At 42.7% G+C, this 102,447-nt stretch overlaps 9 protein-coding genes and 1 pseudogene across 10 annotated transcripts; 3 read left to right on the top strand and 7 right to left on the bottom strand.

Annotated features, from left to right (window-relative positions):
* Positions 1–7,758: 7,758 nt before the first annotated feature.
* On the bottom strand, positions 7,759–12,338 carry LOC133912134 (SH3 domain-containing protein 2-like). The gene is made up of 10 exons (XM_062354724.1): positions 11,712–12,338; positions 11,247–11,363; positions 11,076–11,145; positions 10,837–10,985; positions 10,559–10,660; positions 10,286–10,486; positions 9,560–9,622; positions 9,262–9,438; positions 8,443–8,517; positions 7,759–8,162 (listed from the first exon to the last, which is right to left on the bottom strand). The coding sequence occupies exons 1-10, from the start codon at positions 11,769–11,771 to the stop codon at positions 8,034–8,036; spliced, it is 1,143 nt and encodes a 380-aa protein (XP_062210708.1). The 5' UTR covers positions 11,772–12,338; the 3' UTR covers positions 7,759–8,033.
* A 13,660-nt stretch (positions 12,339–25,998) lies between these two features.
* On the bottom strand, positions 25,999–26,951 carry LOC133912133 (18.1 kDa class I heat shock protein). Its single transcript, XM_062354723.1, has one exon. The coding sequence runs from the start codon at positions 26,763–26,765 to the stop codon at positions 26,289–26,291; it is 477 nt and encodes a 158-aa protein (XP_062210707.1). The 5' UTR covers positions 26,766–26,951; the 3' UTR covers positions 25,999–26,288.
* A 691-nt stretch (positions 26,952–27,642) lies between these two features.
* LOC133912131 (cytosolic enolase 3-like) lies at positions 27,643–32,381 on the top strand. Its single transcript, XM_062354721.1, has 11 exons — positions 27,643–28,812; positions 29,205–29,276; positions 29,376–29,492; positions 29,752–29,832; positions 30,168–30,244; positions 30,361–30,464; positions 30,613–30,711; positions 30,818–30,903; positions 30,972–31,058; positions 31,704–31,901; positions 32,002–32,381. Exons 1-11 carry the CDS (start codon positions 28,378–28,380, stop codon positions 32,077–32,079), a joined length of 1,434 nt encoding a protein of 477 aa, XP_062210705.1. The 5' UTR covers positions 27,643–28,377; the 3' UTR covers positions 32,080–32,381.
* Positions 32,382–33,274: 893 nt separating this feature from the next.
* LOC133912132 (LIM domain-containing protein WLIM2b-like) lies at positions 33,275–35,342 on the bottom strand. Its single transcript, XM_062354722.1, has 5 exons — positions 34,968–35,342; positions 34,491–34,596; positions 34,346–34,383; positions 34,167–34,256; positions 33,275–33,763 (listed from the first exon to the last, which is right to left on the bottom strand). The coding sequence occupies exons 1-5, from the start codon at positions 35,097–35,099 to the stop codon at positions 33,530–33,532; spliced, it is 600 nt and encodes a 199-aa protein (XP_062210706.1). The 5' UTR covers positions 35,100–35,342; the 3' UTR covers positions 33,275–33,529.
* A 7,719-nt stretch (positions 35,343–43,061) lies between these two features.
* On the bottom strand, positions 43,062–52,666 carry LOC133912130 (OVARIAN TUMOR DOMAIN-containing deubiquitinating enzyme 3-like). Its single transcript, XM_062354720.1, has 8 exons — positions 52,526–52,666; positions 52,277–52,400; positions 52,088–52,178; positions 51,850–51,913; positions 44,369–44,474; positions 44,235–44,289; positions 43,939–43,992; positions 43,062–43,309 (listed from the first exon to the last, which is right to left on the bottom strand). Exons 1-8 carry the CDS (start codon positions 52,551–52,553, stop codon positions 43,172–43,174), a joined length of 660 nt encoding a protein of 219 aa, XP_062210704.1. The 5' UTR covers positions 52,554–52,666; the 3' UTR covers positions 43,062–43,171.
* A 1,277-nt stretch (positions 52,667–53,943) lies between these two features.
* LOC133912128 (uncharacterized) lies at positions 53,944–55,156 on the top strand. Its single transcript, XM_062354717.1, has 4 exons — positions 53,944–54,335; positions 54,461–54,553; positions 54,649–54,786; positions 54,895–55,156. The coding sequence occupies exons 1-4, from the start codon at positions 54,123–54,125 to the stop codon at positions 54,934–54,936; spliced, it is 486 nt and encodes a 161-aa protein (XP_062210701.1). The 5' UTR covers positions 53,944–54,122; the 3' UTR covers positions 54,937–55,156.
* Positions 55,157–55,536: 380 nt separating this feature from the next.
* On the bottom strand, positions 55,537–56,290 carry LOC133912129 (uncharacterized). The gene has a single exon (XM_062354719.1). The coding sequence runs from the start codon at positions 56,065–56,067 to the stop codon at positions 55,672–55,674; it is 396 nt and encodes a 131-aa protein (XP_062210703.1). The 5' UTR covers positions 56,068–56,290; the 3' UTR covers positions 55,537–55,671.
* Positions 56,291–56,497: 207 nt separating this feature from the next.
* Positions 56,498–70,835, bottom strand: LOC133912127 (uncharacterized). The gene is made up of 25 exons (XM_062354716.1): positions 70,399–70,835; positions 70,253–70,312; positions 70,068–70,160; positions 69,435–69,663; positions 69,046–69,152; positions 68,640–68,702; positions 68,241–68,341; positions 67,743–67,837; positions 67,455–67,475; positions 62,669–62,764; positions 62,442–62,562; positions 62,199–62,357; positions 61,906–62,093; positions 61,359–61,630; positions 60,802–60,903; positions 60,367–60,543; positions 60,088–60,276; positions 59,762–60,003; positions 59,522–59,668; positions 58,456–58,681; positions 58,084–58,215; positions 57,848–57,991; positions 57,544–57,723; positions 57,161–57,220; positions 56,498–57,074 (listed from the first exon to the last, which is right to left on the bottom strand). The coding sequence occupies exons 1-25, from the start codon at positions 70,669–70,671 to the stop codon at positions 57,003–57,005; spliced, it is 3,549 nt and encodes a 1,182-aa protein (XP_062210700.1). The 5' UTR covers positions 70,672–70,835; the 3' UTR covers positions 56,498–57,002.
* A 2,142-nt stretch (positions 70,836–72,977) lies between these two features.
* Positions 72,978–76,159, top strand: LOC133912126 (serine/arginine-rich splicing factor SR45a-like; annotated as a pseudogene).
* A 920-nt stretch (positions 76,160–77,079) lies between these two features.
* LOC133912124 (coronatine-insensitive protein homolog 2) lies at positions 77,080–80,691 on the bottom strand. 2 transcript variants are annotated; one of them, XM_062354715.1, is made up of 4 exons: positions 79,917–80,691; positions 78,408–78,894; positions 77,772–78,291; positions 77,558–77,697 (listed from the first exon to the last, which is right to left on the bottom strand). In XM_062354715.1, the coding sequence occupies exons 1-4, from the start codon at positions 80,417–80,419 to the stop codon at positions 77,690–77,692; spliced, it is 1,518 nt and encodes a 505-aa protein (XP_062210699.1). In that variant the 5' UTR covers positions 80,420–80,691; the 3' UTR covers positions 77,558–77,689. The 2 variants fall into 2 exon arrangements, with proteins under 2 accessions (XP_062210698.1, XP_062210699.1); XM_062354714.1 differs by having other exon boundaries at positions 77,080–78,291; positions 79,917–80,681.
* Between the last annotated feature and the right edge of the window lie 21,756 nt (positions 80,692–102,447).

Here is a 102,447-nt window from a genome sequence, read left to right as displayed (position 1 = left end):
CTATCCACTCGACGTGACCCCTCCTCTCCATCTGCCAAACCACAATAGCCTATTTTTTTCCGGACGGCATTGTTTGACTTCACTCAGCCGTCAGATTGATAATAGATGAACAAGAGTTAGTGGTATAGTACCCAATAAACAGTAACTTAGCACAATGTTCCTCTGTCCGATACCCATGTCAAGTAAGAGAATTTCGATCCGTTTATTATCCCTGCCGTATCCTTATACGATAATGTAGATGTGGCTGGGGGCCGGCTTTGTGGATAGGGTGGCAATGGGTCTGTCCATATCATGTTTGAGTTGCTCATACCTGATTCGAAGCTCGATTATATAAATCCGACTTAGCCCCAAAATATATATCGGATGCAAAACGTCCCTCGCCCTCGGTCCCGGTGAGAACCCGAGACCCAGCAGGACCCTAGCCACTCGGCCCACCTCTCCCTCCCCCGCTCGCCCCGTAGTCCTCCCGCCCCGCATCGACACGCGTTGCTCCCGAGCCCTCCCACTGACACGCATCCCGAACTCATCTCCTACTCTCTCTCTCTCACTCGTGCTCAAGCCCTCCCGCTCTCCCGCTCCCACGCTGACACGCGTCTCTCGCTCTTCCGCTGCCGTGCCTACTCCCTTCCGCTGTTGTGCCCACACGCGTCGTCCAGCACATGGACTTCGGGTTTCGCGTGTCCCCCTTAGGTGAAAAAATAGACCTGAACCCCACCTCGATTCGGGTCGGAGCCCCGACCCAACGACTCCGCGGGGCTATTTTTTCACCGAACCCAGCCCTGTCGGGTCTGGAACCCACGGGGATCCGATCGACCCGATAGGGCCAATTGGGCTAATTGCCATCCCTATTTGTGGGTAGCTGCTCCAGCAGCTACCATATCCAAGCGCTACAAGGATGGAGGGAGGAGGGAGGAGGAAGGTACTTTAAATTTAAGTTACTCTTTCTCCTACATTATTATTATTTATAGAAAATGATATGTGGGTTTGGAGGAAAGAGGAGAGTAATGAAAAGTAGAAAATAGAATAGTTGCTGGAGATGAAAAAAATATTATAATAGTGTTAGAAGATGTTATAATAGTATTATAAAAAATGAAGTTTTAGAGTATCCACTGTAGATGAACTTATACAACAGTGAGCCCGTGGCTACTAGCTGCTCTTTCTTCATGGAGGTCTCGAGGGTTAACCAAAGTTAATACTAGAAATAATTTTGTTATGGCATTAGGCTTCTCGTTGCTAGAAATTAATGTACACTAGCTTCATTAGATGCTAATAACTGTTGGCCGGAAACTTAGCACAAACTGCATCTCCAACTGGTCTTTTGTATTTGACCTCTATATTTTTATATAAGGGTTCCCTCTATTCAGATTAATTCCATATTTATCGATATGTTCCAATTGCCTCTCTAAATTTGACCTATTATATTTCTCTTGTCTATATTTTACTACTTTCATGTAACTACTAAATTAATTCTAACGGCTATATTTCTAACGAATTTTGACCAACGTCTTTTTTTTTCCAATGACTATTATTTTTTACAACAGCTATTTTTCCCGATGGCTACTTTTTTCCAACATCTATTTGTAACTCTACATATACCGACCAGTTCCCTAGTTGCCTCACTCCCTTGTAGTTCCCTCTCTGGTCGAAATGAGTTATGTTTTCTCTTAGATTTATCATCGTCAGAGAAGGATGATGACCACAAACTCATTCTTACTACACTACACCAAACACACACTTAATATGAATTTATGAATGATGCATGACCTGACAGTTCCATACCTGGATGTCAGTATATCAACCGCAACAGAGAAGGCATGCATTAGAGGCTATACGGAGACTACTCTTCATATGCTCCTACCTACGACTCAACTTTCTTTCATCGTAGGTTTGTAAATGGTCTGTTTTTGTTTATCCTCTTGGGGGCCAACAGCGCGGGGCAAGCGGAGGAGCCGGTGGCTCGGGGCAAAGCGGAGGAGCTGGCGGCGCGTACCTGGCGTGGTCGGCGAAGGAGATGTATGTGGCAGGAAGGAGCGATCGTTAAGGGATAGGGAGTCGGTAGCTGATTCCTAAATCTAAGGGCCCCCTTGGTCGCCCGTGTCGCCGCCTCCGGTACTCCAGTGCCCCTACCCTCTAGATTTGAGCTAGAGAGGGTCGAGGGAGAGGAGGGCTAATTGGGAGAGAGAGAGGGTCGGAACAGAGGGAGCCTAGTTGGGAGAGAGGGAGGCCGTCTGGGAAAGAAGAAGAGGGAGGCCAGCTGGGAGAGAGAGGGTCAGCACAGAGAGGCCGGTTGGAGAGAGTTGGAGGCTGGCTGGGATAGAAGAAAAGGAAGGGGCGGCCTCCTCTGTGCCGTGATATAATTTTCTAATGCTATAAATTGATTAACTTTATATTTTGCAATGCTAGAATTAGTATCAGGATACAATTTTTGTTATGCAGGTGTATGCTACAACAATGGATGGTTTTTTGGAATTGATGAGTGAGCAAAACATTGAAAACAATGGATCGTATTGGGATGATAGTCAATTTGTAAGCCACGTGTAGAAGCTGGTGCATCCCAAAAAGCAAAAAAGGCCAGATAAAAAAAATAGTGTAAAAGAAGACAACATGTTGGTATTGGCATGGATAGAAGTTAATTTGGATGCTATAAAGGGAATGAACAATCTCGTGCTACATATTGGCAAAGAATTACTGATCATGAGCACAAGGACTTTACATCTAATTGTTATTTCAATTCTCTCTAGCACCATTGGTCTGTCATACTAGAAGGTGTTAACCGATTTTGTGAATGTTATGTTCAGATTCAAAATAGAAGGCAAAGGGGGTGATAAAGGCAAGATAAGGTATAATGTTCTCTTCTTTATTTGATTTGTCATTTTATATGTTGGTGCAAGTCTAATAAGATGTATTTACATGTGTAGGTAATGCATTCAAGTGAATTGTATAAGTCAAAAGACCTGAAGGGCAGATCATTCAGATTGTTGCAATGTTGAAATATCTTGCAGCACAAGCAAAAGCGGAAGGATAGGTGCGTCCAGAAAAAACAGAAAATATTCGCCACTGGAAGTCCATCATTCACTCCTAGGACCAACGAGAGTTATCAAGAAGATGATGGGGGAGAGTCATACTTCAGAGCCTGTGGTTAGGCCCTGAGGTAGGAAGGCGAAGAAAGAGCAACAACGGTGAGGTAAAAATCATGTCTCTTCTGGTGATAATCTTTATATGGAAGCGTTGAAAAACATGTGGGCTAAGAAGAAAGAGGCAGAAGCCTTAAAAGAGGTTGCAGAAAAAAGAGCTCTATGATGATAGACTTGCACCTGAGAAGAAAAAGATTGAACTGAAGGAACAAGATATTGCGTTAAGGAGAAGGATTGAAGACGATAAGGTGATGAATAATATGGATCTTAGTGGTATGAGTGAGCGACAACAACTATACTATACGAGATTGTAGGATGAGATCATCGCTCGACGGTTTGGCACATGCTCAGGTTGAGCTACTTCATATATTGAACTTTAAGTATTTTGTTTGAACTTTAAGCATGTTGTATGAACTTTTAGTGTGTTGTACGAACTCTATGTTAGTTGTATGAACTATATATGTTAGTTGTACGAGCAATGTTGTTGTGTGATGAAAAAATTGCATATATTATCATACGATATTACAACTACATAGATACGGGAAAACATTGCATGATAGGTACTGGCTATATTATTACGAGTGCATACTTAATTAAAAACAGTACATGATAGATATCGATTATATTGTACAACTACATACACTACATCCCTCCATATTTTCCCATAGGCGCTCGACTAGATCATCACGAAGTTGTGATTGAGTTTCCCTGTTAGTAATGGCTTGATGAGTTCAACGGAACTCTTGCAATTCAGGTGTAGGATGATAAGAAACTGTCATAACTTCTCCCATCCCATCGAAATGGTTGTCACCTTCTGCATCTCGCTCATCTTCAACCTGTCATGATTTGTCCTAGTGTGTCTTGATCCCAAAATTGTGCTGGTCCACGAACAATGACAAAACAAGCTTGCAGAGCTCCAAAGGCTCGTTCCACCTCCTTCTTCACCGATGCTTGTGCTTTTGCAAAATATTTCCTCTTATTTCCTTGTGGAGATGGTATTGGCTTCACAAATATGGTCCATTGAGGATATATGGCATATGCAAGGTAATACCCCATTGTATAATTATGATCATTGATTGCGTAGTTGAATATAAGTTTGCAGCAGATTAAAATAGTGTAGATACTCCGGGTCAAGCCGGATACTCAGGAGTCCGGAGGTTCCGGGCCCACCCAGATAGTCTGGGTAAAACAGGAAATCAAAAGCTATGAACTTCTAAGCACTTCTAATAAATTCCAAGTGTTACCACAGGTTACTAAGGTTGTATGGAAGCCTTTTGACACTTCATCTGTAGCTAGAAACACATAATCACATACATCGAGGCAAATCGCTCAAAATCAACTAAACAAACAATGGAAGCAGAGACACGAATTTGTTTCCCGAAGTTCGGATCCAATGATCCTATATCTCTGTTGATGTGCTCACAAAGAGCCGGGTCTCTCTCAACCCTTATTCTCATCGAGCGACCATGAAGATCAAGCTTGGGGCTTACTCAACTCTTCTCTTTTCTTGCGAAGGCAAGGATGACCTTTACAAACTTCCTGGGGCACTCCACAAGCTTGGATGCTCTCCCGATGACGCCTAGCCGTCTAGGAGCTCGGAGCTACAAGAGTAAAGAACGTGAATCAACAGCTTGATGACAAACTCAAGCGCTCAAAATATGGATTTATGCTCACAAGCACTCAATCTCACTTTCCCAATCTAACTCTCAAAACCTTGCAAGATTTAATGCACTAGAGTGGAAAAGCTTTAAAGAGGCTATGAATGCTTTTGTCTCGAGTTGGTTCAACAGCAAATGAAAAAAGAGGGTGGAGGTATTTATACCCTTCCCAAAAAAACTAGCCATTACAATAGTTTTTGTATTGATCCAGAGAGACTCTGGGTTAGTACTTAACGTTCAGCCGAGAGCCCTGTCCGGAACCCGACCCGAGGGTCCGAATGGTCAACAGATCCCGAGTATCTAGGTCAACCTGGAGACTCCGGGCAAAACAAAAAAGGCCTTAACCGAGCACTTGGCACGGAGCCTAACTCGAAGACTCCGGCCTAAACACCAGAATCCGGAGTATCCGGGTCAACCCGGATACTCCGGGATCAAACAACACTTGAGCCTCCCTAGTGTTCGTGGGTGATCGTGTCTTTCAACTTTTAGGTTAACAAAGGTACTTTGAGAACTGAGACACCATCAAGACCATCTACACGTATCCCGCTTGATAGTACATCATACATAAACTCAATTTAAAAAATAAAATTAATTAAAATCTATTGAGTAATTACATGATGTTTTTCTTTTTGAGGGATGCCAACGTCGTTTAACTTCTCCAATAAGACTAAATCCTATTCATAAACTCAATAAATTCATTAGTCCCTTAATCGTTTGTTATCAATTATCTAAAACCCACATAGGGGCCTAGATACACTTTCAGTAGTTCACTTTTGGAGCATGCCCTTCAGCTAGCTTTGCAAACATATGAGAACAGTGAAGAACATTAATATTATTGTGAGAATCTAGTAAACTAAAGAAGGCATACAAAATCCAAATATCTTGTAAAGCAACGACTTCTAAAATAAGGGTGTGCTCGTGCATATGGCCGGTAAACTGATCTTGCCATGCTGTAGGGTAATTATTCCACTTCCAATGCATGCAATCTATGCTTCCAAGCATGTCGAAAAAACTACTTTGCTCTCCAATTGCAAATAATCTAGCTATATCATTATCATGTGGAGATCTCAAGTACTTATCATTGAATACTTCAACAATAGCTTTCACGAACTTTTTAAGACTCTCAATAGCAGTACTTTCTCCAATCCGAATATAATCATCAATAGCATCTGCTACTACTCCATAAGTTAGCATCATAAATACTGTGATTATCTTCTATAAAGGAGATAACCCAAGATGTCTGTTTTTATCTCTTTCTGCATAAAATAATCATCATGTTGTTCCACAGCTTGTACTATGGGAAGAAATAGAGAACTAGCCATTCTAAACCCAGAGAAAGAAATAAGAATCAGCCGAACCCAAGAGGATAAACAAAAATAATGAATAAATAAAAACAGACCATTTACAAACCTGCGACCAAAAAAGTTATACTATAGGTAGGAGAATCGAAAAAGTAGTCTTTGTATAACCTCAAATGCTCGGCTTCTCTGTTGTGGCTGATATACTAACATCTAGGCATGAAACCATCGTGCAACATTCATAAGCTCATATTGAGTGTGTACTTGGTGTAGTGTAGCATGAATGAGTTCTTTGTCATCCTCCTCCTCCGTCGATAAATCTAAGCGAAAATGATGACTCATTTCGATCAAAAAGGAAACTACAAGGAAGTGAGACTTAGTAAATGACAATCAGTAGATTGATCGGATATATATAGAGTTAGAATAAGTAGCTGTTGAGAAAAATAGCTGTTATAAAAAATAGTAACTGTTGGAGAAAAGTAGTAGTTGGGAAAAAAAACGTTGAAAAAAAAGATATTGGTCAAAATTCGTTAGAAATATAACCGTTAAAATTAATTTGGTAGTTACATGAAAGTAGTAAAATATAAATAAGAGAAATATATGGGTCAAATTTAGAAGACCAATTAGAACGCACAGAAAAATATAAGATCAGTTCGAGTAAAGAGAACCTTATATAAAAATATAAGAGGCCAAATATAAGGCCAATATTGGAAATGCTCTAAGGTCTCTTTCTGTAAACAGTAACATCACACTGCTAAGGTAAGACGATGCTTAGCGAGAGGATAGAAACATGTCACCACCATCCAACACGGGATAGACCAGACAAGGCTGAATGGATCACTGGCAGGTCTCCAGCATCCATGACTTTTTTTTGCTGTTTCTGCCCCCCAAATCGACCGAAACGAGCAAACGACGCCGAGCCGGTCATCATAACTCCGCGAGGTCCCAACGGCCTTGAGACTGGTGAGGGGAAGCGCACGCCATCAATCCGTGGACACCACCGACGCCCACATGCGCAATGACGATGCCTCCTCCGGCTCTCCCGTTCCTGCCTCATCTCCGCCGCTGCTACGTTTTCACTTGCGGCTGCGAGGGCTGGAGATGTGAGCTTTCCGGGCTCAATGTGCGCGTCGGGCCAGAAAACTACCGTGGCATCCTCATCCTTGGCGACGCCCGGACCCGACAGCAGAAGAGACGCGAGACTTAGCTCAATAAATTTAGCACCTGCAGTGTCGAGCAAAGCAGCAGCTTGTGGCCGACGAACGATGGGGGGAAGCATGCGTTTCTGTTCCGTTTAAGGTTCAGGATTCAGACAAAGTTGGGCAGATAAGGTCGGGTCGAAGGATCCAACCACCAAGCTTTCGCCCATACAGACATACTGGGCGCTTCAATTGGGTCCTTTGTTTTTCCTATTTTCGTTGAGGACAACGACAGCACTGGTTACATTACATCAACCTGTACAGAAAGTCACACGAGATTAAGAGCCTCCAAGTCCCATAGGGAAGAGCATGACGAGTTTCTGGCCGTAACAATTACCTTCCCAAATTTACCAACGAACAGTTCATCATTTTCTGCTTCCACATCTAACGATATTTCACAGTTCACACCATCACGACTGGCAGGCAGCGCCAGTCTCAGTCTCACTGTTATGAAATCGTCAGAACAAAATTGGCAGGAAGCACGCTTTCCACGTAACAAGGGGAACCTGACAGCGTCTCATGACCAATAGCTCTGTACATTGTTATAAAACAAAAGGAAACCCTAAAAGCCAAAAGCTACATTTTACATACAGTTATTAGGCAAGGCAAAGCCTAAAAGCACAATAATCTGCACAGAAAGGTAAAAGTTCTATAAAATGCTACTCACTCGTGGAATACCACGTGTCATGTACAATGAAAAAAAGGACGATGACAGCGAGTTAGCAACCATAGGTACGGGATAGATCAAGTAGTCAGAAGTCCAGATTCTATCACCTTGCTTGCCGGGGCTTTGTCCCTCTGCTCTACATAAGCAGATGGGAACCAGCCAGCCTTTCCCTTGCATTCCCCTTCCAACCAACCATTTGCCGCCACCTGTGAAGACAGACAAAGAGTGCTTAGCTAGCATTGGGGCCTCCCTGTTATCTCTTAGAGAATAAACAAGAGATGAACAGGACTATTTTATGCTGCCTTGCATCTGGTCAAATTCTTCCGGTGGTTACATAACTAGATAATAGGACGCTGCTGTTTTGAATTATAGACTTTTTAGAAGGGCTACGAATTATAAATGACTTTTTACTCCACAACTTGGTCATGAGGTGTACCATGACATGGATAAAACTTGATGGTCAAAACTAAAGCAAACCATGTGTACCTGGCGGACCACAACGTAGTCACCCACAGAAATACTGAGCTCACCATCAGCTTGAGCATCAAATGGATGAATGACCTGCCCAAAAAGCAAGTCACAAATTCCACAGCTGGTAGAATAATGCGCTGATATGTGCAACACTGACCAATCGTGCAATTGTTATGTGCAGAATTAGCTTGATGATAGTATTAAGATTAAATGTAAGGTCGGATGGCAAGATTTGTTGAAGATACAGCAGTCTGAACCATGCACCGATCAAATCCATTATTTGCTTTAGTTGGGATTGTCTTGTTACCAACACAAACTGGTTCAGAATCAAAATTTAACATAAGAGCCTTTTCACAGTTCTTGGGAGGTACCACCAAATTATACATTCAGGGATACCAAAATTTGGTACCTTCCAAATTATAATTCTTGGTATCTCCCAAGGATGGTAAAAAGGCTCTTAACGTAATTCCCAGCTTTCTCATGCTAACAATATGGTAGCAATTGGATGAACAATGAGTTAAGTTCATATCATGCATGCATAAAAGTAGCCATTAATGCACCAAATTGTAGGAGAATATACTTAGTCTAATTCCAGAGAAAACTGTGTGGCGCTTCCAAGATCTCCATCAGTCTATCTAAAATATTTCAACAACAATTATGATACACTAATGCCAGTACAGAACTACGGCAAACGGTCTAACATGGTCTACTGAACTGTGGTGAGATAGGAGTGAATAACATAGTGGTTAATGTTTTTTTAGGGAAAATAATGGTGCGGTGACCCATTATATATCCAATAATATTGGCAACACGCAGTGCCAAAAGCAATCATACCTCCCCAACAAAATGCACCTCCTGGCCATTCCCCATGGATTCGTTAGGTTTAGTTAATACTGGATCTTCAGATGTGCTATGTGAGCGCACATGTGTTGGAGCTGTTTCAGATTCAGGCTCTGATGATTGTTCATCATAGTGGTTTGTTGACTCATAATGTTGTTTTGCATGAAGCATCTGCACAAATGAGCAAAATGAAAACAAAGTGATCTTCTGCAAATCTAGTATGCTATAAGACATTGCAAATTGGCTACAAAGGTGAAACAAATTCTCTCATTTTAATGCGTCAGTTATGCACCTCATCATGGAGTTTATTCAGAATATCAGCAGCATTTTGGTGATAAGCTCTCTCAGCATCAACCTGTAAGCGTAGCATTCGGGAAGTCAAGGGCCATTGAACTCTTTAAGGAAGAAACTTCCGGTGGATGAATTGTAAACTTTGTTCAACTAAAGTTACTGAAGTCTGTGCAGGTTTGCAAATGCAGTTGTAAATTGCAATACTAGAACTCATGACTGTCTGAACATCCATGAATGTGAAACATAAACAGGGAACTTCAACAACCTCAGCAAAAGAAAAGTTAATGTCTTGTTAAAGAAGTTTCAAAATATCTTTCGTTAATAGGTAGATTCCACTAGGATATTTAGAGACAGTTAATCCAACAGAATTAGAAGACCCTGTATGAGGGGTTTGAACTCAACTCCTAGTGCTACTTTCAAAAGAAAGGGAACACCGTAATCAAAATTCAAGGATAAACATTAAAGGGATGAGGCCAAACCCAACCTCTCCAACCATGGCCTAAGGAGGTCGTACTACAAGAATTGTATATTAGAGGTATGCTGCAATCAGTACTGCGGGATGACAATTGTTTTAGAAGCTGCACTCTACTTAATAATGAAGGCCAGGTTGTTGAGATGGAAAGGCTTGAGTGGTCATGTAGATGAGGCCTTGGTCACTGAGAAAACTGGATCATGCACTTTCCATTGATACTTAAAGATTTTGAAAGAACAATGAATCACATCATACCATTGCAAGGAGACGTTCAAATGTAACCTGTTGCTGCTGAGCCTCTACAGCCTCCATAGCTGCAGTTGCTTCTCTTCCTAATGATGCCAGTGTAGTTCGAAGCTCCGATAATTTTGATTCTGCATGTTGCAGTTTCACAGAATTATCCGTATTACCACTACTCTCCTTGGACTTAAGTTGCTTTCTCATCACATCAGCTATCTGATAAAAATTCGAGTCAGTAGCTGGTAATAGTCTATATATAACAGAAAGTATTCTTTTATGATTCGTTACCTGAGACTCCATGTCTTGTCTGATTCGTTGATAACGGTAAGTTAACAAGCGAGCATCTTCAAGAGGAGCGCTCATTATCATTTCCCGGAGAGGTTCAAAAACCTGTAAAATTGTAGATAAAGCCGATCAGCTGAAGTGATCAGCAAGAAATATTTAATGAACATCATATGTAGCAACCTAGATGATTTCAACTAGAACAAAAAGTGATACTATCAAGGAGCATTTGCAACCCTGAAGTTTATCGACAAGTGAAAAGTGAGTATACAATTTGCCATCACCTGCTCTCCAAGAATTTTAAGAAGATTCTCCTGCTCTTTCTCTATTTGATTATGAGATTTACCGAACTCCACAGACGCCCTTGCAAGACCAAAACCAAAATTTTGATTGTCGTTTCCATATTTGCAACAATCCTCAGCTAGTCTTTTAACTACAGAAGAAACATCATATTGTGATTATCAAAATATATCAAAATGGAGGCATACGGACATAGTAACTGAAACTAAACACAAACACTCACTGATCTCCATCTGTTTCGTGCTAACAGCAGTGAAACCTTCCACGCCTCGTACAATATTTCGCTGGAAATGCTACAAAGCAAGAGATTTGTCTCAATAACATTTAGACCATCAGGCATCAGCTAGGCTAGTAATTTCTTGTAAAACATGTAACAAACAGAAGGTACTCATACTTTAGCTGCTCTTGTAGTACTGTAAAGCCTCTGAAGATTCTGGTGGCACTCAAGCTCCGCTTCATCGACAAGAGAAGGATCTTGATTGTAGCGTGCACTAAACTGTTTGAGAACCGCCTGCATCATGACACAAAATTCTGTCAAGGAGACCAAATAGACAAGGAAGCAAGGGCAAAGTCATTGCATAAGAAATGAGCAGGACCCAACCAGCACCAGGCTGCTAGTAACCTAGAGAATGCACACAATTCAGTTCCTTACAGAAGCTGCTTGTCTCCCAATCCAGCACAGAGCACACACCATCTAAAAACTCCTAATTCTAAAACTAGGTGAGCGGAGTTAATCAACCGGGCGAGCAAGCAGACTAATAAGAACCCGATTACACACACAGTTACGAACCCTTCTACTCTGGGGCAGCTCAATTTCGCTCTCTCGTAGCGCATGGAGCAGAATCGCTCGAATCCGTACCTGCTGCTGCTTGGCTACGTGCTCCCAGAGTTTGCTAGCCTTCTTCTTCAGCACCTCCATCCGCGCCGATCGATCACGAGCTTAGGATCGGATTGGGGAAAGCAACAGTGGCGCGGGCCAGCCAAAGAACAAGCCCGAGGGGGAAAAAGCTCGGTCACCACCGCGACCGCCACCCCGAGCCGACGCGAAGCAACTCGAAAGCGGCTGCGGCGGCTGAAACAGGAAGGCGGCAAGGCGCCACACGGGAATCGATGCTCCGATAGCGCGGAGACCGGGAAACAGTAGCGGCGCGCCGGTACGTCGCAAGTAGACCGCCCCTCGTCCGATTCTGCGCGGCCACCCCGCGTTTTGTTCGGCTGCGAGTGCGGTGGTGGTGTAGTGGCGTGTGGTGGGGTGGGTGAGGTGAGAGGGGCCGCCTCGGTTGCTTCGCTGTAGCGGTTGCTGCCGTTGTCGCCCGGGTGGCAACGGGTAAAAGGCGAGGGAAAGTGCACGCGGTCGCGGCGGGCGCAGGAGAGGAGACGCAACGCGCCGGCCGCGGTGTTGGAATTGGCCAGCCAATTGGTCGGCGTCCGTCGTGGCGAGATGAGAGAACTCCAAGTTCGCAAGCTGTGACGATCTGGATGAGATTAATGAGGAGAATAATGGGATGGATAAAACAGGGGCGGCGCGCGTTACTCCCACGCCATGCGTGGGTGCGCCGTAGGAGCGAATTAACCGAAAGTGGCGGAGACGTGGAGTTTTTTTTCTCTAAGCTAAAACCGAGAACACATACGATCCACACATATTATACTCATACCACAAGCACGCTCTAATCACACGATAAACATATTAGAGGACTCTGAATCTTCAGTGTAAATGCTGAATTCTGAATCTTCAATGTACGATCACACACATCCTACTGAATGTATATACATATGTACACCCTATACGGGAACCATGCCCTAGGGTGATGCCACATGCTCGAACCCAGCGGGTAGCCTCCATGATGGGAGGATGTAACACCCGAGCCGAGCTTGGTGACCTCCCGAGATGGCGATTGAAGACAACAGCAAGGAGACTTAAAAAAAAAGCAAATTTCATATGAGATATGAATATATGAGATATCTTATCAATTCATATTTTTCACTTAATACCTATATATTTATTGTTTTTCTTACTTATCTTATATATTTTTACCTACTCTTCAACCCATCTCAACCCAAATAAACTGATAGTTCAATTTTCCATTCCCGGAGGCTGCACCAAAAGCACAGCTCATGCTTTCCGCCCCAGCCGGCCTGCTACAGTGCTATTGTCCATTGGGATTTAGGAGGGGACAAGTCGCCAAGTCCACCACAGTTCTGCGTTTAACTCCAGCCGGCCCATCTGCTGACCAGAGACAGATACGTGGTTTTGACTGGCTGCCTGTGGCCTCAGACACCGTCGCTTTCGCTCGAACTCTGCAAGGTCAGATTAGTCCATCATGTCATTGTTACTATCCCACTTAACCAAGCACACAAATCAACATATGAACACCTCAATTCACCTTAACGCTAAGCCTAACGGAGGCTAAGTCTAACGGATTTCCTTCGGCGATAAAAATCTTGTCGTGAAGTAATTTTCATTCCTTTCAGCACTTCAACGATTTTCCTTTACGGTTTCCTTTACGACGAGATTCTCAAGTCATTTCCTTCAGGACGAGATTCTCTCTCCTTTCTCTTCGCGATTCTCCTCAAAGGTAATCTGTTGGAGATAAGAGAAAATAAAGGAAATAGAAACGAGAAAGAGAATCGGGAAAGGAACGAAATAAAGAAAATATGATTAGAGATGATCTAAGCATTATAGAGATATATTGTCTAACCAAATCCAAGAAACTAGTATGGGTACAAGTTGTAGAGAGAGCAGCACAGATGGGAGGGGGGAGGGATAAAACTCTAGACTGAAATAGAAGAAGAGGAAAGGGAATGGAGATCAGCAAGAAAAGAGGATAAGAGAGAAGCACTTAGGAGAGGATAGAGATAGAGATAGAAGAAGTCTTTTCTGTAATGTTCCTTGATGTTTCCTTTCTGGCAATGGCCGGCTCAAATACGCTTTCTGCTCACGGCCGAGTAGACCTCCCCACCATTGCGGTCTAGCTCAACCTCCGGCCCAAGCCTAGTTCGTGACACTCATCTTGATCTGTAGAATATTGAGACCGTCATGTCGTCTCAAGCGAATGCTTTCTGATGCTAGCATCAGTTGCTGGACTTGCCAAGTTGCAATTCTGCAATGGATAGTCTAATATAAATGCTGTTCGCTTGGTCCTTTCCAAGTTTCCTTTTGACATCGCGGTGATGATAGCCACAACAAAGCAATGATATAAATAAATTGCGGTGATGATAGCCACAACAAAGCAATGGTATACATAAATTGATTCGACGGAACTATAAACAACATAATCCGCCTCATCGCCTCCTCCCTCCCCCCCCCCCTCTCTCTCTTTCGCTCTCTCCGTACGATCGAGACAGAGCCACCCCTCCTTGTCTCTTGAGCCGAGCCACCTGAGCCGAGATGTGAGCCAAGCCGCCAGCAAGCAGTTTCACTATAGCTGAGCTGAGAAATATTATAAAAATATTTCTTTTTCTTTTTCTGATTTTCTTTCCTAACAAAAGTTCTAAAGCTCGTTTCTCATCCGTTCTAACTCTATTTTTGATGATTCTTCCACCGATATTCATCTAAATTTGAGATCTACCCAATCATGTTAATTTTATAATTTTTGTAATTTAACTAGTTTCTAATATAATAATTTTATTGACTTTTCGTGTGTATGTTTTTGCCGTTTGTCACGTTTGTTAGAGTAAGGTGCGTTCAAGAAAGACCCAGAGGATCCGAAGTTTGAAGAAGGAGCGGACGCGGACTTCAATGAAGGCAAGTCCTTCGCCGTTGATCATGTTGATCCTATGTTTTCAAATACAACCCGTAAAGCTATTTTTTCAAATTATAGGGATATACATGGTTAAGTTAATAACTGTAATTTTAAAAATATGCTAATGTAGTTATGACCTAGCTTGTTTATGTCATGTCTTTATATTATCACATTTATTCTGTTGAAATGCTAGAAGGTTCCTAACATCAACTATAATGATCGTTTAGATGAATACTTGTTTACTAGTATGCTTAGGATTATTTTGCTCAAATGAAAGAAACAGGATAATTACATATGCTAGTCATGCCTTTTCAAAAAATGTGAAGTGTTGTGTGCTTGATGTGTGTAAGATATGTTCATGGAAACTAGTGTGTTTTTGATGGGGTGAGTAAGGTACCTACAAAGATGAGAATTACCTTATAATAAGGTTCGTCTTTGTAGTGTTCTAGTTAGGAAACACGTGCCTCGGTCGTATAAGGATCGGTTCGCTGTGACACCCTACCTTCAATCGTACAACTACATGATCTGAATGGGCAGGACTTGACCCAACTACTTCATCTTAGTTCGGTACCCACTCGGAGGCCGGTAGTGGCAACGGGGACCAGGAGAAGACTTAGGTAGTGCGTAACCCAAGGTCTGGCTGGTAATGTTGTTAAGGCTATGTCAGAGCCTTGGGATTGCTAAGTGGTCCTTCCCGTGAATATTCTAAAGCCCATAGTATCTTAATGCCCCTTGGGTGGATACTGTAGCTATGTTGTGAGGATGTTGCGTCTCGTTATGATAGTTCCAACAACTGTTAAGGTTGGAGTCTATACATATCTTGTTGGTAAAATGTATAATCTCTGCAGAGTGTTAAACCTATCCGGATAATCATGTCCTCGATCAAGGACATGCTAGGGTTTGGTCACAACGATTAGCTTTTCAGCGTGTGTATCTCCTTAGCGTGTGAGTGGGCAGTGCACCCCTGTTTTCAAAAAGTGTTGACTATGTGTCTGGAGTATCCCGAACTATGTGTCCACTGTCAAAAGAAGTGTGTGAACTGATGAGATGGAGATATCTCCCACAGGGCCAATATCCCTATAAACTCAACTTATGTGCTCCCTCAAAAATATTTTAAGATAGTCTTTGTAAATTGAACCTTGCATCAAAAACTAGTTTTCTGTAAAACCTAAAGACTCTACAACTTTATCGTTGATTTACCTTTATGCATCTAATGTCTCCTCTTGAGGTAGGACTTGTTGAGTACATTATGTACTCACTCTTACTATATGTAGATTCAAATGATCTAGAGGCCGACTTCGTCGAAGGTGAAGATAAAGAATAGAAAAGTTGGGTTTTATCCGTACTCAAGTTGCCCGTGGGGCTTAGGTCGTTTTTGCGTTGTCTCTGTAGTGCTGTGAGGCTTTGTTTAATTATGTATAGGAGCTTTTATTGTAATAAACTCTGTATTGTACCCTAATATCGTATTTTAATTGATGTATGCCTGTGATATCTACTTCTGTTGAAAATATATACGTACCAACTACTAATCTAAGGACTGATATGAGTTGCACAAGGTGACCTAAAGGAGAGGTCCGATAGCTTCCTTGCATAGAATATTGCTAGAGAACACCCTATCACACCTGAGCTCTAAGAGCCTATGCCTCAATCTCATATTAGCCACAAGTCCACAACTATCCCCTTCGACACCTTGGCTATACTAGTAAGACGGCTTGGCTATACTAGTAATATAGAGATGCTAGAGGGAAATATATGTGGTGCAACTACACAAATGTACATCGAAAAAGAAAAAAGAATAAAGAGATTTAAACATAGTACACCTACCATATCAGCTTACCGCCCTCATCACAAATTGCACAAATATAATCATCCTACGCAAGCATGTAACTTAAGTTAAAAAAATCGAAATAAGAAGAACCATACCATTACAAATTTGAAAACAAGCTGAAACATGAACTATGAAATAATGCACCTTGAATGGAGATCTACTATTGTTTTACATAATAACCTCAATGTTGTAAGCAGCAAATATGTCTTATCAAACAACGAACTTTTCCGTTTCAAATTGTTACATAGAATATTTGTTTGGAAGACAATCAACTGAAATTTACACTTGTAGAGTTTAAATGATTATTCAAAATGCATATTACGATAAAGGAAGAAAAAACAAATTCTTAGTTTGCTAATTCCAAAACACCAAACTAAATTTTAATGTGTCAATTTTGAAAAGGGTGTCATTTCCCAAACAATGTCTTGAAGGAAGCCCATCTACATGGAAATAAATGAAAAATATCACATCAGTCTTATAGAAATGAGAAAGGCAAGGTGTCATTGGACTAAAGCCTAACATGAGGTGTGTCACACTTTCTAAGACAACGGGTTTTTGGTTTGTTGCCACAATTCTGGCTTGCAAAACTTTCATAGTCTTATGGTCCACGTGCCATAGACTCACTTTTGACAAAGTTTACCAAATCTTATGCAGTCCTTTTTGCCACAAAATACGTAAAGCAAAGGTGCTTGAACTTAGTTATGACAAAGATAGTCATGAACCAAACAAGCCCTTCACCCATATTTCACCCTATAGGCATACCTCACTCCAGAAAAAACTTTTTGACCATAATAATGAAGAAACAACATCATTCTATGGCAACAGTAACACACCTATTGGAAAGTATCACCAATTTGACGATTATTCTAGCTTCCATATAGCCCTTCATAAAATGCTCATAAAAGCTAAAAAAGTTAGAATGTCGCTACGGCTTATACTAAATGTAACAAGGTCAATTCCAGCCGGATAATGGCTACAAAACTGTCAACTTCTTTCTTCCTCTTTCTGTTTTTTTTTCTTTTTAGCTAACACGAGTTCTTTTTTGTAGGGTGAGCAATGTATGGACAGAAAAGAAGTATATTTGAAGTGTATAAAATACATACAAATGTACCGCTCAATCTCATTTGCAATATATTTTTTCTGACAGACACCTTATATTTGTTAGGAAGTTCATAACATAAACCATGAAAGAAATATTCAGGAAAAGAGGCATGAGTATTTACCACAAAACCCATCTTCGCGCTATCATCCTTTGATGAAGGATTATGGGAATTAGAAGTAGAAACCTCCTTCATGGCTCTTTCAATTGTATAAATATTCACTAAATACTTCGAGCCTGTTAAAAGCATAACAATAAGAAAAATATGGGAAATAGTAGGAATGTATATTAAAAACATGTTTTGCAAAATAGAGGGAAGGGAAACTGGGATTAATTTGATTTGTAGTAATCAAAAGCATAATAAAATGCCACGACATGCATAGTTTGAGTTATGTTCCAACAAACATACACATGGGGATGGGGGTGGGGGGAGGGTTTTTTACCATTCCAAACTCAAATATCCATCTGTTATGCACAATGATAGTTACTTTGCAACCTTTCGTGTTGCAAAGGTATAATATGTTCATCAATAACTCAAGTTTATGAAGACTTTTAAAGTTTTGACGATTGGAACTTATAATCCAATATCCTCAGATAACTGGTACGCCGAAGCCAAATCAATATGAACATTAGTTGTGGACCATGTGACAAGGCACATTAGTGTGTCCATGTGGTGGGAACAACCCCACATGTAGACCTAACATAGGTTGGGGCTAGTATATAAACCCAAGTGTAAGATAGCATCATGAAATTAACCATTTTACATGAAGTAGAATGAAGCGTGCAAACCAGGTGTCGTGGCCTAATTTTGGCACAAGGTATTTCAAATAACACTAGAACATCAACCTGTATGGGTGCATCTGTGAGGTCATGGAGGGCAAACGGCATGGATATGTGGCTTTGTTGTGTACGCAACATGCTATTAGGGGTGTCAACACTAAAGGGGAGAAGGGCACCCCTGACACGTCACTAGTTACTTTTGTGGCTTAGGTGTACTAGTGTGGTGGATAGGTCCCTTAGAAGAGCTGACGTAGGTTGGGACGAACATATAAACCCAAGAGTACCAAGAACAAAAGTGTAAGTAAGGACAAAAATATTTATAATAAAATTTATCTAGCATGGTGGCGGGGTGCGACCGAGAGAAGGGAGAGGGGTGAGGTAGCTAGAGAGAGAGAGAGAGTTGATAAGAGCCTCTTCTACTCCTTGCTTAGTGAAATATGAGCATCCTGCCCATATCCAAGGGCTCTTAACAGATTAGATCTACTAGGGATAGACTTGCATATATTAAAGATATGGTTTCCTAATCTATGGACTCTTCTAACTAAGCTTGTAAGTTTCACCAATCTTGTAAGGTGATAACTTTGACCGTGGGGTCGATTTGAAGGGGCATCGACGATGGTGTGCACAGCTTTCCCTAGTGTAGCATCTAGGCACTTAGGTAAGTGGTAAGTGTTTCGGTGATTAATGCAACCATATCATTGTGTTCAACAAACTTGTTTTGAAGGGTATCAAAAAATTTAGTTCACAATGATGATTTTCTTGGTCCCTAAGGGGATTATATGGACGATCAAAAGAGATGCACATTAAGATTAAGGATCTTCTAGTTCTAACTATCATGAGAGAGAGAGGAAGGACACTTAGAATAGTATATGTGTTCTTTCTTAGTCTTTTGACCGTACTATAAAGAGGGGCTAAGAGTAGTAGTTTGATCTAGTTGAGTTTAGACTTGGTTTGATGCGCACTTGTGAAATTCTAGCACTAGGTAGCTCATAGAAGCCCATAGTTAAGATATCATAAAGTTAGAGCTCAAGAAAAGATTGAATTAGACGAGCTCAGTGAAGTTAGCCTCACCAGATAGTTCGATGATGTGACTCGTGTTCTCACCGGAGCATTTTTTTTAGTTTAGATTGAAATCACATGTGTTGACCGGATGGTTCGGTGATTTAACATGCAGGCATCACCGAAACCTTTTCTTGATGACACGTGTCCTGAAATTTTCGAAGTGTTGCACCGAATGGTCTGGTGTTACCCCTTGAGAGCACTAGAGCTTTTTCAGCAGAAGCAATTTTTCCCCAGGAAAAATGAAGTTGAACTCACCGGATTATCCAGTGATGGAAAGATGAGAGCATCAGAGCTTTTCTTGCAGAGAAGAATTTTTGGTTCCAGAGGAAGCTATACTCACTGGATGGTCCGGTGAAGGCAAAGAGGAATCACCAGACTAATTTTTGCGAAGAGATTGCTTTAGACAGTTTAAAGTTGCTCAATTCACCGGATGGTCCAATGATGGATAAAATGAGCACCGGAGCAATTCTTGCAGAGAAGGATGCAGCTGTTTGAAAATTGGAGGTTAACTGACCGAATGGTCTGGTGCTAAAGATATGATCACCGGATGCATACACCAAACTATCCTCAGCAGTAACGGCTAGTGACAACTAGCACAATGTGTTTTTGACAGTTGTGCTCATCGGATTGTCCGATGATTGTAAAGAGATACTCACCGGATCATCCGATGTTAACATAAAGAGTGGGTTGTAAGGCATATGCTAAATTTGGATATCTAACCTATAAATACTCCCTCACTTGGTTTTAGTTGGTTCTCTTGCGACCCCAGAAGAGCTCATACATTGTGTGTCATCAAGAAGCAAGAGAGTGCACTTGAGTGAATCCTAAAGTTCTTAATTGAAGCTTAAGGACATCTTTAGTGCTTAGAGAGTAGCAAGTGTGTATCTAGCTGTAGTCCAGGTATGATCTTGATCAAGTGAAGCTATTGGCTTGTTACTCTTGGTGGTTGGCAATATCTAGCCAATCTTTGATGATTGGAGGTGTCTCGATGAGCTCTTTGAGTTCTTGTGAGAGCCCTGAGAAGAGCTATGTGCTTAGTTTGATACTCGTCAATCTGGAGATGGAGAAGTAGCAATCGTGAGTGAGCACTTGAGACTTCGTGACTCAAGGGGAAACGATATCCTTTGTGGATGCTCCAACGAGGACTAGGGGAGTGCCAACTACTCATACCTCGAGAAAAAATCGATGTTCTCTTATCCATCTCTTTACTTTCCTGTATTTACATTTGAGTATTTTACTTACTTGTAAGCTTCACTTTCCGCATTTATTTTGTATTCTAGTTTGCTTGGTTTTCATGCTTCTGTCTAATTTGATCGTGTAGTCATATTTCAATTCATCTAGGCTAAGGTTGCTACTTGTTCTCGAATTCTGTAGGAGTAATTTTTTTTAATATCCCAATTCACCCCACCTCTTGGCCATTCGATCCTTTCACCTAGACGTGTCGCGGGTGGTGGCGGTGGTCCTGACACAGGCCATTGCCCTAAAATGGCCCATGGGCTCTGCAGCAAGATGATAGAACCTGAAAGGAGTGGGTGCCACCAATTGCGCTCGACATGCAAAATCACTGATCTGCTGGAGAAACTTCGCCTGTCCAGGTGAGTTGATGGCATCAAGTAGAGTGGTAATATGGAAGATGACACTAGCAAATAAAGGCAGAAGTTGTAGAACACGAAACCATCCGCGACAGCCTAGGGGTGGCCACACACGCCTCCCACATAGTGCACCTGATGTCATTGAAGATGTCGATTGGCGAGTGTCAATAGCCTGGTATGGGACTTCCATACATTAAAGATAAGACTTCTATTTTACAAACTCTCATAACTTAGCATGCAATTATGACCAATCTTGCAAGGCGAGGACTCTATCTACGGGGCCTGCTTGAGGGGTAGCCGGTGACTGCGACACGACTTGCCCTAGCGTGTTGCCCAATGACTAGGTGGTGGCAGCATGGGTTTTGAGCCCATAACACCTGCATTATCTGCAAGTTCAACCATAAAACCTAGGTTTTTTTGATCTACCATGAAAAGTGTTAGGAATAGCAACTTGTATTCAATAGTAGCCCCATAAAGGCAATATATAGAGTATACGAGGGACTACAGGATAAGAACTCTACCAAACTATATGTAGTAGATAAGGACTCTATATTCCTAATACTCCCCTCAAATGCAAGGCATATACAATAGTGTTGCATTTGAAAGAGGTGACACTAAGTAATAACTTAGACTAATACATCAAAAAAAATTGTCTCTTCAAAACCGTCATAAAATAGAGTCTTGTAATCCTATCGAATCAAGCCGTATAAGTGCTAAGGGAGGCACGTGAATATAGTCGTGATGATGACAACAAAAGAATGCCCTTTGACCAAGAATTGCAACAAAGCGATGTCGAGTAGCAAGACAACAGACGTAAGTTGTCACTAAACCTACGAAAAGACCATGACAACAAAAGAATGCCCTAGATCAAGAGATAAGTAGCAAGGCAACAAATGAAGTTGTCATTAAAGCTACAAAAATATCTAGATGGCTAAGTTGCGTCAATAACGATAAGAAAGAAATAGACTAATTGACGATTGAATATGTGGACTTGCATGGCATAGGCGAACTTAAAGAGAGACTAGCGGACTTGGATGTGGACACAGAGGAATTGCAAAGACTCTAGTACGAGACCTAGATGCACAACCTAGTGGCATCACTACCACACAACGACTATCACAATAGCAGTAGCAGAAAAAGCTAGCAAGAAGCAAAGTCCCTGGATATAGCAACACTAGCAAATCCTCCAACACCTACGCCAAAGCTACCAACCTAGGCTCTAAAACAACTACTGGATGAAGTTGTAGCAGCAAAAGATGGTGACACATCATATCAATAGGTGAAAAGCCACATGGAGACAACAGACCTGAGATACTATTGTGAGGCGCATGGCGAAGAAGCGGATGTAGCAGTGCCCTGAGTAGAGCTGCTGCCCCAGCCGTCCGTCCCGCCTGCCCACCCCGCCCCGATCGCCTACCCGTCCTACCCCGGGTGCCCGCCCCTGCGACGCCTCGCCTCACCTCCTTGTCACATCTCTCGGTCGCCCCAGCAACTCCTGCCCCATCCCTACCCCGCCCCGGTTGCCTGCCCCTGCCCCGCCGTCCCCATCCTGCTAGCCCTGCTCCACCACCCAATCGCACCGACCCTGCTCGGTTGTGCCGCCCAGCCCCGTCGCCCAGCAACCCGGTACGACCCGTCGTGCAGCAACCATGCCCGGGCCGGCTCGGCACGGTACTGTGCTTTATGGACCGTGTCATAGTCGGGCCATACTGAGCTGGGCCTATGCCGGATCGGCCCGACTAGCCCATTTAACCATCTCTGATGTGGATAGACTCAGAGGTGACGAGTGCGATGGCGTTTATATTGTAAAGATTAGGATGTATCAAATATGATATCAGATATTCATATGCGTGTTACTCTTATCACCTAGCCTTTCTTCGAAACGACACTCTTTTCCAAAAGTATTTACGCGTCGTAAGCAGCTTAAACTACGGAACATAGCATGATCTCTACACCCTATACTTGGCAAAACATGCAACTAGCATTACTTTCTTTTTAGACTTTCCATTTTTTGGGGTTGACAGGTGGCCCAAATGCGAATGCGATATTGCTTGACTACTAAGCATGTCTACATTAGAAGAAGGTTTTATTTTGCAGGGGCTTCAAGTGATCATGCTTTTTTTGAAGTTCAATGGTTGGCTTCAATGTAGAAAAATTTAGGCGTAATTTTATTTTTATCTCATGAAACATTTAGCATCAATTATCAATCAAAGCACACAACTTATAAATCTATGTTGCAGTTTCGATATATTTTGGAATGCGACTTGAAAAATAATTAGAATAAAATTGACCTGCCTTGTTCTTATCTATGAATATACGTTTATTTTTACTAATATGCCAAGTTTTGTCCATGAATCGTGAACATACTTACAGTCTAGAAATCTTACAAATATATATAGTTGCAAGCCATATGTTCCAAGAGCCAAATCCCAATATAAAACCTCAAATCCACGGCGATCTAACCAAGCTTCTCCTTTAATAGTTAGGTTTGAATCCTACAATAGAGCTTAAAAAAATCTTTCCGAGTCAATTTTCTTGGTTTTATTAACCACTCATTATTATTGCTTTACTCTTCTTTTTTACCTATCTTGCATATGTATCCCAGTGTCTTATGAACATGGTGCCTTCTAAACAAACTCGTGTTGTCCTCTTCAGCTATTTTATATGAACCTTAAGGAATTTCTTGTATATGCACATGCAGGGATTGGACCTAATTCCTTGGAAGGGATTATGCGTCCATGCCAATTACACCAATCCAGACCAGCCCTAATAGGAAAAATGATATATCACCACCAGGTTCATATCACTGGAGTTGGGCCTCTCCTTTAACTGCTTAATCAACGTGACATACCTCTCGCCTGACTAGTAGAAAGGTATTTACTCTTATGTTCAACTGACAACCAAGCCCTGTGTATTAAAGACTTTTTCTGAATATTTATCCATACTTCGCAATTAGTACGCATGCACAAATCACAATACCTACAATAAGGCATCTTACACAGGTTCACTACATTCGGCTAGGTTGTGATCGGATCAAATATAGACGGATATATATTGTTGATCCTATATCGTATCTTTTTTTTTCATTTAAATCGAAGCCAGACGCGGATGGTATCAGATACAAATATAGATACTTTTGATCATGAATGCAGATTGATATGGGTTGTATGTGATGAGTCAAACGTAAACAATATCACACGAATATTTATTCGAATATTGAATAAAAGTAATATTTATTCGAATATATATATATATATCGCACATGTTATGATTGTTTGACCATTCTATATATTTAAAACTCAACTATATTATAGATCCAACAAGTAAATCAGCAATATACTCTCATGAAAGAAGTTATATTAAAATAAATTAGAGAAGCTATAGTGTCTAATATATTGCCTGAATATTCTATGAATTATTTGAATATATTAATAACTTGAAATGAAAAAATTATCAACTAAAAACTTGTAGATCTCGTTGAGAGCTATAATTTTAATATGAAGATTGTCTCCATCTGACTCTATATGAAAAAGTTACATGCTCCGAAAAATAGAATCAGATAGTTATCAGATAGTCTCAGTATATATCCGATTTTTTCTTAAATATCTGATGTCCAACAAATAAAAGAAACTTTCTACATCCTAATTCAATATCTGATACAACTATCTGAAATTCATTCGATATTCAAAATTTGGATATCCAATATCTGATATCTCAATTAGTATTTAAAATGGTTTGAACCATGAGTGTACGAAAAATTTGGTCCGTTTTCACCCCTATACTCGGCGGCTTGACCAAGGCTAAACAGGTGGTGAGCTTATCACACTTTCCAACACCGACCATACACCAGAACCATGGCAATGTCAGTCGACATATATGATTGGAGCTCTCAAGCTATATATTACTTGAATATAATCATCTCATCGTTTACATTTTTACTGTATAAAATACGAGTTAGCTTTTACGTTACTTTTTTCTCTACTATTCTGTCATATAATCAAAAATCCTAAAATTCAAATAACTTACCTATTTTTGCTATCACTCTCGTTCTCCCGCCTCTCCATCTCATTATCAGTGGATATGAAACATATTTTACTAATAAAAATAAATAAAAAAATTAGGAATAAAATTAGCGAATAATCTCTTTTTTACCCTATCTGAAATTAAATTATGACATCCTCCCGACAATCCTACCGACATATTTATTCGACGACACTTTTATGACACATCTAAATCTACGCATTTAAGTTTACACTTAGCTAGTTTCAGATTAAAAACCTCGTGGGCAAACAGCCATCCGAGTGGTTGTGGTAGCATACAGTTACCCCCAAGTCCCAACTAGAAACTTAGGGTCTGCTCCGGGAGCCAAACAGTCTTACCGAATAGCCATGTGCTGAAACAGGTGGAGAAAACAGCCTTACCGAATAGCCATGTCCTGAAACAGGTGGAGTCGGGACCGTCAGGCCTGGGTCGCGCAAACACGCTGAACGCGGCCAATGCGCAATGGCATTGTGAACCACCTCCTCAGCAAAGCGTGGGTTCGCCTAAGGATGCCAGGTACCACAACAACAAGACGGTAGCGATAGTTGCAACGGCCTGGAAGCGCGAGCCGCATGGAGCACGCGAAGCCAGATGGTCGCCCGCAAAGTTGACGAGGACCCTTCGTGGGCTTAAAGAAACCGACATACAAAGGAACGGGACTACCGGAGGCGGCGGAAGGGGCAACCGGTCGCCAGGCCGGGAATGCAGCAGTGGATGGTGGAGATCATGGACTCACGTTGGCTTGGGCGGGTCATTGGGTGCAAGGGGCGCAAGTCAGGCCCATGCCACTCCTCGGGTCAAGCAAAGCTCCTACTGCTACGCTATGTTCCAGTGATACGATAACACAGCGGCAAGATCAACATATCTGTAACAAGCAATAGTTGTTCCAGTGATACGATAACACAGCGGCAAGATCAACATATCTGAAGTTGCTCGAAGATGCAAGCGAGAGCGTTACTCTAACGCCAAAAAGGTACACGTAACGAGTGGAGGGACAAAAGTTACGACACCAAATTGAAGTTCACTAGATAAAGAGGAAGTTCATTAGATACAGGTACCACACCGACTCTGATAAACAAAACCTTGACTCGACACCACCATAGAGACCCAGGAGACGCAAGTTCCCGACCACATGCCACCATCACGCACACCCGACACTCCGCAAGATTACCACACTGACACCAGTGACACACACACAGTCGACCCCGATTTTATTTCACAAAACGACCCAGGCGAACTCCACTTTCCTCCGCTCCATCACGCAGGCACGAAGACGTCACAGGACCGATGTCTAGCCGGAGATCTGGATGGACTTCACCTCGGGCTCCTTGACCTCCTGCTTGGGCACGGTGACGGTGAGCACGCCGTTCTCCATGGACGCCCTAACCTGCTCGGACTTGGCGTTCTCCGGCAGCCGGAACCGGCGCAGGAACTTGCCGCTGCTGCGCTCCACGCGGTGCCAGGTGTCCGTCTTCTCCTCCTGCTCCTTGTTGCGCTCACCGCTGATCTGGAGGATGTTGCCATCCTCAACCTCCACCTTCACCTCCTCCTTCTTCAGCCCCGGGACGTCCGCCTTGAACACGTGCGCCTCGGGGGTCTCCTTCCAGTCGATCCGCGCGCTGGCGAAGGCCGCGGTCTCGGAGCTGGTGCGCGGGAAGGAGGGGAAGAGGCTGCTGCGGCTGCCGGAGCCGAAGGGGAAGCCCTCGAAGGGGTCCCAGAGGTCGAGGGAGAAGGGGTCGAACACGTTACTGCGGCGGATCAGCGACATGGCCGATTGCTTGGGGGAATCGAACGTTGGTGAGTTGGGAACGAAAGCTTGAGCGATTTGTGCGAGCTTCTGATGATCGGTTGCTGTGTTTCTTGGGTCCTTGTCGCCGCGGCGAGGGAAGACTTTATAGAGAAAGGGAAAGGTGATGTTGGAAGCGGAGGAGGAAGTGGATTCTGGAGAGTTCTCACGTGTTCCGGCACGGACTGGCCGCTGGATTTGATCGGGAAATGGGAAAGGTCCCGAAAGCACTGGAGTTCTCAGGATTTTTTTAATATATTTCCATTTTTCGAAGCGGTCGACAAATGTCTACTTACAATTTTTTAACGGACGACTATTTTTATAAAATTTAAAAAACACAAATATCTCTTCTATATAAAATACGAGTGATTTCTTATAACATCTCTTTCTCGTACTCTTTCCTCATTTAATAAAAACCTTTAAAATTAAAAATTTATTCATTTTTACTATTTATTCTGGTCCTCTAATCCCTCAAACTCGTTACGGGCTGCGAATGCTGGGAGGGGTTGGGTGGAGCAAAATCACGCCTGATTTGAAAACCGAGAGTCTAAACACGACCTGAGCCTGAAGTGAGAATCAGTGAAAACTAAGATTCGAACCCATATATGATGGTTTTAGGTCAAATTTTGGGTGTTCGTCAAGTTAGAGAGCTCAGTGACCGGGGAGGCTGGGTGGGATGACGGCAAGGCGACATGGATGCCAGGCGGGGCGACAATGAGGCAACTGGGAGACTAAGCGAGGTGACTAGGTGAGGCGGCGATGAGGCGACTAGGGCGATGAGGAGACTTGGTGGGGCTACTAAGCAGGGCGGCGGGGCGTTGAGAAGGCGGGGCGAGGGTATAAGGTGATCGAGTGAGACAGCGATAAAGGTCGGGCAATATGGCCAGTAGTCGAGAAGACTGAGCGAGGAGACGGGGAGGCTGGGCAAGGCGGGTGAGCAAAGTGGTGGCGAGGAGACCAAACGTGAGGGTATCGGGAGGTTATACGGGCAGACTGAAGGCTAAATGTATACGTGTATGGCGGTGTAAGTGACCAAACGTGTGGGTTGTGGCCTGATGTTTCAATTAGGTTAGGATTTTGGACGACCATAGTAACCGTGAGTAAAATTGAAAATCTAAATTAGGTCGGATCTATTTCAAATATCCAATCTATTAACTTTACTGACAAAATTTTAGATACAAATCTGAACCTATTGGATACAGAACCTGCAGAACCGTGGATACGTAAACCTGACAGATAAAATTGCCCTCCCTAGCTAATCGTGCATACACCTCTGACCTCTCTGGTCTATCTTCAGTTCGGCTTCGGTCAGAGCTTCGATATTCGCTTTTTTACCACTGAAAAAACTGAGAATTATTTATTTACTATCATATCTCACATATATAGTGTCCACATATCATTATGAGTAGCAATTGTCAGTTTTTAAGTAGCAACTGAACTATTATCCCACTGCCCACGGACTAACGATCCCGGTGACTCGCCGCACGCACTTCGAGTCTTGACTCTCGAGATCACCGGAGTTGCGGGGAAGGGGCGGAGAGGAGGACGGCGTGGTGAGGCGAGGAGTAGCAGAGAGGATTCCGCCGCCGCAGCCATGTCGGTGCAGGAGTACCTGGAGAAACACCTGCTCTCGCGCAAGATCGAGGAGGCCGTGAACGCGGCGGTCCGCGCCAAGGCCCCCGACCCGGTGCTCTTCATCGCGAGCCACATGCGGCGGGCGGCGCCCGCCGTTATCACGAGGGTGCGGGCGCGGCAGATCCTGGACGGGCACGGCGTGCCGGCCGTGGAGGTCGAGCTGCACACCAACAAGGCCGTGCACCGGGCATCCGTGGCCGGAGCGGGCGCGCCCGAGGGCGCCGCCGCCGGCTCGACCGGGGACGCGGAGAGGCGGAGGATCCTCGCCAGGGCGGTCGCCGACGCGGTGCGGGTGATCAACGACAAGGTGTCGGAGGCGCTCGTGGGGATGGATCCGCAGCAGCAGGCGCAGATCGACCAGGCCATCATGGACATGGACAAGGCGCGCCACAAGGTACAGAACTAAAGCCATTGTCCCTAACTCTTATCCTTCTCTGCAGTTAATTTTTTCCCTGAATTCTGCATTTTCATGCTTGTGTTAGGAGTAGCATTTACAATGAGAAATTATACAGGGGGGATGGACTGTGGATTGTGCTATGTTATACTTAGCTTTTGTACAGTAACACAAACAATTGATGGCTCCATATGCTCAAGGCAGTCCTTGACATTGGTTTCCTCGATTATAGGGAAATATATGTCATTTGAATTGTTTGGTTATAGGCATCCTGTCGGGAAACAATTCTACGTTCTTTTCACTATCAATTGTGTTTTTACTTGCCTCAATTTTTTTTGCATCCTATAATTCCCTCCGGTATGAAAAGTAACTGTGATACTGTACCAAGTCAGGCTGATGTTGGAGCGAATCCTATGCTGGCAGTTTCAATTGCGGCTTGTAAAGCTGGTGCTGCTGAAAAAGAGGTACTGGTATTCTGCTTAAATTAACAGGTTTAGAGGTCAAAATGTGTCAACTCCACTGCACATATTCGTATTGTTGGATGCAAATGTGTTGCTGTGCAGATTCCACTCTACAAGCATATAGCAGATCTTGTTGGCAAAAGTGCTACATCACTTCCCGTCCCTGCAATTACAGTCATTAATGGTGGAAAGCATGCTGGAAATGGTCTTCCCATTCAAGTATTCCCTCTCAACCTCTAGGATTGCCTTGTAGAATCAAATTCTCTCTGCATGCTCCTGAACACTCTCTTCTAAATGTAAAAAACCTCAACAAAAACTGTGAAATTGAAATCATTATGCCCTTATTTTCTCCAGTTGAGCCATTCTTTCCCTAAACCAGAACATATTAACATGGTTGATGGTTCATGTAGATCTCTCCATATCAATGTGATAAAATATAGTTTTGCTGTAATTATAAGTAAAGTTCTCTTATTCGTAGGAAATTATGATCCTTCCAGTTGGTGCAAAGAACTTTGAAGAAGCAATGCAGATGGGTTCCGAGACATATCATCATCTCAAGGTAGCCTAGACATTTAACAATATGCTTTGCGGATGTCTATATCTTACACATGTTCTCAGCAACATTAGTTTGTTGTCCACTCATATTTGGAACAAGATATCCATCAAATGGTGTAAGATTGTGTTCCACAATAGTTAATATTGCACACTTACTTTATGTTGCCTTCTCCTTGTTTTATTTCTGAATTTACTTACTATTAGCTCATTTGGGTTGGCTGCCCTTAAGGCAAAGTACTGATACCATGAGCCTCTCTGCTCTTACCAAGTTTTGTTTTCAGACTGCACAGAAAAGTTTGCTGAGCTTTGTAGACATTTCATTACCAATTAATTTTATAGGATATTATCTTGGAGAAATATGGTTCAGACAGTTGCAACATTGGAGATGATGGTGGGTTTGCTCCAAATATTAACAGGCAAGTAGGGAATTGATTTCAACTTTTTTTGATAGAACTCATTTTTTGTTTTCCCTTTCGGGAATCTCCATTTGGATTGCAATATGACATATCTATCTTGCTTTATCAATTTTCAGCATATCTGAAGGCTTGGATCTTGTTATTGCGGCAATAGAGAGAGCCGGTTATAATGGAAGAATAAAATTGGCAATTAATGTCGCTGCTACTGATTTTTGTGTAGGTAAGTACAAAAGTAGCTGTATCTTTTATGTATATGTTATGTAAATAGTGAGCTTGAAAATAGTTATATGTATTCAATGCTTTGGGTTAGTTAGTATTTACTATGTCAATGAGCTAGCTCCATGACTATGTTCACCAACTCTTTGCAGGAAAGAAATATGATCTGGAGTTCAAGTCAGCAAAGAAATCAGGGCAGAACTTCAAAACTGCAGTTGATATGATTGAGATGTATAGCCAGCTTTGTTCAGGTATAACTGATTTGTGGGTTGACATCACTTTTTGGGTACATCTTTTGATTTCATAAAGCTTAAAAACATCAGTCTGACGATTTTCTCTCTCCATTTTCTGCACTAGAGTACCCGCTTGTCTCTATTGAGCAGCCCTTTGACAAAGATGATTGGGAGCACTCAAAAAAGTTGACCACCCTAGAGCTGTGCGAGGTGCTTTTTGTTATTTTGAACTTTTGGTTTTTAGCTTGTGAGGAGCTCATGCCATAAATTGTCTACAGGTTGTAGGGGATGACTTATTGATGTCCGATCCCGAACGCATTAAGCGGGCAGTAAATGAGTACACTTGTAACGCTCTTGTTCTCAAGGCAAGTCTCAAGTCATCCATGTGTTTTTATTTTTTTTTAAAAAAGGAGCTGATTTGTGTTACATATTCCCCATATTGAAACAGTCCAAGAGTGACTAACTGACAAATAACAATACCACAGAAAAGGAACTCTGGTATTAGGCGTACTTATTTGACTAATTACAGCTGTCTTTGTGACTGGATGCTCATGCTAGTTCTTTATTTAAGTGCCACTCCATCCTTCTCAATGTTCATTATAACTGAAGTTTTGTGTTATCTGAGTTGAATTTTAATTGCATTTATTGGAAACAGTGTATCGTTCAATCTGCAACTTCCACATGAATTATCGATCCTTTTAGTAATTGAATTTGCTGGAAGATGAGCAATTTGCAAGTAAACTAGTATGGTTTAGGCACATAAGGACTGCAAGAGCCTCTTGCTTGCGCATGTGTTTGCTTTCTGAATCTTTGCTTTCCTTTTTTTTTTTTCCTAAACTTCAAATATGTTTCCTCCGTTTAGGCCTCTTTCGAACATGATTGTTTCAAAGGTTTTTGATGGGAATTATACCATTTTATCCAAAATTTCTATGTTCCAAACATGCCTTTGGTATATAGCTGACACATGTCTTATTATTGTTACATTGTTAACATTTTTTTTTCATACGCAGGCAAATCAAGTGGGAACTGTCACTGAGGCCATAGAGGTTGTGAAGCAGGCAAAGGATGCTCATTGGGGTGTGATGGTATCACATAGGTCTGGAGATACCGAGGATTCTTTCATCGCTGACCTGGCTGTTGGTGCTGCAGCGGGACAGATCAAAGCTGGTGCCCCCTGCCGTGGAGAGTGTCTCACTAAATACAATCAGGTTCTTTTCTTTTTTTGTTCAATCCTTTATACCATGTATGTATTGACTTTCTTGCGTCCTCTTGATTGGTTTGTGGTAACCGTGCACGTTCCCTTTGCAGCTGCTTAGAATAGAGGACGAACTTGGTAGTGAAAGTGTTTATGCCGGGGAAAATTGGAGAACTGCAAGCACGAGCTGACTTGTGGTATTGATGAGATGAAGGAAAAATTGGAGATCTTGACCTGCCTTGATGTGTTAGCCACTTAGCCTTTCATTGTTGTCTTGTCAAATTGTGTTCGTTCTTGCTCAGCCAAGGTATGGAAACAGGGTGGCGAAATATACAATTTTGTATTAGATAACGGCATTGTTGTCTAAGATGTAGTGGACGAACTGGTGGGAGTTTACCTTTTTTGTGCTTTTCAACTCTGATTCGTTTAATCTGTATAGTATGGACTATAAACATGAGTAAAGATCTTGATAAAATGGTTTAAGAAATAGGTATGTATAATAATTGCTCCATTCTTGCGCTTTATGTAATTGATCCTCTTCAAGATTGTGATGTTGCTTAACTACAGATGCGGCCTACACCGTTTGAATGAGTCCATAGTTTTTGCTTTTGAACGGATCTGATGCAAGATGAGATGAGCACCCAAACTGGTCTACCATCTCTATGCTGTGGTCAGTGCCTAATGCCTAACAAGAGCATGCTTATTAGTGCATGAAACCTGGACTTAATGCCTACAAGATATTTTAAACTGCCTGAATTTAAAGCGAAAAGACTTATTTATATTTTGACACTCTTTTTGTCAGGCTTGGGGTAGCTTCAAAAAAAAAAAAAAGAACTATCCAAATAAGTGATGTGGGTAAATTTGAAGTCAGGAATTATTTTCGGATTTGATAATCATTTCTTGACACAGCAAGAGCTGAGTGTATCCCATCTGATCTCCTCCCTTAGTCTAGGATTAATCGATACATCTTCAGATTTCCAACACTCGGTCCATTTGCATGGGATATGCTGAGCTCCACGTCAAGAGAAGTTGTGTGTGCTCATAAGGATTGTATCAAAGCCTGAGGAGATCATGGCATGCTAAAACTGGATCTCGGCGTAATCGACACGCCCAGTCGCCTATGTGACGGGAGCGACAGGGATGAATGTGGTCAGCAATTGTCCACGTCCAAGGCAGCTCAACTGCTCAAGAACACACATCTGAGTAACTCTGCTTTCGCGAGCTCCTTCCCTTTCCCTTTCTGAGAAGCAGAATCCTCCAAAACAGGTGGCTTTTCGACCAGTTTTTAAAGAAGCAAAATTCACCCAACAACCAGAAGCAAAAGATCCCTGAAACGTGGGGCGATTAGGCTGCTATGCTACCAAAGCAGAGAGCAACATGGCATCAGACAAAGCAACAAAACAATATTGCAATCGATAAAGAGCAAGGTATCTGATTTCAGTACTTGATGCACAACAATTTCGTTGAAAACGACAGCAATTTCCTGGCTCACCAATGTAATCCGGCTAGCACAGCAGAGGATACTAAAATAGAGAAGTCCGGTATCCACAGGGCTAGATGATAATATATAGCAGGTTTTAAGTGAAAACGGGAGGCTTCCAAATTTTCGCCTTCAAACCCTGCTCTGTTGGTACGGCATCATCAGGAGGAATCAGCGGCTGGTTGTGCTGGTTGTTCTGGTTGTGCTTTGTCGCGTTTGACGGATGCACACTTTATCAGATGGTTGTAGCTCCCCTTCTCCTTGAAAAGTTGGGAGAAATGGTGCTTGCAGTAGAGGATGCCCTCCAAGGCTGCATAGTTGGACGGTGAAATGGCACAGCCCCCGTGGGAGCATTTGAAGCAGGACTTATGGTAGGACTTTTCTTCAACAGTTACCTGCAATGTTTTTAACAGCCATGCATTACAACCACTATCCACCGCACGTTTTGGAGGCTCAAAGAGAGCAATTGGAAAGAGGAATTAGTCAAGCCAATCAAGATGAGGAGAATTAGACGAATCAAGACAAACAGATAAAATTTACTTCCTAAATGGAGTAAAATTTAGGTTGACAATGTAATTTGTCAGACAACACAACCAGAACACAAATATATGTCCATGTGTGCAAGTCATGAAGGGAATCACTTGGTGTTGACCACAGATTGTTCTATGGCAAATATTTTCAATCGTCTTGATGGACAACCTAATTACTAGAATAGAATGCATAGCTTCACGAGCTACATCCCGAAACTTTTGAAAGGAAATAATGAAGACAAAAAGGGCATGATGTGATTAAAGTTACCTTCTCAAGAGGATATGCAGTTTTACCACAAGTTGCACACTTGTCTTGTGTTCCTGAAAACATCCTTGCAGCTTTGCTTGGAGATCTAGTCTGAATAGCAAATTTTGCAAAACATTAATCACTACTCCATTTCTAGACTGTAAAGAGCTAGACACTAACGCAGCCAGGCTAGCACTCACCAGCTCAGGAGCCAACTTCTCCGGAATATTCTTTGCGGCTGAAAGAAATGAGACAACAAAGAACACATTACCGCATCAGAATGCATTTGATAAACTTGAAACTTGGTTTTTCATGTCAATGATTCGGTACTGAATCAAAGCCTACGTGATGGTGATTGGAAGCTCTTGTTGTAGCTCCCAGTCTCCTTGAACAGCTGCTCGAAATGGGCCTTGCAGTACGGCACTCCTTCGAACGAGGAATAGTTGCTCAGCTATCAGAGGCAAACAAGATGGACACTGAGATTGTCAAAATCATGCAGATCTTTGCGTAACGCCTCCTAGGTCCTAGCTAGAAGATAAAAGTCATCTAAAAAAATATCGAAGGAGCGTCTTTTTCCATCAGTTTTGTCTCAATCCTCTTTTACCAAATCAGGAAATGTGAAACGGTGGAAATGTCAAAATCATGATCTCTTAGGCACAGGAATTTGATACAGAACTCTAGCGCCAGATCCATTCACCACAGCAATTCGCAGATCTACTGCTCGAGACATTGCATTATCCTACAGATCCATGCACCAAAAAAAAGTCGCTTCTTCCCCCCATAGAACACAAGAACATAGACAGAGAGACGAGAATGACATACGGAGAGGGTGGACTTGCAGTGTTGGCACTTGAAGCAGGATCGATGGAAGACGGCGCCGTCGGTGGAGAGCTGGTCCATCGGGTACACCGTCTTGGTGCACACCTTGCACTTCTGCTGCGTCCCGCTAAACATCCTCTCTCCCCCTCTCCCTCTCCCACTCTCTCTCTATCTCACGGGGCGCGGCCGGCGAAGCGCGCGAGATCTGAGAGCCCGATCCGACCTTGGCCGACGCGCGCGGGGAACGAGCACCTTCCCCGGCGTCCCGATGGCCGCGCTTATATACGCAGAAGATGAGACGCAATTAAGCAATGGAGCTATGACGGGTTCGTCCGTCGCAGCGGCGTCTCACTTTTGCCGCGCTGCTGCTCATTAGCCAGTCCGCAATTATTACCACCACCATTAGTGCGTATCGAGGAGGCTCCGCCGTCCGCGCACGGAGCTGCTTTCGGCCACTGAGAGTAGGGCCACGGAGCGACGGGCCCGCATGTCGGCGACAGTGGAATTCCACTGTTCCGGTGGGGACCAAGAAGAAGTGTGCCAGAAGCATTCGTCGCATGCTCGCATGGGTGGACGGACGGCTGGGGCCCGGGCGTCAGGCTTTCTGGCGGCGAAATGGGATATTATTGCGGTGCGGCCCACGTCGGCCAACCTTCTCCCGGCTGCCTCGTCGGACTATCCATCATCCGCTTGTTCCTATCTTATTGGCGCTGGTTAGGTTCCATTGCTGCGCACGGCGCATTAGCTAGGACCGCGTCGCATCGAATTTTTTCGCCTCCCTCTTTTCTCTACAGTTTCGGTGAGAGCGAGAGGACGAGGCGTACTTTGCATCTCCCTTAGAGGGTTAAGTGTCATCCTTGCGTCGACTCGTCGCTGCTGAGGACCGAGCCGTTGGTAGCGCTACGTGTGGTCGAGGGACCGGATCCTGTCTTAATTGCGATTAATGCAAAGAATCACTGTATGGACAGCGTACTGAGTCAACAGCTACAGTAGTCTGCATTAATTAATCGGTATTATTGTACTAAATAGTAGCAACAGTGATGTGGTATACTGTAGCAGCACAATTTACTGTTCACATGTTACTGTAACGACAGATCTGGACTCTCCTTTTTATCGAACGGTGCACATTCACCTTAATGCAGAGGGTTGTAGTCTCTCTGCATTGGCTTCTCCAATACAGAGGATATCAGTCCGTGGTCGAGCGGCCACTCGCTAATTCGATCTCTAGGTCGGCACTTGCATACCTTTAATGGGTTTTTTTCTTAGGATTAGCCTAAGTTAAGTTAGGTACTCTCACGTACTAGAGATCTTATGTTTTCTAATCTTTTCTTAACTTGTATATACTCTTTTTGATTATAAATATAGGTCATTTTAGTCTCCTCAACTATTCTCTAAATATAAGTTATTCTATAACTTCTACGTATTTTTTTCTCTTTTGTTCCCTTCTTGCCTTTGTTCAATAAATACTACCACTCTCACAAATTAATGAGTTATCTTTTTTAATACAGAATAAATAAAAGGTAAAAAGGTTATTTAATCTACTTTCTTAATCCTTGTACACAAACCTAAAATGACATATATTTATAATTGAAAGGAGTAGATATGTACAAATCTTCTCTAGATATGCACATGCACTCTTACTTAACGGAGGTCTCTTAGTCTCTTATTAACATGTGTATAGACATGAACTCGGGTGGTTATGCGTTACCGCTGCTGCGCCCCGCCGATGGGGCCATCTCGGCGGCGGGACATCACGGTGGACGGGTCTAGCTTAGCTTAGCACACGTCTCATCGTTTGCTACGATCCGTGTGTTACACCTACAGTTCATTTTCGTAACGATTGCTTTTAGGCCTGTTTGTTTGAGCTTTTGTTTTTGGTTTTTCTGAAAAGCTGCTTTTAGAAATAGGCTGTTGGCTTTTATAATAAATTTTTGACTTCTCAGCACATAACTTCTCAGAAAAGCTACTCTCAGCGAGCTTCTCAGCTTTTAATTCATTTTCCTCAGAAGCAGCTTCTGGCTTCTCCAGAAACCACTTCTCAGCAAACCCGTTTGTTCTGGCTTCTGGACTTCTGACAGAAGCAAAAGCCAGAAGCAGCAGGAAACAAACAGACCCTTACTATGGTTAGTACTAGTAGCTCAATAATATACGACCTAATCGTAAGCATGGTTAGTAGCTCAATAATGTAGGACATGATCTTAAGCATCACTCTTATTCAATTCGACCTGTATAAACTCTCGTTTGTGCAGCATGTAGCGCGGTATAATACCAGTAATCTCGTTTCATTGCAATCATCCCACAGCTCATGGAACAACAACATGATTCCGGTCAACCATACCTGCAACATGATGAGTACTGATAATTGGATTTGAAGGCTTGAAACATATCCCATCATCTTGCCCCTAGACCACAGCTCCACAAGCCCGACGAACGAACCATTATCCTGCCGGCCACCAACCGGTCCAAAACTCGACGCGGCACCAAACAAATCACGGGCAAATAGCATTTGGCCTCACTAGGCCATGATTTCGTACAGTACATACAGTATCTCCTCATCTCATGCAACATTACCCGGCTACTGTCATCTTCGTTCAAAATCTGCGAAGGCACTAGCAGAAAGCCAACCACTAGCAGAAAGCCTATACAAGGATTAGTTCCTGACAAAGATTTTGGTATATGGATCAATGGGTCGTGAATAATATTTGTGGTGTGCGTGTATTTATGATGGACTTTAGAACACGATGATTAGTTAGGTTCAGGTCTTCCGAAAAATAACAGCTCTATTTCATATGTATTTTATTATCAGTATTTATGAACTGATTACAAATAAATCCTCCTTTGCTAGACTCATTCTCCTTTTTATATATAAAAGAAGAACTTACAAGTGAGTCCTTTTCCATTGATCCATACTTAGCTAGATGTACTTTTCTCAGTCCATCATCACGCGGAGCATGCGCGCCGCACCTTGCACCGGTGGTACTGTGGGACCCATCCCATCCTCTTGGACGCCTACACTCTTACCTTATCTCGGTAGCCTTGTCTATCCCTTCGCCATGCGTCGCAAACTCATCTGTCAAGCCGTTCTATCCCAACCTTCCGTAAGTCCGCTTACAAACTCGTCCACTTGTCTGGTCGTTCTACAGACACTGTCCCATCTATCGCGTGGTGCTAAGTCGGTCCGCAACACCCCACTCTGTAGCGATTAATACTACGAGACGAGGCACTGCCTATCTGCGCTAGCCACGACTTTGTTCGCTCGAGGAGGAGCCTCGGGAAGAAAAACACTTGTGTAGATATCAATAAATGTGACTAGACAGGTTAAGTATGAACCCCCCGCGACCAGTAAAGGTTGGTCGTGAAATCACATTAAATCGCAGGGAGGTTGGTCACGCAAGCCTCACACTGGTCGTGCGAGCTAAGGGCTGGTTGCGCAATAGGCCAGGGTTCAGAAAATATCCCCCTCGAACGTCATATCCCACCGGGCCCTGTTAGCTAGGATGTCCTCTTACTCAATACTCCGACAGTAGCCCCCAAGCTTCCCCGTGGTCGTGGTTAGGTCTGGTCACACCACTTAGGCTCCGAGGGAACATAATCCACCCAGAGAGTGGTCGTCGACGCCGTTAGCTCTCAGAGTTTGACTCTGAACTTGACGTCACGTGGGGAGGTTAAGCATCCTAAGAGAGATAGAGAAACATTGATTGCCGCCGGGCCCGAGTGACTTTCGGTTCCCCATGCGCGTCCCTTGGATTTTGAGCTGTTCGGATGCCACGCTGGTTGAGGTTCCTCAGTACTTTCGAGAGTGAGGTGTTATGGCAAGATGTTATGGCGAGATATGTATAAAAAACTAAGGTGTTGGTGTCCAGACGCAGCCACACATGCATGGTTTTGATCGGGAAGTGACCATGAGCCCCTTGGGTAGTAAATGATAAGATTCCTGCAGTGGCTCCGCCTTTCACCCTATGCGTGAATCAATGGTCGGTCGGGCTATAAAAGCAGGAGTTTACTCAACCGGCCACCCATCGATGCTTTTTGCAAGGCAGTAAGGAAACTCTTCTTGTGGATTATGTCATCCTCATCCCATTCTTCGTCGGGAAGGTCGATGATTTTGGAGGATTTGGCAAGGGCCGAGTCGCCTCTGACGCCGGCTCCACTTGTTTGGTTCCCTCGGGGGCATACAATCTCAAGGTCCTGCTCGCAGGGTTGAAGCCAGCCGCCATTGTGCTTCCCTCACTACAGAGAGGCTCTCCCCTACCGCTCCTGCTCGATCTCCGACCCGAGCGGTTGCCCCGATTGAGGTTATCAACATCTTCGACGACGAGGAGATCGACTGGGACCTTCTGAAGGAGGAGATCGACGAAGAGGAGAAGACGGAGGAGAAGCAGACGGAGGGTCAGCTAGGTTCATCGGCACCGGTCAGCAGCTCCAGCAGGGTCTTCGCGTCGGTCACCCTCCCTGGCCCCCACATAGGCTGTCGTCCAATTCCCGGGGTGACCAGCTGCCGCCCCAAGGAAGAATATAAGAGGTTCCTCGACTTGTTTAAGGGCAAGTAGGGATCTATATATTTCTAAATTTTTGGAGATGGTGGATCTTTACGATTTGCAAGAGTTAGGCAGAGCCTTTCCGTCAACCTGACTCTAGCCACTTGAGTCGAGAGGGAAGGAACAAGCATGTAATAGGGCAGTTAGCTCACTCAAATGTAATCAACATGCTTGTAACCTATCTTTCCCATGAATAAAAATGCTCCAGCCCTTTCTGATGGCCTCGCAGATGGCTAAATGTCCATACGGGATCCCCGTGGGTTTTAGATCGTCTGGTCCGAACCATAGTTAGGAGTGTTCAGAAAGTTTTCCCTATGCTGTCATGATGAGTAGGCTCTAATTGTTCCGTCTTGCTCATTAGTTAGGCTTTCGAAGCGCGGGACAACCCTTAGCATGACAAGTCCCTATGCGGCGACCAACGCTCGACCTGAATGAGGACTTGTACCCTTGTGGTCGCTATCCCGAGCTGTCCGTACCTTTGACATTGCGCGAGCAGCGATCCCACGCTGTTTAAGAGCCCTCAACCATTTGGTTGCTTTAACTTCATGGTCGCCAGATCCCATAGTGGTCGTCGAGCGTTGTCACGTGCAGTGGTCGGAGAACACTCCGACGGGGGTCCGTTGTTGGTTGTGAAATCCTGCAAAACAAAGAGTATAATCTTTTTAACTTTTAAAACTTACAAGTTATATTCCATGCTCATCCAGAAGGTTCTACAAAATAGAGAAAGACCTATCTCCAAGCAACCCTACACATAGAACTTGCGCAGTAGGTCCATGAGTTATGTAATTTATGGCCGTCCTCCAAGGCTAGCTTGACCGCATCAGGTCAGATGACATCAACCACTTTGTAGGGCCCTTCCCATTTGGGGGAGAGTTTATTTTGATCGGCCTTATTCTGAATTTGCCTAAGGACGAGGTAGCCTACGACCAGTCTTCACTCCCGCACCTTGCGGCTGTCATAGCGCCTTGAGGCTTTGCTGATATCGAACAACTCGAATTAAAGAACGCTCGCGGAACTCTTCGATCAAGTTTACATCATTCTTTCATCACGCTACCAGGTTGTTGTCCGAGTAGTTGGCCACTTGAGGTGATTGAAAGGCAATCTTGGAGGGAAGCATTGTCTCTGCGCCAAAAACAAAGAAGAAAGGGGTTTCGGCCGTAGCCCTACTAGGAGTCATTCGCAGCGACAAGAGTACTATAGGTAGTTCATCCACCCAATATCTTGAATAGCTTTTAAGCCGATCAAAGACCCAAATTGTGATCCATTGCAGTATCATCCCATTTGCCCTTTCGACCTATCCTTGCTCTGTGGGTGTGCCACCGACGCATAGCAAACTTTGGTCTCGATCTCTTCGCAGTAGTCTTGGAAAGCACTACTGGCAAATTGAGTCATGTTGTCCATAATTATACGATTTAGACTACCAAACCATACTACCATTCCCCGTATGAACTTAATCATTATTGCGGTGTTGATCTTCTTAACAGACTCGGTCTCTATCCACGTGAATCTGTTGATTACTGCGAACAGAAAATCAAAACTGGCTAGAGCTTTAGGAAATGATCCCACAATATCGAGCCAACAGACAACAAAAGGCCAAGAGAGTAATATAGTTTGCAGTGCTTGGGCTGGTAGTTGGTACCAGCGCTTTTCAAACCGAAAGACATTTTTACATAGCAAAAGACACATAATGGTGTCACAAAAGCAGTCTTCTCCTCATCTTCCCTATACATACTAATCTGGTGGTACCCCGAACGGGCATCTAAGAAGCTTAGAAGATTACTGCCAGCGGTTGAGTTAATAAGCTGGTCAATCTGGGGTAGAGGGAAAAGATTTATTGGGCATATCGTGTTGAGATCGGTGAAGTCGATGCACATCCTCCACTTACCATTGTGTTTTTGGACCATGGCTGGGTCAGATCAACGCACATCCTCCACTTACAGTTGGGTACTGTATTTCTCAGATGAAGCCTGCTTCAAGAGATTACCAATCTCCTTACAAAGTGATTCCTTTCAATCGACTGCGAACTGACACGCTTTTTGTTTGACTGATCGCGCGTCAGGTCGCATTGATAACATATGCTCAATTACATCCCTAGAGACTCCGGGCATATTAGGTGGGCTCTATGAAAGGATGTTTGTGCTCGTCCAGAGAGAAGTTATGAGAGCGAGTTCCTATTTAGGGTTCATGCTAACCCATATCTAGACCGTCCTGGTCGGGTTAGGGTCGTCAAGGCATACTGTCTTGAGCCGCTCGTCCTTGCTGATGGTGACGTGAACCTTCACCGAGTAACCACTAGGCGTAGCATTCTCCGACTGCGACCCAGCAGTTAGCTCAACCATGTTGAAGCTCCTCTTGTCGCAGTGGAGGGCCGTCTTTGCATTGCCAAAGATGGTGATGATGATACGCGTAGTGGGCAACGACTATGAACTCGGTCATCTCTGGTCGCCCTAGGATCGTGTTATAAGCGGTCCCGAAATCCGCAATATCAAACAGGACTTTTTCGGTCCTGAAGTTACTTGGCGAGTCGAAGGTGACGTGCAGCCTGACCTGCCCCAAGGGCTTAGCTGAAGAGCCCGGGGTAATCCCAAAGAAGGGGGAGATGGTTTTAACACACTCCTTAGGATTTGTAGGGCGTCCAATGTGTCAGCAAAGAGGAGGTTGATGGAGCTCTCTCCATCGATCTGCATGCGACCAAGTCAGATGTTCTGAACGGTGGGTTCAATCACAATAGGGTAGCGACCAAGTCACCTGACACTCTGGGGTGGTCGGTCTGGTTACAGATGAGTCCCCCTTTGCTAGACCCGTTTTCCTCTTTATATACAAGAGAAGGAGAACTTGCAAGTGGATCATTTTCCTCTGATCTATACCTAACTAGATATACTTTTCTCAGACCATCATCACGCGTGCGCGCCACACCTTGTGCCGATGGTACTGTAGGGCCCATCTCATCCTCTTGGACGCCTCCACTCTTACCTTACCTTGGTAGCCCTGCCTATCCCTTCGCCGTGCACCGCAAGCTCATCTGCCAAGCCATTTTATCCCAGCCTTCTATGAGTCCGCCTGCAAACTTGTCCACTTACCTGGTCATTATGCATACCATGTCACATCTATTGCGTGATGCTAAGTCGGTACATAACACGCTACTCCATAGCAATTAATGCTACATGATGAGACATCGCCCACCTGCGTCGACCACGACTTTGTTCGTTGGAGGGAAAGAAAAACACTTGAACAAATATCAATAAAAGCAACTCGACGAGTTAGATATGGACGTCCCACGACCAACAAGAATTGATCATGAGATCACATTAAATCGTAAGGAGGCTAGTAACGCAAGGCTCACGCTGGTCGTGCGTGCCAATGGCCGGTCACGCGATGGTCCAAGATTCAGGAAATATCCCCACCGAACGGCATATCCCACATAGGTCACATTAGTCAAAATACCATCTTACTCAATACTCCGACAACCTATGAACGGTACAACCGCGGCCACATCATCCCGAATTTTGGCTAAGCAACGAGCAAAAACATACAAGATCAAAAGAATGCAGCCATAGAATGACAAAAGGATGTTCAAAATTGATATTTTGGTAATTGAGCCAATTCTGCACCCTGACAACGGATACTCAAAATTGATATTTTTATATTTGAACCAATTCCGCAAACATGTTATACTAACAAATCGTAGTGGTTCCTCCCGCTGTATAACAGTCTTACTGGCGCCTTTTTCTTCCACTGCTTCGAATTTCTGGTAAATTCCAACCCATACTCAGCTATGGGAATGAAGCCATTACCCCGACCGTGGTACTGTAAACAAACACAATAGAAGTGAACCCAGCTGAATTGGGGAAGATGGCAACAAGTTTTGCTTAAGTATAACCTATGGAAGTACATGTACATTGCTCCAAACATGATAGCTTACAAGGAAACAAAACATAGTGCTTTAATCCACATAGGGAAAAGTGCAAAGAGTAAAATAACCGCAAACGTTTCCTCAATTCAATTGCTAGCAAATATACTTTCTTTTCTACCATATTTTGCTTCAGAATCTCAGATCCTAGAACGGTAAGGATCAGAGCATTAGACCATGGAAGAAGAAATCTAAAATGCAATGTTAATTTTCAACATCACTATACAGTGAATTTATGTATATCATCGAGTGCTAAGCTCGCTTTCACTTTTTATTGGCTTTGTTACAAATTATCAGTGTTATTTTATTTCATTTAATGTTGTCATGCCACATTTGATTCTAAAATTCCCTATTATTCCTAATATTTCTACATTAATTATTGCTTTTCCATTCTTGCATTAAAGGTACGCCAATAAGAAATAGCTGTTCCACTTTTCTTTAAGCCACAACAATATTTACAGATTTCAATCAAAGGTCTAGTATCTATCTCTATGAAGGTATTATCCCTGAAGGTGGTATAATTTACCTCATGCTCTGGAATATAAATAATGATTGGCTGCCGGCACAGCTTAGACAATACCTGAAAAGAGAAAATGTCATATGAAACAGACCATTTACTCTTATAAAGCAACAAATGCACAGGCAGCATTCTGTTCCATCGAACAGGTAAGACTACTTTGGCTATAATCACCAGAAGTCCATCAAAAGTAAATCTTCTGGCACATCATCATGTAAATCTGATGTTGCATGGATCTAATCTAATGAATGAATGGTGCCTGCATCAATAATGCATGTCAAGTTTTTAAACTATGCAATCTATACCAAGAGTTCTGACTCTCCACCCCAGAAATCAGGCCGCCTTATCCTTTGGCAGTAGCTACAGATATCAGGAATAGGTCAGCATCTTTATCTCAGCTCATGTCATCAAAGCAAACAAGAAGTCATAGGAGCTTAACCGTTTCAATGATTGCTCCACGGTAATTGCAATAACAGCTTCTTCATACTTCTGTCGCTCGGTTGCGCTATCACATATAACTTCTTTCACTGCCATCCGTAAATCATCTAGGAAATTGAGGTGAATTTCGTTAGAAGTATCTTAACAACAAACCCTCCTTCTAAGGACATTTAGAAAATTTTAGGCGAAATCTCTGTTACAAATTGGTCACTCACAGGTGACAGATGATTCTCACATTTATCTGGAGGGCAAAGTTGCTCATGAAAATAACATTAAAAAAAACCTTTATTTGCATTAGTGAAAGAGGTTATACAATTTTACTAATAGACGGCTGGTACAAAATAGGGATGGCAGCCAGACCCTCGGGTTCGGGTCCTCACGGATTCTGCACTAGGCAGGTGCGCGTTCGGGTTTAAAATCCCGCTCGCGAGTCTGGCGGGTCTGGTACCCGACTTGGATCGGGTGCGGATGCGGGTTTGAAATTAACCCCATGGGTGATCGTGGGTACCCGAAATGAATTGATCCGAGGGGCTGAGGGGAGTGTGACGAGTGTGGCCTAGCCCAGTAGCCCATCGGCGATCGCTAAACTCTAACCGTCTCACGATCTCAAATCAGACTCGCTCGCCCAGACGCCTGACGCCCCCTCTTGGCTCCCGCACCTCACTCTCCCAGTCGCCCAGACGCTCCCCCTCCCCCACACACACACCTCACTCGCCGCCACCGTCACTCATTGTCTCAAACTTAGCCTCTCCCGCACCTACACACTACAGGCTCATTCGCGCCGCCTGCACCATGCTCCCCTCCGCGTGCATCGTGCTAGACTCCTCCCCCGACCGCAGGACCATCATCTTCAGCTGCGTCGCGCCGTCCCGTCAACGGATCCACACCGACACACCTCCCCTTCGACCGTGTTGTACCGTCCACGGATCCACGCCGCCACGCATCCCCTTGAGTCGTGCCACGTCGTCTCGTCCATGGATCCACGCCGCCACGCCTCCCCTTCAGCCGTGCCACATCGTCCCATCCACGGATCCACGCTGGCACGCCTTGCCTTCGGTCACGCCGCGCCGTCTAGTCTACGGATCCAAGTCGGCACGCTGCGTCGTTGTCCCCACCCCTTCGGCCACGCCCTCCCATCCACAGGTCCACGCTGGCACGCCGCCCATTCGACCTCGATGTTCACGGTGAGCTCAGTGTGCTGTGTATGCCATATGCATTGACATGCCATTTTACACTTTGTATTGATTTGTGGCTTCTGTTCTTATTGATCTGTCGGTGTGCTATCAGTGCTTATCGCCATGCTTGATTTGTGCTTATTGCCTTGCTTAATCAGTGCTTATTTCCATGCTTGATCTGTGCTTATTTTCATGCTCGATCTAAGACATATTGCACTTTGTATTGATATGTGCCTATTGATCTGTCGGTGTGCTGCTCAGTTTGTATTCCCATAATGATCTGTGCTTATTGCCATGCATGCTTATTGATCTGTGCTTATTTACATGCCATATTACACTTTGTATTGATTTGTGCTTATTGATCTGTCGGTGTGTTGTCAGTTTGCATTCCCATGATGATCTGTGCTTATTGACATGTTATATTACACTTTGCATGATTAATCACTGTCGGTGTGTTGTCAGTTTGTATTGCAGGTTGCAAAATTGATCTATGCTTATTTTTCGAACACGTCTTTTTATTGGTTTTGCAAGCATTCATGTTTTTATGTATACAGATTTTGTAAATCAGTTTGTATTGCTATTGCAGGAATGTTGACTCCAGGAACTAGTGGGTCGCAGGCTACAGGTGCTTCTACTCCATCTGTTGCACCTACACCTGCTCCATCCGTTGATGCTCTGCACCGTCATCAAGTGTTGCACCAACACCACCACATGACACACAAGGTACTGATGTGGTGATGATAGATGATGATGTAAGTGGTAGGAATAAGAGAGCTAAAATCTGTTGTATGGGAAGAATTCAAAGGACAAAGTAGGGGACAAATGGAAAGCTGAATGAAATTGGTGTCATAAAATGCTAGGAGCAGAGACCAGAAATGGTACCAATCACTTGCATGGCCACCTTTCAATTTGTGAGTCTCGATAGGTTAGGAAAGGCTTAAAACAATCCAATTTGAAGCTGTCAAAAAATCATGATGGGGAAGTTGTTGTAGAGAAATACGTGTTTGATTAAGATCTTGCAAGGAAAAAACTTCCACTTATGATATGTGTCCATGGATACCCACTTTCTATGGTTGACATGGATACCCACTTTCTATGGTTGACCATACCAGCTTTCGAAAGTTTTATGCTGCAATGCAGCCTTTATTTAAAGCAGTGTTTAGAAACACAATTAGGAAGGATATATTGAATATGTGTGAAGTGCAAAAGCTATCTATGGTGAAGTGCTTCCAATAGTGCCAATCTTGTATTGCCGTCACAACGGATATGTGGACAGCAAATCATCAAAAGAAAGGGTACATGACGGTGACAACACATTATATTGATGATGATTGGAAGCTAAAAAGCTTTCTTTTGAGGTAATAATGAACTAATGAAGTTTATGTAATCATTCTACATTTCTCATTTATATCTCCTTGCCTAATGGTTCATGCTATTATAATTTTGTAGGTTCATTTACGTGCCAGCCCCACATACAGGTGAAGTTATAAGTGATGTCCTTTATGATGTGCTCATGGATTGGCATATCGAGAAGAAGGTGTCAACTGTAACTCTTGATAATTGCAGCACCAATAACTCTCTTATGGAAAAAATGCAAGATAAGTTGCCTCTTGACTCTCTTATGTTAGGAGGTAGATTGTTGCATATGCGTTGTGCTGCTCATATATTGAATTTGATTGTGAAAGATGGAATATCTGTCATGGAGAATGGCATAGAGAGGGTTCGTGAAAGTGTTGGTTATTGGTCAGCCACACCAAAAAGACATGAAAGGTTTGAAAGAATGGTATCTCAGATGAACATTAAATATTAGAAAAGAATAACTCTTGATTGTAAAACTAGATGAAACTCCACTTTTCTTATGCTTAGCACTGCAATAGAGTACCAACTAGTCCTTGATTGCCTTGCACAACGTGAAAAACAATGTGCTAATTTTTGTCCAACAAAAGATGATTGGAAGTTCGCTAAGGAGCTTTGTGGTAGATTAAAGATGTTTTATGACATAACTGAGCTATTGTCAAGCACTAGTTATGTTACAGCAAACATTTTATTTCCCAAAATCTGTGGTATTTATTTGGCTATTAGGAAATGGCAAGCTAGTGATGTCCTGGAGATAGAACAAATGTCAAAATTGATGAAAGAAAAATTTGATCAATACATGTCTTCACAGCCAATTGAGTCATTTTCTTATTTGCGCCCAGAGTTAGATTTGCACTTGGATGAGCCAACGTTACCTAGAACACAAGAGTTGGACATCATTCACTGGTGGCAGTATGTAGGGATCAAGTATACTACTTTGCGAAAGATTGCTCGAGATGTCATAGCAATTCCTGTGACAACAGTAGCATCTGAGGCAGTCTTTTAGTACTAGTGGGAGGATCATTAGCCCTTATCGGAGTAAATTTGCTCCAACAATGGTAGAAGCATTAATATGTATGCAAGCTTGGTCTCGCGTCTCGCGGTGACATGTTAGGTAAATAGCTTACATTCAATTCATTCTTTTTCCCTTGCTTTCATATATGATATGACAACACTAACTTTTGAATGTTTTATGCTTTAGGGTCCAACTCACGTGTACTTAATGCAATAATGACTTGTTTTGAGGATGAAGAGGAAGAAGAAATGGTATCAATTGCTCTTTTTTATACAAGTTGATGACTGCATTGCTGAATAATAGTTGAATACTTGAATAATGACTTGTCTTTGCTCTTTTTTGCTAGGATGATGCTGAGTCGACCGTGGTTGAATAGTTGACAATCCAAGGCAATGACTTGCATGTTTTGCTTCTGCTGAACTGCTCCTTTTAATTTGTATGCACTGAATTTGTATGATCTCAATTTGTATGAACATGTATGTTACTATGAACAATGAACTTGTATGCTGGTGGCTATTACCCTTTTTGTTGACATAGTGGCTGGTAGCTGGTGCAATGAACTTGTATGAACAATGAACCTGTATGATGGTGCCTAGTGGCTATTGCCCTTTGTATGGTTTCAAGTTTCATTCATATTACCTGGTAGCTGGTGTTGGGGTTTCATTGTTTAGGTGCTGCACTTGCACTTTTTATTGCTATGCATTTCATTGTTTGACTGTGATATCACATATGTCGGTGTATAGAATAGGGGATCCCCTGTTTCGTGGACCCACACCGGCCAATTCCAACTGACAGAAGATTTTTCCCGGACCGAGGTCCCATCGCGCGACCAATCTATGCCTTAGCGACAAGGATCCATAAGGAAATCCTGCGACCAGCCTTCGTTGGTCGTGGGCAGGCACTCCACCCGACGGACAGGTTGTGGTCAATACAGAGGTGTCATGCCCCGTCCCGTAGCGTTAAATGCTACGGGACGGGCTCACGGGTGTGGTAGGTCGCTTCGTAGGCGTGCGTGCTAGACCGGTGAGGGGACAGGGCAGGCCGGGGTGAGGTGGGCATGGAGATGTCTGACGGATGGGACGTGCTCATCAATATCATCATAGCAAAAGGGACCCACTTGTAAGTTCACCCTCCCTCTGGTATATAAAGAGAGAAAGGAGTCGAGAAAACTCATCTGTAACCAGTTCTGAAACACTATAATCAAATACACAGGACGTAGGACTATTATCCTTATGGAGGCCTGAACCTAGATAACCTCTATGTTCTCGAGTTCATAGCATATGCACCCCGCAAGCGTTGTTCACGTGCCCCTTGACCGATACACCCTAGAATCATTGTCAGGGATTAACCCGATCGAGGGGCGCATGAATAACGCTTGCGGGGTGTGTATGCTATGAACTCAAGAACACATGGGTTTATCTAGGTTCAGAACTCCAGAAGGATAATAGTCATACATCATGTGTATTTGATTATCAGTGTTTCAAAACTTGTTACAGATGAGTTTTCTTGACCCCCCCCCCCTCTTTATATACCAGAGAGACAAGTAGACCCCTACTTACCATTGAACGAGTCAAGGAACCTCTTATACTCTTCCTAGGGCAGCAGCAGGTCGCCCTGGGAGTCCAACAACGGCCTGTGTAGGGGCCAGGTAGGATGGCCGGCACGAAGACCCTACTGGAGTTATTGACCGACGCCGGCGAACCCAGCGGACCCTTTTTCTGCTCCTCCTCCGCCTTCTCCTCTTCGTCGATCTCCTTCTGCAGAAGGTCCCAATTGATCTCCTCATTGTCGGAGATGTCTATAACCTCCCCCGAGGCGACTGCTCGGACCGGTGATCGTACAGGAACGGCATGGGGAGGCCCTCTCTGCAGCAAGGGAAGCATGAGGGTGGCCGGCTCCAACCGTGCGAGTAGGTCCTTGATATTGTCTGCCCTCGGGGGCACCACCGCCAACAGAGCTGGCGTCGGAGGCGGCTCGGACGTTGCCAAATCCTCCAAATCCATCGACCTTCCTGACGAAGGATGGGAGGAGGCTATGATCTCTAGGGAGAGTTGTCTTCTTACTTTGCAAAAGGCATCGATGGGTGGCCAGCTGGGTGAACCCCTGTTTTTATAGCCTAGCCAGCCATTGATTCACGCGTGGGGTGGAAGGCGGAAACACCGTGGCAAACATCCCCGTGATCCTACCATTTACTACCCAGGGGACTCATGGTCACGCCCCAGTCAAACCCGTGCACGCGTGACGGCGCCTAGGCACCAGCGCCCTAGTTTTTTATACACATTCCATCATAGACACCTCGCCCCAGGAAGTACTGAGGAATCTCAACCAGCGTGGGATTTGAACCGCTCGAAGTCCAAAGGGGCACGCATGAGGAACTGAATGCCCCTCGGGCCCAGCAACATTCAATATCTCTCCCTCGTCCTCTCAGGACGCTTAACCTCCCCACGTGACGTAGGCACAGGACGGCTTGACAGACGATGTTACGGCGCACGGCGATGGGATGGGTCGGACGGCTAGGGAAGGTAGGTGTAGAGATGTTCCACGGTTGGGACAAACACTCAAAGTTCTCAGGGCAAGTTGGGCTCACCTGATTCTCCAAGATATGATCCAAGAGTTGAATATCTAGCTGGATATGGATCTGCTAATTGGGACCCACTTGTAAGTTCTCCCTCTCTCTAGTATATAAAGAGAGTAGGACCTAATTTGTAAAGGGTAACCAATTCACAAGCACTCATAACAAAATACACAGGACCTAGGGCTATTATCCTTCGGGATGCTTGAACTTGAATAACCCCGGTGTTCTTGAGAAAACACACACACCGATGAACGCACACCCCGCAAATGTTGTTCACGTGCCCCTCAACCGATACACCCCAGAATCATTGTCAGAGTTAACCCTCGACAACATAGATTCATGATCATTGTTGTCTATACTGCTTCATTGTTTGTGACTGTATTGCTATGCATTTAATTGTTTTTCATTGTTTGTGACTATGAATCAGTTAGAACCAACATAGATTGTGACTATGTGATAATAGCATTTCATTGTTTTTATTGGTTCTAATTGCTATGTAAGTATGCATTGCTCTGATCTCAGTGATATGTGTTGTAGTCAGACCCGACAAGTCCCCATCGAGTTTCGGGTATCTGCCGGGTTCGGGGGCAAAATTTAACCCGTTTAGCAATTCGGGTGTGGGTCGGGTCTTGAGTTTCGGGTTTCATGGCGGACGGGTTTTGGCTAAACCCTCACCGACCCGTTGCCATCCATAGTACGGAATGTGCAATATGCAATCAGACTGAAACAAAGTGCATCTTCAGGTCTCACTGCCAAATATCTGGACTGTGGTGGGGGATACCTTTAGTCTGGTAATCACGTCAAAATCAACCTCTGATTTTCCAGCAGTTTTCTAGTAAGAATTTTCGGACTTACGGTTGGGAGTTGAAACTACTACAATCTACCCGATAATTTGGAAAACCTGAATTAATGCATGCTTTAATAATGTGTCATTTCCTCAAGTCAAATATAAGAACTGAATTTGAAGCTCTTTGTTGACATCATGGATGGATATATGATGCTCAAAACTCATAATAACAAATGATGCTCTCTCTTTAATGTTTCTATAAACAATGATACTAGTTTTGTAATGAATGTTCTTTTTTGTGATTAGTGTTGTGGTTGTTAAATTACCGTGCTATTCATAACATGACTGTAAACTCCAGTTTCTTTAATGAAAAAGGGAACACATTCATACTTTTCTACAAAGTAATTTTTACTACCTGTCGAAGTGCAAATCACTGCCCAGTTTACCCTATACATAGCTCAAACTATCTCGAAATCAACCACGAACATGCTAGCTACATTAGCGGCTAAAACTAAATGAAAAAAAAAACTACAACGTGGAGATTTATCTATATACGAGGCTTGTTTCAGTCTACCTGCATCTTGTACCTCCTCCCTAGGTGTCAAAGGAATCCCCTTATTCTTTGCCATTCCTTTAACCTACAAGCAAGACACCAGTTTCCATTGAACCCAGAGAAATGCATAAACGCAAGTTGTTTTTTACTGAAACTGAAACCCGTAAGAGAATAGATTCTAATAAAGTTTAAGAATCACAATCTGCAAGCATCCTACGCGCACAGTGCAGCAGCAGAAAGAGACTATGCTGCGACTTACCAATGCTCGAAACATGCAACGGCCATCACCGGTGACCCTCTGAACTCCGTAGTTCTCCACCTTGTTCAGCGCCGCCGACCATCCGCCCCTCCTGCACCCAGAACAAGCTCTTGCAACTTAACTCTGCTCGCACTCCAAACGATTCAGATATGTCGAGAGGTGTCACGGGGGAAGAGGAAGCAGGCGTACAAAGAGGGGGCAATCCTGGCGAAGCAGTGGAGGCGGGGCCAGGACGGAGGATCTGGCGCGGGCGCGGAGTCCTCGAGGAGCTCGAACTTGGCCGTGCCGTCCCTGAGCCGCGCAAGAAGAGCGGCTGCGATGAACATGCCGAATCAAAGCTATGCGGGGGGATCGGGAAGCCATAACGATACGAGTATACGACCGACACGAGTTGATGGGATTATGGAAGGGCGGCGAGTAGAGTAGGTAGGTACCAACCGTTGGATGGTCGCGCCGCTGCCGCCATTCGGCTGCAATCTGCAAGCAGAGCGCTTCCCCGAACCGGCAGCGGATGAGAGCGGAAGGTAGAAGACTAGAAGGGGGGACAAGGTGATGCGGTTTTGGAGATGTGGATGAAGGAAATAGAGCTTTTTTATTTTTATATTTTTAAATCGAAATATTGTAAAAAATAGGTGTCGGTTTTGAAAAAAATAAACTTATCGTCCTTCTGACCAACGAGTAACATGTTAAAAAAATTGAAAATATAACATTCTAATACTCTTAAAAATTAAAATAATATCGAAATTGTCATAAAAATTCTAAAAAATGTATAGTATTGAGGATGATATAACATAGTTCTCCAAACATTTTCAACTCAAATAATTACATGTACAATGAGAAATAAAAAAGATAAATTTTGTTGTACAAAGTCTATCAGATCATATTTTGTCTGATTTTTTTAAGATATATAGATCATAGTATCCTCTATATCGTTAAATATTTTTATAACTATTTCGATGTTATTTTGAATTTTAAGAGCAATAGAACGTAACATTTTTATTTTTAAACATGTGGTTCATTGGAAAAGCGATACGTTCTTATCGACCTTCCAACTGATATGTCACTTTTCCAACTGGCGATACGAGTCTATATGTGTGATTTTTCAAAACGAGTCTATTTTTACAATTTTTTATTTAAGAAATATTTTTTTTTAAGGAAACAGGCCACGGCCGATGGCGATTTTGGGCTTTCGGTCCAGACGGCGTAAAGTGCCTGCAGCCCGGGAGGCCTTTTTACAGGGCAGTCAGAAATGGCGTGCAATGGTCCTGGCCATAATGTTCAGTACAAACAATGTCCAGTGTCTGGTTTGAACTATGGTCTTAATTCTTTTTTTCTTGAACTGTAAACAATGGTCTTAATTCGAATGAAAGAATTCGATACCACGGTCCCGTCACTCCACTCATTTGATCCTTATCAAAAACCTCAATTCTGTACATATTATTGATCGCTTTTGTCCGATACGCAGAAATCTTTTCCATTGTTACAGTTGACCTTCAAATGAACTCTAAAACCATATAAAACTGTAAAACCAATTCCAATGACATCGTTAATCGGACACTCCCAAGTCCGAGCAGCTCAAAAAATCTACCTTGAGTCGCTCAAAATGCTCAGCACCTCCTCTGCGGCTCTACCTCTACAACCAAAACCTTACGGACCGCTGCATCTCCGCGCGCGACACCCCGCACCGGAGCCCCAAACACACATCCTACGCCGCCCGCGAGATCTACTGCGGCGGTCCTCGGACGCGACGGATGAGCGATTCCTGACCTCTCACCCATCAGATTCCTCCCCGCTAAGCCAGCGGCGCGACCTACCTCCCTCGTCCCACCTAGAGATATTTTTGCCATCACAAATATCTCGTTGGCCCCCGCGCCCACACCGCCATCGCCGCGTCTTCCCCTCGCACCATAATAGGCTGCACGGGCGCGCGCGGCCTGCTCGGCGAGGCGAGCGCCTAACGACGTAGAGCCGTATCTGGCATCCTGCGCGCGGTCAGGTGGGACAAGAAAACCAGGAAGCGCGGTCAGGTGCGGGTATGTCGAGGCCGAACAGGAGCGACGCGCATCTCTCCCCCGAGGACGAGGCGGCGCGGGAGGCCGAGGTGCGGGAGTACTTCGACGACGCGGCGCCCAAGCGCCACACCAAGCCCTCCCGCAGCGAGCACTCCGACGTGTACGCCGACGCGCTCGTCCCGGACAACGCCCACCCCGAGCTCGACAGGCTCCAAGAACTCGAAGCCCGCATCGAGGTCTCCCTCCCCCTCTTCCTAGCCCGTCTAACTCTCGAGTCTGAACTGCTCTTGCCTGTGCAGTCCGATGAAAGATGAGTCGACGAGTAGCTGACACGTACGGGGGTTGTCGTTGTTTCTTCCAGAGGTTGCTGTGCGAGGGCGGCAAGGTGGGGGAGGAGTTCGTGGAGACGGAGTACTACAAGGATCTCGGCTGCGTCGGCGACCAGCACCACACGGTCAAGGCCTTCTCCGCTCCTGCTTTGATAGTGCTGATTACGAGCTAGTATTGACTAATATGTGATCTTTGCTTGCGCCAACTCCGCGGGAGCAGACCGGAACAGGCTTCATCAAGATGGACAAACCCCACGGCGCCTCGTTCGAACTCTCTGAAGGCGTCGATGCAGGGGAGCGCCATGCTTCTTGCAAGGGGAATCCTGCTACCAATGAGTGGATCCCATCAGCTGATACGGTAGGGCAGATTCTACTCCCCTATGCTATATATACTGGCGTTTCTGCAGTTCTCATCTACGAGCAGTATAGAACGCATCAGTAAGAAAATAGTTGATGCTTATTTCAGGTGTCTCCGGCGTCAGACAAGCCTAACAGGAGCGACAGCTGAGCAATATTCTCCGTCCTTCAGACATCTGCTTCCACCGGCAAATAAAAAATCACACTGGTTGTTCACGGATTAAGGGCGCAATCCACATGCATCCATCATATTACGCGTCGAGATTCTTGTAATACTGTACTTCAAAACTCACGCTTCGCGTCGCGAATATTGTTTTGTCCATCATATTATGCATCTGTCGAGTGCAGGAAATAAAGCAATAGATCTATCATGCTTCGGTGCTGATCACTTTTTTTTCGAGAACTTGTCTACCAATTTTTCAACTGCGAATCGTTCTAAGGGCATGTACAATGCAAAGACGTTTAAATAGACGCTTAATAAAAGAACAATGAAACGTCGATATAAAAGTCCTTCAACGGGTACTGTCTAATTTATATGCTAATCACCATGCTGAAACCGTTTTTTTTCCAATTTCACTAGCGTCGAGCGCCTCCCGAGCGACAAGCGTCTGACCACATGCCCTTCTAGCCAAACTAGGGAGAATTCCATGCCCATTGGAATCTAGATTTGCTTGTGCTCAAACAGCAGAGATAATAAGATCAGGGCAATCACAGAAAGCAAGAGAGAACATGGCAGTATTATCTCCATCTATAACTGCTCGCTGGCAGAGCAAACACACATACGCGCTGGTATTATTTGATATCACCATGAACTGCTCGCTGGTACGATTGATTTAGGCCATCGGGTACGCTAAGCGTAGGCAGGATAGACAAACATCGAGACGGATCAGTCTCGGTGCGCAGAGGCCGCCGTGGCGTCGGGCGGCGGCCGGACGCGGAGACGGGCGAGCTCGGCGTCGAGGCGGCCGGTGAGGATGAGCACGAACATGCGGAGGTCGCAGAGGAAGGACCACACGGGGTAGCCGAACGTGGCGGGGCGGTTGCCCTCCACGAAGAAGTGGCTGTACCACGCCATGCCGTACCCGAGCGCGGGCGCCGCGAGGAGGAGCGCGGCGCGGCCCGTGGCGGCCGCGAGCAGCGCGCAGGCGAGCGACGCCAGCGTGCCGAAGAAGTGCCACCGCCGCGTGCCGGACTTGGAGTGCTGGCTCAGGTAGAAGCCCCAGAACTCGTCCATGCTCCCGAACTCCCTCCTCCGCGCCGCCTCGCCGCCGCTCCTCCCCATCGTGGTTTCTCTCCCCTCTGCTGCTTCGCCGGTTTGTGATGTGTCGGTGAGACGTGCACGTATAACCTACTCGCTGGCAGCTGCCGCTAACACACGGCCTCTTCCTTGATCCCATCGTTGTGGTACAAGTCGCAATCTGGGAGTTAGCAGGCAGCAAGAGAACATGGCGGAGACAGGCGAGCCGTAGCCTCCGCCTGGAGCAATGCCCGTAGAAACTGAGGGTAGATTGTCAGCGACCCGATCACAAGAAAGGCATGGAGGCGACACGGAGCCGGCAGGGCGGTATCTCCAAAGAGGGATGGCGAAGACGAGGGTCAGAAACATCCACAGGATACACAAGGACAGATCAACGATTGGATATACAAGTCAAGATCTAGCATTTCAGAACTGATGCATAGCATGCAGCTATCGACTACGGTGTAACATAGTGTTGAACAAAATCATGGCTTTAAGTAAAATAAAACAACGGTGCATGCTATTTCACTATGGCATAAGCTCCATAATTCACCAGAGACAAAATTTACACAAATTAATAATACTACTTACTGTTTGAATCACACCATACACAAGACCAAAATAATGGTCAGGAAGGGAAAAACCTGATACCTCTACATTTGACTATGGTATAGCACAACTGATGAACAGATGAAGAATGGATAACCTCTGAAGCAAATGTCCACCTTAACGAAAACAATCAATTGAATGAACTCGTGGTATGTGTACAAATTAATCAGCACGTAAATCACGCCCAGTAACAACATTGCAGCATCATACGAACACCGAGATGGTTGGGTATGGCCTCCCACAAGGCAGTGTGCCTGTAAAACGTTAGGAGCTCAAAGAGTTTGCACCAAGACCGCACAGTAGCATTCCCCGCATACCATTCTTTTACTTCGAATAGCCTCCAAAAGTATGGAACAGATGCACAGCTATTATCACTGGCTCACATACAGAACAGGAACCAAACCTGCCATCTTTCCATCCCTTCCAGGCCTCTTTTTCTTCACCTGGGCATAGAAATAATCACCAACTTTAAAATGTTTTCACTCGCAATCAAAGAGTGTGTAAAAGCAGTGGTGCGATGAGAACTTACATAGTACCAACCATCAACCTCATATTCAATCTCCACATCTTCTCCCGTCGTTAAACTCAGCTGAAAAAAGTTTGCATGAATAAGTGTTGTTTTGTTTGTATTGATGACAGGAAAGAGGAGTTTGCTTGGTTATTTTTGGCTTTCACTTTCTTTTGGTCTTTTGGGCAAGGATATTTTGCTATTCAATATTTACAACAGTTCTTTCACCAGTTAAGATATTGAATATACAGTATCACGAAAACACCAACGGATTTTCCTTAGTGAAATAAAGAATTTTTAATCCGAAAAAAAAAACATGTTTTCAGATCAACCAATACTCTGACAAGCGCTGAACTTCAGGAAGTTAAGACAAACAGCCAAAAGAGGAATTGCAGCCCTCATACCTCATCATCACCACCTGCTGTGAAGTCATACAATGCTTTCCCAAACTGAGGATTCCCAGAACTCTTATCTTCATCCTCATGGGATCCGAAACTTCGACCTCCACGCCCAGCGAGGGGTTTTTCAAATGACTCCTTCCTCTGTAGTACCGACGTTGAATATGATGGTGGTTCTTCACGTATCTGAAGCAAAAGCAAATTGAATATCAGCCTATCAGGAACCATCTCTCTTATGTAAAATGGTGATTGTACCAGTACAGTAAGTCTGCAATAGAACATAACAACATCACGGATGAAGCAAAAATACCGTCTGTTGTGAAGCCCCATAGCTTGATGGTTTTGAACTAAACAATGACGGATAGTTCAGGCCACCAAAATGGGATGATATGGAGGTTTCAACAGAACCAGTTGACTCAGGAGAGGACCCACCAGAGGACCTACCATCATCTTCCTGAAACGAATGAAAAACAACACTGCTAGTCTGTACAAATTTTAAAAAAACATCTGAAGTCAAATACCTTAAGCATGTGTTGTAACACTGACCTCTGCCTCGTATGTTTCGAGAATTGTCTTAGCCCACATATCATCATAACCAACTGATGGCCTAGAGTTCATGTATTCCTCATCATCCACATCAGGAGCATCAAATCCAGCACCAGCAAGGAAGTCCTTTACCTATCATTGGATCAAACAATCCCAGTGATTAAAAAATATATATCATTCTCAAATGAAGCACATTCCATGAGGAAATGGGGAACTGGTGCGGAAATGATTAAGCAACTAAGTCATCTTCCTCAGATAACAGAAGGCCTTTTACTTGAGCAGATAGGAAGCAGAAACTTGTAGTACTTGGCAAAAAAACACAGTAAATGATCTCCTCAAAAAACAAAAGCAAATCACAATAATGAAACTTACTTTATCAACAGCAGGTGCATTGTTTACCCAATCATCATCTCCCAAACCTGCTGCCCAGGCCATAGCCAGATCAGGGTCGATGCCAGACTGCACAGTATTGGTCTCTTTATGTACTTCTTTGGACTCATACATAAGATCGGATATTCCGGTAGCAACAGCAGGATCACTTAGACCACCAGATGCACTGATGTTATGACGGTTGCGGTAGATCTCAATGAGTTTGGCACTGTACACACGATTCAACATTACTTAGGGTATTCACACAATACTTCATCCCAGCAAAAAATAAATAAATAAAGGCATACATCCATTTAGACTCAAGTGCTAAACTGACTCTTTTCTGCGTGGGGGTTTGTGTGGGTGGGTGGGTGGGGGTAGGGGGTAGAACAGCAGGTACAGTTCATTGAATACTACGAAAGGTTCTTCCATGCAATGGAATGCTTTATAATATGGTAAACTAGATACATTAAGGTTACGAACTATAATTAGGTAAACAAATACAACCAGCTATCATCAGATATTATTCTTAAGTCTATAAATGGGAAAGTTTTAAATGGAACATGATTGCTAGCTACCATCAAACCATTTGCTTCTGAGGCTATATGATCGATAAGAAAACATCATAACATGTGACTATGTCAGAAATCCTATTATCTCCCAAATGACACCAAAACTGTGAAAATACCAAATTTGCTAAAATAAAATATTACAGGTGAGGGAAAACTACTAAAGCTGGTAGTTTTCTTCAAGAAGAAAAAAATCCAAAGTTATATCAGTGAACCTGTTTTCCTTCCATATAAATCAATATGGGCCAGATCCAGTGGACAGTGGCCCAATACCACGCTTAACTAAATAACATGGACCAAGTGATCCAGAATTCTCATGCTAACATAGTTCTATTGTATGGCTCAAGGCTCCAGAAATCACTGAAGATAGCACACAGTGGTGACAGGTGAACCGAACAGTACCTAGTTTGTATGTATTTTTAGCAATGAAGTAAGATTTCAAGTGAACAACAATTTGCTTTAGAAGACAACTAACCGCCAAAAATTACAACAATACATACCTGGTAGGACCTAAAGGTAAGTATTTGGCCCTTGGAACAAAACAGAATAAAGAAACAAAATCAAGAAGCCTCTCGTGGGTTTCATAAAGTTTCTTAAGTTCCTCATCACTCCATTCTTGTTTGCTATTATCATGCTGGCGAATATCTCTGCAAAATAATAACAATAAAAGATAAAAATCACACTAAGCAGTCACCTCAGGACTATTCTCCAGAAGCATGAGGAATTTTGGGCATACAAACCTGGCAAGATCATCTTGACCTCTATACATTTCATCTAGGACCTTGAGCATTGGGCTTATTAAAGATCCAAGACCAGTACCACTAGCACCTTGATTTTCCCCATTACTTAGCTGCAATTCTGAAAAATTTGATTGCACGCCCCCAAGAGCCAAAGCATGAAGAAACTCATATATCTGCAGTCTATATGGTTCACCAGACCTTACTGCAATGGTTGTTAGGGCTTGGACGGCAGCAATACGGATCTACAAGGTAAACAGTAAGATAAGAAAAACAGAAAGGCATTAAAATAAGAAGGTAAAAAAAAAGTCCTTTCCAAAGATCCCTACCTCCCAGCTTCCACTAAATGCACACCTTTGGAGTCTAGTCAGAGCGCTAGCAAGTGTAGGATTCCGGGAGCTAGCTGCAGCAACCATTTTATCAGCATCTAGCATCATTAGTGCGGTACCAGGAGGCGTTGCAGATTCCCAGGCATATTCAGATGCAGCATAATTTGCGTTTTCTCCTAGAAACCAAACCTGGTAATTATAGGGACAAACATCAGTATGTTATTGTTTCAAGGCCTAAGCTCAGTGAATAAATTAACCAAGTGGAACTTTTGTCCTTACAGCAGCTTGAACCAATCTTTGGAGTGCCATTGCAGATTTTGGATCAGACGCAGACACCATATCAACGGATGTCAGTCCAGACATTGAACCGGGCTGAGGCGGTGGCAGGTCAAGGACTATAGTCACAGCTTCCAAGGCTGTATGTTTCCCATCTGGTCCTGCTCCTACAAGGCATGTCTGGAAAGGCAGAATTTATTTTTTATGTGAAGTGCACACAATCATTGTAGAAAAGAGTGATATACAAACCATTGAAAACACCAACAAATTTGTCAAATCCAAAGTGTAAAATGCTAATGGTCATATGCAGATATGTAAGTACTTGCAGCTTTGCAAATTGGTTGCAAAGGTTGGGCCCCTTTCGTAAAGTAAACCTTGGCGGCTCAATATAACTTTCTCAATATAACTTTCAAAACTACTTTAAAACAAAAGGCCTACCTTCCATAACAGTTGTAGAACATCAGCATCTATCTTTCCAGGAACTTTAGTGGCGAAAATTCTGGCAATCTCAAGCAGAGTCACAGCCATATCAGGGGTTGCCTATCATGTAAGAACAAACCAGAATAAAAGATCACTCATGTAATCAGGTAAAGGGGGACATATTAATACTAATCAAAATGATAACTGGCTAACTGCAAGAGCGTTAACAAACAGCCTTAGACAACAACAGGAAAATAAAACAAAGTTGGAAAAAGTTCAAGCAAAATTTAATGCAAAGAAATAAAAGCACATACTAAAAAAACATGCAATCAAGTATTCAAAATAAAAAGGTTTCAGCATTTTTTAAAAGAATAATGTTAAGTTTAATCATTGAATACGTGGATACTCAATGACACTACAGAACGGCTAATCTGCTTCCAATCTCAGATGTCCTGATTTGAGGCATACAGCTCATAATTAAGCTATCAAAATAGGAGGAAATTAACAACCTACTAAGAAAAAGACAAACAAAATAAGCACTATACATAGTGTTAACAGTTAAAGGGATCCAGTACCTTGAACCTAGCATGTAAGGTTAGTAGAACATCATTCAGGAGAGAGGAAGGCCAGGCTGGGTCAGACAGCTCACATGCAATGATAAATTTTAGTTCTTCAAAAGATTCATGTGGATTTTGCATCCATATCAAAGCTTTGATGACCATCGCTCGAACATATACACACTCGCATGCTACCGTTGTCCGCACAACTTCCATCAGTGATGCTAATAACCCTGCTATTGTGTCCATTATACCATGACCATTGGATAGTGGATTAGCCTTCCGGGTAGCTACAACACAACCAAGGAAATTTTACATGGTTAAAAAGTGAAATTAGCATTAAGCATAAGAGCCTAAGTTGATCACAAACAAAACAAACTCGATGCATTCAGATGCATGCTTAAGAAAAGTTACTGGTCTAATTCTACAAGATAAAGGCATGTCCTATATGTATAGCCAACTCAGTGGGAAATGAATTTAAGGAAACAGTTTGTAAGATTTTAGTTAATAAAGTGCACTTGAATGTGTCAACAAATAATTGAAATCTATAACAACAACATCATACCTTCAGCCGCTGGATTCTCAAGATCAGAATCAAGAGATTCAACATTATCTGGATAACCTTGAAGAGTGGCCCCCTCATCATAAACACCTAAGGCATAAGCAGCTGCTCTACTTTTGCCCATTTCCTGAACAACTCTTGAAGCAGCATGAAGAACAGGACGAGAGAAGCTACGGAAAGAGCTCTCCAATCTGAGAATAAGAAAAATTAAACACTAAGCATCCATGAACCAGCAGCTGTATACAGGAAACATGCGAGATCAATCACTCGTGCAGTCATAAAAAGATACAACAAACCTTCTCATTACAAGTTGGATGAGACGCTGAGGACGTCTTGCCGTCGAAGATTTTTCATTAGATTTAGATAGAACACCCTTTGATGCTACAGAAGGGGCCTCAGGCAATTTGAGAATTTCTCTAGTTAACCGAATCCATCCACCAGCTCTGTCCTCAGTGCTGCAAAACATGATAATTGAATATACTTTCTATCATTTAGTGACTTACGCTTTGAACAATACAACTCCTCCACATCATCGATACCTTTCTGTGTTGTCAGCTTTCCCCAACACACAATGTATGGCCTCAAAACAGACCCTGTCACTAGGATCCAGAAGAAGCTGATAGAGGAGAGAACTGTACTGAGACTTTATGTCAGGCCTCTCTACATAAATCATATATGATCAGAACAACAATTCAATGCATGCACCCTGGAATTCACGAAGCAGATATCAGGATTCAGGGCAGGCACAAAAACAAATTGCACTTACGATCCAATACACGTGCCCTAGATATTGAATGGCACAGCTTTGCAAGGTAAACCCTGGCAAGAACATCATGTAAATGAAGAATGTCCTGAAGAGCTCCTGTTTCAATTTGACACAATGGTATTATACACAAATAAAAACAACAAAGTGGAAAGAAGAAAATTCCAACATAATTGAAGTTGACAAAACTGGAAGAAATCATTTATGCACAATAGCAGGTAATGCCTAGGGCTGTTCACAATTAAGCCGAACCGAAGAAACATCCAAAAACTTGAACCATACCCGTCAGCTCGGTTTGACCCGTATACGGTGTTTGCTACAGTAGGCAGAAATAGTGGATTTCGCTGAATCGGTTGTTTTGGGATTTACCAACTCGAAACGGATCATACCGAGCAAACCGAACTAGCAGCAGCATTCATGACTTGTGCGGCCAATCTCGCGTGTGTGCTGGGCCAAGCACGTGCCATGCTAGCTTGTGTGCTCGGATGAATTGCAAATAGCCCAAGCGGACAATTAGCTCACTTTACAGCGGTCAACAGCTGGTTGGCAAGTCGTGCTTCTTAATGTGACAGCTTAGTTTTCCCCTCTTTCTATCTCTCACTACCAAGTGGGCCCCAACCGTCAGAATCATCTCCCACCTACCGATTTTCCCCTTCTTTACCGCTCGCTGGTGCCCGGTTTGAATCCCGCTGAGCCCACGCCCAAATCAATGCAGTAAACCGTCGATCGAACACACATATGGTAACTGGTAACCACAGTTGAAGAAGGTCATCAATGGCGCATCGATTGAGGATGGGAGACAAGGAAACTGACACCTTAAACTTCCGCCCACCACCAATTTTCCAATCAGTCGATTCAATCCCCTCTTTCCCATCTATAAAACCCCCAATTTTTTTTCCAAAACGGGTTAACCCCGAATTTCATTATACAAAGGCAATGAAATTACAACCTGTTTCTTCCTCCGGACCGAGACATATACAGCAAAACGAACTAAGGATAAAGTTAGAACGCTCACCAATACTAACGCAGCACTGAAGGCTACCTTCTAACAACATATGTCAAAGCGAGCAACAAATAAAAACACCAGCGTTCAAACGACAACGCCAAACATAGGGCCTACTATTAGCGACATAGTTCCAGACCACATAGGTACCCTCACACCCAAAAGCTGTTACAAAAGCATCCCAAAATATTCTTGCTCTCCGCGAACGCCCCCTAGCTGATCTCAACGATTGCATCGGTTGTCTTTGTGGCGCCATTGTCCTGCTTCTTGGAAGGTGAGTGCCGTTTCCTGCAGGGTCTGCGCTCTAGCCTCCAACACAACTTTGTGCTGACCATCATGAAGACTTGCCTAATAACGAAGAAAAGAACATGCACAGCACACAATCTCAGTAGGAGATCGAACATGCTTTTTATTAAAAACCACTATATTCCTCATTCTCCAGATGGCCCAAACAACAACAGCTAAGCCTGTCATATAAAGAGTTTCCCCTCAGGGAGGAAATACTTGATCCAACTAAAATACTGATCAAAGTTTTCTGGGCGGCAGTTAGGTCCAATGACCAAACCAATCAAACTCCAGATATATTTAGTCATTGAGCACCCAAAGAACAAATGGTCGATGCTCTCAGGTTCATAACAGAACATACACTTTGGGTTCCCTTTCCATTTCCTTCTAATAAGATTGTCTTTTGTAAGGATGGCATTTTGATACACCAACCACATGAAGATTTTAATTTTCAAGGGGATTTTTGCTTTCCAGATTATGTTATGATGCAAACCAACCTGGGTTCTGCATAAGTGGTTTGTACATTGACTTCACTTAAAACTTTCCAGCATTTCCCCAATTCCAAATAGGCTTGTCCTCCTCTGGGGACAAAGCACAAGTCATAAGAACATCCTTCATCCTTCTCACTTGGCTCTGAAGCCCTTCATTAAGCCATCTTCTATATGACAAATTTCAATGTTTGCTTGTAGCAGCGGCAACAGACAATTTTTGTTCATTACAGATGTCAAAAAGCCCCCTAAATTTCTCAATGAAAGGGACCTCACCACACCATGCATCTCTCCAAAAATCAGTTTTTTCACCATTCCCAATTTTCATTTTTCTGCCAGCCAAGTAGAAGTTCTTCGCCTTTAGTAAGTTATTCCACATAGGGGAACACTTAAGATTTGGTTTAGTTTGGGAGATGCTTTTATCTGTGATGTACTTTTTCACAATCTATTGCCACATACCATTATTGTTCTCAAGTTTTCACCACCCTTTGCATAGCAGGCTGATATTAAGCTTTCTTAGATTCTGTATTTCGAGTTCCCCTTTTATTTTTGGGCTACACACTTTATTCCATTTCACCATATGATATCTTTTTTTAGCTCTACCTCCTTGTTTTATCCATTTTCTCATGAATAGTTTTAGGAAGGAGATACATAAACATGTGATAAATAGGCACACTGCTTAAGCTAGAGTTAACCAGGGTGATTCTGCCAATAGTTTTAGGAAGGAGATACATAGACATGTGATAAATAGACACACTGCTTAAGCTAGAGTTAACTAGGGTGGTTCTGCCAGCAAGGGGCAGTGAACTGCCCTGCCAACCATCAAGTCTTTTAAGTAATTTTTCATCCAATGGAAGCCAGTGTGATACAAGGAGTCTGCTACTGGTAACTGGGACTCCTAGATATTTTATAGACCATTCACCAGTGGCACAATTGAACATCTCAGTATAAAACTGCTTTTTTTCCTCCTCTAGACCTATCATGAGCATTTCACTTTTTTTGAAAGTTAATTTTGAGGCCAGACATAGCTTCATAATTGTAAAGGAGCAACTTCAAGTTGATTGTCATTTCTTCATTGTCTTTCAGGAGTATTATAGTGTCTGGGAAAGTGAGGCATGATGGTTGGCCTGTGGATTTGTTCCAGGCAAATTGTGGGCTTTGACGCATTTTGGTGATTTCCCTATGTTGGATAATGGCAGTCTTACTTGGACCATGTTAAGGACCGGTTCGTAGAGTGACCACCTATAAAAACAGTATAACTACGAGGCTTATATGGGCACGGCTTGGCCAAGAAATTAGAAGTTCTCCTAGTGGCGTATGAGGCAGATGAAGGTGTAGGTACGGAACCCGGAACTACCAAGCACAAGAGGGAGCTTCTGGAATAGAGGGTGTACTCCCACGGCGGTGAAACCTCAGTGGACGAGTACATACTGGGAGACTCTTTGGAAAGGTCTCGTAGTGATCTCTTGGCGTACACCTCAGAAATGTGTAAAGTACCGACGGGTACTGGCGAAAGAGCTGATCACGACTTGTGGGCAAAGTGTACGACCTCTGCACAGTGAAAACTGATATATTAGCCATGCTCACGGTCATGAGCGGTGTGGACTCCTCACATGATTAGTTCGGTGGTTTGGATCTGGTGGGTCACAGTGGTGGGAACTGTGCTTCGAGTTGGTCGTTGGTTAGAGATGGTTGGAACCTCAGATGTGGAGCAAGGTGGTTGGAACCTTGACTCAAGTTTTAAATAATCTTGCACATAGTAAATATGTTGCTTTTACAACCGTTTTACTACTAAAATAGCATTTATGCAAATAAATCTCTGAGTTAAGCCATCATTGATATTGGCCACATGTCATACTTTCCCATACTTATTGAGTATTATATGTATTCACGCTTGCTATACTCAAATAATGTTGCTTAGTCGGGGAAGAATTTGAGGACTTCGCAAAGGATGGCGCATTCTAGGGTGTATTCTTCGTCAATTGCATGCGAAATTGCCTAGTTGAAGATGAATGATATGCTTAGTTCCGCTACATCGCTGAACCTTTTTTGTTAGAACGAAGGTATGTTTAAGTTAATGATATTGTTCTGTTATTTCATTTATAACGTCACTATATGTATGTAACTTAATCCTGGCATACATATAAGTACATTCAGTTTAGTCTTAAAACCGGGTGACACTTAAGCAGTAAGCTAATCCTTCTAAAAAACAAAGCTAGTAATAGCTCACTTTGTGCGTGCGTGTAGCTCTGTGTAGTTTTAATTCACTTGCAGCTGGTTGAAAGCTGTTCTATAGTTCATTTTTAAGCTACCGACTGTCATCTTTAATTTGTAACCGTGACCAGAAGTTGGCATATAGTTCAACAATTCATGTCAACTTTGTTAAATATGGTATTTACCCATACCGCACCGAAATATTTTGGTATTAACCGATCCTGAACCATATATTTTAGAACACAATATTTACTAAACTGAAATTACCGGGAAAAAACCCCAAATGAACAGCCCTAGTAATGCCTTTTAGGTGGAATGAAAAACAATGAACAGTAGAACTGGTCACAACAATCAGATACTGTCCAAAATTACATGATGATATTCCAGTTATTATTTAGAGCATGTAATACACTGGCTACTGCCAGGAAGATATGTTTCCCCTAAGTTGATAACTTATATTTTTTTGTGGGTGGTCCAATGATTAAATATAGTTAAAAGGACATTTATGAAGGGTAATTAACATATATTTAGTTCCCCACAACACACAAGTCATTTGCCTATCTGTATTTTGTAAACAAAAGAAATTATCTAAGAAATTTTGGTTCTTGTAACTCGATCAATTGAACTAGAATTGTATTGATTGGTTCCTCCTCAAAAAAAAAAAAAAATTGTATTACTTGAAACATATATTAGACACAGGAGCAATTATTCGGTAACCAGAAATCCCTTCTAACTAATTTGTGTTCAAATGATGAAAGAAGATATTAACACAAAAATGATGAAGGAAAAGGAAGCATACCACCGAGTTGCGCGCTTTTGCCTGCATAACATTAAGTCATACATGAGATTGATAAAACACATAAATACTTAAATAGCATGAAACAAGGTTCATTACAAATTAACTAAATATACAATAATCAAGATCAAGATTGGAATTTCTACTATTATAGTTTACTTTAGTAGTATTGCTGGTTTCCAGTGCAAAAAAGATCAGCAATACTCTAAATAATAATGGTCTATGTTATGTCCGCGTGACAAAATAAATGAACACTATGAACAATTGATAGTAGTATGTGAGGAAACTGACCCAATGCCATTGCAACAGGGTATGGATCTCTGGCAGCAATTTCAGATATTATTGACAACGCATGTCTCACCGCAACTGGGTCTGAAAATTCAATCCTGCATTTTTATCAAGCCTTAGCCTGGTGAGAACAACATGACGATTATGTAACAGTATTTTCCTACATGTGTATTAGACAATTATGGCACAAGAAGATCAAGTTTTCAAAGAACAGAAAGACACTGAGTCTGAAGAAGATAACTGAATACAGAAATATAACATAAGGAAGAAATTTAATCAAAATCAGTAATTATAGGAGCTGCATTAATATTGGTTTCTAATATAGAACTATTACGGCAAACAAAGAAAAGACAGCACAAACAATGTTCCCATAGCCAAATATGTTTCTTTTAAGCAAAACATCAACACAATTGGGAATTTGTGCATTAAACATAGGTGCAGAATATAAGGTTGAAAGTAAACTTATAATTAGCTTTCCAAAGACAATAAGACCACACTCACCCTTGGACAGCTCGGTGCAGGAATGCTGGATTACCAGGATCAAGTGGAAGCCTTCTCAGTGCACTTAGAGAAGCATATTGCAAGTTACTGCGTATAATAGACTGCAAAATTAATAGAAATTAGGAAAACGCCACAAGGTTGAGCTCAGAACATAATGAAGAAGCATTGCATTTTTTCAGCTCAAAATAAACTTTAAGTTGGACCATCATCTTTGCTGTACAATGTAGAAAAGCTACTAGGTTAAATGTGGTGTAGCATTAACTGTTTTTCAATGCCCATTGTTAGCAAGGTCGACAATGGGAAAGTCCATCTGCCTTTAAGGGTTAAGTGTACATACTGAATACAAACAGAACTTAGCAGCGCAAAAATAAAATACACACTCTTGTTTCGAAACAGTACCTCCTTGTCACCACCTTGCTTAGTAAAAATACCTTTCTTCCGTTTCTGTTTAGTATCTGCCACCTGAAAGTATCCAGAATATATTATGCAGTGTTTTCCTACACGGTAAACGCTACACAAGCGGTCAACCATCGTTTAGCTAATAGTCGGACTTACACGGCCAATTAATCGGGCTACACAGTGATTAATCGGGCTACACGGCCGTTTAGGTGAACAGCCATCGTGTAGCGTTTACACGCCGTGTACACAGCTGTGTAGCCCGTTTAGGTGAACAATGATATTATTGAGAGAACACTGTAAACTTTCTAGCTACGGAGAAGGGAAACTGAAAAGGAATTTAGAAAAGTTAAAGATTGAGGGACTAATGTGACTGTACAAACCATAACTGACAATATGAACGACCAACCTTTTCCAAAATGCCAAATACGATTTCATTGAGCTTTGCCAACATCTCAGAACTGCTACTGGAGGAGGAGGTAAGGGCCTTCAGAGCCGCAAGTCTCCGCGCATGAACTTCAAAGACCAGCATCCATAATTAAGCACAATGAAGAACCAAGCAACATGATTTAACAGGGAATTATAAGGAAAAGGGTTGAAGGCGTTATTTGACAAATAATTTTCTTGTTTTTGCTGAGCCTTGCATGATGATGCTGTGAAATACTTTTTTTCTCATAAAGATGGTCAGCTGTCCCCATGAAATATTTAGATGTTCCAATAAGTGGCAGAGGTAGGATTGAAACATAAATTTTGTATACTATAGCTCTGAATGTACACTGAGATAGTATCAAGGCATACATTCAACATCGTCACTGGAGGATTCTGCTGAAAGCTGATCAACTATTCTAGGTACAACATCTGCTCGAGTCACTCCTCCGACAGCATCGATGTCTGCAAGAGCATCCCAATTTGGTGTGGGTATGCCACCCGCAGCACTTAAACCCTGGGAACCATTATCTGACAATATACGGGCCAAATAATAGTACACATAGCGCAGAACATTTCTGTCCTCACATTGCTGATGGAGCTGCAAGTACAGAACCAGACTTGACGTAAGAAAAAAAAGATAGCTAAATTAAACAAGATCTCGTTAGTTTAAGGTAACCATGGACTATAATATGTTTGCAATTTCAGTACAAAAAAAAAAGGTAGCTAAATTATACAATATCTCGTTAGGTTAGGTAACCATGGACTATGATAGGTTTGCAATTTCAGTACAAAAGGTATTTTAAGTACCTAATTTTTGTTTGAGACACCAAAAGTGAGCTCAATCTAATCAAGATTCAGTGATCGCACAGTGTGGTGCTATCATACTGAATTTGCTGGGAGTAATATCAGTTCCATCTCTACAAATTACGTGTGCTGCCTAAATGGGACACGAAGCCATATGAGAGCGAAAGTGGGTAGAAGAATGGCACGCTTACGGCTTACCATGAGAAGAGATGGAGCCACCGAAGGATCCACAGAATTGTACACGGCCAGCTTGGGGAATACGCTGTTGACAAGCTGCCTCTGGGAACTTTTCTGCAAAAGTGAGGGCACAAGAGAAGCTAAAGCCAACAGATCGAAGCTCGCATCACAAAATTCGATCCAAGCGAAGCATCAGCAGCACGGACCTGGTCGCACGTCGCGGCAAGCTCGTGGATGCTCCGGGCCAGCTGTGCGTACGAGACGGGCTGCACGAGAAGCATATAGCACAACGTGAGACTACAGAGGTAGCAGAAATGACGCGTCAATAGGAAAGGGAGGGGCGGGGACGAGCCTTCTTCTTCCTGTTGCGCTGGGGCAGGGCCTTGACGGGGTTGAGCGCTTTGGCGGCGGAGATGGTATCGCTCTGGATCTGCATCAGCGTCCCTTTCTTCGACTTGCGATCCGCCGCCGGCGCGGGCGCCGGCGCCGCGGGCTTCGCCAGCAGGGAGCCAACGCCGCCCGACGAGGACTGCTGCGAGGCCGCCCCGGCGGTCGGGGCGGCCGACGGATCTGAGGTGATGAGATCCATCAGCGTCTTGCCGGACGAGTCCTGCCCGGAGGCCATGGCCGCGGGCGAGGGGGGGAGGGGAGGGGAGGGGCGGCCGTGCGAGTGTGAGATCTCCGGCGTGCAAAGAGGACGGGTCGGGTGGCCGGTAGAGTGGTGCAGCGAGGTGAGAGGATGAGTGCATCGCTGGATCCAACCGCCAATTTGCACACCAATTGGTGGCCGCTGCACGGTGTAGGCTGTACCTGGCTTGGCTGGTCCGGGTCCGATCGCGCCGGTTTTGCCAAGGGCACGCCCTGGAATCACAACGAAGTCTGCCAGGTGGGCCATCCTAGGCTCTTGGTCTTACGTACTAGGGGTACCTTTTGAGTTTGGCTGGATTAGGTTTAAGAAGATTTTGGTAAAAATGCTGGCATATAACGTAGATTTTACAATATTTAATTGAATTCCATAAACTAGAGTGTATTATCCTACTTGAGTAAATGCTTGTTTCTAAGTTGTTAATGACTTAACATAGAACAATATGTAAAGAGAAAAAAATATAGCAAACTAAGCTGAGTAAATTAGCGATCGGTAATATCATCTCTTCATGCAGAGAAGGGTGTTGTTAAAATCATGTTTTTTACTTGTTCATGACGGCCTTGTGTTCTCGTACACTTGAAATCGATACGTGAAAAACAGATAAAGAAGATACAAAATTAATGACGGATCACAATTTAACCCGTTCACTAACATTTTTTATTTTTATTTTATTTTTTCTTATTTTTTATCACCTAAGCAGCATTAGAATAGAAAATATATATAATATATGCTCAAGTTTGATGTAAGGGGTGACGGCTATGAACACAAATATGCATTCTGAAAACAGTACAGAAACTTCGGGAGTCGAGAACTCAATTTTCCAAACCGTCTTTGGCCTCGAAAAATTAACCTAAACCAATAAAGTGGGGGAGAAACGGATGTATTTTTTTTATGTCCATAGAGTCAAAAAAAAATTCGAAATCCGAGTTCGTATGCAAAAATTATGCTCGTTTTACCGAATGCACTCCAGGGCAGATATCAAATTACGATCGTTTGCATGAGATATTCAAAAATTTATAAAAATATTAATACCATTTTATAGATAAATTATAACCAGCCACCTATCAAATTTTATATGTAAATATTAATACATATTTTATATGTAAATATTAATTCAAATTTTATATGTAAAATAAAAAAATCAACATCAGTAACGGATCAAGATTACGACCCGTTATCTATAACCTTCATAAGTGACGGGTCACAATTATGATATGCCATTTATAACCTTCGGCAAATAAGATAAAAGTATAAAATATCCGATGTCCATCACAAATACACTATAGTTGAGTTGGTAACACGCGTGCGCTAGGGGAGGTGGCGGGTTCAATTCCCGCTTGACGCAAAGACAAAAAATAGTGCTAAAAAAATAGAAGTGACCCGTGGTCAGTGGTGATAGGCATACGTTGGGATGACTCGGATGATCTTTTTTTTTTGACTTTTTTCTATCTAAAAACGCGAAAAACGTAAATCGGTAATAAGTGACAGGTCATAACTGTGACCCGTCATTTATGACTTATAATAAGTGACATGTTAAATTTTGACCTGTCAGCAATGATTTTATTGATGATAGGTTCTTAATGACTAGTCATCAGTTACGCGTTCAAAGTGACACATCTGTTATCCATAACGATTATGATATATTATTTTTGAGCTCTTTTCACGTAGTGAACATGATTCTATCGAGATTTTATCCATATGCTTCAGCTTGATGCTATCTTAGGATATACAACATGTATCCACGATCCTGATAACCTAACACACGACAACTGCAAATGGCCCCAAAATTTGCCAATTTATCTAAACACCTTCTCATATAGTGCAGTGCGTTTTGATACCATAAGAGCATGAGCAATACTATCTACTTATAGTTAATATTTAAAGAAACAGAGTGTTAAATATCTACATAAAAATTATAATTTTTATTATAAACAAAAACACAAGTATTTAAATATAATTAATTATTTTATCATTATTCATATAAATAGCGGTATTTAAGTAAATACTTTATCCTTCACCTAAACACCTATGTTATTGCAGTTAAGAAAAAATTCCGATTTTTTCTATAAACACGCCATTAAGCCATCATCTAAGCGTCTCATCATGCTCTAAAAGCTCTCTTTCTTTATTACTGGGCCTTCTGTCAAGGTGCCAGCAATCTGATTGGACCCAGATAGAGCCCATCTAAAACGGGCCACGAAAACGCACAAATGAAAGTATGAGAAAGGAAAAAAGAAAAATTGATGGTGCGAGGCGGCACATTGTGTAAATCGAAAGGTAGCGTGGTGCGTGCGCCAAACCGATTCAACCGGATTCGAGAGCGTTTCGCGTCCGGCTCCCTCCAGAACCTTCTCCTGGCGCCATCTCTAACTCACGCACGCGCGGTCCGACGACGGAAGGAAGTGCCCTGGCCGTGCCGTAATCGACGCGAGACGCAGGCGGAGACGAGAGGCTTCGGAGGAGGGTGGGATCTCGCTGCGACAAAAGGTATTGCCTCCGATTTGGTTATGGTTCATTTGGGCGTCTGAAACTCCCGGTTGTGTGATACTGTGCTGTGATGGTGAAGTGAATTTCTATATTTTTCAGTTTTAGTTTGATGTTTTGCTCTAGCTATGTAGTGCACGTCTGATCTGATGCCTTCTCATGCCATTTACGTGGCTACATCTCGTTTCCTCATAATCTAATAGTTTAGAGAAATAGGAATGAAGGTTCAAAAAAAATTACTCATGTTTTGCCATGTTACAATTGGGATACAGTTACAAGTGAAAATTATTTGGCCTGTCTCATTCGAAAACAATAGGATTCAGGGTTGGACGTTGATTGATCTAGTTTTGTTGTTTGTTTGACTTCTTAGATGCCCTATATTTATATGAGAATTGATGAAACTAAACTAAGGATCACCTGTTGTGGCAGTCCTTCCGTAAAACTTATTTTGGTGTGTGTTTTCGTTGTTAATATGTGATATGCACCTCAATTTCTGAGAATTGGTGATGTTTGAGGCACCGCACTGATTTTGAAGGACTGATTTTTTTTAGTAAAAGGGAAACGAAATTAAACTCTATTAGGCCACAACCACATCACCCGTATGGTAGTTTTCCTAATAATCTATTCGTTCGATATATTGGGAGGCAAATTATTCTGAAAAAGTGGAAACAAACTTTGATGGAAAACGATACAAGAATCTGTCGCTGTTATGGTTTCACTACCTTTAATACATATTGAGGGTGCACTTCCAGAGATATTTGAGTCAAATGGAAGAGAGGTGGTTAGGTGGGAGAAAGGGATTAAAATGGAGCAAACTACGTCCTTAAAAAGAGGAAAGGTGGAAAAAGTGATTACTATTTAAATTTAAGAATCCGTGTCCATGAGTCCACTTATGATATACCATTAGGTTGCAACATAAGTTATGTGTTGAGAAATATCTGGGCACTTTTTGTGAGTTGTTTCCTTTGTGTATGACACGTGACACAGTCACAACTTGCTTCAAAGTTTTGTTCACTATAGGTTTTTAGTTTGTTTTAGTTATGTTGTCACAAAGTCATCTGTCTGTGTCCTGTATATCAATCCCCCTTGTGACTGCTGACATATTTATTGCTTTTATCTTTCAGATGTCGTACTCAAGAGGATCAAGGTATGATTCTCCTTCACCTTACAGGCGAAGCAGCCACTCGAGGTATAGGAGTCGTTCTAGGTATGCCCTTTATCATTGAACTAGTTAATGTCCTTCTGTATTTGTCCTATGCCTAGAGTTTGGAAATTTCTAGCTGTTGTAACTCTGCGGGGTATTTGCTATTCATTTAATTTTAGGAGCGTGGAGTCAAGTGATGCTGAAAACCCTGGGAACAACCTGTATGTGGCTGGTTTATCAGCTTGCGTTACGGATTGAGATCTGGCGAAGCACTTTTCTTCTGAGGGGGAGGTAACCTTTATAGAATATATCTGCAAAGTGAAAGTTTGCATTTCTGAGAAGACCCCATGTAGCTGTTTGCAACTATATCTTTGTCTTATGGGCTGCACTATAGGAGATTGATGTGAGCATCGTGCTTGATCCTTGGACAAGGGAATCACGGGGATTTGGTTTTGTTACTATGGCTAGTGTTAAGGAGGCAGATCGCTGTGTCAAATATCTGGACCGTTCCGTGTTGGAGGGGCGTGTCATAACTGTTGAGAAGGTATGATCACAAGGTTGCTAAATGCTAATGCGTGGGCTTTCTCAACTTTCATATTTTTCATATTTTAATTCTCTGCAGGATGGAATTTATATGTTCTTTAATCTTCTGAGCTGAATATTTGAGTGTTGTTCTGTTCGTTTGAAGATTTTGCTGACAGCAACATGGTAGATGTTGGTAGCTGCTCTGCATCAAACTCATTCAACCTAACAACCAAACCATGCCACCTCAACCAAAGGGTTGTATGACCTGCATCGTATATTTTCTTCTATTAAATGTGTTCTTTGTAATTTTATCACTCTTGCTTTTGATATCAAAGACACTTCCTTATTTGTCCCCCTTTTGTATATGCAAAGAGAAGACGAGGTCGAACCCCAACACCTGGGAGGTATCTTGGCACAAAATCATCACGTGGTAAGTTGTTGTGGCCTGTCATCTTTGGATGTCTGCTCTTTTTTTTCTGGACAATAAGTATTGTAATTTATCTTGATATAACCTGTTATTGATCACTTGATTACATGGTGACTCCAGTACGGAGGTATTGATCACTTGATTACATGGTGACTCCAGTACGGAGGTATTCCCCAAGCTACTCACCTATTCGGAGGGATTGTTACAGTTCACGCTACTCACCTGATCGTGAATGGTCCTATTCTCCTTATGGTAGAGATAGATCATACTCCCCATATGACAGGCTAAGATCATATTCCCCTTATGGTAGAAGGCGATTGAGCTCCGCCTATGACAGGCGCAGGTCATACTCACCCTATGATCAGTGTGGGCCATACTCGCCTTACTATGGTAGTCGGTACTGCTCAAGATCTCCATACCGCTACAGAAGATGGAGGTCACATTCCTACAACTGATCTGTTTCACCATACTATAGCAGGCGCCGTTATCAATCCATCTCAAGGTTGCCAAGTGCTTCCCCAAGGGCCAGCAAACGGAGGAGCTATTCTCACAGCATATCACCGCAGAGTTATTCTCACAGCCGTTCCCCAGTGTCAGAAAGATCAACGAGCTCCTCTCCCAGGAAAGAATACAGCAAGAGGGAACCATCGCACAGCAGGTCTTCAGGCAGAGGCGTTAAAGGGAAAGCTACTCGCACAGCCGCAGTTCGTACTCGAGGTCTGTCTCTAGGGAGCGTTGAGCTATGTAATATTTGAAAATAAGATATGACCTGTATTCATGGGAGTTGACAGTTGAGTATGCCACTATTCTAAACATGAGAGCTGTGTGGGATGTGCGCTATTTTACTGGCTTTATGTTGATCCTGCTATGTTTCTAGTATTTTGATATCCAGTACTGGTAATTGAGTACCATTTTGTTTGTTTTTAACCCTTGGTAATCTACCATATCAAAAGAAAGACATCTTAGTAATGTACTGTGGTTACTGAATCTGGCGAAATTGTGCCCATGCTCTTCTTCTACGGACCGACGAGGTTTTTCAGTGCTGACGCCCGTTCCAGAGCATACACCAAACGAAGCCTCGCGCGCGCCCTAAAATGCTTCGTGTCAAGGAATATGCTGATGATGTTTCACCAAATGCACAAAATACCCGGTTAACAGAACCGTAGATCATAGACTCATAGGGCCCCTCCACACTGTAGTAATTGATGTAGGTTGTCTGTGCTGTATTCCGAGACCCACATTACATGATGAAAGGGGGTTGATCCAAAATGCTTTCGATTCGATGTGTTCTTTTTCATGGTTTACATCATAACTGATAAAAATATGATTCAAACCGAACCTCACCGGAATTTGCTGGTCAGATTTGCTACCCAAAAATTGGCCAAGTTTTCAAAAAGAGAACAAAAAAACAACTACGAAGGAAGTCGAGAGGTAACTTTTATCAGAATTTTGACAACCAACCAGATGAGTGCAAATTTAGTCAAAATTAGTAAGACAAACTTCGGCTTCTCTGTGATTCAAACAAAGCAGATCCTCGTAAAAGGAGAGCTGTAAGGGGCTTCCAACCTCCAACTACCCTTCTAACTGGGCGCAAAAGAAGAGTTGGCTCTTTATCATGTACCGAAACATGTAACTACGCGCATGCATGATTCCAGGAACGAAGAATCCCATATCAGGTGTGGAGCAACATGGTTCCGTATCACCGTATGACTCACCATACAGACCAAATAAGGAGAAAAGTAAACGAGACACACAAAAAACCAGGTTTTGTGGATGATAGATACATTGTTCACCGAACCACAGCAAGTCATTGTAAAGCAACTAATTGACAAATTTGTTCATAGAGCAATACAATGTCATACGGCTGAAGAATAAAAAAAAAACATGACAAGATACATTAAACAGGCCACATTATTACAAAATTGTGTTCAAACCTAGTCAAAATGGTAGAGTTTACATATATCCATGTTGCCGGCCAGTTGAGCTAAGCTTATGCAGAAGTGATGCCTTCAAATGAGCATGACAGTTCTTAGTCCCAATAGCACTCTGCTCCTCTAAGTTAGCAGCTACCCTGCTTTAAGCTACCTTTGGGCCTCTGGGGATTCTGTGCAGTGCAAAGTCCACATTGCTAAGCAGAACAGGCACCGTTAACTTTGCAGAAGTTGGGTGCAATGGAAATGTTCTATATAAACCATGAGCTTCATACGGTCTGGCATGAAACAAGTATGTACACTCAAACTGCTGGATACAGTGGAATTACGGACGGAGGGCAATCTGATCTCCTTCCAGCAAGGGAGTAGTATGCCAGAATCTGTGCCTTACCCTCTGCGCAAGGATCATTCTGGTCTGGAGCAATAAGTTCAATGTTCCAGAAAGGGCGTCCCATTGCCATAAGATCGGTGCCAGTTGGAGATGCCTTATATCCCTGCACCCATAGGTATCTCAGTGACTTGAGCTGTAATGCAGCAATGGCCAATGCACGTTCAGTAAAGAAACAACCTCTTAGCTCCAGTTTTTGCAAGCTTGGGCAGCCTATTGACAACTGCAACAGTCCATGATCAGACTGACCAACATTACCGAGCAACATGTAACGGATATTCTTACTAAATTCACCAACGTAGCCAAGGCCAACGTCGGATAGAGCCCCAGGTCTTACATAAAATGCGAACCTCCGGAGTTTGGTGCAACCTCTCAGCAAAGCACGAACCCCATTGTCAAGTGGCAATTCGGTAATATGCGCTTCTCTATCAAGCAATACAAGGCGGAAATCATTAAGATTTCTGTTGAACGTACCAATGGCCTCTAGAGCTGCATTTGTAATGTCAGAGACATGCACTGCCCAGTATGTCAACTCAGGGCAGCCTTGGGCTATAGCCATCAACCCCACTTGTGAAACCCTACCTTGTTCATCCTCAAGACCTCCTTGATCATCATCCCCTCTCTCTACTCTCAGCCTCCGTAATTTCTTGCATGTCTGTGCAATAACTTCTAATCCTCGATCCCCTATCACATCCCTCACCTGTTTTCCACACAAAAGAAAAAAGAAGAGCAATACAACATGTTAGAAATAGCATATTGATTTTGCAACATCCAAACAGGAAATATAAAGGCGTGTACAGCAATCTGCCAAAATACCTCTAAAGTTTCTAGATTGGGGCAGCGCTGAACTATCTGACAGTGATCCTCTGTGCTCAGGAATGTAAACTGAAGGTCTAACTTCTTCAAAGCAGCAGCGTATGGAAATAGTATCTGCATCTCGTTTGGTCCCATGTAGAGCAAACACAAGCGGTGCAGCGAAGGGGGGAAATAGTAGCTTTCATAATTTCTCCTCTCCGCAGCATGATCCTCATCATCGAAGGAACCACCAGCGAAGTCTTGTAGTGTTTGTGCCGTACGGAACAAAGTGATCAAGTCAGGCATGAGACATTCACTAATCTTCAGAGTTTCCAGCCTTTGGCAACTTCGTACAAGGAGGGTAAGATACTCTGGGGATGCACTGAGATCTGTCAAAAAGAAATTCAGTGTCTCAAGAACAGAATTGTTTGCGGCAAGCTCGCGAATCCATTCATCATTTTCTTTCTCAGCGATTGTACTTTCTTCCAGGAACAGTGTTTCCAGTTTCCTGCATACGATAGTAGACATGGTTGGTTAACCAAACGTGGAACCCAAATCTAGAAACATATGCTCTCCTACTAAAATCTACGGCACTCTTTCAATAGCCTATTTCTACCAGAGGTAATCCTCACCGAGCAAAGCCAGAACAAATGGAAGTTAAAGCTCACCATAGTTTCTAATTCCTGCTGCAAAGCTAGAATTCTCCAAGTGCGAATCCATAGCGAGATATTTCGCATCATTAAAAAGCAACATGTTAAACGCACATTACCTAACTAGACAAGGGAAACCGTAAATTATTTCTTAAGAGAAGAACGGCAAATTGTAAATGAACTAGTCAGTTAGTAAATTAATAATTACAGAGGGATGAGGGGGATTTACTTGCAGCAGCGGGCGACGAGCACTAGGGGGATCTACGGCACTCTTGCAATAGCCTATTTCTACCAGAGGTAATCCTCACCGAGCAAAGCCAGAACAAATGGAAGTTAAAGCTCACCATAGTTTCTAATTCCTGCTGCAAAGCTAGAATTCTCCAAGTGTGAATCCATAGCGAGATATTTCGCATCATTAAAAAGCAACGTGTTAAACGCACATTACCTAACTAGACAAGGGAAACCGTAAATTATTTCTTAAGAGAAGAACGGGAAATTGTAAATGAACTAGTCAGTTAGTAAATTAATAATTACAGAGGGATGAGGGGGATTTACTTGCAGCAGCGGCGACGAGCGCTAGGGGGATCTACGGCACTCTTGCAATAGCCTATTTCTACCAGAGGTAATCCTCACCGAGCAAAGCCAGAACAAATGGAAGTTAAAGCTCACCATAGTTTCTAATTCCTGCTGCAAAGCTAGAATTCTCCAAGTGTGAATCCATAGCGAGATATTTCGCATCATTAAAAAGCAACGTGTTAAACGCACATTACCTAACTAGACAAGGGAAACCGTAAATTATTTCTTAAGAGAAGAACGGGAAATTGTAAATGAACTAGTCAGTTAGTAAATTAATAATTACATAGGGATGATGGGGATTTACTTGCAGCAGCGGGCGACGAGCGCTAGGGAGGATGTAGAGAAGCCGGAGCAGCGGTCGAGCTTGAGCGCGACGAGCATGCGTGCCTTGGCGCGGACGAGGACGTCGATGTCGTCGTCGGACACGATCATCCTGCGCAGGTGGAGCGCCTTGAGGGAGTGGAAGGAGGCCGAGAGCTGCCGGATCCACGGCGAGGCCGACCCACCCCAGTCGTCGGAGATGAGGTTGAACATGGCCGCGCGGGGCTTGGCCTTGAGCTTGAGCGACTCGAGGCACGGGAAGCGCCGGAAGAGCCGCTCAGGCGTGGTGGAGTATGCCATGGCGACCGTGACGTGCTTGCGGCTGAGCGCGTCGACGCGGCACCAGTGGCGGCACACCAGCGAGATGGCGTCGCGGTCCCAGGGGTCCTCCACGTACCCCATCACCAGCCCCAGCGCCGTGTCCGGGATCCCAAAGCTCAGCGCCCGCCCCAGCCGCCGCTCCCCGTCCTCGCCCTCGCCGCCCATCGCGCCGGCCGAGCTGCGCCGCGCCGCGACCGCCCACCGATCTGCGGCGATCCGATCTGCTCCCCCCTCGCCCTCGCTGCGGATTTGCACGGGGTGGAGTGGGCGAGGAAGGGAAAGGAGGGACGGGGCGAAGACGTGGAGTGGAGCCTTTTTCTCCGGTGTTGTGCGGCTGGGCGAGTGGAGCGGACACCCCGGTCACTGCGCCGGCGGCTATCCACCAATGGGGGCGACGCGATGCGGCCGCCTTGGCTGACGCGTGGGGGCGGGCGGCAGATTTTTCTTCCCTTACCTTTCCTGCTCACTGCTACCTAGGGAATCCGTTCTCCTTGCCGTAACAGTTGGCCTATTTCGGCTCTGTTAAGGGCTACCGATGTTTCCTCATCTCTGGACCAGCATTGCCCATTTGCCCCGCTAGAAATAGATGGTCATGGCTTGCGCTTGTGCCCTGGTGAGTTTTGGACCTTAGAAGCCTGAAAAAACTCTCGAAACATCGCGTAGAGGATGATTTGGATCAATGGCAACTCCTCTTGTTTCTCCAAATATCTTTTGTGTGCAGTTCTTTTATTTTTTTCTTTTTCTTGTAGACCTAAATAGACCGTGGTTTCTGATAATAGAAATCGGAGAAGTAACCCCTGCCTTGTCTAAAAAATGTTCATTTGAACGCGGGAATTTGACGGGATTTATGTAAGAATTATGATACTTTTTTACTCTTATCAATTTTCTGTGAAATTCTACACTTTAAATGAGGTCTAGATGTTGTAGGATTTGTTTAATTGTTCGCATCAGATTTGACCTTGCTCGTGAGATCAGCAACATAATTATTGGGTCCTTACATGAGCGTATGGCCCTTACCCGGGATATTACCCATTTGTTATAGGTTTGGCTGGCACGAAAAGTTGCACCAAAAGTCTCAGTTGATGGGTTTGTTATTTCGGTTTGCAACCAAACAACTTCCTATGTGGGCTCCCATCTTGTAGTCAACCAAATAATAGCAGGTTATATCATCACAAATTGTGTCAACGATGATGGCTCGCTGGTACATGCCATCAGGCATAGAGTTACGCGGGCAACCAAACGCCCCTGTATTGAATGAGCACAGCATAAAGAGCTAAAATTGGCAGACGGAATGCGCAACAAACTTGTCTACGTTATACTGCAATGACTAGCGCAAAATTAACAGCACATCGTTCCTATTTCATGGTTTATGTGAAGCATTGTATCACTTTGAACATGGATGGAAGGCTGCGGTTTGTTTCACCATCTAAATATTATATATGTCATATAATTATTGGGTTGAATATACTCGAAGGTCCCATCTCATTTTCTCGAGAAAAATTAAACCCACAACTAGCATTCAAATGTTAATTGGTACGCCACCTTAGTCTCTTTTGCGGTTTTGCCCACCTTGGCACATTGTTTGGTACACTTGGATCATTATCTTTCAAAATAGCGCGGTACTAACAAGAATTATTAAATCTATGATAGTCCAGAACTTTTTATTATTATATATTGTGTTACTCTCAAATGACAAATCTAAATACTCATGTATTTTAGTGGCCAATAGTGCAAAAGCTTGATTACGCACTGCTACAGAATTGGACTTTTATACCGGCCTATCACTGCAGACTCCTAATAGACCGACAATGATGAGGTATTATTGCTGGTTCATAAGCCACGCGGAAAGAAACAGTCATCATAGCTTATCAATCGGTAGTGATAAGGTCCTCACTACCGTCCGATAGCTTGAGCCAGCAGTGATGCCTAACTCCCTCATCACTATCGGCTTAAGCCACTGTCTCACGGTGATAACAGGATATCACTATCAGCTGGTTATATGAGCCAACAGTGATGTCTCAGCTATATAAAAATCGTCCTCTTTTTTTTCAAACTCGAGCACAATAGAGAGGAGCTCTGTTCTTACTCGGTGACGGCCATTTTTTGTCACCAAGTTCTTGGTGGCTTCAAAAATTTGAGGAATCCTCGTGCCCTAGGTGTTCCAATATATGTAACTTCATCTCCAATCCATTTCTAGTTGAGTTTTATTTGCTAAATTGCTCTGGATTTTGAAATGATGGAGATGAACGTATGACCATGATGTTTTGAGACAATGTAGATGCAATTATACCTCATTTATGATATGGAAGCTTCAATTAGTAGCTTATGGTAGAAAATATCTTTATTATTGATTTACACTAGCTATATGTATGAGCATATTTATTTTTGTTTTTAATGAATTAGAAAATTTAGCCATGATATTAAGGTATATAGCAAACTCCAATTATTTTTTAATATTTTAATTAATTATCAAGCTTCAATATAGGAACTTTAGGTATGAGCATATTTATGGTTGATTTTTAATAAATTAGAAAAATTAGCCATGATATTTAGGTATATAGCAAGCTTCAATTATATTTTTTATATTTTAATTAATTAGCATGCTCCAATATGGAAATTTTAGGTATGAGCGTATTTATTTTGATTTTTAATGAATTAAAATTTTTTGTCATGATATTTAGGTATGTAGAAAGATACAATTATATTTTTTTATATTTTATTTAATTAGCAAGCTCCAACATAAAAACCGTATGTTTGAGCGTATTTATTTTTTATTTTTACTTAATTAGTCATACATAACGATTGAATAATAATAAAAATTTCTAGATGACATCAATAAACACTTATCGAAAGCAGACGCGAAAGCATACAAAAGGTGGCTCCTCCAACCTGGGCCAATTGTCGGTAGGAGATGATAAGGTAATTTATTTGTTAGTGATTGTAAAATCTTTTAGATGTTATGAATTTGGATTTACAATAATGGTATAATTGTAGATGGACATAAGATGGATATATGATGTGAGCCGTGTGAGCGCAGAGTATAACAACTACGTGGAGTGTTTCCTGATAGCATCCGTGGCACACAAGTCAAAAACACAATCTCAATGCATATGTTGTCCATGTGTCAATTATGAGAATAAGAAGCAGTTTTTCACCACACAGCAGATACATTCACATTTGATACCAAGGGGCTTTAGAAGATGCATTGATATACCGGCCGACGAATACACCGATATGTCGCCTACTGGAGATACGTTGATCGATGATGATCTAGAGGACACATTGGTCGATGCTGACATCGGTGATCTGAAGCAGATGTTGCATGATGGGGAGGAGAATTTCACCAATGAAAAAGAGTTTCAAAAGTTCCAGCGTATGGTATAGGACTTCAAAATACAATTGTTCCCAGGCTGCGATAAGGAGCACATAAAGTTGTGTATCATGCTTTCACTGCTATAATTGAAGGCAAGCAATGAGTGGTCTGATACAAGCTTCACATGTTGTTACTATTCTTGAAGAAATTGATTTCAAAGGGAAATATGCTGCCAGAAAACACGTATCAGGCCAAGTAGATTGTGTACCCATTGGGGTTAGATGTGTAGAAAATACATGCATGTTTAAACGATTACATGTTGTATCACGAAGAGCATGCAGACTTATAAGCGTATCTCGTCTATGGTGCAGTACGATGCAAGCACGATGGTAATGATATCGGTGGTGAAGGAAAGAATAAAAGGCCTCCTATCAAGGTGATGTAGTATTTTCTTATAGTCCCCCGTTTAGAAAGTTTATTCACGAATAGAAGACATGTCGAATTGATGCGATGGCACGCCGAGGTGCACAAGGATGATAGAATGCTGAGATACCCCATCGATTCTACGCAGTGGAGAAACATCGATAGAAAATACAAGGAGCTCTTTGCAGAAGATGTGAGGAATATAAGATTTGGGTTGAGTATGGATGGGATGAATCTATTCGGCAACATGAGCAGTAGTCATAACACTTGACCTGTGACTCTATGTATCTACAACCTTCATCCTTGGTTGTATATGAAGTAGAAGTACATTATAATATCAGTGTTGATACCAGGGCTGAGGCAATCTGACAACGATATCGATGTCTACCTGAAACTATTAATAGAAGATCTTGTAGTACTGTGAAATGATGGTGTGCAAGTATGGGATGCATCAAACGAGAGAACTTCACCCTACGTGCAATGCTATTCATAACAATTTAGAATTGGCCAGCCCTTGGCAACCTATTGGGCTAGACTGTTAAAGGCTATTATGCATATGTGTATTGCTTGGATAAAACAGAGAGCTTGTGACTGAAGAACACCCGAAATAGTGTACCTAGGTCATCGTAAATTTCTTCACAAAGATCACCTATACTGCAGCAACATGAGAGCTTTTGATGGAAAAGTTGAGACTCGATCACCTCTTAAGCATCGTACTGGGAGACAGGTACATGAGATGGTAAAATGACTTAGGGTTATCCTTGGAAAGGGACGTGGGAGTACACCGGTTCCGAAATCTAATCTTAGAGCTCCTATGTTCAAAAAAGAAATGTGTTTCATTCATGTAAGCACATTCTACACTAACAGCCTCATTTTATTCATGCAAACACATTTCACAGTTTTACAATAATCAGTTGTAGTGGACCTGTATGTTGAAGAACACTAGAAGATGTTACGCACCAGAAACCCCAGGGAAGTCCGATGTTTGGATCGCACGAGAGCACCGAGATCATTTTGACGCTTGGTTACGTAGACATGTGATAGATAAGCAGATAGAGTGTGCTTAGTTGAATGTGTTGGCTCACGCACCGTCAACTACAATTCTCACATTCTAAGGATATGGTATAAATGGCTATACATTTTTTACAAGAGCTCGGGATAATAAGAACGCCAACCAAAACAGCGGTGTCTGTATAGATACCTACAACTGCCCTAAAAATAGGGAGACCTACTCTAGATTCATAGAGGAGATCTGGGAACTCGACTATGGAGTGTTAAAAGTTCATCTTTTCCGGTGCTAATGTGTCAAACTCCTAGGGGTGTGAAGATCGACAAGTACGGTATGACTACAGTGGACAAAAAACTCATTGTATATAGAGAAGAACCATTTATACTTCTGAATGATGTTATGCAGGTCTTCTATGTTAAGGACCTGGACTCAGCTAATAAGGATGAGCGTCACGTGGTTCTTCAAAGAAAAAGAAGTATTATCAGAGTGGAGAATGTCGTTGACGAGAAAGACTACAATCAATTCGACACGCTACCTCCTTTCGGAGAGGACGTCGACCTTGGTCCCATGGAAGACACCGATGAACATCCATATGTACGCTGTGATCATAATGAAGGATGAATCGTTAAGGCAAAGTAGCTAAATTGTATTAATTACTATGTATAAATTTGTTTTAAATGCAATTATACCTCACTTACGTTACGAAAGCTTCAATTTGCAGTTTACGGTGGGAGATGTCTTTATTATTGAGCATATTGATTTTTTATTTTAATGAATTAGCAATAGCACTAGCATATTGCTATTAGCATATTACATGGTTTACATTAGCTATAGTTATGAGCATATTTATTTTCAATTGTTAATGATTTAAAATATTTATTGATGAAACTAAGATATATAGCAAGCCCCGATATAGAAACTTAGGTATGAACATATTTATTTTAATTTTCTATTGAATTAGAAAATTGAACCATGAAATCTAGGTATATACAAAACTTAATTTTGGTATATAGGAAGTTCAAATTTAAATAAATATGTATTAGGATTTTAGATCAACATAATGTTAATAATTATAGATAGTACAAACTCAATCGAAAACACTTGAGTAATGTAATGGTTTAATTGTTCAGTCTTAGTTGGGGCAGGTCATGGGTTCGAGTCTCTATGCGCGCGCAACTAGATCAAATTTTTTGCACCCCGCACCTCCAGTGAAAGGGGTTTCATTGCTCGTGAACATATTCAACTAGGAGTGAAAGTTATTTCACTGCCAGTGGATTTATTGGGCCGGTAGTGAAATATGTTTCACTGCCGGTTGTCCTATTGAGCTAGCAGTGAAGATCCAATTTCATTATCGGTCGACATCTTGAGCTGACAGTGAAAGTCCTCCCTTGTAAAAGTGCTCGACGCCTGCGCCCTCTAACACTTAGAATTTTTTCCCCTTCGTAGCCTGTGCCCACCGCCGAATCGCCTCGCGACGCCGAGGAGCCCGCGTTGCCATGCTCTGCGCCATCATCCACCGTCACCGTCACCGAGGACCACCACTATGATGCTGAGGAGCTCGCCGTCTTCTCCCCGATGCTGAGGAGCCCGTGCTGCCATGCACTGCACCCTCGTCCGCTGCCACTGTCGTCGAGGACCACCACCCTGATGACGAGGAGCTCACTGCCTCCACTCCGACGAGCACTCCAACAACGAGGAGCCCGCACTGCCGTGCCCCGCACCCTTGTCCACTACTGCCGTCGCCATGGAGCATCACCCTGATGTCAAGGTAGGCCTCCTGGATCCCCCTCCGTCTCCTTCTCCCCTCTGATTCCTAGGGTTTACGCGTAAGTTTGTACTGATTCATGGCTGCTACTTGTGTGTTCAAATGATAAGAATAGATGCTTGCATGCTGGTTCTTTTGTGTGTTAAAATGATAAGAACATATGCTGCTTGTGGTCCTTTTGTGTATTCAAATTATAAGAACAAATATTGTTTGTGGTCCTTTTGTGTGTTCAAATGATAAGAACAAATATGTTGTCATTGGTCCTTTTGTGTGTTTAAATGATAAGAACAGATACTGGTTGTGGTACTTTTGTGTTCAAATGATAAGAACATATGTTGTTTGTGGTCATTTTGTGTGTTCAAATGAGAAGAATAGATGCTACCTCGGTCCTTGCTAGTCTGTACTTGTATACCGAGATATATTTTTTGTGTTGTCTCTGCAGTGGGCTACCTATTATAATTTGATCCCTGGATGGTGTGCTGTTGTAAGTTCAGAGATTGGTTAGCATATCAGATTCTAGATAAGGAAGTTGATTCTTTCTTTTTGTTCTGTCATTACTTATTTGAATCCTGTTGTTCATTCTCTATTTCTGTCTTGACAGGAAATTGCTTATCCTTTTCAGAATCTGTGCTCTCTGGTTTGGTACAACAACATTGTCCATGATGATATTGTCTAATTTTTGAGAATTTTGTCCAGGTTCTAATAACTAGATGAGAACTTAATAAATTATCCAGTTGTTGATGTACTCAATAGAACAATTAGAGGGCAGAACCTTGATTATCCTGGGGCCAATTGTTATTCATTTCCTGAGAGCACTTTTATACACCTACTGTCCAGTTCTTATTGTACACATGTCATCGGAAATTTTTGATTATGAATTGCTATTATTTCTTATTATTGCATTATTATTTACAACACTAGCACCTTGGCCTTATTAGGTTCACATAATAGTGGAAGAAGAAGGATTTGTCCAAACTGTGGTCAATGTCATTTAGCTTCCATATTATATGTGCCTAATAAGACCATTTGCTATAGCCACCGAGGTCGTATTACTGTTTTACTCATGTTACGTGTTGTATTAAAAATTGTATTATTTTCATTTTTTTTTTCTTTTTGCAAATGATGAAATTGGTGACCATACATATGACTGCAAAGCTCGACTGGGATGGTTATTACACATACACCTTGCACGTGTTTTCACTATCCCAATCAAGCTTGCAGCCGTATATAATTATCTCCATAATCTGATGATAATGCTGTTTTCATACTTGTTTTACATATTTTTTAGTGTTAGTGTGGTTTGTAGTATATCATTTTTTGGAATTAATGGATTTAAAGGAGCATGTTACAAAAGATATAAGTCAGAATAGGAAGCTGTTGTGGCATATAACAGTCAAGTCATCCAGGCTGAGCTAAAATTGACTACCTTTGAAAATAAGGAGAAGAAATTTGGTTCACGTGTAAAGATATCGTAATCCTAGTTCTTGTTGTAATCATTATTTTACTATATAAGATGATGTGACTTGTAAGATCAATGTGTCACTTGTCAGTACCTTTGTGCATATTTATGTCTACTTTACTATGTAAGATGTGACTTTTTTTTGTTAAATATGATTATAATGTACTCAAATATAATATTGTATTTCTATGCATTCTATCTATCAACTCTTTCATGGTTATCTCACTCTTTAGACAGCCTCTCTCCCTCCCTCATCGTTTTTCTCTATCTTCCTACTTCATCGACTCTCTCTATATATACTCAATTGCTCATCGTCATCGTATACATAACTCACAGGAAGGGATGACACCACCAACCGCCAATCCGGCTCAGATGCCAGAAGGAGATGTAGTGCCGCCGTTAAATATTGAAGAAGGTAGCCCGAGCCACTACCTTAACCTAGACCACATAAACACCTGTGGAGGCAATGAGGTAATTCATAAGTAGATGAATGCATTTATTCTACATATTGTCGTATAGGTTCTCAAAAGTTTTTTCGCTTATGCGCAGATGCTTGATGCTCTGGAGGGTCATGAAGATGAGCAATCTTAGGAGCGGTATCGTGTCCGAGGTCCCTTAAGATGCCTACAAGACGATTTGTGATCATGAAGGTCTCACCAGCAGGGGAGCCAACTGCACTAGAGAGAGTTCTAGGGTCATACAAGTCAGTCTGTGGGATCGCTGTTAAGGATCACGTGTACATCAGCTACAGATTGTGGAATGGAGAACAAGGTGATCCGCACGTGGTTCTTGATTTGATCAAGAACGACATCTTGTGGTCCAAGATATTAGAGATGTTCGACTTCCCTAAAGAGATAGATATGGAAGTAGTTAAGCGTAAGACGCTAATGATCACGAGTCTTTCATTTAAGAATTGGAAGGGTACACTGAACAAAACCTATGTGCAGAAAGGTACAACACCAAATTTTCGTAAATGGCCGCAACTGGAAGACCATTGGTAAGCCTTTGCGGAGTACAAGTTCTCAGATTAAGCACATAGGTTGAGTGAGGTGAACAAAACAAACTCGAAGAAGAACCTCTACCCCCACAAAGTCGATAGATGTGGGTACGTGAGGAAAGAACGACAATGGAAACAATAGCTAGATGAACTATGAGAGAAAGGTGTCATGCCTAAGACGGAGGGATGGAGCGAACGACCGACACACTTGCTTCTTGGGAGGGGTGCTTCTTAATTGTATGATGGAAGTTTATGCTTTACGACCTCTAAAGACCAGAAAGTGATGCAAACTCTTGTAAAGAAGCTTGCGAAAGCCCATGAGCAATCTACACAAGGTTTTTTCAAGCCAGACAGGGATAGAGATGAGCTCAACTTTGCACTGGAAAACAAGGAGCACAGTGGTCGCACATGAGACATTGGGGTGATGGGTTAGAAATATGGATTCCTAGGCGACGTCGACAGTTACAAGAGTCGAAAGAGATCCCAAGCAGAACGAGAGCCACAACAAGTTAGGATGATGGAAATGCTCAAACAAGCGCTACAAAATGATAGGGAACATATAGAGAAAAATATAGCACAAGCAGTACAACAAGCCCTCATACGTGAACAGGGCGCCATTGTGAGCGAACATGAACAGCCAGCAGTGTCTCCTAATTTTGTGCGCTTAAGCCCTGGTAGTCATCAGAGTAGCTGTGTGTCCACGAGAGTTCTAGGAGCTGACCCCATCACTTATCCCGTGGACCTCATCATAGCACGGATACCGTGCGTACTACATATTGGTGCTAGGAACATTACAATTAAGGTGGCTTTTGGTGTGGCTTATCCCCATGGCTTCTATGAATATTTGCATGGACGTTTGATATCAGAGGGCTATGCCGTGGTCAAAGTAGACGAGACATATGACCAATACTGTCATGTTGAGGTGGACTACCCCGCAGAAGAGGAGGCGGACACTATTGGAGAGAACTAGCACACATTCATCGCGTGGAAGAAGACCTACATAGTGTTTCCACAAGGGACAGCTCCTGAAAACCTCTTCTCTCCAAGACACCCTGGACTATCGTCGCCTCAAAGATCTCCCTCTTCTCAGCCATATCCTAGAAGAGGTGCACCTCCCCAGCCATCGCCTCGAAGAAGTCCACCACTCAAGAAGCCAGCGTCATTAAGAAGCCAATCATCAGCTCGGAAAAGGCGATCTAGTTCCGCAACATCCAAGCAGATGACATCATCTAAGAAGTCGTTGCCATCTAAGAGGGTTTTGGAACCCAAGAATGTCTATTCACTCACTACTAAGGAAACTAAAAGATTGTGGACGCCAGTGTAACTAGACATTTCCATCCTCCACCACTTCCATCGAAACCTGTTGTGCCTGAAGATACCATGATTTTTCATGAATATAGCCAAAGCTAAACATATGGGGGCTGCTTCAAGTAAGCCGTCGAGTGACTACGAACGTATCAGTAAGAAGTAGGCTTAGAGCAAATCAGATTCAATCATTTAGGATGCTCAAAGTATTGGGGACTTCCTGGCTTCTTCTAGATTAACAGCAAAAGAACTAGCATGTCTTACTATGGGAGTGGTTATTGCAAAGTTAGATGTTACATGGTCGTTTGATTTCATCTGTGGTACTTGGAGTAGTCTAGACCGAATTTTCAGATGTCCCCCGTAAGATACACATATATATTTCCTCAATGGGGATAACTCCTTTTGGGTGCAATTCTTATACCTATATGAACTGTACAAGAAAGATGTCCTCGACATGGCTATAGTCAAAACGTAAACTCTATAAGTAACTTATACATATAATTCACATTATATGATCTTGTACATTAAAATTGCATGGCTAACTTCTCTCTTTCGTAGAATGGAGTTCCACGCATGCAGACAAAAATTAGATAATAAAGTAGGATTCATCGATCCTGGGCTTTGTGAACGAGGAACTTATAAGGGAGCGTTCAGACTTCACCGAGGACTACTTATTGCAGTATCTGCTTCACCACCAATACAAGAAGTTTGTATTCTTACCCTACAACTTTGAGTACGTGTTTGCGTGCTAGGGCGTTATGCTTTTATGGGCAACTCGATTCTAGTACTAATTCTCTATGATGGCATAATATTGCTGCATTTTTCATTAGATTCTCCTTATTATCCACCCAGACTTGAGCAATATCATTATCTTGGACTCGCAAAAGAGAGATAAGATGACTTACCAAGATCTCATCGATATGCTAAATAGGTAAACTCGATCATTTAATCTTCTCGACAATTGTATCTAAGTTTATTTGTATTCATATTCACATACATGGTGTACACAAGATACCACAAAAATAGTGTTATGTATTTTCCATTCAGGAAGTAGTATGATGTAAAAACTGACTTTCCAGTACGCAGAAAATATTCATGACTTATATTTCCTACTGAATAAAAAAGTTTAATTCATTCCACTAACAAATCTTTTCCTCTTAAAGTGTATGGGCGGTCACCCGATAACAATCTCTGTGGGTTTCATGTTCTTATTTTCATACACGCATTTGGCGTAGACGGAGAAGCTATCAAATACAATGATCTTGAGGTATGAAATTACATATCGATGCCTTCTTTTTCAATTTCTATACGTGTTGAAGGACTAATTCTTTTTATTCTTCAAACGCAGTGTTCCAAACTACGCACGGGTGCATTACAACCTGCAAAAATGCATGTCCTTCAAGAACAGATCGCCGGGTTCTTTCTAGAACATGTTATCAACCTAAACGACGAGTTTCATAAACCGATCATGCCATCGATGCAGGATAAACCTTCAGATGATATCGCACCTTCTAGTAGAGAATATGCGACAAAGAAGAATTCTAACAGAGGTTAAACTGCCTATATCACCAAATGACATCATATTAATGAATGACATTAATTACTATGTATTAATAAAAAATATAAATTATGTATTAATAATGTGTCTTTATTGTTGATTTATATTAAATATGTCTTATTGTATGCATATATTGAGAGGGAGAGAGCGACAAAGAGATCGAGAAGAGAGAGGGAGGACATAGATGAGAGAGATAGAGATATTGAGAGGGAGAGAGATGGGGAAGAGAGAGACAGGGAGGACACAGAGGAGAGGCAAAATACTGCTAGCTGAAAGTTTCAGCCGGCAGTGATGCTCTGGACATCACTGTCGGCTAAAACCACTAACCGACAGTAATAACTCATTTAACTGCCGATCCGCTATCAGTGAAGAGGGTTTTTTAGCCAGCAGTAATGTACTATTGTGTAGTAGTGATGCGATTTGGCCACATCAATATTGGGTTGGCGGTAGTAATTCTCCATTTCTTTTTACTTAATGTTTTTGCCATCGATACAATCTCAGATGTATCTCTTTGACTTATTTTTACTATTTTCTAGCAGAAAAAAGTACATCTTTTAAGAGAAATGGTTGTATGGCGCCAATATGTGCACCTGGCTTGTCAAAGAGGCTGCAAGGCAATCGATTATCCGAACTTCTGAACAAAGTATGTGCGGTTCTGCGACACGAACTTTTGAACAAACTATTGACGAGGCATATATAGTTTTAACAAATTTATTACTCTTGAAAACAAAGGTCCCAATGAAAAGGATAATTCGGTAGAGAACATACCTGGAGCTGGAAGAGACCGACAACGAACAAGTGATAGATTGAGGCATTGGACGGTGACATTTCAATTGACAAGCCAGATGATGCCAATATTGTTGGACTATCGATCGGCCTGTTGGCCCATCGAATTTGCTGTTCGTGTTTCAATCCATGGACACATGATTAGTCAAAGACATACACGAAAACGAGAGTTCAGAAGGGATGAGGTTATCGAGAAAGATAATCACCCATTGGCGCGTAAGGAAGCGAACAGCCGGCGATCTCCCAGCCATATGTTGATCATCTTCTTGCCTTGCAACCTCGAATCGGATAGAAAGAGTTGGATGGCCGGCGGATGGGGGGCTCACGGCCCTCCGGCGGCCGGCGATCTGGAAGTTCCATCGCTGGATGAGGCCGGTTTGGTGGTGCTAAATGCAGCGAGCGGGAAGCATCAAAATAGGCGGACGCAGTCGCGCGAGCACGTTTTTGTGCGTTCCACAGCAACCGGGACGCATGCCATGGTCTCTTGGCAGCAACGCGCGGTGCGGGGATGCCGCGAGCGCTCGTGGACGATGCCAAGTCCCCTGCCCGGATCGCGGCACGCTCTTCAAACTCCAGCAGGCCATATTGAACGGTCTTCCCCACGGCCGCGGTGCTCGGAGCCTCGTGTTCTTTGTGTTTCCTTTGCGAGCACCATGGTTTTGCTGTGGCTGTGAGGAGGACTGGCTCCGTTAATTACTCACGTTTAGTCATCACTATTTGGCTCTCTCTACGCATGCCGCATGCATGCGCGGCTCGTACGGTTGAACGGTGAATACGGGCCTATGTGCATGAGAGCATGAGCCTTCCCAATTCAATGCATTGTTAGGCATCTCTAGACTGTCAGCCGCAGGCTGCGATCAAGGTGAGTGAGAGGACAGAAGACGACTCGAGCATTAACTACAAACCAAGGATGAGAGGAGAGAAGAGTACTGACTGTCAGCCAGAGTCTGCGTCTGAGGTGAGCGAGATAACACAGCCGCTGGGCCGACCATCCTTGGTTTCGCTACTCCCTTCAGTCCAAAAATTGACACTGGATTGGATAAGCCTGCATAAAAAGAAGAGGCCAAGAGAGACAACTCTAGTATTTAGTGGTGGCAAGACTTCTCCAGTAGCAGTTAACTTCTCAAAGGAATCCCTTTGAAAGAGGAGGCCAAGAGAGACAATGAGCAGCAAAAGAACAAATCCTAGTCTATACAAATTGGAACCTATCAATTGCACAAATCCTAGTGACATAGAAGCAATTTTCCCTTATCTCCCATAGCGTAAAGCAATCTCCTCCATGTGCGATTGGAACATGATGGAGAGGTCGCAGACAAGACGAACACCCATGCCGGTGAGGGCAGCCAGCCAGAGGGCACCCTGCGAGGTGGCCGAACTCTGCTCTCCTCCAACTTATATGTAGACAGTGGCTTCATGTCGCCTCTCTGCCAGCCTGTCGTTGCCACCTCTCCCCATGGGTTTGACCTCACTACGCTCGCCGCAGACCTCAACTAGCAGGATCACCAGGTCATGCTGAGGGCAACGCATTGTCATGGGGGACTTCCTCATCGAGGGTGAGGGATCAGGGACTGAGATTTTAGTGGCCTAGGGTGAAACTAAAAATAAGACCCTATTGAATTGAAACATCAAAATTATAATTAATATATAAATCATAAAGATAATATTTAGTTCATTGAAAAATTATTTCCGATGAACAATTTAAGTGTATCAAAACATAACACTCACCTCAAACACCTTCTAGAAATCATCTTAAACAATTTCTTCTAACATTTGTAGATGCGAAGTCATTGATAATGGTAACAATATTAATCCCATCCACTAATTTCTTCTCAATACATAAAGTTACCAAACCATTTAATCTTTCTCAAGACATTGTAGACATTAAATAGTTCTTCAACAATTTTAACTTTTAAAACATTCTTTCAACTGATGCCACAGTTACATGCATAGTAAATAAGATTTGGTAAGCAATAGAAATATTAGGGTAGCAATCTACTTCTCTGACGTACTAAAAAATCTCTATAGAAAATATTTGCCTATCTAGCAAAGTCAATTACATAACTCTTAACTCAGTCATTAGATCATTTAACTCAACATCATTTGAACCATCTAGATAGAAAGCATTTGTAAATTTCGTGTAGCAATCTTTTAGTTAAATATCATCTATGACTTCTATGTTGTTGGGCCCAATAAAAACCTAAATATACTTTTGAATGCTTGGAGTTCTTTCAAATCTAATTTTTAATGAAGTGTTTTCCATATCAACTATAACTAAAAAGTAATTAAATTCAAAAGCCTTCTAACCTGGTAGAATTTTTTTATTGTAATCAAATTTATCAAATTGTTTCTTCCTAAGAGCATGATGCTTTACTAGAAATGGTGGTTCTACACCCATTTTAGTGCAATATCTTTGGCGATGAACATACTAGAAGCAAACCTTTCATTTCTATATTTGTCAAAGTAAATCATTATACCTTCTATTTGTTGCAAGGTAGAGTCAATGCACATGGATAGTGATTGCAACTTCTTGCTCACTGTATTTACAGCACATAAAATAGCATCCCAAATAACCATACAAAATATAAACTCAAAGCTACCAAGCACATCAAATAATTTTTTTGCATCACTCTTTGCCATAGGTTTGGTATCACAAGCTTGACGTAACTGAGAGAAAGCTGACCTTAGCTGAGGATCTTGATATCTAATTGCTTTAACACTTCTGATCCGACTCTCCCAACGAGTATTGCATAATGATTTCACAGTTAAACTTGGAACATGGTCAAGTAAAACTTTCTATCTTTTGGTAGAACCAGAAAATAATGCATATATTTGTTGCACAATTCCAAAAAATGAAACAGTTTTACCACAAGATTTTTTCATATCACAATGAGTAAAATTAAGGCTATGGCCAGAGCATGGCATATACAAAGCTATTGGATTCATATCAAGCAACCGTCTTTGTACCCCTGTTGTTTTCCTTTCATATTAGAACTATTGTCACAACCTTGACCCATAATATCATCAATATTAAGACCGAATGACTTCATAGAATCAAATAATACATTAAAAATCCCCGAACCAAATGTGTCATCTACATTCAAGAATCTCAAAAAGTAATCCTCAATTTTTATTTTGCTATCAGACATATTAACACATCGAAAGTCATTTGTTCTTGACGACTCACATCTGGAGTTCAATAAAAGATAATAGAGAAATATTTAGCCTCTTTAATAATCTTTATGATACGATTTGTAATGTCAGAAGCCAAAAGAGAAATCAACTCATTCCGAATTTTATAACTGAGATAATGATAATGAATCTCATTGTTTTGAATACGTCAAATGTGACCTTGCATTACCAAATTAAATTCTACAATCATCTCAACATAAGCTAAGAAATTACCATTTTGTTCATTGTAAAATTGTTTGCTACATCATCTAAAAGTCAAATTGTGTTTACCAAGAAATTTCACACTGGCAACTATCCTTAATAAAACTTGCCTCAAGCGTTCTTCCTCCTTTGTGATTTTCTGTTGTAAATCTTTGTCAATTGTTTTATGTTTGCTCAATCTAACTCTCAGTTCATTCCAACTGTTCATGCTAGTAATATGATCGACACTATTTTCATGTTCTTTTAGCCTCTCATAGATATGCCTCTCATCTCTAAATCCATCATGCCCCAATAAACTCTTGAAGTTGTTAGATTTGAAAATCTTACAACAAAAGCAAAATACTTTGTCAACATGCTTCGAGTAAACTAACCATTTTCTGTCATGCATCTCTTTGTTGCTCAATTTTCTAAAATAATAAGTATACGAAAAATGTCTAGAGTTACTATCTAGAGGGAATTCAATATTTTCTTTTATTATAAGCCCCTTCTCTACTAATATATCTCTTGCTCTATTATAAAAATTGTCCCAATTTCTTAGATCATAAATATCCGTTGTAAAACCTGGTTGTTCATCAACACTAGCAGATGAATTAAATATGTTCTCATGACCACTTACATTGGTATCATCCTCATTAATATCAATATTCTCTTCTACATAGCCTTAGTCTTCTGAACTCCCATTAGTTTGTTCTTCCACGGCAACTATCGCCCACTCATCCGGATTTCTTGAACTTCCCGTATTACTTTTAAGAAAAAAAATATCAATGGTTCCCTTATGTGATTTTATCAACTCATCTACTCGTTTTTTTTTCTTTTTCGCTGCCAGATGCATGCTTTCTAGAAGACATGATAACAAGAATGTGCTGAAAATGAAAAAACAATACATCAGTGGTTGAAAACTAGTACAAAGCTATAAAAGTACTGAATCAATTTAAAAGAAATCTTATCAATTAGCCGTGGTGACGTGAAACTCTCAATAATTTGTGTCCCCGATACTCCAACATGTGTCGCCAATTTATGGCTTACAACTTACTGTAAAGTGCAAATCTTACCAATTAGGCTAAATCACCGATAGAGATAATCATAAATACTAATAACCTAATAAAGTCATCACAGACCTAATGACCTAATTCAGTCATTGTGGACGATGGACCTTAATTACCTTGAGTAATTGAGTTGAGTCATGTTGGCTCTTGGCTGCTGTAGTTCTGATCAGTGAGAAGGCAATCACTTATTCACGTCGATCAGTAAGACAACAATGTTGCAATAGCACTTAGCGGTGAGCGGCACTGTTGTCCTGCTGATTAGCAGTGCTCAGGTCGGGTGCTGCACGGCTGCGGCCTGCAGATGGGCATTGGGCAAGTCCGCGTCTTTGATTGTCCGGTTCTCCACAAGTGGCGATCAGCCGATCAGGGCCCAGGTCCTGGGGCAGCCACCCCGTTTGTTCCCCAGGGTCGGCACTGCATGGTATCCCATAACATGGGCACCACCGTAGCCACCACACCTCCCCTAATTTCTCCCCCACCATCCTGCTGCTACTGGGCACCTCGAACCGCAAGGTCGCTGCCTCCCCATAGCCGAACTCCATCGGAGCTGCCAACACCTGTAGCCACGCATCCAGGTACAACGTAGGAGCGCCTTGGGCCATGGCACGAAGAAGGCGATGGAGAGAAAGATGAACGGGAGGCTAACACGTTGGCTTAGTATTCTATCTCCTTATTGATTGTTGAGTTGCCCACATCAATAGATGACGTGTCAAAACCACTATATGCAAGCACCATGTAGGACATAGACCGAAGTAAATTGAGCTCAAGGAGGTAATGTGTCTGGTTTTGAATGTTAAGGGAGCATTGATGTCTGGTTTTGGAGCTCAAGGAGGGAAATCAAACCCAGACAATAGCTTAGGAGAATTAAATAGACTTTTTTCCTTCTGTCTTCTAAGCACATCCTTGGATTTGAGAACGAGCCATAATTCATTTGGCAAGAAAGCCAGATGCTTGTTCGAGTCTATTTGTATTGGAGCCTCGCTCGGCGTAGGTGCTCATCATACCATTTGAGATTTATTCCTAAGTGGTTTTACACCCAAGATTAGATCCTGAGTCGGTTATGGGTATACACCTATATGTGTTCAGTGGTACTACGTGTTTACCGTGCACCAGAGGCCTAGGGCCTTCCATCTCTTCCCAAGCGTGTATATAGAACATGCACACGTAGTTGAACAACTCGCCATATGTGCGCGCGTGGCGTGTGTATGGTGTGTGAGAGATATATGTCTTGTATTAGATGTGTAAATTGGTGAATCCAAGAGTACACACCAACTCTCTTTAGTTTAATTAATTACACTAATTTTATAAATTTGCTTAATTTTAAAAAATAGTATTATTATTTGAAGTAAAAATGTTTCGTAAGTATCTTAGATTCACCTAAAGTTTGTTTGGTTATCTGAATTTCCCTCAGCCTGCATAAGCGGATGTATATAATCTTAGAAAGAAACGTGTTTAGTTGTCTCCATCCATTGTTCCTACCTGCACAAGCGAATACAAAAAGACGTCCTCATCCTGACAAATGCAGACAGTATCTGCTCATGTAGGCGGGCTCACTTATCAGTGTCACAAAATCATCTTCATGCGAGTGACCAATCACAATCTCAATTCTTGCATCCTCTCATACGATCTCAGATTCAATAAATCAAACAGAAAATCATATCATTACATCCGCTCATACGGCCTCAGATATAATCAACCAAATACTCTCATTTTTAATATATATAACTACACTCAATCTACTTCCCCTCATACAATCTCAGATTTAGTAAATCAAATAGAAAATTATATCATTACATCCGCTCATACAGCTTCAGATATAACTAACCAAATACTCTTTTTTTCAATACATATAACTACACTCTCAATCTACTTCCCATCAACTTACTTATATGATACAGCTCTACAAAATCCAGCTGCATCAAACAAACACACCCCTATTTGCACCCCAACCTTGTATATACTCGTCCTCTCAGTTGGTTGGCATCCACAGATGGGCCCATTACCACACGCACTCACTCCACTCCGCTCCTCACCCACTCCCCGAGCATGCTACCCGTGGCACCGCCAAGCCCCTCCCCTAGAAGACAACTTCTGCTCCACAGTGAGTTGTTCACCCTCGAGCAACAACTCAAGGTGGAGGATGACTTGTCCGCGTTCCTCGGCATCTACAACACGACGTGGCCGCATCTCACAGGTGGCGAACTGCCCCATATCTCGATCCATCTCATTGCCCTCCACATCAGATCGAACACATCTTGATTTCTTGATCTCTTCTCCTCCTCCACCTCCTGGAATCGAACCTAGACGTTGTCGCTAATCAAGAAATCCTGACCCTTCCCCCATTCAGATCTAAACTACATGAAGGTAAAAAAGGGGGGAAATGGAGTTCAACTGAGGGTCTGTCACAAGGAAGATGAGTTTAATTGCAGCCTTGGAGGGGTATTTAATTTTTTTTGCCACCCTACCGATGACACATGGCCAAATGGCATCGGATCATGTGCAGTACTGCACTTAGTTTGATTTTCAATATCTCTACAATACAGCAAAGGATCTATATCCGGTCAAATGCCATCCTCCTAGTACTCTTGCTCAAATGTCATAGGAGAGAGAAGAAAACGTACACCTTTGCTGCTTTTGAGTGTGAAAAAAGACATATATGCCCTTGGCCTTCTTACTTGATGCCCGCTCGAGCTCGTCGGTCATGGCGTCTGGCCCTGCATTGCCATCCACCTCCACCACTCCTCGTCCCCCTCCCTTCCCCTCGCCTTCGCACCTCCTCTCAAGACATCTGTGTTGACCCTGACCGTCAGTGTTGCGTGCCTCCGCCTCGTGCCACCCTAAAGAGTGGTCGTGACAGAGCTACCACCAGTAGGCCACCACCTCAACTTTGTTGATAAGGTCCTTCGACCGAGGTGTTGAGATGCCCCCATCAAATCTTACCATGCCCTCAACTCCGACCACATCGACGACTGCATCCTCCATGGTCGGATCTCATCGAGATGCCACCGGATCTCTCTGCTCGGCTGGTGAGTGTCGTCTAGATTCAACCCAAACATCAAAAGGTGCTCATGGGTGAATGGCAAAGAGGACAGAGAGAGAAACGTTGGAGGGAAGGAGGAGGACCACAGCAAGGGCAGGGCCAGTGCAAGGTAGCCGACCATGGCGGTAGTTGCGGCTGGCCAATTCATCCCCTCTAGTGAAGAAGATATGAGAAGAATAAAACAAACTCAAATGACACTTTACTCTTGATTGTGGGCCTAAAGTGGAAATAATAAGTAACTTTAGGAGAATGGCATTTGGCCATGCACCATCTGATAGGGTGGCAAAAAGTTAAACTATGCTTGCAGGTGCATGGTCGCCCACTACTTGCAATAAACCGCGGCAAAGAACAGATGGACACAGCTTCGAGTTTGAGTGCGGCAGCCGCCGACCAGTTGCTCCTCTGCTCTGTAGCAACACCTCCCTGGATGACACCTGCCTGCTCAAACGGGAGAGGAGCTGATGACGCGTGGTTAGCATGATGTGTCAGGCACTCCACTGGCGATGGTGGCTCAGCTCGGTGAAGAGGCCTATGATGGTCGTGGGGATGCACTGCTTCAGAGGCAGCAATGCAGACTTGCAGGTGCCGTAGTCCAGTAAATTCCATAAGGCTTAATGTCAGCACAAGGTGATTAATACCTGATTTAGAGTTCAGAGTGAGATGAATCAAGAGGTTACGCAGGTTTCATTCGAGTGTCAATCGTTGATGTTCATCTTGTGCGTTCGAGCAAAGTGAGTTGTATTACTGTAGCCTGAAGGAGGTAAATCACCGTACTTCCACGACACATTCTGCTTTGAGGCAGACATTTATACGAGCATGAAGACTACTAAGCAATTTCATTTGTCCATAGTTTGTGTAGATTATGTATAGTGATAAAAACATTGTAATTAGGTTTCTATAAGACTTCCGAACTTCAACAGTAAGTGGTCTATTGTGAACTAAGCTTCATCAATATGGAAGGTACAACTTCAACTGCAAGGGTGCAACTATTTCATTTAGAAAAAAACTAAATATCCTCTCCATGATTTTATAAGTTGCAAAGGAACAATTCCATCCCCTGTATCATATTTTACATACAGTTGTGTTGATCCCTCACACCCCTCTTTTTCAGCATACACTCATGACTGATCAGTCAGTTCATAATCATTTAGCTATCTTGGGATGAAATTGCCACAACATATTGAGGATTTACTAACCAGATTGTGTTGATTTACTTTGAGAATTTGTTTTGGAATATATGCGCACATTGAGATTGATGACATATAGGTTGTTTATGCGTGCTCTCATAACTAATTTGACACTGACATATGACTGCAAAGTGATGGCGGGGTCATCCCATGACCCAGAATTAAATATCCCTTTATCTTGTTTTGTGTGAAATTCTTAATCCGTAGCAACAGGCATTTTCCTAGTCCTCTAAAAAAAGCACATGCATCTTGTTCAATCTATAAGTAAATCTGAGCAAAATGACATCTTGTTTATGACCGGCCAGGTGGCTAGGCCTTACAATTTCGAACCCAGTAGTTAAGCTACACTCCATGTTCAATTCGAGCTAGGAGACTGTTATTACCCTTTGATCGTAGGTAATAACTATGGAGGGGTCTGGACCCAGGCTTGAATTTCCTGGGCCGTTCTGTTGATTGTAGAAGAGAGAAAAGAGAAGAAAACTTGGAGGTAGAAGAGGAAGGACTTTATTGATTTCTTTTTTGCTTACATCTCCAAATTGCTCCTCTATATATAAAGCATAAGGTGCCAACTATACCTTCTCTATTTTAAGCAACTAATCTTCTAACTCTAAACATGGAAAAGCTAATTATAGAAGACTATGTATTAAGTAGTACAAATAGAGCCGGACTGCTCTTTTCCTTATTTATTCTTTCCTCTCTTTATATTTCTTCCGGTTCAAATTCCTTTCCTTGCTCCCTTACCTTGCACCTCTGGTATACATTACTAACCATAACATCTCTCCCTGCCTCAAGAAACAACTCGTCCTCAAGCTGAAAGAAGGGATAAGTGCTTTTGAAAGAATCCAATGGTTCCCATGTTGCTTCTGTTGGCGATAATCCAACCCATTGATGAGAACGTGCCAAATTCCACATCGT

The sequence above is a fragment of the Phragmites australis genome, chromosome 3, assembly GCF_958298935.1.
Source record: "Phragmites australis chromosome 3, lpPhrAust1.1, whole genome shotgun sequence".
Lineage (NCBI taxonomy): Eukaryota > Viridiplantae > Streptophyta > Magnoliopsida > Poales > Poaceae > Phragmites > Phragmites australis.
The sequence above is the reverse complement of the archived record's forward strand: the minus strand, read 5'-3'. Positions and strand labels throughout refer to the sequence as shown.

Bases quoted from the DNA above. Each gene is read 5' to 3' on its own strand.
- LOC133912134 (XM_062354724.1), bottom strand. From the start codon at position 11,771: ATGGAGGTGCTGAAGAAGAAGGCTAGCAAACTCTGGGAGCACGTAGCC. The intron at 10,986-11,075 runs GTGAGTGTTTGT...TTTCTTCTGTAG, and splicing joins CACGAAACAGATGGAGATCA to TTAAAAGACTAGCTGAGGAT. The intron at 9,623-10,285 runs GTATGATGTGAT...CTACGCTTACAG, and splicing joins TTGAACGTCTCCTTGCAATG to GTTGATGCTGAGAGAGCTTA.
- LOC133912133 (XM_062354723.1), bottom strand. From the start codon at position 26,765: ATGTCGCTGATCCGCCGCAGTAACGTGTTCGACCCCTTCTCCCTCGAC.
- LOC133912131 (XM_062354721.1), top strand. From the start codon at position 28,378: ATGTCGGTGCAGGAGTACCTGGAGAAACACCTGCTCTCGCGCAAGATC. The intron at 28,813-29,204 runs GTACAGAACTAA...GTACCAAGTCAG, and splicing joins TGGACAAGGCGCGCCACAAG to GCTGATGTTGGAGCGAATCC. The intron at 30,465-30,612 runs GTAAGTACAAAA...AACTCTTTGCAG, and splicing joins TGCTACTGATTTTTGTGTAG to GAAAGAAATATGATCTGGAG.
- LOC133912132 (XM_062354722.1), bottom strand. From the start codon at position 35,099: ATGTTTAGCGGGACGCAGCAGAAGTGCAAGGTGTGCACCAAGACGGTG. The intron at 34,384-34,490 runs GTAGGCTTTGAT...CATTTCTTTCAG, and splicing joins GAGCTTCCAATCACCATCAC to CCGCAAAGAATATTCCGGAG. The intron at 33,764-34,166 runs GTAACTTTAATC...AAAACATTGCAG, and splicing joins CTGCATATCCTCTTGAGAAG to GTAACTGTTGAAGAAAAGTC.
- LOC133912130 (XM_062354720.1), bottom strand. From the start codon at position 52,553: ATGGCGGCAGCGGCGCGACCATCCAACG. The intron at 52,179-52,276 runs GTACGCCTGCTT...TTCTGGGTGCAG, and splicing joins GCCAGGATTGCCCCCTCTTT to GAGGGGCGGATGGTCGGCGG. The intron at 43,993-44,234 runs GTATAGATTGCA...TTCTCTTTTCAG, and splicing joins GTGGAGAGTCAGAACTCTTG to GTATTGTCTAAGCTGTGCCG.
- LOC133912128 (XM_062354717.1), top strand. From the start codon at position 54,123: ATGTCGAGGCCGAACAGGAGCGACGCGCATCTCTCCCCCGAGGACGAG. The intron at 54,336-54,460 runs GTCTCCCTCCCC...TGTTTCTTCCAG, and splicing joins AACTCGAAGCCCGCATCGAG to AGGTTGCTGTGCGAGGGCGG. The intron at 54,787-54,894 runs GTAGGGCAGATT...TGCTTATTTCAG, and splicing joins GGATCCCATCAGCTGATACG to GTGTCTCCGGCGTCAGACAA.
- LOC133912129 (XM_062354719.1), bottom strand. From the start codon at position 56,067: ATGGGGAGGAGCGGCGGCGAGGCGGCGCGGAGGAGGGAGTTCGGGAGC.
- LOC133912127 (XM_062354716.1), bottom strand. From the start codon at position 70,671: ATGGCCTCCGGGCAGGACTCGTCCGGCAAGACGCTGATGGATCTCATC. The intron at 68,342-68,639 runs GTACTGTTTCGA...TTAATTTTGCAG, and splicing joins AGCAAGGTGGTGACAAGGAG to TCTATTATACGCAGTAACTT. The intron at 67,476-67,742 runs GTCAGTTTCCTC...AATGTTATGCAG, and splicing joins CCCTGTTGCAATGGCATTGG to GCAAAAGCGCGCAACTCGGT.
- LOC133912124 (XM_062354714.1), bottom strand. From the start codon at position 80,419: ATGGGCGGCGAGGGCGAGGACGGGGAGCGGCGGCTGGGGCGGGCGCTG. The intron at 78,895-79,916 runs GTAAATCCCCAT...TATCGTATGCAG, and splicing joins CTCGTCGCCCGCTGCTGCAA to GAAACTGGAAACACTGTTCC. The intron at 78,292-78,407 runs GTATTTTGGCAG...TGTGGAAAACAG, and splicing joins CCAATCTAGAAACTTTAGAG to GTGAGGGATGTGATAGGGGA.